General features: G+C 35.6%; 12 protein-coding genes and 1 long non-coding RNA gene across 40 annotated transcripts; 7 read left to right on the forward strand and 6 right to left on the reverse strand.

Annotated features, from left to right (window-relative positions):
- Positions 1–204: 204 nt before the first annotated feature.
- LOC106155173 (SPARC-related modular calcium-binding protein 1) lies at positions 205–20,761 on the forward strand. Of its 12 annotated transcripts, XM_013529862.2 has the most exons (14): positions 206–719; positions 7,173–7,332; positions 9,361–9,582; positions 9,811–9,846; positions 10,639–10,758; positions 11,093–11,353; positions 14,039–14,122; positions 14,854–14,973; positions 15,155–15,379; positions 16,010–16,103; positions 16,491–16,578; positions 16,870–17,023; positions 17,395–17,451; positions 19,524–20,761. In XM_013529862.2, exons 1-14 carry the CDS (start codon positions 627–629, stop codon positions 19,538–19,540), a joined length of 1,731 nt encoding a protein of 576 aa, XP_013385316.1. In that variant the 5' UTR covers positions 206–626; the 3' UTR covers positions 19,541–20,761. The 12 variants fall into 12 exon arrangements, with proteins under 12 accessions (XP_013385320.1, XP_013385316.1, XP_013385317.1 ...); XM_013529866.2 differs by lacking the exon at positions 17,395–17,451 and having other exon boundaries at positions 205–719; XM_013529863.2 differs by lacking the exon at positions 19,524–20,761 and having other exon boundaries at positions 14,872–14,973; positions 17,395–18,938.
- On the reverse strand, positions 20,644–28,096 carry LOC106155175 (uncharacterized). 2 transcript variants are annotated; one of them, XM_013529872.2, is made up of 8 exons: positions 27,936–28,096; positions 27,691–27,784; positions 27,307–27,442; positions 26,431–26,678; positions 24,924–25,031; positions 22,141–22,224; positions 21,722–21,775; positions 20,644–21,513 (listed from the first exon to the last, which is right to left on the reverse strand). In XM_013529872.2, the coding sequence occupies exons 2-8, from the start codon at positions 27,780–27,782 to the stop codon at positions 21,426–21,428; spliced, it is 810 nt and encodes a 269-aa protein (XP_013385326.1). In that variant the 5' UTR covers positions 27,783–27,784; positions 27,936–28,096; the 3' UTR covers positions 20,644–21,425. The 2 variants fall into 2 exon arrangements, with proteins under 2 accessions (XP_013385326.1, XP_013385327.1); XM_013529873.2 differs by lacking the exon at positions 21,722–21,775.
- Positions 28,097–28,417: 321 nt separating this feature from the next.
- LOC106155162 (structure-specific endonuclease subunit MUS81) lies at positions 28,418–43,661 on the reverse strand. Of its 2 annotated transcripts, XM_013529847.2 has the most exons (20): positions 43,465–43,661; positions 42,987–43,059; positions 42,594–42,650; positions 41,821–41,981; positions 41,168–41,269; positions 40,233–40,313; positions 39,700–39,788; positions 39,086–39,231; positions 38,450–38,528; positions 37,833–37,915; positions 37,559–37,643; positions 36,690–37,178; positions 36,342–36,463; positions 36,072–36,184; positions 35,773–35,889; positions 34,776–34,871; positions 34,420–34,545; positions 29,965–30,068; positions 29,675–29,758; positions 28,418–29,510 (listed from the first exon to the last, which is right to left on the reverse strand). In XM_013529847.2, the coding sequence occupies exons 1-20, from the start codon at positions 43,597–43,599 to the stop codon at positions 29,444–29,446; spliced, it is 2,409 nt and encodes an 802-aa protein (XP_013385301.2). In that variant the 5' UTR covers positions 43,600–43,661; the 3' UTR covers positions 28,418–29,443. The 2 variants fall into 2 exon arrangements, with proteins under 2 accessions (XP_013385301.2, XP_086859305.1); XM_087003179.1 differs by lacking the exon at positions 42,987–43,059 and having other exon boundaries at positions 43,465–43,653.
- Positions 43,662–43,799: 138 nt separating this feature from the next.
- Positions 43,800–53,501, forward strand: LOC106165474 (dipeptidyl peptidase 3). Its single transcript, XM_013543678.3, has 19 exons — positions 43,800–43,975; positions 44,270–44,447; positions 44,707–44,823; positions 45,101–45,190; positions 45,671–45,808; positions 46,129–46,203; positions 46,519–46,600; positions 46,785–46,939; positions 47,173–47,303; positions 47,628–47,686; positions 47,980–48,174; positions 48,599–48,705; positions 49,061–49,153; positions 49,537–49,599; positions 49,804–49,928; positions 50,061–50,181; positions 50,385–50,564; positions 51,050–51,212; positions 52,777–53,501. The coding sequence occupies exons 2-19, from the start codon at positions 44,280–44,282 to the stop codon at positions 52,917–52,919; spliced, it is 2,205 nt and encodes a 734-aa protein (XP_013399132.3). The 5' UTR covers positions 43,800–43,975; positions 44,270–44,279; the 3' UTR covers positions 52,920–53,501.
- Positions 53,502–56,045: 2,544 nt separating this feature from the next.
- On the forward strand, positions 56,046–63,519 carry LOC106155164 (uncharacterized). The gene is made up of 5 exons (XM_024074302.2): positions 56,046–56,228; positions 57,165–57,329; positions 58,192–58,282; positions 60,346–60,651; positions 62,471–63,519. The coding sequence occupies exons 1-5, from the start codon at positions 56,193–56,195 to the stop codon at positions 62,689–62,691; spliced, it is 819 nt and encodes a 272-aa protein (XP_023930070.2). The 5' UTR covers positions 56,046–56,192; the 3' UTR covers positions 62,692–63,519.
- LOC106155170 (dehydrogenase/reductase SDR family member 7) lies at positions 63,320–69,627 on the reverse strand. The gene is made up of 9 exons (XM_013529859.2): positions 69,494–69,627; positions 68,570–68,704; positions 68,102–68,251; positions 67,482–67,588; positions 66,944–67,136; positions 66,583–66,629; positions 66,166–66,285; positions 65,449–65,621; positions 63,320–64,940 (listed from the first exon to the last, which is right to left on the reverse strand). Exons 2-9 carry the CDS (start codon positions 68,682–68,684, stop codon positions 64,874–64,876), a joined length of 972 nt encoding a protein of 323 aa, XP_013385313.2. The 5' UTR covers positions 68,685–68,704; positions 69,494–69,627; the 3' UTR covers positions 63,320–64,873.
- Positions 69,628–69,649: 22 nt separating this feature from the next.
- On the forward strand, positions 69,650–84,345 carry LOC106155167 (tectonin beta-propeller repeat-containing protein 2-like). Of its 2 annotated transcripts, none has more exons than XM_087007138.1 (18): positions 69,650–69,812; positions 71,308–71,612; positions 71,958–72,086; positions 72,310–72,441; positions 72,639–72,799; positions 73,535–73,983; positions 74,281–74,316; positions 74,733–75,620; positions 76,212–77,250; positions 77,613–77,828; positions 78,115–78,250; positions 78,509–78,716; positions 79,002–79,091; positions 79,363–79,590; positions 80,015–80,211; positions 80,572–80,662; positions 80,958–81,107; positions 81,315–84,345. In XM_087007138.1, the coding sequence occupies exons 1-18, from the start codon at positions 69,788–69,790 to the stop codon at positions 81,470–81,472; spliced, it is 4,638 nt and encodes a 1,545-aa protein (XP_086863264.1). In that variant the 5' UTR covers positions 69,650–69,787; the 3' UTR covers positions 81,473–84,345. The 2 variants fall into 2 exon arrangements, with proteins under 2 accessions (XP_086863264.1, XP_086863265.1); XM_087007139.1 differs by having other exon boundaries at positions 74,733–75,617.
- Positions 84,346–84,491: 146 nt separating this feature from the next.
- On the reverse strand, positions 84,492–87,172 carry LOC106155169 (putative methyltransferase-like protein 15 homolog). Its single transcript, XM_013529858.2, has 2 exons — positions 87,024–87,172; positions 84,492–85,788 (listed from the first exon to the last, which is right to left on the reverse strand). The coding sequence occupies exon 2, from the start codon at positions 85,719–85,721 to the stop codon at positions 84,576–84,578; it is 1,146 nt and encodes a 381-aa protein (XP_013385312.2). The 5' UTR covers positions 85,722–85,788; positions 87,024–87,172; the 3' UTR covers positions 84,492–84,575.
- Positions 87,074–96,704, forward strand: LOC106155168 (BTB/POZ domain-containing protein 9). Of its 4 annotated transcripts, none has more exons than XM_087007141.1 (12): positions 87,074–87,094; positions 87,931–88,180; positions 88,867–88,996; positions 89,369–89,599; positions 89,885–90,149; positions 92,440–92,656; positions 92,965–93,084; positions 93,878–93,987; positions 94,251–94,440; positions 94,743–94,850; positions 94,979–95,057; positions 95,372–96,704. In XM_087007141.1, the coding sequence occupies exons 2-12, from the start codon at positions 87,999–88,001 to the stop codon at positions 95,567–95,569; spliced, it is 1,830 nt and encodes a 609-aa protein (XP_086863267.1). In that variant the 5' UTR covers positions 87,074–87,094; positions 87,931–87,998; the 3' UTR covers positions 95,570–96,704. The 4 variants fall into 4 exon arrangements, with proteins under 4 accessions (XP_086863267.1, XP_013385310.1, XP_013385308.1 ...); XM_013529856.3 differs by lacking the exon at positions 87,074–87,094 and adding an exon at positions 87,135–87,300; XM_013529854.3 differs by lacking the exon at positions 87,074–87,094 and adding an exon at positions 87,274–87,295.
- Positions 95,546–110,988, reverse strand: LOC106156310 (uncharacterized). The gene is made up of 6 exons (XM_013531505.2): positions 110,367–110,988; positions 106,615–107,722; positions 102,992–103,233; positions 102,567–102,759; positions 97,296–100,040; positions 95,546–97,065 (listed from the first exon to the last, which is right to left on the reverse strand). Exons 2-6 carry the CDS (start codon positions 107,545–107,547, stop codon positions 96,976–96,978), a joined length of 4,203 nt encoding a protein of 1,400 aa, XP_013386959.2. The 5' UTR covers positions 107,548–107,722; positions 110,367–110,988; the 3' UTR covers positions 95,546–96,975.
- Positions 110,989–112,357: 1,369 nt separating this feature from the next.
- Positions 112,358–116,893, reverse strand: LOC106156316 (proton channel OtopLc-like). The gene is made up of 6 exons (XM_087007140.1): positions 116,397–116,893; positions 115,767–115,890; positions 115,281–115,425; positions 114,710–114,885; positions 114,300–114,504; positions 112,358–113,609 (listed from the first exon to the last, which is right to left on the reverse strand). The coding sequence occupies exons 1-6, from the start codon at positions 116,615–116,617 to the stop codon at positions 112,516–112,518; spliced, it is 1,965 nt and encodes a 654-aa protein (XP_086863266.1). The 5' UTR covers positions 116,618–116,893; the 3' UTR covers positions 112,358–112,515.
- An 8,188-nt stretch (positions 116,894–125,081) lies between these two features.
- On the forward strand, positions 125,082–129,939 carry LOC147763539 (RNA helicase MOV-10-like). The gene is made up of 5 exons (XM_087005702.1): positions 125,082–125,388; positions 126,188–126,364; positions 127,115–127,203; positions 127,706–127,822; positions 128,142–129,939. Exons 1-4 carry the CDS (start codon positions 125,206–125,208, stop codon positions 127,749–127,751), a joined length of 495 nt encoding a protein of 164 aa, XP_086861828.1. The 5' UTR covers positions 125,082–125,205; the 3' UTR covers positions 127,752–127,822; positions 128,142–129,939.
- Positions 129,940–131,653: 1,714 nt separating this feature from the next.
- LOC147763540 (uncharacterized) lies at positions 131,654–139,351 on the forward strand. Of its 11 annotated transcripts, none has more exons than XR_015333001.1 (9): positions 132,671–132,685; positions 132,766–132,817; positions 132,898–132,949; positions 133,029–134,361; positions 134,772–134,947; positions 135,176–135,321; positions 135,623–136,350; positions 136,963–137,062; positions 137,533–139,351. It is a non-coding gene; the product is annotated as an uncharacterized LOC147763540 (long non-coding RNA). The 11 variants fall into 11 exon arrangements; XR_015333000.1 differs by lacking the exons at positions 132,671–132,685; positions 132,766–132,817 and having other exon boundaries at positions 132,935–132,949; positions 133,029–133,080; positions 133,161–133,212; positions 133,292–134,361; XR_015333005.1 differs by adding an exon at positions 131,654–131,877 and having other exon boundaries at positions 132,492–132,949.
- Positions 139,352–142,455: the final 3,104 nt, after the last annotated feature.

Genomic DNA, 142,455 nt, shown 5'->3' on the forward strand with positions numbered 1-142,455 from the left:
ATTTTGTTGTTACCCTGCATGTCAAGCGTAAAACATGTCAAGGTCCACTAATTGGGTACTATCTCGCTTGCCAATCTTAATCTCTGCGAAATTCCCGGTAATGCGTTCAAATGCGCAAGTAAGCCTTGGGTGCCTGATTGGTTGATTTCGCGATACGAGTGAATGACTGGATTCAAAGGCTTCCCTTGACCACGTGACTAGTCTTATTTTAGTCTCTACATTTGGGGTGGCTTACACTGCAGTCAATGGAATAGTTCTTTCTATGTTTGTCTCGACGTCGGTTGGTTTTCAGAGCGGATAATCTTACACGCATCTGCAGCACGCGATAGTGATGCGGTAGTGCTGTCCAGACAAGTCCGTATCTAGGTTGTGTAGAGACATTACAACGCAGTGCTTACCGTTCACTGGAGGATATACAGTGGAGGTTTATTGCGGAGTGTTCGTTGCGGACCATTTGAATTTAAGATACAGCTGACACCATTAAAAAAACTAACGCGATTAAGAGAGCAACTTGGTTGAAACTTGAGCCAAGGTGGAAAATCCTAAACGAAGAACACAACTACAACTGAAGTGGGCTTACTTAAGGATATAGTATTCATCGGAGTATTAACCGACTAGACTCAAATATGTCGAGCACAAGACTTCACCACTGGAAGCACAGTCTGATGATGTTAGTGTTAGTGTGCGGGTGGATACAAGGGGGATTTGCCACAATACAGGTGGGTATATATATATATATATATATATATATATATATATATATATATATATATATATATATATACTGGTAGACCAGTACCATGGCAGCTTTTAAAAGGCCAGTCACGGTCACAGTAGTTATGCGATATGCTTTTATGTAAAAATTTACGTGCAGTATCTGTCCCGTGATAGCCGTATCTGTGCTGCTCTAATACAGTGGAAAGCTGCACACAGCTCTTTAGTCATTTCCTGTGGAATTATTAATGCAACAGGTAAGGTGCAATTTTCTGTTATCATACGTATGTAAAATATTAGAAATGCTGTCACTCACAGGAGATGATAAAACTAATTTGAGCGTGATATCTTATCTTTTCACTTTACCTATTTTTCCACGTGTGCATGAAGCACTGAATTACTGCAGTCATGTTCGATCGGGATTATTTAATTAAGTAAACTTTATGTTGAGCACGTTCTTTTAATATGACACTCGCAGCTCTTTGAGAGAGGGAGAGGGCAATTTGAAGCGGACTAGCTTTTCTTAACATTGGTACGCCCTGGTCTACTCGGGCTTAATCTTTGTCACAGTCACAATGATTAACGTTTTCTTTTACGTTAATAATATAAGTTGATATAAAGCGCTCATTCTAAGTCCAATACAATCTACGTCACTATATTAGTCAGTAATAACACTCTAACCCATTGATATGCTGCGGGGCATTTTCAACTTGAAAAAAGTCAAGCACAATTCAGAGTTTTTGTTTACTTGGTTTAAATGCAGTCTAATACCCTGTACATAGGCCCCTTTTCTTTGAAGCAAAGTTTAAGGGGTAAGAAAAATGACAGATAAAAATACTGAATCGCTAGTCGAGAACAAAACGTGCCATTTCTCGAGCTTCATTAATTGTTGAACAAACAACCTGGAAGTGCGAAAGATCAGATGCTTCCTGGCGATATTTGTTGATAGTAATAATCACGTTTCAGATATTTGTTTCATAATTTGAAAACGCAAGCCGCTCCTCCTGTACCTAAACAAGAGTAGAAAAACCGAGTGGCAGACTCTGTCCTCCAGCTATTATTCTTTCTATTATATCGAGTCACCAATCTATTTTTATTTCTTAAATTCCCGTCACAATATTTACTATTGTTGACAGGTATAGCCTTCAATAGACGTGATTTACACACTTGTAGTGAGTGGGATTTATAATCGACTAGGTCCTCTCTTTAGGGATATAATATGACTTAATGCGGCCCTATTCACGCAAGTTTACTTTAAGATGAGTGAGTTTTGAGAAAAAGCGTGAAGCCAAAGCTGGTATTCTGTCGGTCTCGCTGCGCTAAAAGCACTCGGGCACGAGGTTAAGTGCGAACCGCTTCAACGTCGAGGTAAAGGAAAGGGCAAACCGTGTCGGTTATTTGGGGGAGGTTTCAGTCTCAATCATCTCTCTCTCTCTCTCTCTCTCTCTCTGTGTGTGTGTGTGTGTGTGTGTGTGTGTGTGTGTGTGGTTGTTAACTATCCAGTCAATGTTCTACAACATTTGAGGAAATGAAAGTCTTGTTCTCAACGAAACCAAATACCCCAGGAATATCAGTCAATACTGACCACGAACTCTCACGTCCATCGCCAATATCAACCCTGCTGTCTCAGTCCGACCAGTTCTAATAACAGATTAAACAGATTTAACGGTGTTTGCTTTTTTCCCCATAAAATTAGCGCTTGTTAATTTTAACTATAATGTATGAAAAACAGGCGTTACAACGGCACAGGTACCCCAGGTTTTACGTGCATCTCAGCTTGTTTACCGTTGAAGTTATTGGCAAGTTAGAGGAAGGCATCAGTTTTGAGTCTTGAAATCATTTTTTCATTAGGCACCGCAGCCTTTTATGTGCCGATGGCAATGAGATTACGTTTTTGACTTCACTGTTGGAAAAATGGAATAGGCAGATTGCGGGTAGTAAAGCCCGTAAACCCCGAACACGCTGACTGGGTAATAAAACAACGGTGATAATTCTACTCACACCCTGGACTTCAGTCTTAACTTCACGATTATTGAAATCCTTCTCCGTCCTAAGTTCTCGACAGTTTACATTTCTGTACTTAATTACTGGACCCCATAAAGCGGCACTTATTTTCGTTCCATATTTCAGTAAAAGAGAGGATGTGGTTTGAGCGAAAACGGTATGCACTAACCGCTCGTTTATTTTCTTGCTTGGGATGTACATTTTCTCCTGTCCTCCCATGCAGCGATGTTAAGAGCTTCCAGAATGGTGCTATGTAGCTTTTACAAAATAGCGTTTTTAATGGAAAATGACGTTGTTAAGTGGAGATGTTGGTTAAAAAAGCCACACCTCCCTTGTACTATTTATGTACGCCGCATGGTCGTTACTGCTTTGCGGGAAAAGAGAATAAACATTCACGCCCCCATAGATAGCGACGTACAGAAGCGGTCTACATAGCCACAAAACTTCTTGTGATGGATTCATAGAAGCAAGAACTACGTATTTTGTTCAATATCGCAGTCACACTTGAGAACAACCCAAAGCTTGAAAATACTTATTTCCGTTGTTATCAGCAAAGGACAAAACGATTCAGAAAGATGAAAAATGATGAGACGGAGGTAAGATAATGCAGCGTGCCGGGGTGATAGGACATATCTATATTTGGTTTTTGTGCAATTTCCTGGCAATGATGAATAATGCCAAGCTTACACTTGTTGGCCTTTGTCCAATAGATGAGTTGCCCAAAAAATTGAAAGTAGAAAAAAATATTCCATATTTCATAGAAGAGTTCTGAATTTTTCCCGTTTCCCACGTTCCCTTGATAGGACGATAAAGCTAAATTCAAACCGATTGTGGAACTGCTTCAAGTAGAACAAGGTGACAAAGAACGTGCTTTCCCGCTGTCTTAGGAACTTACCCAGGCACGTGGCTTGCTATGCACCAACTCCCTCGCAGGTGTACAGCTGGAGAGGTGCGAATAGTCCGCATTCAAACAATAGTGATCGAATAACAATCTTAATTAAACTGAGTTCATTTGCTGCTCAGGTGTGTGGACCAGATTTGCGCACCTGAGCCAACAATGAGACACGCCACTTTTGAACTCGTGTGACAAAATGCTGTGGTGCACTGGTGACTTGAATTAAAAGATTTATGCACAGTTACCTAAGTATACCGGTACATGTACCAACTTCCTCGTATTTTATTTTTAAATAAATCAGTCGATTACTTATTTTATGCCCGTGCACCCGCACATGATACCGTAGCTGTCTTGTGAAGCGGGCAAACACCTCACAGCCCATTTAGATTAACACGGGATTTAACCTTGGCGTAAAAAAAAACTTATTAACAAGTTCATTTTAATTCTTTGGATACAAACAGCCAAATGAAAGACCGTCTGTGGTATTTCGAATCCACTGCCTTCTTTCAGCCACATTATACAGTGTTCACTTGATATGCGTTTTATTTCCCTACCTAATTATTACCAGTCATGAAAAAGTACTAAAGAAGTAGTGCACTCCACTCCCCCATTCAAACACCGACCAGTGCAAGCACAGAATAAAAGTTCGTTGGTGTCATCTTTGGAATCTCAAAGACATGGTTCACACGGGTTTTCTCAGGTTTTATAGTATATTGAAGGACATGGTCCCGTAATTTTAACTATAAGGTATATGCTGTTGTCATGTCATTGTCGGGACTGCTAGCCTCATTTGCAGGTCTGGTGCTGGTGACTTTGATTTTAGCGTCTCTTGGGCAAGTCACCTTCCGGTGTTGGGCGTAGATTACACCCTGGGTTTCACGTGACGGTAAGGGCAAACTGTGAATAGGAGAGTCATCCTTTAGACCACGAAACACAGGGTTGCAGTTTAAGCCGTATTAAACAAAAAGAATCTGGGTGCATTGGAAGCGCTTGATAACTTGTGATACCAGGGTTTCCAAACCAAAATGACATATTATTGAGAGCACATCAACTCCTTTCGTCGCCGTACCCATTAAGCATTTCGTGCAGTTTTGGGGAGTACCAGTATGAGTAACCGCTGCCCTTTTATTCATTGCAAACCCGTCCTCGTTCCCTTTGTGCAAGGGAACACAAATTCTCTGTCTATCACACACAAGGCAAATTATTAAGTTCTAAATTTCCCATATTAGCTTTTAAGCGTTTTATATCTGTGATTTCATTCGAAAAATTGAATTCTTCGTCAACACAAAACCTTGCTTATTTGAATGCCTTTTTCAGGTGGTGCGACGCGACCGCTCTATTAACAAATTGTTCGTGGTGGTACATAGTGGTTGGAAATGATCCGGTGTTTAGGGCAAAATTGTATTCAACTTATAATGCACAGGTGAACGGGGTCTGAAACGAGATGGCTGTAGAATTTAAAGCAGTTTCCGACATCCCACCACCATGCAACTGTTCGCCTTTTACAGATTTTCAAAACTGCTTCTTCAAAAGTGATACAAAAACATAATATTGTTCTATGAAAAGATATTAAAACCTGCTGCAGCAGTAAGGGAGACTCCAAAAAGTTTTTTTTATGCGGTGCTACAGATCTGTTCAGACAAGGGCTACTTTCGACCGGAACTCGGTCTGGTTTACGTCGTTGGATGACTAGATTTATTTTGCATAGTTTTCATATCTGTGGTTCACTTGGTTATTTTTATGATGAGGGTAGGGTCACAAAGATACTTGGATTTGAAAAGTCAGATTTTCGATGTAAAGAGCCCAAATTAGAAAGCGTTCAATTCTAAATGTTATTGGACTTTGACATATATCCACCTATACACTGCTAACTATGCAATTCTTTCAATAATGTCACAGTAAATTTTATATGCACTTGATATGCCCCCATCTTATGTTTCCCCAAAATGTTATCTTTCTTATTTGCCCTCTAATTCTTTCCAGAGCTTAAATGCCCTTCCATATTAAATATCTTTGTAGTGTAAGAGCAACAAAACAAAACTGAGGCATAGCCTAAGGCAAATTATTAGAAGTCAGATTGAAAAAAAAAAACGATAAATACCATAAATAAGCAAAGGTGACATATAATATTCTTTTAAACCATCCCTGTTAGGGAAACTCCTTCGGACATGTATGACTTCTGTGACATAAAACTTAGAAAATTAAAAATAAAAAACTTAAGAATCATTTGTAAAAGAGGTTAGAATAAAGGAAGTAATCATGTTTTAATTTGTTGAACTAAAACTGCACACCAAACGTAAAATCTTGCGTCTCTTCTTAAAGAAAATCCACTTAGTAGCTGATGAATATTATAGAGATATAACTAACAGTTTAAAATGTTATTTACATGCATGTCCTCAGACAGAGAAGAAACCCGTGTTGCAGGAGTATGGCATATGTCAGCATGCATTTCTGTGGGATCCGTTTTTAGTGGCCTTCAAACGTATAAAATATAAATAAAACTTGGGCATTTTGCACAGAACAATTGGATACTTCACATCGCTGACATACAGCTGGTTGGATGCCATTAAGCGTACAAATCGTTCACTGCTGTTTCTTGTTTCTTGGTGTGAAAAGCGTTTGTTCCTGAATGTACCAGAATGTTTTAAATTTGTGCAGCCACGGGTGCTCAATATCCCCAGGTTACATAAATTGGTCTTGATTTGTGTTTGTTTATATAATTAGAGAGAGATAAATAAATACTTACACGTGCAGGTTAGGTTATCTGCCATAACGCAGTAGTCGCTTGCTTTGTCTGTTATCAGAAAAACCTGGGGTAGACAATCAGTGGATGTAAGATACGCCACGAAAAAACTAAAAAGATTAGCTAACCTTCAATTCTTTATGAGCAGAGGTGGACCAAAAGATAGGGCCTATTTCTCTATGCTACAACACAAAGCAAATCACTTGCGGCATCAAAGCAATCTATACACATTTAGCGGGATGTACGAAGTTAAAAAATAGACAAAACCGCTTCTATCATAATAATATGCGTAATTTTATCCTGTGTTTTATGTTCAATGAATTCCATTATTGTGATCCATGGTTTCTTTTTAATGGACACTTTCGGTAAAGCAGACCTGAGTGCGTTCATTGCAATACTGAAATGCTATAGCAGTCGTCTACACAAGGAAGCCAAATTTAACTTTTTAACACATGGTCAGCTGCAAAGGATGAGGGGGGGACGACCCCTTTTGGCCGATCAGATGAAGTCGTGTTCTCATTATTTCCTTTTTGATATACTCTGCACTGATTTAAGATATGTGCTCTAGCAGGGCGATAACCCTGAGCCTGCTAAATCTCCATTCTGATGTTATTTGTAGTATTATTAAATTTGTTTGTTTTTCTCTCAGCTTTGTTTTTGTCTATTTAGCACTGTATACATATACATATATAAATGTGTATCTTTATATATTGTGTAAATACTGTAGTCTAGTGAGCCTGCAAATGTATCCTCATACCATTTAGTGCTCAATAAATTAGTATTATTATTATTATTATTATTATTATTATTATTTAGAAACGGTCCTCATGCCGGGCTGACAGCTGCACAGATGTCCGACCTCGCCCTGTGTGTGGCAATGATGGGCGTACTTACGAGTCCAGGTGCGAGCTGAAGAGGGTGAAGGCGTGCGAGGGAAGAAGCGATCTGGAAGTCCGCAGCAAAGGCGAATGCCCAGGTACTGGTGAAGTCGTATCAGATTATTTTTTTCATCAATTAACAAATGTTTTTATGTTACACAAGCGACACTCCGATTACACACTTTTTTATACCTTAGTCTCCTTTCCAAATCCCTTTATTTTGTTCATAATGAGTTTCTGTGAGATATGACGATCTAACTTGGTTAATGGTTAGTACATACAATCCAATTCTTTTTAACAAACGACCATTTGAATCACTTCAATACACAATCAATGAAACAAACCATTTGCTACAACCAGTTTGATGCCAAGCAATACCGGAATACATTTCACTTGCTCATATTATAAAATGCAATCTACTTGTGAAGGCCTATCAATCTTTACGTGAATAGTCATATGCCCATTGATACGCCGAAATGTGACCGAGCCGTGATCACTGTCCCTGACTGTTTCGGAAATGGCGGACAGCAAGATTGATAAAAAGCTTCTTCCACTATTAGGCCCCCTACCTTTATAATCTAAAACATTATTCGTGGCTAATCAGGATTAAGTTGTATAAGGATTTGACTTCTATCTCTAATGGTCAAGAAGTCCTCTTTTTATATCATAATGATAGGAGATTTATAGCAATTATTTTAGTTTTCAGTAAGCGAATCTCACTACATATTTTGTAAATTCTCTTCAATGTAAATATACGTAATAGGGTTTAGCTGCTATGACGTTTGTCATGTTTTTATGAAATATGAAATTGAAAAGGGACATTAACTCGGATTGTTCTCTCTGCGACACATGGTAGATATTTTGTTGGTATAAGTGGGCGTTCAGCGTCACACCTCAATAAAACATTCATTAATTCTAGCTTGCTGCCAATTGAATAAAAAAGTGGTGACAGGCTGAACTCATTGTTTGAACAATCCATCATCCATTTTATAAATTTATTAAATCGAGTTTTTCTACATGTTCTTGTGCCTGATATGTGACCCAAAAAGTGGAGCTCCATCTGCCTCCAGAGTATTTACTCTACGTGAGAAAAAGTTCCCTACACTATCAGCAACGGGCGAATTGAACACTTAGATGGGATTTTGTATGCGCGCACTTTAATTCGATTAAGATACAATAATTTCGCCGATTAAACAGAACCAGATTAGATTATTTACCTATCCGTTGACGCAGAATCATTTTGTGATAAAATATGTTCTTACCATTTGGTGAACACCTGTGTCAAATTTGCTGTAGTCAAAATAGTAATGTGAAAATAGGAATTAGGTTTCCAATGGCGGTTAACACAGTGTTTCTTTAAAAGGTTAAAGGGATAGGTTGAAGATGTTTCATTTTTATTGAGTCATTCGGCAAAAAGCATGGTTTAAAGAATAGTGCGGAATAACACTTTTTTTTACAATTTGGGGTTTAATAAAGAATATAAGTCAATTATTTAAAGTTTTCATTTAAGCTGGTGACTTCGTCCAACTTTTCCTGAAGCTTTTGAACACTTCTATCTAATACTATCGTCATTAATAGTATAATAATAATCTAATTTTATTACCATTTTGGCTTTTGGAGGGAGGAGGCATTTGGTATGTTGGGCTTCTACTTTATGAAATTGAAAATAACAGTTTTTAAAATAATGCTCCAGGTTTATTTAAATGTAGAACTTTGCGTTTACTCATATTAAACTTTACAGTTCTCACCACGTTCAAAGATGTTACGTATATTTGCATGTGGATATTTGCATATACGTACTTCTTGTTTGTAAGGAAAAATCCAGTGATTTCTACTTGTACTGATAAGTAGTGAAATGTCATCACAACAGACAGGGTGATATTACATTCATTTTTTCCCCTTTATAGACACCCAAAACATGTCACAAAAGATACAGAAACAGTAGACTAAGTATTTTATTAAAAAATAAAATGAAGAGAAATCACAAAATTTATATATAACTCATTTTTAAAAATATTTTTCTAAAAAATGTATTGATATATCAATCTGGTTGTTCTGACATAACGCAGGAAAGAAATTCTGAATTGCTTCTAAACTGACGAGCCATTTATTTTCCACACGTTTAGACCCAAATGCATCAAAATGCATGCAGGAGCGTCGCACGGCGCTGAAGACGGTCTCGGAGGGTACGAGTCGGTCTGGGGTGTACGTTCCTCAGTGTGAGTCTGACGGCAGTTACGCCAAGGTGCAGTGTCATGAAGCGGCGCGCTACTGCTGGTGCGTCAACACCCTGGGCAAACCAATTCCTAACACCTCCACCGCAATGGGAGAGAAGGTGGTGTGTAGGGGTAGGAGACAAAGGAGGACAATTTATTACATGATCTTGCTGTAAAATCATTTAAAAAAACAAATGAACGGATATCTATTTTAATAATCGAAGCGAACATTTTTTTGGTTTTGGTTATGCAGCTCAGTCTGTTGAATTTATAATGTTACACTAAGTAAAGGAAAGACGATAACACTGATTTCATCTTTGTCTTGTTCAAGATTCATGGCCATGTTTTACTGTCTTTTAGCCATGCCCAATCCCACCCCAAGCGGTGGACAGAAGGGTAAGCGGACGACAGACTGTGTGCGTTTGCTTTTTGCTTTTCGCTTTTTAGCTTGCTTCTAACAAATTCTACTAAGATGTTTTCCAATATATTATATAAAAGTATATGACTCATCGGGTTCAGACGCCGTTTTCAAGAAAGATACTTAAATGGCCCTGTAAAAAGGAATGGTATATCGATCACTTAGCTTCTGTTGAGAAAATGAAAAGTATGATTTTTTTTGCCATTGATTTTAGCATTTTCACAGGGGACCCGGTGTTGTCAAGATGCCACGACAAATCGGATTATTGTGGCGTTTATCTAGCTTCCTACTTCATCTGTACTTATACAATTCTTTTAAACGCATTAGCGTTCAAAATATTAGGTCTGTCCTATTATTTCATGATAGTCAAGACTTATACCTTTGCTATTAAGATTATACAAAGGGACGTCATGCCTTTTTTTGTCTCTCTGTCTTTAGATAATTAATTTTTCAGATTTAGTTATCTAATTATATCGATATGTTTATGTTTTGGAATGACGATTAACACGTTTAAAGCTAATGTTCTTGGTTGGTTTAGCAACTGCACAGCCAGCGCTTCTGCTACACGACCTGCCATGGTCGAAACTGCCGCCTCAGCACTCACAGCTTTGCTTTCTACGTTGTTTTACGTCAAATAATTTTAATAACACCTGTCCATTAAAATATACAAAAACTTGGCATGTACATTCAAATGTCAAGTTTTTTTTTCATGTTTGACACTTGCAGGCTTAATTGAAGTATTGTTCTCTGTGGAATGCATAATATTTTAGGGTGTAAAGCAGAGGAAAGAGAAGAATTTAATGCCAATTTGATCAAACAATTTGCCGAGGAATATGAGAGAATACCACGCCCGCAGAAATCCTCCTCTCCTCTCTCCGGCCTAGCAACGGGTGAGTTGTCTTGTGTATTTCTGATATAGTTGATTGAATCAAAATTTAACAGAACGTCGATAATTTTTGTAGTTTTTGTAAGACAAATTTGACGATTATCAGTGTTCAGTTTTCTAATCATTGGATAGATATTCAGATTGCACAAAAGAACCGACAAGGCCAAACAGATGGATATAGACATTAAAATACTGAAGCATTTTCTCTACAGTCGTCCAGTTCTCAGGAAGCTAATGCTCTTCTTTCACCTTGATGGTTTTGTTAATTTCAATAAATGTGTCTAAATGAGTGTTTGCAGCAATCAGCTTCTATTGACCAATCTTTTATTTCATTAAAGGCGGCTTACCAATCAAATCTGACTCAGATTCTATATTGGATACGCATGAAAAACGGGTAACAGAGTGGAAATTTTCCGAATTGGATCGCGACAAAGACAATCAACTGAAGTCCCGAGAAACCAGAAATTTACGTAAGATGGTGAAGAAGCTTGTGAAACCAAGATCCTGTGCCAAGAAGTTCCTGAAGTTCTGTGATACAGACAATAATAAGAAGATCAGCAATCAGGAGTGGTCGATCTGCCTAGGGGTTGATGTCAATAGTAAGTATTGGTTGGAAAATTAGACTATTGATCAAAATTTAAAATAGGACAATTAGACTGTAGAATACAGACAGGTCAGTAAAACAAAATATATTGGGAGAGAGACTTTAATTCTCTAATTTTCTTCGTCCTATACCATATGATCTGAAAAAGTAGCAAATGAAAAGGGAATTTTTATTTATTTATTTATTTATTTATTTATTTATTTATTTATTTATTTTGCAACAGTGACAGTATAATGAACCGAAAGTGCAGGAACCACTTTGTTAAGTGTTAAGGTGATCGCACTCAGAAAAACATTTTCATTTTGAAAAATACCTGTCTGGGTGCCCAGCACAATCAAAATACAACAACAAAATGAAAAGTAACCCGACTTCAACATTCACAGAGGGAATCTTTGCGTTGGTAGGACAGAGAATGAGATTGCAAATTAATTGGTAATAAGAATAAGTTTTGTCGTTGGGAACCATTTATAGACACCAAAATTGAAAACGATTAAAAACATTGGCAGTGTATATGGTATTTAAGACAATGACCATTCATAACAGCCGGAATCAATCACTGTTGATCAGGATATTTGAAACGACTATACCAATATTTCTAAAATAATCTAGAAACGTCAGATATTCAAACATTGGTCAAGTTCTTGGGGTCAACGGGCAAAAACTGTTTGGAAAATGGATGAATCTATGACCCCTGAGGCAAGGTGCCAAAATCGCTGTGGGCACCGTAAAAAAACTGTTACTCTTTTGGCATTTTACCCTTGAAGTTGCCTACAAACCTTGAAGATATGAGGTTTTGCAGGCAGATAAAAAAAGTTGGTTGCGAGAACTGTGTTCTTTCAACCCACGTTCATGGCTACCATCAAGGTTAATCTGGCACAATGCAGTCTGTACATACGTCTCCAAAGCACACAGACCAATAACAGACATTTGCTACAGTTTATTAATATTTGGCAATACGAACTAAAAGAATTATATCACCCCATTCTACCCATTCTACTTACATATAAAAAATTGGTCAAAACAGAAAAACAACCAGTGTGTACGTTTTTAAAATTTGGTATCATTTACGCAAAGTAAAAGGAATTCGGAAGCAGTGTACATAATGCTTAACACGCGCAGCAGTCACACATTGAAATACTTCTTGGGACATGACACGTGTAATTTCAGTAATTAGTTTAAACTCTGTGTTTAGTGAATTATACGTTTGTACCAGTTAACCGAAAACACCATCAAACGAGCAAATGAAGTTTTTCCCGGTAACCCAAAATGTTTACACTCACGTTTTAGACACATGGCCTTTAAATATAGATACAGTCAAAATCGTCAGGAAGGCCGTAACGTTTTTACAGGTGATTTTGTGCCAGAATAGCCCTTAAAAATCTTGTGCCCTTTCCGTTTCATCTTTGCTTTTGGCTTTTTCAAGCTCCGCTTTACAACGCGTTATCAACCTGTTTCTACTGAATGAATTTCAGATATTGCCACGTTATCAATGGACAGAAAACACACGGTTTTCCCAGTATCTATGAATTTTTTCGATTATAATATTTTTCTCAGCAAGTCCGGCACAGGGAAACCTTGATTTAAACACTATTCATCTGTACAAGCTCCAAAAATTAGAAACAATCGGCCTAGCCTTGCAATATCCTAGAGGGAGGGGGAGGGGGTAATACTACCAGGCCTTGTTATATAGTATGACAGACACAAACCCCTGATCACAAAAAGGTCCAGACCCGGTTTCACGTAACAAATTCGTAGACTACGTGCCATGTAAAGATGTTTTGCTTTTTCAATTTGCTGTGTATTTGTCGTCGGGTGGAGGGCATCTGTCTTTTTCTGAATTTCTGTAGCTTTTGCGATATAAATGTTGATCGAAAGGAAAGTTGGATATCAAGGTGGAAGATTCTGATGAAAGCTATATGTGGCAGAGTATACACTATGAGAAGATGGGAAATGTTTGAAGAAAATGATGTATAAAGTGAAGAGGTAGAACTTTGCACATGAGCGTGGGAGACAGGTTGCGTGGAAGGCTTGAGTAAACGATGCGACTCACACCCTAACACCTGATACTTTTGTGACTTTCAATTATTGGTAAATTCATCGTACTATCCACAACGTAATTTGATCTTGATAACGACCCATTCCTTATGTTTTGTGTCACTTTTGGTATAGTAGTCTTCTTTTCACGTTGTGGACAGTAGGGAATGTGATTTCATTGATTTGTGTTGCTTCACTGTTGCTTTCATTTCAGTTCTCGTCACGTGTTTTGTACGTTTCAAGGCCTATTTGCTTCCTGCGTCAAGCGTTGTCGCTGCAAATACTTTTTAATGTGTGGTTGATCTACTGATAAATTTTGCCTCGAAACATTATCTTTGATGACAAAAATGTTGATTCCGTAAATGAGATATACCTTAACTGAACACGTGTCATCAGTATAAAGTATATACGTACATGTCTGAATGTAGATGGTGTTGTTTGTTGAGATCTGCTAATTTATAACATTTGAAAACGCCTCTATACCGAAATGAAATGCTGTGAAATCTATGTCAGTAGACCAACCATAAGCTTATCGTTTTCTATTCTTTCTTCAGCCTTTTACGACTAACTTTAACCCAGGCCGGGCCAGTGCAACAATGCAATATTGCAATATGTCTACAGTGTGTGTTTCACTTGTGAAATGTAGTTTCTTTTCAATTATTCTTATCCCTGGACTCAGTGGGGACCCGTTCCAAGCACCAGATGACGGCAGATGGGGCAGCCAAAGAAGGTAACGTAAATAACGAGAAAGCGCCAAGCGAGAAGCATGGAAGGACATGAGCGTAACGTTATTTTTAAAGAAATTCGTTTCATAATCTGTATTTACCGTTCGTATTCTGCGTGTACATTTGTAATATTTAGTTAAAAGATAACTATTGGTAGTTGGTGTAGTACAGTAGTAGTAGCTGATAAAAATTTGTGTAATTAGTCAAATCGAGGAAGTTGAATTCTGTCTTTGTGCATGCAAGATTACCATTGATCATTTACAACAAAACGTGCATGCATTGGCTGAAATAGCTTCCAACTATCAGATGTACTGGCATGGAATGCAGAATTCCGATTTTTTTCCAACTGTAACTGTGCGTTAAATATGACCCGAAGAATTCCAGGCGGACGTTTTCGAGTAGGGTTTTTCCGGTTTTTATCGGGAGTGGCTTCAGCAGTGCCAAGTTTTAAACCAGTAATAGAATGAACGAAATGCAGTATTCAGAAATATTAACATTTGCTTCATTCAGTCTTTTGTATGAAGGCAGGTTTAATATTCTCTAATGCAAAAGCAACATGTCCTTTTTTGTCATTTATTAACGAAATAAAGCTCGCAGTTAATAACCGCAAGCACGTTGCCTAACTTGTTGGTCATAGTTGTTCGTAACATATGCCTCTGGGTGCCGGTGTAAGCCTTGGTTTGTTTGTCAAATTTGCGCTCTTTTTGCTATTGACGACTATCTTCACTTTATCAAGGTTTCCTTTTCCCGTCAGCACCCCGCAGTGAGCCAACCCTTGGGAAGATGCAAATGCATATCCCCATACGAGACAGGCCTGGTCTCAGCGAGAGAAAAACAGACAAAGAAAAAGAGGACCGTAAGTGTTTAGGGCTTTTTTGAATCTATTAACTTGTGTGTTTTCCATGTATTTTTCAGAGTAAAACCTCAGTAAATACCGAAAGAGCGTGTGTTTTCCATGTATTTTTCAGAGTAAAACCTCAATTTTGTTAGGTTAAATTATATGCTAATCTCACTTTTTTTATCTCTTTACACTTTAGGAGTTAAAAGTTGTCGGGAAGAGAGGGAATCAGCCATTCAGATGGATCAGAATAGTCCTCAAGACAGCATCTTTATCCCAAGTTGCACTTCAGAGGGCAAATACGACAAGGCGCAATGCCATACCTCGGTAGGGTACTGCTGGTGTGTTGACCAGGATACGGGCAGACCCATACCAGGGACATCTACGCACAAAGTGAAGCCAAACTGTGACAACCCGTGGAAAGGTAAGCATTAAAAAGGAGACCAATTTTTCGGCGTTAATTTAAGCAAATTCTGAAGGGCCCCGAAATATTTTGGGTTTTTTTTTTTTGAGGGCGAACGGTGCAATTGGTACGATTTAGAACTATGATTCAGCTGGTCAAAATTTTAATTTCAAGAGGGGACCATTGGTGTGATTTTTTCAGAAAAAGAAGGGTCCTGACCCCCCGCCACCCCGCCACTCAAAAGCGCTGTATGAAAACTCGTACATTTTATCTGAATGATTTAAATGCGCTAAGATGTAAGAAAGAACACCAAGAATGTATTTGTTTGCTTTTTTATGTACTATTGTCAGACATCAGTTAAGCTGAACTCTTCAGTTCAAGTCTATGTGTATTGCAACTAGAAAGATCCACGGTGCACAATCATCATTAATCAGCCTAACATGAACAATTATGCTGTCCTGATTCGTAAAACCTAAACTTGCAGGTTCATGAGAGCAACACGCACAGTTCTTGGCGTGCACCGTGTATATTTTTACTGCAGTTTGGCTCAGCATGTGATTTTTCTTGGTAAGACGAATTTATAAGTAATTACATGTAAAACTTAAATAAAATAAAAATATGATGCATTTTTAATTATTTTCCACACACCAGGCTGTGACAAAAAACGAGAATTTTTGGTTGAACTTCTTGATGACATGACCACGGAAATGGTGGAATACGCATCAGGCAATAAAACAGACAAAAGGTAAGCGATAGTTACTGATTGTCAATTTTCTTGTGGTTACAATCACTTTCAATAGAAAAAAAGTAAATTATCGATAGAAAAAAGTAAATAGTCGTTAACAAGAATGCATCAAAAGAACAAAAGCAAGTCTTAATCTCTTCATGTATTGCTCACCCCGAGTTTCTCCTCTGCACAGGACACACTTGTGCTCACTTAAAATGCCAAGAGGCCTTCTGCGATTCAGGGTGGCTCAATTACAAAAATAATGTGCACTGCATCTCTCAACTCTTTGTACTCAACCATTTGCATTGGTCCTAAAGCAAACTATGTAGAAAAGATATGATTGCGAATTTTTTAAGCAATATTCCAGCATGATTCCCTTTGATATTTCTCATATTTTCACTACAGCAAACTGGTGTCTGGAAACCCTAACATATCTCTGGAAGAACGGGTTGCACGATGGAAACTGCGAGTCTTAGACAGAAACAATAACATGGTAAACTTCATTTACGTCATATTAACGATGGAAAAATGTCAAACTGCATTCCTTTTTTTAGTATTTGACCAATGTTCGGTAATTAAATCAAGTAGAACTCTATATGTTATGTACTACAATCTTAACCTTAATTTCCTGCTCAAAAGTTTCCGTTGACGCAAAACACGTGATTGAAAGTGGAAATATAACCTGTGAGAATAAATTACAGCTAAATATTGTGACGTTCTTATTTATTCCTGAAGAACAAATTCAAACTGTATCCATAAGAAAATGTTCCTTGTATTTTGTCAGATGTTGGACAGACGGGAGTTACGAAAATTAAAGAAGGAAGTCAGAAAAAAGAAATCTTTCAAAAAGTGCGGACGTCATTTTGTTGAATATTGTGATGCTGATAATAACAAAAAAATAACAGTGGAAGAATTTCTAGGCTGCTTAGGAGTGAACGGTTGGTATTCGTAAATTGTGTCACTTAATCAAGTAAACTTTATTTTGTAGATTAGATAATGAAACGTTTACAAATTTCATTTTCTCCTTCATTGCTTTCTAATTTTCTCTGGATTGTAGAACAACTTAGAAGATTTGCAATTTTATCTTGTTTGTGAACTTTCAGTCGGGAACGGAATTTCTGCATGTCTCAATCATTTTCTTATTACTAATGAGAGAATACAGATTCGGTGAAACGACACTAGTCAATAACATTCATATCTTCAGAAATAATAACTTTGAAAACGATGTTACCATATCTCTGTTGTTTTCATAACTTCATGCTCTTTCAAACAAAAACCTTGACACTTCGTCTGCTTCTGCTTTGATTAGACCAACCTAAGAATAATATGCCGGCAAGTGCTAAGCGTCGAGGCCCCAACCCATTCAGTAAGTACTTGATAGGCTCATGAATGTAGATCCTGCGTAGACTTTATGCACTGCAAGGCTTCCTTTGCTGCCACTGTCATCACCAAGCACAAACTTTAATTCAAGAGTGTGAATTTGTCTAGCTACTGGCCCCATCTAGCGGATTGCCGGTTCAAGTGAAAGTGAAAGTGAAACAGTTCAGAAGCCAATGTTGCACAGATGGCACAGTGTGCCTTTGCAGTCAAATGCCGGATTTATTCACAGGATTTTCAGCGTGGAACGGGATTCACCATTTCTCAGGATTAAGGAAGGTCAAGAGGGAGACAACACCGTAAATGAGTCCTTACTCCTCTGCGTCTGCAGTGCGATTCACTGTCAGAACAGCGGAGAGATGCATTTGTTCATTCTTTGCTATTCTACAAAGATCATCAGCACGTCCGGACTGACCTGAAGTTAAAATTATCTCCAGTTTAAATTGCGTCATTAATTGAATATACAGCTATTTCCTTATCTGTGGCGCAGTGGAAACTCTTTTAAATCACCAATATAGAGATGGTATGACTTTTCTTTAGTTTTAAACTACTATAAATTATCAATAGTTGTTGAGAAATATTGATTGTATTATTATTGGATTATTGTGAATCAATTTTGGTCTAAGTTATGTTCTGCTCTGTCGAGAAGATTTATGCACGTGGCTCAAGTGTTTGCGTAAGGGATATCAATATTACAATTTTTGGGAAATAAAAGGCATTATGCCAAAAACGTGTAAAGAAAATGATTGAAACCAAGGGAACTCAGCAGCGGAGTTGACTGGGTAAAAAGGAGTTTTAATTTAGTTTATATCTTGGAGTGTTGACAGATAAAAAGATGTCGTGACGTGATGAGTGGATAAAAACGCTCTGACAATCTAACTTGTAATGACAATACAAGTTCAGCTTCGTCTTTCTTGTTGCCTTCAGTTAGATCGTGTTCTGTTAACTAATTTATTTTACCTCTGTTATTATACAGTGTACAAAGTCAATTATCAATAAAAAGGAACCTGTCGGCAGAAAATGCTCCTGGAATCAAGCCATGTGCTAGCCGGTTGACTGCTTTTATATTGATACCTAAAAATTGCATATTGCCTTTGGTTTCTATGTACATGTAGGCCTACATCGGCTTACGCGGTAGCATCTGATCACTGAAATTTTGCCTCAGTCAATTAAGACTTAAAAGTAATGGATGCACCTATAAATGTATAATTAACCCATGATACGTTTTAGTGTCTTGCCTATTATTTTTGATGAACAAACAGAATGTGAAAAATCAGTTTCTTCATTAGACTCAGAGAATAGTAAAAGAAATCCGACATCAAAGTGTTGTAAAGCTAAAGCAGGACCAAGTTATCAAATATATTATTTCATGAATGTCTATGAAATACTGCAACGATGTATAGGAATTGTAATTCGTGGTAAAATATGGTCACTTCAACCCTGTGTTTTTGTGGTAAATAAAGAAATAACATCAGACTTGTCTTCTGCATGCTTGTGTTTCAATGTGTTATGTATTTAGACAATTTCCAGCGAAAACAAGTGGGTTAAATCAAAAGAAAAGACCAGTGATCATCGCTTATTCAAGCCAACACAAGGATGTTCTCCAAGGATCTGGAAGTGACTTCACAGAGGGCTTTGCTTTCACCTGCCACCAACCCTTAGTTCTGCTTTGTGTGCTCGTGTCTTCCTGCACTAATAACATCCTACCAAGTCTTGCAAGTAACAAACACAGGCCCGTAGCCAGGGGGGGTTCGGGGGGTTCGAAAGAACCCCCCTTCTTGCTGGAAAAAGGTCCACTCTGGGTAAAATTTGAGCTAGGTACAAGGGGATTATATGGTAAAAGGTCCACTTTTTCAGAAAAAGAACCCCCCCCCCCCTTTGAAATTGCTGACTACGGGCCTGAAACAACACAATATTTTTAATATCATTTATGTTTTTAATTCCCAGTTATATTTCAAAAGAATCAATAATGACATAAGCTAATTTGAAGATGTGTTAAATTAAAATTTCATAAAGTTCTATATAAGCTTACGAACTTAAAATGGTTGGTGCTATTTTCAGTTGGAGCTTTGCAGTAATCAAGCCAGTCAAGATGTCATTACCCAAGAGGATCACATAAAGCGATCACGGTTTCAGATGGGCTTTTTTCAGTTCAAATACTGTGTATTCTGGGTGAAAGTGTAACTTCAGCAATATAACTAAGAGTTATAAAACTTTTCAAAGGCTGATCAAGAGAGTAAAATGTAAATTAGAAAAAAAAAAGATAGTGAGGACTCTCAAGCATCTGAGTTGTTATTTTTGTTTTACTTATGTCTAATTTATGAAAGACCAATGTAATGAGGTTAAACATCTTTTGATGAATCAATGTATTATTTAATAATGTTCAACCTATTAGTGACTTAAATATCACTGCCCTCTCATTAACTATGATAAATTATGACAATAGCATAGACCAACATAAATATTCATCAAAAAACTTTTTTTCATAACAAAAAATTCATACCTCTCTTTTTTATCATATTTAAAATATTTAGTGAATTAACAAACAGTTCCCCATTTCTTTTATTATTGGAATATTTCCCATGTTTTCCTATTGAGTTCATTAGAAAAAATTTAAATGACTATAAAATGAATTTCATGAACGTGCAAAATTAAGAGACATTGGTTACCAACATGGATAGTTACTCTTGTTGAAATTTCCAGACAGAGAAACATTAAATTTGTATATACATTTCATTTTCAGTAGGTTTTACATATCCAAACTTACTCTACCAAATAAATTTCCAAAAAGTGTAGTACTTTATCCCAATGGTTTTAACAGAATCTTTGCCTTTTTTTATACTGTCTGAATGCTGGGTGCAATATGTACAATGTGTGTAAAAAGCAATATGGTTTGCTTTGAAAACTATATGACAGCAAAACATTGAAAATGTTGAGAAACTGTGTGTACCTGTATATTCTTAAAAACTTCATACATTTGTAATAAACTGAAACTATTTAATATGAAAAAAATGAGTGACTGAAAAAGAAATCTGCAAATGCAGCTTGTAAAAATGTCATTTTTTTATATTTAAGAGTTATTATCCCAATTCTCTAAAGTTTAGCATAAATTACCATTTCCATCTTGCCACATTTTACCATAATGAAAACCATAATTCTAAAAATAAAAAGCAACTCCAAGTAGTATTCATTTTAACTTTATTAGGTCCTTTAAATATATGATCATAAGTTTGTTGGAAGACATCATGTACACCATTATTTTTAGGTAGACGTTACCAAATAAAAAAAATTAAAATATACCATTTACTTAATTATTGATCAAAACCTTTCAACTTATTTGGGTATTGTCATTTACTATTTTGCTACGTAGTTTTATTTCTCACATCCTTCATTTTTCTGACTCACGCTTTTTCACTTGTGGAAGTTTCCATAAACTTCACAAATCCAAGAGTTTTGATAACCATGGTTCCTGACAAGTTCCTTCATAAGTAACCTGGTTTGTCAGATAGACTTCATGAAGTAAACATGTAGTATATTCTTATTTTTTGGTACACTCTTCATCAAATGTATTATAAATAAAACCTCCACTTGATACGAACTGGGCTGAATTACCATGATGTCTTGGTTTTACACAAAATAAATAAATATATAAACTAGACAGTAAATCTGACATCTATACAGACACCAAACAGCAAAAAATAACATTGCAACAGCATCTACAAAAAAAAAAAAAAAAAAAAAAAAAAAAAATCTCTCAATATAATCAAATTTTAGAAAAAAAAAACAAAAAAGGGACTTTTCTCAACAAAAGTACTCGACTAATTTGGTTTGGGGCAAGTACAGCAGTAATGATGAAACATATATACAAACACTTACAGTGTCTGTATATAATTAAAATGATAACAAGCATTATCTTCAAACACAATGATATAATATCCATTCCTAATTTATAAAACACCTACATCAAAATTTCTTCGCTTTCCTTTTTTTAACATTTAAATAAAGCAGTTCAAATTCTCCAGGCTTGTGGACAACAGCTGGTGTCTTTTTCCTAGAAGTTTAAAAAAGGGAATTCCACAGATGATCACATTATCAAATATGAGTAGGACTTCTTAAGTTTATTTCATGCAGTGAAATAAATTATGCAGGTTATGTTATTTTATAAAGTGAACAAGGACAGGTTACATGTGTGCAGTGTAACAAAAAACAACTTAGCATATTCATTTCAAGGCAACATTACACCTACATGTAAAACTTACAATTTTGCAAGTTCTAGTGCAATTTTCTGATCTTCATTACTTTTGAATTCTGTCCTAAATTTAAAGTTATAATTCATGTATTGTCAGTATCTAGATTTTGCAACACAACTTCTGCATAGTTATTCGTTAAAATGACACAAAAAATGGTTACACATCTGATGAAAAAAATAAGGTATTTTCCCCTTTCTACAGTGCCCATGTCAAATTGCATGCCACGTATAGACCAGACAGAAATTCAATTCTATATTCATATTTTTAAACCAATGTTATAACATATGTATCTTCTAATAAAAAACAAAACGTAACTTTCATTAAGATAAAGTATATTAATCTATATCTCATGAAGCCTTTGAGATAAGCAGCAAAACACAAGCTTATATTCCAGTTTTTCTCTCTGTAATGCATATCTTTTTACTTACTGTAAGTGATGCCTTCCGTTATTAAAATTAGCAGGTCTGGCATAAATCTTTGCTCTCTTCTCATCTAGCTGACGTTGATCATATCTACAAAGAAAAAACTTGTCTTACCAGTTGGTTCAAAAAGCAAGAATAAAGTAGTTATGCTCAACAAAATATCTATTGTGACAATTAATACCATATATCAAAGTATAATGATGTAGTTTATAAGGCACCAAGCACAAAATTTTCAGATGAAAAATTCACCTCTAAAAAATTCCCCTGCAGTAAACAGTAATTTTCTGCAACTAATCAACCTTTGATTCTTTCTTTCCTTTCTTGCCCCAAACCTGTAACAATCTGGGAAAACTAGAAGGTCTGAGAGGCAATACTGCCTCCTGGTATTGAACCACCAGCAGGAGTAGTGCATTTAAGTTGAATGGAAGGTGCGGATGCATGTCTGTTAGCTGTGGAGAAGATAGGGTTGGGTGAATGTGGTGGTAGCATTTTATGGGGAGAAGTAGGTTCAAGGGTTGATTCAAGTGTAGACTGAAATGTTAAATGTGTTTTTGGAATAAATGGTTTTCTCTGCAAGAGTTGTAATTGTATGTAAGCTGGAAATAAGTCCTCAAAGTTTTAAGTTTTAAGTAGTTAGTTTTTAGTTATATATATATATATATATCTAAACAGCGCCAAGTAGTAGTGGTGCAGTTTAAAGAAATGAATTAATGTTTTTATTATATAAGAGATTTTTGAATTTAAACACCTAATGGCTGCTTCTCCTGTGAATATGCACCAACTGACCCCACACTCACAAAGATGAAAGAAAACCCTAAGAGTAACTCTTCATTATAATATGAAAGCTTAGGTCCATGTAGTTTGTGAAAATGGGTACAAATATTTTTTCATAGAAAATACCCATTTTTACAATATTTTGGTCCATCTGTTCTTGAAATGTAGGTCAAAGGTCAATCCAAGGGCATGTTTAAAATCTCCACATCACTTTTGGCCAGACTTCTATGGTAACTTTTCCCATAATTCTTTCAGTTTGGGAGATATTTAGCATTTAAGTTTCCAAAATTTGGACAAGGATGCATTGCAACAAATGCCACTCCTTGGCCAATGCACACAAAGACCCCAAAATCTAGGCGGATCAAGTTGAGATTATATGTGACCTAAATCTAAAAGATGGTGACACGGGCCCTTGTAGTTTAGGAAGAGAAGCAATAACAGCAACCTGGTGGCGAGACAGGTCATAACTAAAACCATGTGTACCACCAGTGCTACAGCTGGTTGTTGTAAAGTAAATGACTTACACTTGTACTAATTGCAGATAATAATTAAAATGAGTAAAAGGATGGGGAGTTATTGAGTGCTAGGCTGTATTCCCAGAGCTTTTGGATCGATCTATCCCAGCGGGGAGTCTCACTAGATTACTGTCAGATAATCCGGCTTAAATGTCCGTCCCGCCTACTACAAGCTGTAAGGGGGTAATTAACTTTCGTGTCCGCCCGGCTGACAGCTATTTAGCGTGAACCCCCAGGGAGTTAGGTCGATCTAAAGTAGATCGATCTAATCTCTGGAAATGGGATCTTAGTTAAATCTCTTTAAGAGTCATCAAGTGTAAAAATTGTTCTGGTAGTAAGAAAAGATGGATCATGTCAAAGTCACATATAGTTCAATTTGATTGCAATAGATTTGCAAGTTTCTGACAAGTGTAACACCCCATTCTCATAGATTAGATCGACCTACATTGGATCGACCTAACTCCCTGGGGGTTCACGCTAAATAGCTGTCAGCCGGGCGGACACGAAAGTTAATTACCCCTTAAAGCTTGTAGTAGGCGGGGACGGACACTTAAGGGGGATTATCTGACAGTAATCTAGTGAGACTCCCCGCGGTGATAGATCGATCTAAAAGTTGTGAGAACAGAGCCTAAAACACATGGAAACTTACGATGAATAAGGTTCAAGATTGAAAAGTTGAAATGTTATTTTTAATATTTTAAATTGAAAACAAGTCCCTTAGAAATGACCAATAAGGAAATGTTGAATGGTGGTTTGCAACATGAAAATGGAAAATTCTTTGCAATCACGCAAAGACAATAAAAAGAATGAAAGTAAATGCATGATCAGTACGGAGAAATAGAGTATATATACTTGTGAAATTGTATTAAAAAGGCAGTCAGTGAATAAATGTTTGAAAGCTCCAGATCATCGCCATTATTTTCACTATAATATGGTGGTACAATTAAACCACCCTTCAGCCATACTTTGAGCGCTAATTCCCAGGTTGTATGCAATTCGTAAATGTGTCAAGAATAGATGGTTGATAGATGGTAAAGTTAGTCAGTAGGTGACAAATTAGTTTTTTTAACAAAATTTATGCAAGGTATTTATCTGTTCAAAATGACCAGAAAGTATTACTTGATATTAGTTAAGTTCAAAAAGAAGTGATTAATTTACTTTTAAGAAAAATGTTTTTTTATTTAATGTAACGGGCCATTCAGAAAGAGTTACTACATAGGGACTCTCGCTGAATGCAGTCAGATTTACACATTAACATGCTTCCTCCTGGGGTTGAGTAGAATAACAGATAAGCTGGAGAGTGCATTAGAAAAAAGAGGAGGTGTGTTTCTATGTTGATCTAAATGCATTTAGCAAGCGTCCCAATAGAGTAAATGTGGATTTACACTTTGTCCTTTTCAAGAAAGTCGAAAATCCTACACTTTGTCACTTTAACATTCACAGACTAGATTTTAGTTCATTAAGGGGATTTGCAGCCTACCCTTCAAAGCTCATACTTACCTGCGAACTTCTTTGGTGATAAATAGAGTCAGCAAAACGATTAGTACAACCTTAGCAACTGGCCCATATGCCTCATAGGCGGTAAGGGGGGGAAAATCATCGGCATCACTATAAAAACAGAAGAAAAAAAACAGATGAAAAGTAAGATGATGCTTTATCAGATCTTGGACATAATAAAGAAGGGACTGGTGTCGCAGAGCCAGATCAAAGGATAATCGGCTTAGTGTGAGCTCTTTGTGAGACCATCTGCGGTCAGATCATGTGACCTCCCAAACAGGTAAAGTGCATATCGTGGGGCAATCCTTCAGGTAGATGAGACAATAAACTTATAGAGATTAAGTATAAGTGCAGTTTGTTGTTTCAATTTGAAAGCTAGGTGAGAATTTGATATGTTTGTTCACGGAGGAATTCAAAATGCCCAATATTTTGAAGGCAATCTTGTTTGTTGCCGAAAAAGTAGCATTCAAATTGTACAACTGTAGTGTAGAATACTTGTTCTTAGCTAGGATTCGATAGAAAAATATTCCTAGTGTCAAAATTTTCCCTGTATGTAAGAAATTAGTCTGAGATGTGGCAATAATGAAACTTTCAATCGTGTCTTGAATTAAAATGATGCAATTCCTCTCCAATTTTTGAGGCTCGCTGACATTTCTTTAGGGCGTGGATTTTTTACCTGTTACATAAAGATGACACTAACACTGCTGTATACTATATGTATACAATGGGTGAATGTTTACCAGAATGCAGATGACTTCAAAGGAAGATATCGCATTTCAGTCCCTTCGTAATTTTGTCTATGATCAGATGAAAGCCATGCTCACAAATTGTGATTTAAGTTTTTAACCGACATACTTGACACTTATTGTAACCCTTTATTATCACCCAGAGAGATTTGCTCGCACAGCCAGCCTGCCCGTTCCGATTTTCCACTATTACTATGGTGCTTTTTGTAAGCGGAGTGACACACAGGATCTCGGGGCGAGTCTAAATTTTTAAAATATTAAAATATTTCCTGCATCTTATTTTTCAATAATGTACTAAGACTTTAAAGAAAAATCGATGGCAGGGTTTTGAAGTACTAAATTGGCATTGAACTGGTGATCAAGTGTGCTCAGTTAAGGAAAAACTGATTTTTTAGTTTTTACCCCAAAATTACAATTATGACATCACCCGTAAGATGACATAATTATGTGGAAATGTTAAATAATTTAGTTACTGAACACTGAAGACTTATCTATTACCCAAAAGAATGCATGTTAGGCAGTAAATGAGGAGTTTTGGGCGAAGGGTGACAATATTTTTAAAACAGAAGGCTGTGCTGATCTGACTTTATTCTTTCCTGTATGCACCAGTGATGATTGCGCCTGCACACACAAAGCCACACAAAGCCATGTGGATGCAAACAGAAAATTACTAGTTCCAATTCTTTCTGCCATATCAATACATAGATACCCTCCCTAAGTTAAAACAATACCAGAAGAGATTAAATAACACAATATACACTTACCCACCAACCTTATCCTTCGTCCAATTAGGCCAATTGTGATACATACTACTTCTATCAGATGCTGTGGTAGGTGGAGTTCTAGCATATTTCATCCTTGGCCCCCTGACTTTAATGTTTTCAGAGTGAGGTATAGCTGTTCCCAAAGATACATCATATTTGTGACGTGTACTTGGATCCTTCAGTGTTTCATATGCCTCATTAATGTCCAAAAACTTCCCGCTGGTAAATTTATTCTTGTCTGGATGATACTAAAAAATAAACATGAAATAATAAGAAATTTGGGTAACAAATCTGGTGATTTTAACTTGCTTGTAAACTTTATATCAGTTTGGCTCATTCTGACAGCCTTTGGCTTTGCTCACATGAAAAATCTATTTTCTAAAAATCTATTTTCTATTCGCTGTATCTTGTGATCAAGGTCAGTGCCCTGAATACCCCGCGGCGTAATTACTGGCAGCGCGAGCCAGTTACTTCCAAAGCTGTAATTAATTCTTGGCTGCACTCGGAGTGATCACAAGATACTGCGAATAGAAAATAGATCTTTAGAAAATAGATTTTTCATGTGAACGGAGTCTTTCACCAATACCTAATTAATCACTAATTTCAACTGATCATAGAAAAAATTATAATCAATTTGAAATAAAGTTTAATCACTTTAAAGTTGGTCTACATAATGTCTAAAAGAATTTTGCTGTTTGTCCTTGCAAAATACTATGAAAGTATGCACCTCAATTGAATTGTAAAAAATATTGCATTTACATTAATATAATTTGTTTTATAATCCTAAAAACATCAGTTTAGCAACTTGCCTACAAACAAAAAAACTTTTCATTTTAAGTGAGGAATTCTAATATAATAATCATTTGGATACATTACTATTTTGCAAAGTTTTATATATGCTGCTTTTATTTCCTTGAGTGGGGCAGTTTTCCTAACACCTAAAGTCTGGTAGTGATTTAATGCTCTTTGGCTGCTGTGGAAATATTTAACAGCATGGTAAGTATATGAGGACCTGGAAAAATATTAAAAATATTCAGAATAAAGAGTTGCATAATAACAAGTTCAGTTAAAATTGGATGGGATAATCCACGTTTTCACTTGCTTCAGTGCCTATTTTCAAGACAAATGTGCTATCTCAACACACATTCAGCATATGGCACTCAACAAATCGAGTTCAAAGCATCTAACTTTTCTCTATATATCTGCATGTTTACACTTTTTTCATGGCATAGGACTGCTTCAATCCCGTTAAATACTTACCATTTTAATGGGATGCCTCTTACACTAAGTCTACGTTGCAACTTGCATCCATGACAAGGAAGAAATTTCAGGACCAATGAATCGTGGACCATTGCTGAAACAAATACATGTAGACGTTTCACTTGGGTTCTTTACAATGAATAGGAAGAAGGGAGAAATGGGTAACCAACAATATTTTAAAAATCCCGCTGTCACAATCCTTACAAATGATGGTTAAATCGTGTCACTATAGGAACTCAACTCACCTATTTGTTCAGTTGTGGAGCCGTAGCGTTAAAGAACAGCGTATACATAACAAACCCACTTTGGTTTTATGTAACAAGTAATAGCATTCAAGACGCGCTTAAATATAAACACATTTACTCTTTGATCATAGCGGATTTATATGTCTAGTAATTGAAAAAAATAAAATAAGAGTATGCAAAGGCATACGGTGCACTGCAGGCACTCTTCAATAAAGTTTAAATAATTAAGATTGAGCCTATCTTGCTATACATTAAAAAAACTGGTCTCCGATGTTAATAGGGTAATAGATACAAGAGAAGACGAGTCCACGTCGATGCATGAAAAGAGCGCTCTTTGACATAAAATGTTGAAATTGACATGAAGGCCTGTCTGTGGTTACCGTCTGGTTGATTTGATTGAATTTGCTTTCTGGTGTCGTTCTGAGAAAGAATATTGGAACCGTTTTGTGGATTTTATGTAATAAAAAGTAAACCAGTTGGACTTTGCTAAAAATAACATTTATTTTGCCTTTATTGCAAGGTGATTCCCTTTGTATTTATAGTGTTATACATGTATGTGGCCCCAAGTGTTTCGACTGGAATCTTCAATTGTAATAAATGAAAAAACATACAATATAATGAGTTATTGTCATGCCTTTTTGATTGTGCTTGTTGATAGCATCAAGTTGCACTATCTAGTTTGGTAAAGTGCAGAGTGATTATTACTCCTGCAGTAAACTAAAGAACATTTAATACAATGAGAGCAAATACAAACTTTTGCTTGTACTGGGTAGTGTTGATTTGCTTACAGTAAAGAACTCACCTAGCATTGATCTCGTTCATCTAGACCATTTGAGAATCTGAACATGGCTTTAAAACCAGTTTATGTGCCCTACATGTATCAACGTAACTCGGGAGTCCTGGCAACATTTGCACTCTCCATCCTTCCTGTTCATTTACTCAGTACAATATGCTAGTATCTTAGTCACATGATACTCCACTTCCACCATTTGAAAGGTAAATTGTATATTCTAATTGCAAGATGTAAATACTTTTTTCCCTTCTATGGATCGATAGTAAGATTGGTGTTGAATATGAAACAGATCTCGTTCATGTGGAATGTGTTACACTGTGAAAGAGCTATTTTTTTATACAATTTCCTGATAGACCTGCTTTAAAACCAATTCATGTGCCTGTTTACATTTCCATAAAATATATGGAGTACAGAAGTGTTGAAACATAAACTGAAATGAATAACATCATCTCATAATTTAAATTAAAACTGAGCAGAGTATGTGAATGAAAACAAAATATATGAGAAGGTATGCAGTTGTTGCATGTTTTTAGTTCCCATGCAGATACTAGGGAAAAAAATTAATCCTATGTGGTGTTTGTTTATCTCTAGTGTTTAGATAATTGTTCTTCTTTGTCCTCTGATATACAGTTCATGTAAATTCAGTTTCATTTTTTATTGACTGTCATTCCCCTACAGAACTTTTTGTTTCGGAAACTACTTGAAAAAATTCCATTTATTGTAATGGCGCAGACGTGTTATATAGTTGATACACTGTCTTGCTGAGGGCTGCACCAAGATTCCTATTTGAAAAGAAAAAAATTACCATTAGTATACATCAATATCATTAATAAAATCTGTATTACTGATCTAGCAAGTTCCAATCTTACATGCATAGCTTAACTGAAAAATGTGTTAAAATTTCAATTATAATTTCAACAAGCTTTCATATGCCTTGAAACCTAACCTGTTCATACTACCAAATTTCAGTTTTGCAAGGAGTGTTTCCTTCTCTTTTTCTGAAGCACAGGACTCATATTTTTGTACCAGACTGAAAAAAAAAAAAAGAAACAGAAACATTCCTTATTTATTAATGACATATCGTAAATCATCAAACTGCATTTCACGAAATACAGAATGTCACATGTCCCTACATCTTAGAGAGAGAAAAAGAGCTAGAAAGGGGAGGAGGGGGGGGGGTAGAGACAGGGAGAGAGAGGATAAAAGCAAAATGGGCCCGTTTACATAACAACTTACTGTGACAATGTTGGAAAATGATCTGTAATGGAAAGTGCTTTCTCTCCAGACATACCATGGAGCTGCATTAGCATCTTGCCAAACACCTCTTTCACTGTCAAAGCCTTCAGCATTGAAAAATATATATATATACCTATTAAGTCAAACATTTGTATGTTGATAATCATGCATTGACAGGATCTCATTAAATACCAACTGAAAAATTCAAAGAGTCACCTCCTCAACTAAACACATGCAACAAAATCAGCCATTCTACGATATTTACAAGAAAACTTTAAGCGAGTCTTACCAAAATGTGCAGAAATGAAGCCTTCCAAAAATGTGTTGATATATACAGAGGACATGATCTAAAGTGAAATTGGCCTGTGATGAGAGTGGTAAATAAAAAAGAAAAATGCTACAAAGACGAGCCCTCCTTACAAACCTCTTCCACTCAAATTAAAGAAGGGGACTGCAAGACGTCGTGAGCAGCAGTTGTCCCTCTGATTCTAGCCAACCAGAGTTCTTTGGATTAATACCACTTGTAACACAGAAATGGTGAGAAATCAAGATGAAAAAAAAAAGACACTGCACATTTTTAAAACAAGGCAGCAAAGCTGTCAAATGTACAGACAAAAACCAGAAAATAAAAACGCAGGAAATAGGATACTGTCAATTCTGATGAACTAATGTATTATGCTTACTGTAACTGCATAGCCAACATCAAATTTTTATTCTGCATAACATTGGATTAGGATGAAAGTAAAATGTGTATCAAGCATTAGACTAAGTTCCCATACCTAGATCAATCTAACAGGATCAATGCAACTCCAAGGGGTTTCTCACTAAATTGCTTTCAGTTTGAGAGTCTTAGGATTCTGGCATGCCAGTTTCAGTAGGCGTGACAGACAACTAAGCCACTAACATTGATTGCAATTTAGCGAGAATTCCCATGGAGATAGATCGATCCACAGTTAGCGTGATAGGGTCTGGAAATAGTCCCTAAGGTGTCAGGCTGATAAGAGTTAAACTTTGGAAATGCCAGAATGAGGTACAGTGAAAATTACACACACAAAAAAAAAATGCTTAAACTCATTAATATATATATATATATATATATATATATATATATATATATATATATATATATATATATATATATATATATATATATATATATATATATATATATATATATATATATATATATATATATAAAATCACTATATATTATTAATTTTTTTTGGGGGGGGGCTGTATGTCAATCCTAAGAATCATTCTTGTAACTTAACAAAATACAGAAAATGTTACAAAGTAAGAGTACAGGGCTCCTGGCAGATGGGAGTGATAAGTCACAACTTGAAAATGCCAGTATAGCACTCTATAAACCTGCATTGCCTCCAAAACAGAAAACAATCACACTGGTTTTCAAACACAAGCTGCGCACTTCTGTCTTATGAAACTTTTCACTAAGTTTCAGTATCGTAAGTAACATGGTTTTCCCTTAATTGCTATCCTGGCAGCAGTGTCCAAAATAGGGTTTTCTTCAACTTTCATGCAATAAAACATAATACTTAACAGCATAATGACCATCAAATTTTTTATAAAAAAATAAAAGTATCATGAATATTCAGAAAATGTGATTTGGGAAGGTCTTCAAGGCCATGGAAGTTCAGAGTCACACTTTCAAAATGCCAAAATGTAAACAAGAGATAACTGTACTGAAATGATTTTCTTTCCATTTTCAACACCTTTTTTAAAACAAAATGATCAATAAACTGTCATTTTTAAATGTTGAACTAGGAAAATTGCTGACATAGGAAAAATAGCAATAGAACAATTTTCAATGTCCAATTTGCTCCATTTGCAGATGCTGAACATAGTGAATGATTAAATCTGACAAACTGCAATGATGAGTTCCTTTCCATTTATGATACTTTATTACACAATGCACAATATTATAACAGGTTTACCGTCATTTTTATATAATCAACAAACAATATTGTTAAGAAGCAGAAAATGTCAAAACAACACTTTTACATATCTTATTAGTTCCATAATGAGACTGTTAACATGCCTAAGAATTAAATCTGAAGAAATAACAATTATATACAAAAATACAGAAAATGCACAGCACTTCTGGTGGATGGGAGTATAAAATCACATCTTGAAGATGCTTGTGTTTGAAAAATAATTAAAAAAAATTTTTTAAATAAAACGTAAAAAATTCCAATAAAGCTGCTATTCAAACTTTTAATCTAGCTGTATTAACTTGATATTAATAACCCCACCAAGTTTGAGAAAAATAAAGCACTGTTATTCATCTATAGCATGTTGGCATAACACATTCTTTTTGTTGTAAATTTATTTGCAATGTTAAACACCATTTATCTGCACAATTATCACCAAATCCTAATTTTGTGACACAGTTAATAAGAGAGCTAAACCTATGGGACTTTACAGGGAAATCTCAAGGAGTGTTTTATGTAATCTCATTTAATAGCTAATTGAAAATTAATGAGTAGGCAAGTGACTTTATAGACCTTAATTTAATTAGTGATCACCCAAGGGACAATTTTATAGACTGTCATCCATACAGTACCATCATATAGCACAAAGGTGTTGCGTACATGCTGAAAAAAGTGAAAAAACAGCATTACTTCCCTAAAAATGACCCGATGATGCTGATTTTCAAACTTGACCTGCGTATTATGAATATTCATTAGTTCTGCAAGTTTCAAACCAAAAGGTAAAATGGTTTTCCACTTATCATGTTATCAGTGTTGCATATATGCTGAAAAAAGTGAAAAACAGCATAACTTCCCTAAAAATGACCCAATCATACTGATTTTCAAACTTGACCTGCGTATTATGAATATTCATCAGTTCTGTAAGTTTGAAACCAAAAGGTAAAATGATTTTCCACTTATCGTGTTATCGGTGCTGCATATATGCTGAAAAAAGTGAAAAAACAGCATTACTACCCTAAAAATGACCCGATAATGCTGATTTTCAAACTTGACCTGCGTAATATGAATATTCATTACTTCTGCAAGTTTCAAGCCAAAAGGTAAAATGATTTTTCACTTATCATGTTATCAGTGTTGCATATATGGTGAAAAAAGTGAAAAACAGCATAACTTCCCTAAAAATGACCCGATCATGCTGATTTTCGAACTTGACCTGCATATTATGAATATTCATCAGTTTTGTAAGTTTCAAGGGAAAAGGTAAAATGGTTTTCCACTTATCGTGTTATCGGTGCTGCATATATGCTGAAACAAGACAGCACTGTTCTGCAATGGGTTTACTTCCATTTTTAGAACACTTTTTTAACATAAAACAAAATAAACAGTTTTCTACCATTTGTATATGATCAACTAAGAAAATTGATGAGATGGGAAAAATATCAATAGAACAGTGTTAAATGTCCAATTTCCTCCATTCTGAGATAATGAATATAGTAAATGATTGAATCTGACAAACTGCAATGATATTTGTTTATTTCCATTTTTGACGCTTTATAACATAATACACAATAACAAGTTTACCATCATTTTTACATAATCAACTAACAATGTTATTGAGATGCAGGAAATGTCAAACAAACACTTTTACGTATCTTATTAGTTCAATAATGAGACTGTTAATATGCCTAACAATTGAATCTGAGGAAATGTGAAAAAACAGCATAACTTCTAAAAGAATGGCACGATTATGCTGATTTTGGAACTCAACCTGCGTTTTTAGTTAGTTTGACTACTCCTGTGAGTATAATGACAATTGGCCTATTTGTTTTTCTTATATTGTGTTATTAGCGTTACATATATGTTGAAAGAAGTGAAAAAACAGCATAACATCCCTAAAAATGGCCCGATCATGCTGATTTTCAAACTTGACCTGCGTATTTCGAATATTCATCAGTTTTGTAAGTTTCAAGCCAAAAGGTAAAATGGTTTTCCATTTATGGTGTTATCGGTGCTGCATATATGCTGAAAAAAGAGAAAAAATAGCCTAAATTCACTAATAATGACCCAATCACGCTGATTTTCGAACTTGACCTGCGTATTATGAATATTCATCAGTTCTATAAGTCTCAAGCCAAAGGGTAAAATGGTTTTCCACTTATTGTGTTATCGGTGCTGCATATATGCTGAAAAAAGTGAAAAAACAGCATAAATTCCCTATAAGTGACCCGATCATGCTGATTTTCGAACTTGACCTGCGTATTACGAATATTCATCAGTTCTGTAAGTTTCAAGCCAAAAGAAAAAACAGTTTTCCACTTATCGTGTTATCGGTAAAAGTGCACGGCGACGGCGACGATGGCGACGGCGACGGCGCCGACAGACGCAGATGATGGCTATATGTACTGACACATCTGTGTCTGTACATAAAAAGCTGATCCCCAAAACTACGTATAATTTGATATGTATTGAACTGATTTGTATAAAGTTGTTTGAAGATATACAACACCTTTGATTTAATAGAATACTGGCTGAACTCCTCATATGTCATGAGCATCTGTACAGAACTGTCTATTACACTTTCACCACCATTCTCATCCAGCTCATTCTTACTGCAGGCATGTAGACATTTATTCTGGAAATGTGAAAGACAAGGATTAATTTTTCATAACCACTGCAGCATATTTATGCAAAGATCTCTAAATATAGTACTTTTACATGGACAGGAGGTAAAATTTTTTAAAAAATCAAGAAACTTTAACTTAAGTCTTACTCATGTTCTTAGACGAAATTCTGAATGTTAGAGTATTCACCATAAGCCCTAAAATTAAAAATACTGACCAGCATTTGACATATACTCCATACCTTGTAAATGCTCTGTAAATATCTTGTCATGATAGTTAGGTACGCTACTGATTCCTTCAAGTCCTTAGTCCTCTTCACATAGAAACCATCTATAACCTGTTAATGAAATTGAAGGTAAAGAACCAAATAGCTGGCAAGATTAAAATACTCCTTAAAGACAATTTTTTGGTCATAGTCATTTTTCATTTTTTCAATAGCCTTTAAATATGAGTTAAAAATAAGTCAATATTTTGATGGCTGACATACCATCTTGATCGCAGTACTTGTATGTCAAGTGGTAGTACTCTGGATGTGTTCCCTTGGTTAGTGGGTTATCTCAGCTCCCTCCCACTGCCTTAAAATAACTGTGAAAATGTCCATCTTATGTTTCTCTTCATTTTGTTCACAATCTAAAATCTTGAAGTTTTCCAGTGTTTTTTTAACTGTGTATCGGCCATCAAATTATTGATTTGTGAGTTTTTTTGCTTATAATTAAGAGCCATTGAAAAAATGAACTGTGACTTAGATATAACTACAAAGCTAATAAAGGTATTTACTGAATTTTCTGGATATTTTCAATTCTTCTCCCATAAACCAATAGGAGTTTTGCAATTCTCATCCATACTGCAGAATGTACATCATTCCCTTCATAAGCTATTTTTTTTTATTCTAGGTTAATAAGCCAACATAAAATCTTCACCATTTCTCATCAATGTAACCCTGAGTGGTTAATTCTTTAAACGAAAAAAAAAATCCATCTTTGAAGCTTCAACATGCCTGTGTTGACATCAAAATCTGATTCAGAAACAATTCAGTGACACAAACAATAAAGTTAGACATATAAATGTGATGTCAAGAAAAACTTTAAGAAGGAACTTTTTAAAGCACAAAAGTTTCACTGAATTTCATCAATGGATAAAAAGGAATAATGTTTGTCTTGCTATTCAGAGTATCCATTCCACAATAAAAGGTGTGAAGTGATGTTAAATAATTATAACCAACTGATAATGATTTCTACCTGTGTATTGACTATTGCTTGGTTTAACGTATCTTCCTTCACACTGAAATGCTGAGTAGATCCATAATCCTCCACCAAGTAAATGGGTTTCCTAAGGCCACAATTTTTGAGGCGGAACTGAAAAAAAAAACAACAATCTTTACAAATTCAACACTATTTCTTAATGCAAACAGTTCATTCCTACATCCAACATAAAGTCAAACCAGATACAAATTGACAACTTAAAGAGACTATCATGCTGTTATCTTCTCTGATTTGTGATCAGTATATGATATATAAATATGGATAAACACAAATACCTTTTGTTCTTTAAACCTGCCATCAATAATACTGCCAGCCAGGTCATCCATCCTTTTTCTCTCTATAATGTAGTCGAGAACTAATTCTCTGGTTTTGGGCATCTGGAGCAGTCCTGAAATAGGAAGAGTATTATAAAAGGAATTTACATTTCAAAACTGACTGTCCATCCCTAGACTTCTACTATAAAGCCAAGGACAAAATTATATAAAAAAAAAAAGATTGACATACTGCCATAGCATCAAAACAGAAATATCTTTTTTTTTTCTCACCAGGGGTATGTTTCACTTTTTCCTTTGCAATCCACAGGAAGTCTCCCACTTGTAACTTGCGTACATTGCAATCCACCCCATTCTTCAGCAGTTCAGGCAACAGATCACCTTTTTTGCCACTCCTAAAAGTGAAAAATTTATCTAAAAGCAGTATTTTTCTAAGTTCTAACAAAATTTATGTCAACACATGAGTACTTCGATCTGAAATGAACCTTAATGGAATCATCAGATAAAATGTGGTAATCCCTCTCTCTCTGACAGCAAATGTTATTTTTTTTTTGTAAAATAGATAAAATTATCAGAGCTGTACATTATATCTGATGTATGAGAAACTTGAATCATCTTTACCCGTAATGTTCTTGATTGTCGACACAAAGCACAATGTCAAATGTTCCAGCATCCATGGTAAATTGTGCTACTGGGAGGCTTTTCATGGACTCCCCTGATGTAGTAGAATCCTGAGACAGTGAACTGGTAGTTTCTCTTAAAGTCGGAAGAACATACTTTTCAATTTTAGCACCATTGATTTGAGATTCAAAATTATTTGTACTCCTGCTGGAAGTCACTGTTGTCCTTTCAATATCTTTTGTAGATCTTGACGCAGTTGCTGGGAAACTGGCACCAAACACCTGTGACACAACTGGAATATCTTCCGTGTTTTTTATTTTGACTTCTGGTCCTTGAACTGTTTTTGATAATTGTTTACTTTGAGATTTCTCATAAAACCCTTTCTGCTGGGTGAGTGATTTCAAGTTAATAGTACTGGGAGGTGGAGAGCACATGTCAGAAGCATCATCATTGTGGATATAGGCATATCTCTCCCCAAACTCGGATGACCTGGAACACAAAAAAACCAATCTTTTCCTCAAAATATTTATTCAGCTACTATATAAATATGTACAAAATATATATGAGAAATTTAAATAATGATAGAGCTGTTAAAAGTGATAAAAAAGCAATGAAAATTATAAAACCCTTAAGTTTAAGATGTGAAAACACAACAGTTAATAAGATGGTGTATAAAGAGCCAGAGGGAAAAATTTTTTTAAAATCCTCTTACTTCCTTTACAAGTTAAAACAAAGGCAACAAACTTGTATACAGATCAATAACTTTTCAATAATAAATTATATGTTTTTATAAAGGCCGGATTTGAAAATGAAGAATTAACAGTTATGGCATAGTTTTTGGTTAAAAAGGGATACATTAGTAAGTATACCTGGAGTCATCCAGTTGATGCCTTAACCCTGAGGCAAGAAGTGAAGAATACTTGGCTTTTACCAGGAACCCTATACCGATGGAATCTGTAAATAAAGAAATCCCATGAAAGTTTTACAAGCCGTATTTTATGTTATGTCCCATGATCTATCACTAAAATGACTTATTAACAAAATTGTAAATATTTAAATATACAGAGCTGTTTAAAGTAACTGATAAAGAAAACCATTAATCTTCAATGAAACTTCAAGCTACAGGAAGAATCATCAAATTACCATCTATCAAAACAGCTGCTTGATCTTTGTACTTCACTAGTTCATTTTCCTGGGTCACATACCAAAACTGGAATTGTGGGGCTCTAAAAAAAAGAAAAAAAAACCCTTTTGAAATATTTGAAACAGCAAGCACAATAAACAGCGCATATTAATCATTATTTGTGCATTACTTAAATGAAATAGCCAAAAATATACAGCTATAAATATATTTCATTACACAATGTTACATGATAAGAAATTTTGATGCTTACTGATTGGTCAAGGGGCAGTCATGTGAAGTCATTTCTTTTATTGAGTTGACCTCCTACTCAACTCGCTCCACCATCTAGGATTTACATGTACACTACAATATACTACACCGAAAAGTTTCTCAGTGCCCCTGAATTATTTTCAATAATTTAAAAATTCATATACATGTAACAAAGCAGACTTTGTATTTAGGTCACCCCATAGTGTCTGTCCATAAAAAATGTTGAGAGAAATAAATATCTGATTTCATACCAAAGTAAGAAAAATCTCAAGCCTCTTTGTACACACTAACAGAGTGAAGACATGACCTCAGTGATCAGTCCACAGAAATGGGGATAAAAAGTATCTTAATATTCTGTGAAAAATACCTAATATTGGAGTCTCCTTCATAAGAGTCCTCTGTTACTGGCAAGATCTTATTTGATGCAGGATTCTGAAGAGGGGAGCCTTGAAAATATGTGGTATAAAGTTTAATATTGTGAAAAAAGAATTCCTTGCATTTTGATGCAACAGAAAAAAAAAGAGAAAATCTCTCTGAAAATAATATTTTTAAGACAGCTTCAAAAGGAAAAATTAGGCAAAGAAGAAACATTAAATCAGTCTGTGCCAGAAACTTTTCATCTTGCTGGCCATTCCAACCACCAGTTTTCTAATATCAGGATTTAATGGTCTAAATAACAATTTCAAGTAGACTGGACATATCCCCCTACTGCATTTACATCAGCAATATCAAGACCTTCATTTTGTCAATTTTTTTCTAAACCATCAGGTAACAGTTCCATTTCAGTAAAAAACATGAAATCAAAGCAAAAGTTCTTTTGAAAAATCAAACAGCAATGTCAGATCACCTAATTCACACATTATGAAAAATCTACTGGTTTCACAGGCATAGCAGCTTAAGATATATTTTCTAAAAATAAATGATACTCACAACCCTGTGATACATCACCCAATTAATCAACTTCATATGACATTGTTTCCCTCTGACAGTGACACATACTTACCCGTAGTATTTCCTGCACTCTGACCTGTCTCACTGTGGATCTTGTCAGATGATGCTGAGGTGTTGTCCTGTGTCCCAGAATCTAATGTGGGCTCCACATGTAATAATCTATGTGCAAGTTCACACCCAGCTTCTGTCAGTCTGTACCTGCATGAAAGAAAGAAAGGCTAGAGAAGTTAGGCATTTTAAGTCAAAACTATTTGTTTTGAACATTCCACTCACACAGTTATATGTACAGAGTGATTCTTCCACATGAAACAACCAGTAAAAAATATCTCTTACATGTAATTGATTTATTAATTCATTTATACAAACATCTGTGTTCTTGAACCTTTCTAAAAAAATTGAATCCTCCATAATCAAGTCTAATATCAAAATGCAGAAAACGATACTAAGGGCACTTTCAGAACCAGTTGATCTGTGGACGAACTAGTGCGCCGTCTCAGCAGAGGTACAGCAATAAAATCTCATCAAGCTTTAAAGTGAGTGGCTCCATATTTGATATGCAGATTAGTTAGATCAATTGGTTCTGAATATGCCTGAAGTGTGCAAGATCTTAAATATATTTTCACCAAAGAGAAGACATGGTAGCTAGATACTGTGCATGTGGCTTACTTGGCAGGACTGCTCTCTTTCACGACTAAAAGCTTGTTGATTAGGGTTCCCATACTTGACCATGAAGTATACCTACCACCAGGATCTGGCTGCAAAAATATTCATTCACTGTACACATCTATAACCTAAATTATATTACTCTTTACTGAAAAAAATTATCATAATAGAAAATTAAAAACAACTGTCATATATGTGTTAATAGTTTCAGTTATTACAAATACTGGATAAAGATGTGAAGATATAAAAACAACCAGACCACAACCTTGGATTACAGAACGATGGTATGCAGAGGGTAAATATTTAATAAAATTCTGCCGTATCTGCATATACAAAGTGTCAGAGGTTACTTTTATGCTGATTTAATTTATAGGCTGTGCAAGGTTGAAGTAATGTCCAATAACATTACACAACCTAGGAACATTACATAATCAGAGTTCATATGAAAATGACATGGAGCAAGTCTAATTGAAAAATTAACTTATTTATCTATCTATTTATATATTTTATTGATAAAATAGTAATTATAATCTTACAATTGTGAAGGATTTGTCTGCTAAAGGCTGTGCTTCTCTGATTAGTTCCAACTTAGTCATGTAGCCTCTACTGTTAACTTGCTACAAAATAAACAAAAATATATTACCCTAGAAACAACACTTTTATCAGTTTTAAAATATATCTAGCAATCTTCTCAAACAAAATGACACAGTTGGGATTAAAAGTGAAGGAGATGCTAAAAAAATGTTGAACTGCCTCAATACTGCACTTATAAAAAAACAACTGACATTCACACATAACAACCCAGCTGAAGCTGACATATGAACAGACAGCCTACATCAGTTTAAACATGAAGACTAAGAAAATAATGCAGCAATTTACAAATATGGGCCTTACATAGTCCATCCCCAGCCCTTTACAAGGGTAAAAATTAATAAAATAGCCCAAAATTAAAGGGATAATAACTCTTCGTTTTGGCCAAAAAATGAATTTTCCTGGAGTAAACAACAATTTTCCCACACTTACCAATGGTTAATGAATCCATTTTTACATTCAAATTTAGTCCCTGGTTTTTTTCTAAAAAGTTTGGTTTTTTGTTAAAATCTCTTAAGAGATAATAACAGAGTATAGCCATCAATGGAGGTCACGTGATCTTAAGACAAGCTCAGATATCAGAATAATAGCTATAACTGCTGTTTTCGTCGTAAAACAGAATATATTATATTTCTATGAGTTATTTACAATGTTTTTATTGTGAAATATAGATTTCATACGAAGAGTTATTATCCCTTTAACTTCTATTTAAATAATTTGATTGATCTGATTTAATTAGAAAAGAACCTTCCTCTTTTAAATCAACATAGACTATTACCACATTTGAAGTAAAACAAAATTCCCTTTCCATAAAGTTTTTTACTAAATAATTCAAGCATCTCCATGTAGATTATAATAACCTATTTTCAATCATCAATACCTGCATATTCTTGTATAACGTTACAAGAAGGGCATAGGCACCAGATCTGAATTGTGGTATGTACTCCCTCTGTCCTCTTACTTCTGATAGCTGCCTTCTCTTCTGTAAAAAAACATATATAAAGGGTAATTGTGTCATACTCAGGGCAACTAATTTTTATTCATACATTTTTTTTTCAGACAATAAAGTAATTTCCAAAAATGTCCCATGAACACCTAGAAACTTAAAGGGATAATAACTCTTCATATGTGATTTATATTTCACAATAAAAGCATTGTGAAGAACTCATAGAAATATAATATATTCTGTTTTGCCACAAAAATGGCAGTTATAGCTATTATTCTGATATCTGAGCTGGTCTTCAGACCACGTGACCTCCATTGACGGCTATACTCTGTTATAATCTCTTAAGAGATTTTAACAAAAAAGCAAACTTTTTAGAAAAAAACCAGGGACTAACTTTGAACCTAAAAATGGATTCATTAACCATTGGTTAGTATGGGAAAATTGTTGTTTACTCCAGGAAAATTCATTTTTTGGCCAAAACAAAGAGTTATTATCCCTTTAATTTTCTAAACTAAAAAATGTGATGACAGGTGTCTTTGCTGATATTACAAGAAAAAAAAAGCAAATGTTTTTTCCCTTTTTTTTACCTTTAGACCTTCATGTGCAGGTATGTCTGCTGGTTGTTCATATGAAAAGCCTTCATTCCCTTCCACTTCAGGTGACCTTGACCTGGCTTTCTTATCGGCACATGGACCTGTTGGCAAAGGCTGTGAGGAGCTCTCTCCTGTTGTCACTGCAGCTGTAGTACCTGTGAAAATATGTTCTTAACTGCACCAAGTTCATGCTCTTGAAATTAAATGTAATACATTTAAAGTTACATGTAATGCCTAATCTTTGCCACTAAACCTGACCAAATGCTATCATATATTTTCAAATAGCATAACTTAATTATAAGGAATTATCAGAGTATCGTCTTATAATTCCTTAAATGCGACATATAAAAAGAAATTTCCTGCTTTTTTTCTGTCCTATATGTAACTCTCGGTCAATTCAGCCAGCTCTCATTTAAACATTTATGCTATGGAGAGTGCAGCGGGAATGTGCCATACATCAATACGAGATGAGTTTAAAGCTTTTTTTTTTTTTTTTTGCTGACTGAGCTATTAATTCGGTTTATCTACTGGCATGCCAACTATGAGTCATAAAAGAAACTAGTAGAAGTGGTTTATAGGCATTTAAATGGGAATCTACGCCCCCTTAATATTTAACTTCATTGAACTTACTGGTTCCTTTAATCCAAGAAAATGCTGTGCAGCAAAATGAATTTTATGCAGACATTCTGTCTCAAACAGTGTATGAGCCAATGCATAATAAGTATTGAATATATTAAATATATAATAAGGAATGTTTTTATACATACCATACAGAGCAATGTGCTTTGACAATTTGTCATCTAACATCTTGCATATTTTGTCACCTAAAAAACAAAAATTCAATTTTGAAGATAAATAATATACCAAATACAGCCAGGGGGCAGATCAAGAGATATTTTCTGACAGTCTTCCAAATCTTCTTTATTGATCCATCTTCCATTTTTGACCGTCTCCCAACAGAAAAGAATAAATACTGGTCAATATAAACTTGATAAATTCTGAAAATTTAATCTTCCGGAAGACCCAGAAGATGGCTTCCATCTGCCCCTGTACAAGTGTATAAACATTAAAATCACTGACAGTCTAATTGTAAATTCTTTATAAAGAGGTTTGTTCTTGTTTTGAATAAAATGGAAAAAAATGGCCAAGTAGCCATTTACCAAAGTTTTCCAAAAACTTGCAGTCTTTTCCTGAAGAGACCCCAAGGGGGTATTTCTTAAGCGTCTTCAGAGCCTGAAAAATAAATCAGTTCATTATTCATATCAAGGCATATAACAGTGTTCCCTGAATCAGTGAATAGGATCAGGAGCATAGGTGATAATATTTGTTTGTTTAAACAAGCTGCCATAAAAAGTGTCCCAAGTGTATCAGATTTCTACCCATTATTGTATTCAGGTTACTAATATCACAACAGTGAACTACTGCTTTGGGAACTTAATCTGTGTTGAAGCATGACTCACTAAGAACAGCTGGTGCTACGGCATGTACACTGTTTTTACAATCTAGGAAAGGTTGGAAGTATTTTTTTAAAGGGAAAGCTTTAATTTCATCTTAAAAGTTAGCAAATGTTGGCAATAATAATATGCCATGTATTAGAACAAGAACTTGAGTTTTTCACAAACATATTTGACTGTCTACCTTTCCATATGTATACTGGCTTTTCCATCCTTTTTCAGCCGCTTCGTCTCGCCACTCAGTTAACCACTGGACAAATAATGGATTGGGACATGGGTTAGTTTGCTTCTTACGTTTTCCGAGAAGCCCCGAGCTCATTTTCCAATGCCTTTCCGCTTCTGAGACCGGAAGTTCATTTGATTCTCGCGCGGTTGGTGCGGGCACCTTACACGAACATAGGTTTCTTGTGTCCGAATATCGAAATATCCTGTACTAAAATTTAATTCTTTAAAACCAAATGATAAAAATTCTCTAAAATTATGAGGACACAGATTTGTTTTTAACAATATCGTATCAATTAAAAATAGTAGCTGCGTTATAGTCGTGTACCGTTACTTCCGCTGATGTGAATGTGATACTGAATGCTGCAATCGTTTCCCTGGAGATATTGATAATCTAGCGGCGTTTTACAGAAAAGTGCACGGTGTTATCGACTTGTAAATAACAGGAAATATACTAGGAATTTAGTTGTCGAGTGAGTGTAAAGATAATTAGCGCATTTTTTCTACCACGTTGGAAACCAAAGCAAACTGGATTTAAGTTTTTTAGGCACTTTTTCAAGCATTACTTGTGTTAACTGCACTTGGAAAGCAGTCCATCTATCACAATCGAAAAACATACAACTCAAACTGTGTGTGTGTGTGTGTGTGTGTGTGTGTGTGTGTGTGTGTGTGTGTGCGTGTGTAGGTTATGGACAGCACTTGCAACATCCACGCTTAAATTGCACACAACATTTGCTTCTTTAAAAATTACATCACTTTATTTTCAGCACACCAACAATGGCAGCTCCGAAAACCAACCTGTCCGAGTACATTTTACCTAATGATACGGGTGTCTGCTTGCTTGAGTGTAAGACTGCATTTGAAGGTCTCACGCCCAAGGAGCGAATGTATGCCCACTACATTGCACAGGCAGCATTTAATGGAGGGCTGATAGTGCTGCTGCAGGTATTTATTAAAACCACAACATTTTAGAAAACTGAATTTAAGTTACAATTATGATTATTTTGAATTCATGTAGGAGTATAAAATTATACAGTTTTACAATTTGTTTAACATCTGAGTTTTTTCTTTTTACATGAATATTTACTTATCAGTGAAACAAAATCAAGTTAGATGTTTAATCTGAAAAAACGTTGTATAAAACGTTTTTTTCTTTTTTTTTTTTTTTTTTTTTGCTAAAATCATGTTCTCTGTGCTCTTTCAGACATCTCCTGAAAGCCCGGGAATATATTTACTTTTCCAAAAACTTTTCCGTGCTCAGTCTCTTTCTGACTTGAAAGAACTGGCCTTAAAGACTGGCCTAACTGAGGCTGAATATGAGGTATATCTCATCAGAACACTTACTACAAGTATCAACAAGTAATGTCTTTTCATCTTGTATTTTGAATTTGCATCAAAGTTCCCACAGTAAAATTCATTAATGCTGTTTTTGTTTTCTCTTTTGTGTTTTGAATAGATTTTAAATTTTTGAATAGATGTTCAGATTTATCAATTGCATATCAGCATCTCCGTGTTTTTAGGGGTTTGTTTTAGAACTGTTGGACAAGATGGTTATATATGTTTAGGATTTTTGTACTTATCAAGTTAAAAAATTTCAGGGTCTTCTCATTTATGCTGCTGGCGTCTATTCCAATATGGGAAACTATAAATCTTTTGGTGACTCTAAATTTATTCCCACCGTACCTAAAGTAAGTAAAAGTAAGCTAGATATTATTAGGCAGCTTTCATTTGCTATTCAGTGATACATATACCTTCAAGTTGGTAAAGCTAATATTATACATATGGAGTCATTGCCTCCTGTGAACCAGAATATTTCAAAGTTAAGCAAGAAACCTTTTCTTTGATCTTATATCTGCTGTGAACACCCAATCTTGTAACAGATATTCTAAGTTATGTGAAGAAATAATAAATAATGTGAGGGGAAATTTTCTGCAGCAGTGTATAAACTTTTCTGGGCCGGGGTGGCCTTAAGGGTATTTGGGAGACCTATTTTACAATAATATATTTATTTGTAATAAAATCCCCATTTTCTCTTATTTTTAAAGCTTTTATTTCTTGTTTTCAGAAAGCCTGTTTTATCTTAATGCCCTGGATGAGCCTGTGATATATGTATATATTTTTTTTCATTATTGAAATAATACATCGGGATTGTTCTCTCAATTTTTAAGGAAAAGTTCAAATCTCTGGTGTTTGCCAGTGCAGCCTATGAGCAAGATGCCAAGGCTATTGAACAGTTGTGGAACCGTGTAGGTGATGCCATGTATTCACTCACAGAAAGGAACAAGCAACTGGGACTAGGACAACAGGTAGCACATACTCATTTTTGGGGTTTTTATTTTAGTTACAGAGGTATTTCTGTGTGTCAGTTTGCTCTGTATCTCATTAAATAAATACGGTATTGTTTTGGAGTGTTTTGGATTTCATATCACACAAAATATTGGAAATATATTGGAAACATTGTATTTGGTTGCGACTGTCCTTAAAATGGCTACACATGTAAAACTATATAATAAAACCAGTGTGTAGAAGATTGCTGAACCATGAACCTTAAAATGCTTTGTAGTTTTGATAGTGTCTCAATTAATTAATTGTAGCATAAACATAATATAACAAGAATATTTTTTAGGGCATAAGCACCTACTTCTCTGGAAACTGTGATTTGAAGGATGCTGAAGTAGCACAGAAGTTTTTAGACAGCAAGGTAAGATCTTTGTCTGTTTTTAAATGTTTTTAGGTAGTATTTTAATATCTCACATTATTATTATTATTATTATTATTATTATTATTATTATTATTATTATTATTAGATATGTTAATTTAGAAATAAGATATGTTTCTTCTCAGTTGCAATACAGTTGACGATGAGGCAAGATATAGACATGCATTTAATAAATTGATTGGTGGCTGAGCATTTGAGTATATTTACAGAATTGTTATGGGAAACAATAAACAATGCAGTGTTGGAATGTTTTTAAATAAAAGAATACTGGTTCACTGTATGTTATTTTTGTTATAGGAACTTAGTGCATACAATACCCGCCTGTTCAAAACCTCTGACAAAGAGTACGAGATCAGACTGGCTTCTTCACTGAAAGATGGTTTGTATAGGAAATTATCCACATTAGAAAGTGATATTTCAACATTTTCACAGTCTATTTATTGACACATTCTCTAAAACTTGCCTTCTGGTGGTCTTAGGTTAAGTCAGATTAATCACATTGAATCTTATAGATAGCAAATGTTGTCATTTTTATTATGGAATATTTCTATTTATATCTTTAGGGGAAAAAACTCCAGCTTGTGAAGACGTTGAAAAAGTATTAGGTAAACATGAATTTACACCAGAAGGCAGCAGTACCCCTATTACTTTCACTGTCACAAGGGGAGACTATGCCGAGCTGATGAAATTGGTGGTACAGAACGTAGAAAAAGCAGCGGTATGGTATTTGTATTTATTAGCGCCTGTTACAATATTCATCTGGTCTAAATACACTATATGGGCTGAGATCATTTTTCACAGTAAACACATTCAATCATTTCTAACGCATAGTAGTAGAGAAGTAGAATGTTTACAAACAAATTAAGATGCATTTAAGATGCATTAAAGATTATATCCTATGATGTGAAACTCATTAGTTTTGACAGTTGAATGTTTGCCCCTATCCTTCAGGAGTATGCAGCCAACTCGGAGGAGAGAAACATGATGAAGTGTTATGCACACAGTTTTACCTGTGGCTCCATCTGTTCTCACAAAGATGGCTCCAGACACTGGATTAAGGACAAAGGACCAATTGTGGAAACGTCAGTGAATTATTATCTAGTTTCTTATTGAACTATTATCTTATCTTTGCATCTTTGCTCATACATTAGGGGTCTGTGGGCCAATAACTTATAAGATTTGATGCAATCTATTGTAGAATACAGTAAAAACAAAGTTTAAAGCATGCTGCCAAACAGCTGTGAGTAGTTTTCAATATCACAACTTTATCTGTTATTCTTAAGTCTTGGATGAAAAGTTCATTTTGAGCCCAATTTGAAGTCATTACGGTTTATGTGAAGTTGTCAAAAGTGTTTTCCTGTATGGAACATGAATGTTGTCACAGTTATCACTAATTTACCTTGCAGTTACATTGGTTTTATTGAGTCATACCGAGATCCCTTTGGTGTAAGAGGGGAGTTTGAAGGTAGGATTTCATTCATTGCCGGTTGTCTCAAAACCATATTTTAAAGAGTAAAGAAGGAAAAGTTTATTGTTATTTTGAGATCATGTCAGCACGGAGTGTCTTCACCAAATGCAAAACATATTTTACTGTGTTCAAGGAAAGTAACATATTTATTTATTTATTTATTTATTTGTTTTATTTATTAATTTATTTATTTATTTTGTGTGTATATGTGTGTGTGTTCAAGAAGTAATTATTTGGCTGAAAATTATCCAGAGTGACCCAACAAATATATCAAAGCCACATTGTTGCAGGCTTTGCTGCTATGGTGAACAAGGAGATGAGTGCCAAGTTTGCCAGGTTGGTTGACAAGGCAGAAGATATTTTACCACTGATGCCTTGGCCAGCTGAGTTTGAGAAGGATACCTTTCTACGTCCTGATTTCACTTCCTTGGATGTGTTGGCATTCGGAGGTAGTGGAATACCGGCTGGGATCAACATTCCAAACTGTAAGCACCTTTTAGAATAGAATAGAGCAAATTGGTGGTTTTCATTGTTGTTTATAGGTCCTAACAAGTGTGAGAATAACTTTGAATGAATATGACAGAGAGATATATGTATGTCTGGCACAATCTTTTTATTCAGAAACATGGTGTTAGAATGTTTTTTTTCCCATCAAGTGACTTGGAATACTTTGCTCAAGTTACTTTAAAGAAGAAAGAAAATTCCAAGTTTGCTTTTTTTGCTTTTCATTGTTTGTTAATTGGTAACTGAAAAAGTAATTACAAATAATTGATTAACAGTGAGAATTAATCTGTCTTGATCTGTGCTCTCCGAGTGATTTTCTTGTTACCATTATCTCACTTTTAGCTGCATTTGTTGTTATTTTGTTTGAAAAAGAAAACTTAAAAGCTTTTTTTCTTTTGTTTATAGACGATGACATAAGACAGTCTGAAGGATTCAAAAATGTTTCCCTAGGCAATGTGATAGTGTCAGGATACAAGGATCAAAAAGTCACATTCCTTGAAGAGCAGGATGTGGTATGTTTGGCACATCTGGAACCTAGACTCATTATCTAGTCAATTATAGAATTCTGCCTTCTCTTTTTTTAAAAAATGAAAAAAAAAATGATTACCCTTTGCCTGTTTATTTTATATATGGGATAAAACAGCTGTTGTTTTTTTTTTTTTTTTTTTTTTTTGTATTTAACATGATGGTATAACTCAGATGTATTGACAGGATAAAAATGTTATTTTAACTAAATTTTTTGGACAGTGAGTCTGACTTTTTTTTTCTTTTTTTAATGGAAAAAATGTCACTTCCTTTCCCAAAAAAACTGTTCTCTGTTTAGTTCTTTTTTGATGTATATTTTAAATTGATATGTTGATTATTTAGGAATTGTATGTCAAGTACAAGGTTCCATCATTTGAGGTTCAAGTTGGTCTCCATGAGTTGTTGGGACATGGCAGTGGGAAGTTGTTCATCAAGGTATTTCTTATGTTTTTTCTTTTCCATTCATATATTATTGCTGGGATGGAACCATGAACATGATTATGGTTTTCAAACATGATAAGCATGCTTGTGTGAAGTGAAAAAGGGATTTGAGCAAAATTATATGTTAATTTAAGAATTTTTTTGTATTAGACCTAGTAAGTTGTAAGCACTGTGTTCAGGAATCACTTGTGCCACTTTGAAATACTTGAGCTGTAATGTCATCAGACAGCATTTGCAAAAAGTAACTGGACATTTTGGAATGCTGTAAATATTTAAAATATCGCTTTGGCTTTCTTAGGCACCCTTTCATGCAGTGTTATTAAGGTAAATCTACATTGCCTGTGATATAATTTAAAGAGTTTATGATTTAATTTCAGGAAGCTGATGGAAAATTTAATTTTGATGTACATAAAGTAATTAACCCACTTACTGGATCAAAGGTCAGTAACTGCATGAAATGTTTTATTTGCTTATTGCATTATTCTCCTGCAGCATTAAATATTAGAAGGCTGAACAAAATTGAATTTATGAGAAATACAAAAAATTATTAAATGGTTAATGTTGTGGAAAAGTTTTGATGGGAAAAATGAAAAATCTAATGCTGTTTTGCGGTAACATTTCTATAATTTACTGTTATGCTCAAGATTGAGAAGTGGTATGAAGGCAAGGAAACCTGGGACTCTAAATTTCCTGTGATCAGTTCATCATATGAAGAATGCCGTGCTGAGTGTGTGGGTCTTTATCTCTGTTTGTCAGAGACAGTCTTAAGGTAGGCAGAAAAATTGTCTGAATTTCCTTGATATTTACAAAAAAAATATCTTTTATTATCAAACCTCGTGGCTGCATTTTATGTTTTGTTAAATTTTGGTCATTTAAGTCACAGTCTGTCCTCTTATTCCAGTATTTTTGGTCATTCTGGTCAAGAAGCTGATGACCTGGTCTATATTAACTGGCTGAACATGGTGAGGGCAGGCTTTCTGGGACTGGAATTCTACAGTCCACAGACTCAGGCATGGAAACAGGTAAAACTGTATCTTGTGAAAATTAACATGCACTTTATGATAACAGATGGAGTCACTTGTTGACAAAATATAGGGTAACAATGGAGGAAGTAAAACGGTATTTTTAACACAATAGTTCTTCAAATGGGCAGATCTGTTGTTTGCCATGTTATTTGCAGCTGAACTGTTATGAAATACTAATGGCACTTTTTATGTTCTCCAAGGCGCACATGAATGCTCGTTTTGTGATCCTGCGTGTGCTGCTGGAGGCTGGAAACAACCTGGTGACCGTACAACAAACCACAGGAGCAGATGGGGAGCCAGATGTTGTAATACATTTAGACAGAACTAAAATACACACAGTGGGGAAAAAAGCTATTGGGGACTTCTTGCAGAAACTTCAGGTAAAAAAGTGCCAAAGTTAGTGATTTAACTCTATAACTCTAGGACTTCTTGCTATTGATATGGTCTTGTAGATTTAGAATGAATTAGAAGAGTACAATTCAACTTGATTCCACTCTGTACAGTGTGTAAGGAGGTAGCAGATATCAGTATGTTTCCACCTGAAAACTTTTCGACTCCCTCATCCATGAGAGTTGAATTTGGTTGATATTGTTACCTTTTTATACACATCCAAGTTGCCTGTGGATCCATTGAGTTATTCCATTCCACAGCTTATTTAATGAATAATTAAAATGTGGCCCAGACCAGTTATTTTTATGTATATATGAGCATATTCTTTAGTAAGAGAAGAAATACAATTGTTCCCACATGTAAATACTATTTTTGAAGTAAAAACATTACTTTTTGATAAATAGGTCTGATAGTGTTTACAACTGCCAGTAAACACGTATGATCTTTGTTGAGCATGAGTCATATTGTTTTCCAGATTTACAAATCTACTGCAGACTATGAGAGTGCAAAAGCAATGTATGACTACTACTCCAAGGTCAGCGATGACCAAGAACCCAAGTTTCAATCTCTGCGAGATATTGTGATAGCCAGGAAGCAATCAAGGAAGATGTTCGTGCAGTGCAATACAAAGATAAAGGGTGAGATCATAGGCAAACAGCTCTTTAAAATTACATGAAAAATGCAAGGTAAAATATCACTTGTAAGCCTAACCAGAAGTTTATTAGATTTGGACCTGCAGGCTGAGGCAGTTCTGATGATGGGTGTAACATACTGGTAGATAACGGTGTATTATTTTCCATTATTCATCCAGTTAGGCCATTTGCATGTAAACAGTCTGCTGTGCAGATGTAAATTAAAATCTAAAATGACCCACACTGAATTCCAGCCAGCCCTGTGATTCAGAACATATTGAAGACCACAAGTGTATGATAGTATACGAAGTCTCTGTTAGCAGAGTGGGATGTCTGCCTCCTTTTGAAGGATTTTCTCCTTTTTGTGGATGTTTAATAGGGAGTTAACTGAAGACAATTGCAATTACTGATTGAAGTTGTAAAAAAGAGTAAAAATTCAGGAGAGGTACAAGATTTTACTCCCTTTCCAATCTCTTTTCTTATTCCAGTGTTTATATATAGCTCTTAAACTTTGGGTATCCAGTATTAAAAGCATAAGTTCTAAACCTTATTATCCTCCCCAGTCATAAACACCATTCTCTTTTCACTTCATTCTGATCCTCAGAAATGGTTATCAAGTGAGGTCAAGTCTGTTCTTTGATTTAGATTCATTATGTGTATAACTTAAGAAGGAGGCCTAGAAGTTGGTTAGGTCAGTGTGTTTTGTTTTTAAAATGTTTTGTATAATGTAAAATTATGTTTTGGTAACAAATACCTAATAATTAGTCTTTGGTTATGTTGAGTTAAGATAGTGCCTCTTTTTAATTCCAAATTATGGGGAACAGGGGATTCCTACCAAAGTAGACTGACCAACAGTTTTCTTTGCTCCCTATTTTTGGATGACTCATCAGTTAAGGGATTGGGGTGGGGAATAAAGGCCAGTTTTGAGTGAGAGCCAAATGTTTGATTTTAAAAGTTTGAGAGAGTGCCTGGATGAAATTACATTTTTTTATGGAGCGTTTAACTGCAGGGTATGGCTAGGATTAGCTGTACCAGGAAATGCTCAGAGCTAGTATGGATTTCATTTTAGAATAAAACAAGCTGTTTTTATTGAACTAAAAATACTGGTGTAAGGTCAGATATCTGCTATGAATTGAGAAATAAATTAAGGGCATTCTGTGCGCTTATGATTGAATGTATGTAATACTTTTTTATGCATTTTAAAAGCATTACTGACCCTGGAACTTTTCCTTTCCCAGAGAAAGAAAAAACAAAAGAGAGATACTGAATTTATGTGTATACTTTGCATAAATTTGTCAAGGCTTAGAAATGCATTTATGTGAATGGCAATAACTGTATAGCTGAGTGTCTGTACTGATATATATGTGAACAAGTGTAGTATTTAACCCACTGTTCAAGATGTGGTGATTGTTGTTTTCAGCACCACCCACAACCTTGTTTTTATTTGCTTTTGATCCGCATTTTCCATCTCTTTGATGTCTGCTCCTTTTGATCTTAAATATTGTTGTACAGGCTTCCACACAAACATGTGAAGAATCATGTGAAATAATTACACTTTTTTTGGCTCCAGGAGATACAGTGGATTTAGTGGAGTATGAGGCATCACCAACAGGAGTGATCCAGTCCTTCAAGGAGCGTTTTCCCAGCACTGATATTGATGACAAGCTTCAAACACTGTGGGACATGGACAGCAAATATTTTGAGAACATGTAGTTGGAAAGCAGTCGAAGCACTAAACTGTAACTGTAGGACTACTGTATGGCCCATTTTTACAGAAGTTTCAGGAGTATTAAACAGAATTATTGAACAAAATTAATCACATTGTCAGATTCCCATATTTTCATTGCATCATAAATTTGTTTGTTGTAATTCAAGACAGTGTATTATTATTATTATTATTATTATTATTTGATTTATTTTTTGTTGGGCAGAGTGTAAGTAAGTGTAAGTTCAGGAGTGTGTTAGCTGAATATATCTAGTTAAAAAATTTGAAAATAACCAAATGCTTTTAGTAGGTACATTTAGGAAGGACTTTGCTTTTTCATTTGCATATACTTCAACACAGCATACTGGTATGTTTTCCTTAAAAGGGAGTTGGTAGAGTAAAAATCATGAAGAAGATAATGATATGCAGTTTTTTTTCTCTTGAAAATGATTGATTGTGACTCATGTAAACAGTTTTATTAATCATCAGATTGGATGTGATCAGCAGAAGACTTTGAGAAAGAACTCTCCATACAGTTTGTGCAAAATTCCACTTTGTTGACTAAAATGCTTGATGAATATTAATGTTGAGCAATTGCATTTGTTTTGTTTACATATAATATGAAAAGCACCGGGTTCAAAAAAAAAATGAAATGTTGATGAAAAGCACAGCATACTGCTGGACAGCATAAGTCATCTCAGTATCTCAGTATCTCCTCAGGACGTTTACCCATCGGCTATCTTTAAGTACATTAATATAACCTTCTCCTTTGATGCTAAATCTTTTTTTAGCAATGAATGGAAGTCTTTGAGATTTTGTTTCAAAGGTGGTTGTAGTTTGCACATATCGGTCCCTAGTGCCTGACATGGGGGCTTGTCAGTTACTGTACTGAGATAATTAGTGCTGACAACCACTGCCTCCCTGTTGGAGTATGGACGTATAAATTCTAAGTGCAAGGAGCATAGTACGTTTTAACTCTGATGAATACGGGCATACCTAAAAAAGAAGGATTACTCCAATACAGATAGAAGATATCAGTACCCATTGACCAGTTATTGTCACCCTGAGTTCCAGAGGTCAGTGGAAACCCCTCTCTCTCTCTCCTACCCTCTACCAGGGTCACAGATTGATTTTTTTTCTAGATATTCACATACATACTGGTGATACTGGCCAACTCTTGACACGATTTTCTGCTGCTGAAGAAAAAATGCCCATATTTAATCTGCAGCAAAGGTAGAGAGGGTACCTCTTTCCTATCAGTATGCCCCTGACCAACCACTGCTTGAAACAGCAGAGGCTTGTCGAAAGCGGAGTGGTGAGTTTTCAATGGCCTCTTAAATTCAGGGTGGCTAAAGCTGAACACGCTGTCTTACTAGTTGGCACAGAATTACTGCATAATGTTTTTTGAAAATGAGTGCATGTTTAAACGCTATTTTTATCCGAAAGAAAATGTTAACGAGAAGATAAAATTTGAACTGCACCTTCAATTTTTCCGATGAAGCATAATAAATATAAAATCAAGGTTAAAAGCGCGGTGTGACCGTAACATCAAGCTAATATAAGAAACTTGGCAAGCGGTTGACCGCACGCGCTCGGGCACGCGCACGTGTTATTCAACATATTACGGCCTACCGACGCGTAACACTGCGTGCAAGGCTGCATGCCTGCACCTCAAACGGGAGTCTGGCAAGTTCAGTGATATGAAATCGAAAACAAGGGCCAAAACAAATAACCTTTGCACGAATTCCGTGCCAAAACAATTTGCGTCGTTCAACTTTCTCCTCAGTTAGTTTGTTTTTAATTGAAGAAAAAACATTCATATTCTGGGAACTATTAAATTTTGGACCAGATTTCGAACAATACAGCTTCTTTATAAATATGGTAAATATTTATTTTGGCATATTTCTGGGGTTTTCTTCTTTCTGTTTGCTCATTATAATATTACAAGGCCACACACTGCTTACTGTTTGAAGTTGTTCGTACACATTTCTCGGACGCAGCTGTTGGAAGCCAGAAATAGCTTTTTCGAACTGAGTCACATTACACTGAAATGTTCAATCAACTGGGCTTAGCCTTGAACGTCGTTAGAGAAACTACGTCCTTCTAAACCAAACAAACATCGATGGTAGATTTCCTTCATTCTGTGAAAGTATGCCGTTTTCATTGTCACAACTAACCACTCGCTATCATTTTCGCGGTGATGGTGGTTGGGGAGTGGGGATAAGGGGGTGAGGAGGGCAGCTTTGTGGTGGTGATCATAAAAATAACAGTTAATATATATCAGTATCACCCACCGTCACATCAAAACTACCTTCATTTCTGACTTATTTATTTGATTATTTTATCACATTTCATCACTTCAGCGTTATTTTCTTATATTTATTATGAATATTTAAGTATCTTTTTCTACAAATCCATTCCCGTTGTCGAGATTTGATTATTCTTATTTATGATAATTCAAATCTCATTTATTTATCTATTTTCAATGCAATTTGTTTTATCATTACGAATATATCGGAAGTCATGCTATCACATACAGTGAGTCCGGAAGCTTAAAAACTCTCTACGTGCATTTATAGAAAGTGGAAATATCTGCTTCATGATCTAACTGAAAATATCTCAATTCCACCCACACCTTTTATTGAGTTCGCATTAGTGAAGATATAATTGACAAATATGTCAGTAAACGGTAGCATTCCAGCCAGTCTGCGGTTTCACTTAAAGACTTTGGAAGTGTCAATCAACGACAGTGAGGGGAAAGCGAAACAATTACGAGGTCAAGAGTCAGTGATTTTATTGTGTATAATGATAGCTAAAGTAGACAGTAATGCGATGCTAAAGACAACATTTCTAGAATTTTCTTTCCCCACATGTTGGCAACTTCGAATGTCTTGGTGTCGAGATGGAATGCGACAGAATAGAGTCGCTCGGCCGCTTCGTGATACTGGAAATGTGACTCTGACATGTGAATGACGTTTGTACGGTAACAATATCAATAATGACGAAATCGTGTAAACGAATTCCAAACCATAGATGTCTAAGGGTATCTCCGCCCGCTCGGACATCGCTCCGAGCCATTCTTCTCTCGGGTGAAAGGTCAAATTGCTTTTCTTAACGAAAACATCCTGTTAAGAAACGATTACTTTGGTATGAAAACATAGTAAACATAATTCTCTCCTTCACGTCGCGATCGGTATGTGGGAGGAAGGAGCTATAAATATCAACACGTCCTCTCGCTCAGCTGATTCACCAAGAGTAGATGAACTTGTACACATTACACGATGAAACACGTGCTTCTGATGTTCGGCTTTTTACAGGTAAGATATCTTTTGATTCAAATTCATGAAACTTTATAAGGTGATATTTGAGGAAATTCAGTTTAATTGTGTGAAGGGCTAGGGGTTAATTGTGAAGGTTAGTTTTTAAAAATGAAAAGTGCACGTGTCCTTTCTCTTAGCTACGCAACATGTGCGGCATGTAGTTGACTATCACTGAGTAAAACGCACAACTTTCGGATTTACCGGTGCTGTTACAACCAATTATATAAAGATAAGAAATAACACGTCAAGTGTCATAGAACGTATTATCTAGACTTTTATTATCGCACCGCTTTTTGTGTAAATACATCCCATTGCAAGATATTTCGGAAAAATTACACAAGCAAACTCGTATGGAATACTATTACACTTGATTAGACTTCATTTTGACTAAACCTCCATCGTCTCTTTGAGTTGTTGCTAACCTCCTGATTATTGCATATCTGCAAATCGTGGGGAAAATAAGAAAAATTAGACGTCACCACCATTAGTATTACCAGTTAAACTATTACTACAATCAGTACTCGGTCCGAAAGTAAGTTGCAATGGTAAAAGTCGACTTTTTATGTCCCCCAGGGAGTTTGTTTGCGTTTTTTCTCTTAGCAAAACGTGGTATTCGCATAATTTCGTGTGTTTTATTGCGATTATTGAGTTCCAATAACATGTAGTTATGGCTAGTAGTAAGGAAGGGAGTAGTAAAGAAGGAAGAGTCACATTCCGAGGTGGAGGGGTACCCTCTGCCAGGGCGACATCGATTTTCCACAGATATTCACAGATATGTCTCTAGATAAATAGAGTCATTTTGGTCTGATGTGGGGGGGGGGGGGGGGAATGAAATTTGTTGGATGTGGGCCATACAAGTGGTCGTCTATTGCGGTCAGTTTTGCTGTTATTTTTCATCCCAGTACTCTAACTATGTCTTAACCCGTATTTCAGTGGACTGCTGGCAGTATCCTAGCACCGCTGCCTTCCTACCTTCTCTACCCACAGGGAGATAAACCCGACAAAACTTACTCCAGGAAATGTGACAAGAAATGCCCTTATGGGTATGAGAGCGACGTGGAGGGGGTGTCGTTGTGCCAGTGCCATAACCCGTGCTCGGTAAAGTGTAAATTACATTCATTTTATTTCTATAGTGCGAGCTGTATACAGCGTCAGTGTTCATTTATCATGTGTGATAAGTGAACAGCAACAGATATAATGAAGAGCGAAAGATGATAGCGAGGTGGAAAATAAACAAATTACAGTATTTGCATGGAGAAAAAAACAGGTGGAGATAATGACTAGATATACAATGAAGCGAAACATAAAACAAATATTTTATAAAAGATATATCAAATGGATAACTATGAACTTTGCAGTCACAGTTTCATGAGCCCACCGAGTAACGGTATGAGGCTTTAAAAGAAGTGGGAAGGGTTCGACACAGCTGTTTTTGGCTACGGGTCCAAAATCAAATATTTCTACGAATGTCCTTCACCACTCCATTCCTCCTATTCACTCTTTACTTGAAGCTTATTTTGCTAGGGCGTGAATACAGCGCTGAATACAGAATAGGATAGGAGGCGACAGTAGTAAAGTATTGAAAGTTTTAATAAAAGTATGGAACAATAGCAGAATGTCATAAACTCTGAATGGGCGTTGTGGATTTTTATCCTGCCAGTTGCATTCTGTATGATTTAATGCTTTCTTTTGTGCACGCATGCTCTTAAACATAACTCTTAGTTATAGCTCTCATTTTCTTTCTTCTCTTCTCCCACCCCCTCCCTCCTCATGCATCGTTCTTTTCTTTCTCGTGTGCGCTTTCACGTCTCCGTGCTCTTAATCCCGTCCTCTTCTCAGTCCTCTTCATCTCCTCTTCCCCAACTATCTTCCCCTTTTTATCACAGTAGAGAGTATAGTATTATAGTGTTAGCGGGAGCAGCACAATTGTTTACAGTCTCTTTTTCTGCTGTAATTTCAGAGCGTCATGTGTCTTGATGGGTTCCAGTGCGTCGTTCAAAAGCCCAAGCTTTGTAACCAGGAGTTTTGCAGATATTTCGCATCGTGTAAAGGTATAAATTCATCAAAGCATTCGAGACTTGAGCTTCACTTTGTAGTCACTTGCCTTTTAAGCTGTGCGTATCATTTGTGGGGCGGGGGAATCTCCAGAATCCGCCATTGATTTTACGAAGGCGAAGAAATATCTATATACTTCCTACTGGGGTATATGCTGTGACAACTACAAAAATGCGTTTGATTTTTGAAAAAGAGCCTTGAACATTATAGTAACACGTGCACGTTTCATTTGAACCCGGTGTTTTGTATCTTCAAACAAACAAAAAATATTAGTGAAATCCGAGATAGGCGTAACCACTATCGAGAGGGTCTAAACGGGTTAGCCTCGCATTATTAGCTGAGATTACATTTGACAAATATCACAATATAACGTGATGTATGGGGTTCGTGAAACGATTTGATGAATCCATGCCCATTTCATTTAGAGCCCTATTTTGTAGAAAGATTGTTGACATCCAACCACCGCTCAAGGTCACAAACGGCCTAACAACTAACAAGGCTTTCAGTCTTACATATCCAACTTTTCAACAAGGTGCCCTGTTGTTAAAGATCTCGTTATGTTAAAGATTTGCCAAAGAAAGTAGTTCTCGAAAGCATTAATTAATTTGAACGACTACTCTAGTTTTTATTTTTCGAAAACAGATGGGGTCAGTGACAGGTTCTTAACCGTTTTGAAAATTGTACCAAAAGCACAACAGGGCTGACAATACAGTGATCTCCCCTTGTTCACTGCACCGCGTGTTGGGTAAACATTCTCTTTTAACGTAACATACTCGTGCCCTGGGATGGCAATCAACTGGAGGTCATCGCAGGGTCAAAATAACTTTCTCCACCCAGGGCAATCACTAGATCTTAATGCACCCATTTAACGAGTTGACAGAACTGACATTTCATAAGATTAAATAAAGAAAAATACGCAAGGTATGCAGAAACCTAATGTTTTGCAGAAAAGGCTTGTTATTTTAAGTTGTAAGACAAGAAAATGCCATACATGTCATGTCAAAACATAATCTTACATAAATAGAAGAGTTCAACCCACAATATTCTCTGGTGTCGGGTAAAGTCGTGTGCGTGTTTGTCAACAAATCTACAAGGCCATTAACTGTGTTCAAAGTATCAATTTAGGGCAGATAACAGGTTGACGTACTCCCCACAAGGAGCACGTATTTGAATCCTTCATCGGAAGCCGAGATGTCAAAATATCGAATTCTCTCTGTTATTTAATGGACGTGCTTATAATTCGCATTGCTCAATGCCAGCAGCACTTACTGTGAGATATAAAATTGGGTTAAATACAAAAACTCAATCTAGTTGGTGAAATTCATGAGGGCAAAGGAAATATTTATGGGGATGTTGTCCCACGGCTTCGGTTTCAGGCCTGTAGCTAAATACCCAGGTACGCCTGGCAGGCCAGTTAATGCTTTTTGACAAAAATGGAGGCATATTAGCAGTCAAAGTAGTTGTACATAACTTTACCGCTATTTATGAACCTATCCAAATAACATTATGTGAACGGAAGTCAAATGCACGCTTTTGTGGGAGCAGTTAAGTTCCATTAAAATACGATTTCCACTGATAACGTACCCCCCCCCCCCCCCCCCCCCCCAACACACACACAATACGGCCTGGGAGGTTGTAGTGGCAAGCTATTCACAAGTATATAATGATAATCCCATTCTTCTATCGCGGTTATTTCAAATGATATTTAAGGTTTGGACTCGCAGAGAACTGCAAGTAGAAAAAAAGTGAGTAGGCCTAGTTTTAAAGGCATAGGGGACGTGCTTTATTTAGTAAAAGAAAACGAGTTATGTGATTAATAACATTTGCATAACTTGAACGTGCTTTGTAAAATGATTATTTAAAATTGATAAGTTGATAAAAACATCAAAACTCGAGAATACGTAATATAATTAATATAAAATTAATGCCACTGAATATTTACTTCTTTGAACGGTAGCATATAAGCATTTTAAAAACGCTATTCTAATAGTAATATTTGGCTTCGGAGGACAATGCAAGCCTACTGGATTAAAGCATTGTATGTATTTCATTTTTTCAGATGTGAACGTATGTGCACTAACCCATCTAGACAACTCACATCAGTGCACAACCGGGATGACGAGGTGGTACTATGACCAAAAGACAGGGAAGTGTCGCCGTTTCTTTGGCTGTCGCGGAAAGGGCAACAACTTTTCACGGAAGTGGGAGTGTAAGCGCAAATGCCACCCAAAGTTTGCAGGACTAGAGGTGCCGCCTAGAATTCGAAACAAGCTGAAGAGGAGGAAGCACAGCAGAAAAGTGAACCGAGAACGTATTAATAATAGGCCAAGTTTCCACTCCACACGTCAAGAGGAAGCGAAAAAAGGTGGGGTCAAGTTGCAGGATAGCCAGCTGGTTTAGCGTGGAATTTTAGTTAAACTGGGAAAGTATAGCCAGAGGTCCCTTTAAAGCAACAACAAGCCCATAGTTTTCGATTTATTCTAAGTTAAACCCTAAAACGAATAAGATTTATATACAAAACCTCAGAGTGCCTAGCTGTCTAAGGTACATTTTTTCTGCTGCGTTCAACAAACATCGGCATTCAACAACATGTGCTGCATGTGCTTTTCAATTAGTGGGCCGATTAAAAAAGCAAGTTCCAACAGAGGAGGAAAGGGATGGTTCAGTTTAGCCTCACAGTTAAGTCAGCTGTTAGAGAGTAGTTGCCAAATGGCGTATCTGCTTATCCCGCAGTTGATAATAGCTCACTAGTCTTTTAAGACTTAAATGTATTACGCCGAGGATAAACTTTTTGACAGACAATCCATTTTCAGTGCTTTACATCACGCGTTTAGTTATTTCTGTTATTTGGTAGTACTGGAATGAATATACACTCGAAGCACTCATGCCGAAGTACCCGGTTTCGTGTCGTAAACAGCAGCGTTATAAAGAGAAATTCCGATTGTGGATCACGTGCCGGATATATAAACCTAGTTAAATCACTACAAATGGAAACGCCTTAAAAACGAATGCCAATAATGGATCAAAAGCCGTCGAATTTACCCTGCCGTACACTAGCGGATTCAGTAATCAAATAAACCAGTTGAACAAAATGTGATCTAATCTGTTCAAGATTCGGTTATCACGTATGACTGAACAAAGATTTTTTTATCTGAAAGTGAACAATATCAGTATAAGACCAATGCCTTTGGAATGTGCAAATATTCGTTTCTTAAGTCTATTCTGTCAATCCTTTGACGCACAAATCGCTCATCCCTTTTTCGCGAATTACAAAAATCTGCCCCCTTTAGCCCCCAGTGGCACGCTAACCACAGGAATGCACTTAAAGTAAAGAAACATCAGTGTGACAGCTCGTTATCCCAAGTGTGGGTGGAACGTGCTATTTTAGTTTCAACGTCTCAGTCACCACGTGTTGCGTTACCCGTGTTAGGTGCCAGGATTCCCAACAGTAGAGTAGGCCTCTCTTCAAATTAGGGCACGTAAAAATTACATTCCATTGCTCGATATTGACTCAATTATTAGAATTATTGGAAACGCAACTACAAGAAACCAAACCAATGTATTGTCGTAGACAATAGTAGTTTTCACTCTATAATTTTTCGCAATAAATAAAAGAATCCAGTTATTATTCAGAATAATTTATATATAAGAATAACAGACCCAAAATTTGCTTACGTAACAAACTTATATTTCTAGATACTCGCAGATACGTTATGATTGCGATATGATATCATTTACAAAAAAAAAAAAAAAAAAAAAAATTCAACGTCATAAATAATAGCAGAATCCTCCTTAGATAACTGCTGTTGGTAAAAAGTGTTTGTATATAAAAAAGACTTCGGAATCTACAAGGAACTTATCTCTTTAACCACCATGTTTTGCTGTTCGCAGCATCATAGGTAGGTTTAAGTCCCAGTCAGTACCATATTTTCAGGGTGGGTGGAGACCATGATCATTCATGACCACAGGTATAGACTATGGCCTTTGATATGTAAACTTAATTGATTTATTCAACGCTACATTTTCATGGTCGAAAAGGTTGTCAGTTCACGGACCAATGAAATGTTCTTGTTGAAGACCGCTTGGATACTCCTTCCAATCTCATCATATCATAGACGAGTATGTTTTCACCTTACAGTATGAAAATAGTTTTTAAGATTTCTTTTGATTTCACTTTTTTCCAGATTTGTCAACGCCCGTCATGGAATATAAAGCCAAAACGTTAGAGCTCCAGTTCCCTACATGTCCGCCTGACGCCCCGTTTCAGCAGTGTCCTATCCACCCCTGCAGCCATTGCAGAAATAGGAACATTATCTGCATCCCAAATTTTTGTGGAAAATGCGGGGCTTTTTACCTGCATTTACAGACAGGAAAAATGTTAGAACGGTGCTCAGTGCCTGGCTGAGATAAGCAGAAAATGGTGAATGTTTATTTCATATCAAGAGGAATAAAACGGGGAAGTTATCTACCATGAGCGTAATCCTTTGTTCCAGACGACGTAATTCGACAACATCTTGCAAGATTTCGTCTGCTCGTTGCCGCTTCACTGGGTGAAATTTTAACAAATTTATTGAAAACAACAGTGAAAGGACGGTACGACTACGCGTGGTAATTTGTTTTTCGACATGGGGAATTATTTTCCTTGTATCTCTCAGCTTCATCTCTAACCACATTTCTCCTACAGGTATGGAGGACGGCTGTGGCTTTCAAAGAGACCTATCGAAATCTGCGTCCAAACAAAATTTTAGTCAGTGGCAATTCAATTCAACTGGCAACAAAATCAAAGACAAATGCGCAACTCCCCGCGCGGAGGACAGTACAGTATTACACCAATGGCACTATTGGTACACCATCCGCATAAAACGCTGTTTCAGCTTCAACTTACCGACTATCAGAACTCTGCTTTGGAATATATTCAACCTTTGTTTCATAAATTGAATCTAGTTAATTCACGTGTTCCAACCAATAACGTTTCCCACAACCCAAATTCTATTGTACAAAACATAGAACATGCTAAAAAAGAAAAAAAAACATTATTTATGTGTACATAGTATGTATTTATTGTCAAGGTTTGTACATGAAGTGGCTGTATATCAAAAGATACTAAATATGTACAATAATATGAAGCGCACTGGAGAGCATGCACTAAATCATTATTTATGTTAACTTATAAAAAGATATATTTTGTTTCTGTATGATAAGACTTTCAAATAAAAAGACTTATTTTTTAAAACATCTGTACAGTACTGTTTGATTGAAACTGAAACGCCAAGGAAATTTGTGCAAGTGTGACTGGTCCAAATTTATCATGGTTTCTTCAGGCAAACATTGTGTTAATTGTACTATGCACAACAATGATTGTGACAGCAAGGCTGGTTCATGTCTGCAGGGCATATAATAAAACAAACAAACAAACAAACAAACAAAAAAAAACTATTTGTTCAAGAACTGAATGAGCTGTGGCACATAATACTAAATGCTATCTAGATACCTTTTTCTCTGACTTTTTTTTCATTTTTTCTTGTGTAATAGTGGTAAAAAAGGAAATCGTCTCTAAATAGACTTTATCTGGCTACAAGTCACATGGTCAATACCCTATGATGTAGGGTTGAAACATGCCTCATAATTTAAAAAAGTTTACCTCTTTAGTAATTATTTTTCTTGTCATGATTTTAATGGATTTACAGACTAAAGACCATTGCTGTCAACTGCTAAAATGTCTTCAGTTTTTTTGTCGCATGAATTCAAGTGTAACAGAATCCAGTGTAACAATGCATCCCAACAGACTCAAGTATGATCTTAATGTTTACAACATTTTTATCAAGGAATGTATAGTTTATATTACATAACTGAATATAATGCTAAATATATTACAATCCCTAAATCTTATTCTGAATTCAAATCTGCATAACATCAATGTAAAAAGAATGAACATTAAAATAAATACAGCACTCACATAAACTTCAACACTCAACTCTGTTGACTTGATTGTTTTGTTAATTTTTGACGCACAGTAATATGTATCTTCTTGGTCCTTTGACAGACAGGTCTTCATAGTTTAACAGCAGTTTCAATTTGCACATCATAAACTACCACCCACAACCACATTTAAATGAAAAGGATCACACTGTAAAAACCACATGTAGGTTTTGTATGATGACAGAAGGAAACATCTATACCAGGCTGCTTCTAGCATTGTTTTAACTACAACTGTTTACAGGACAGTCTCCGAAAACTCAATGTTCAGGTCATGCTGTATAGCCTGTATCAACCTTATGTTATCTGGCTCATCCACTCATTGTTCTGACTGCTTAACAATGGTGTACTTCCAGTAGTCAGTCTGGTTCAAATGGTAATGGTCTTAGCCAGAGTCTCATGATACACATCAGTGTTACATGCATCTCAAAAACACATATCATTAACCTCAAAGGCTTGGGTATTAAGAGTTAGACAAACACATATTAACACTTAAATAAAATTACAATTTTGACACTTGAGCAGAAAAATGAGAAAATCACATTTAAGTTCAGTAACTTGAACACATATGCAACATGCAGTATTAGTTTCATATTGGAATGAGGCTAAAATCACTCTCTTTTTGCTTTCCAATCCTTGAATCCTTGTATCCTCTTCTTTGATCCCATAATAAGCAATCTGAAAAGATCTGATATTGTTTAGAGAAAGATTTGCCCCAAAATCAAAACCTATTGTCATGGAGCATAAAATACTTTTATATACAATCAAAAGTAAGATGTTGAGTACATCTCCAAGGATGTGAGATTGTTTCAGGATAGAAATGGTCCAGAGAGACCAGACATAAACTGTAAAATCAGCCAATCTGTCAAAACTATTAGCTAATGAATGCAAACTTAACCTTTTCTTTATATTTAGTTTGTAGATTTTGACATTCGAGATACAGCAAACTTAAATATGCCAAACTGATTTTTAGGTAGACAAATTGTTAATGTACCACAATTTGAATCTTTATTTTACCAAACATACATACATACATACATACATACATACATACATACACTGTACTTGTGCACACACACACACACACACAAACACACACACACACACAGAATAAATGATCAAATGTATGTGCATAATATATGCAATTATGTGGTGTCAATACCAACTTTGTAACAACAATACTTACGAGTCAAATAACCATGGACAATATTGTGCAAGATATGCATAAAACAATACAGGGTGTGTTGAAATCCAGACTTCTGATGACTGGTTAGCAATGGCCACAGCCATAAGGTGGGCACATCTCTCTGTTGGCATCCGTACCATATCCAATGAGGCACATGCATCAGGACCCAGCACCTTTGAGTAAAAAAAATTCACTTACAATATGGCCTAAAGCAATATGGGCATTATCCAAATAGCTTATAAAGAGACTAGCAGCAGTGTGTGATGACATATTAGGCTGGCATAAGCGGGAGAATCCTCGAGTGGTTGGGTGGTGAGGCCGTACGAGCTGGGAATTTTGTCCTAGACAACAATACAAAATTGAGATGCAAAAGATGTTCTGCTGTGCAGTCTGCAAGTTTTCCATTGTTTTTGAGTCCACTGTCCTCTAAATACTGTATATCTTGCTTGATTTTACATTCAATCACAAGACTTCAGGTTATCTTGGATTATGCTCATCACTGCTCTTTCTAAGTCACTGTGGCAAAACTACCATTGACTACACAAAAGTTCTCAAATACTAGTATCAAATATAAACAATAATGTAAAAATGGATAATAAAACAAGAATGACTAGTTTAAACTATGAGGAATGTGAATGTGTAACCTTGAACATAATAAGATATTATGTAATAATAGACCATAAAAATGGAAATAACTGCATAATTATCTGTTCATACTTCTCCAACATTAGCCGTGGCAGCAGCTCTCAAAATATTGGACTTGACAGGACCTGGGTTCACTACAGTCACCTTGATGTTGTCAGCATGTACTTCAGCACGAAGGGAATTACAATAACCCTAGTGGAGATTTAGAAACAAAAAAGATACAGCAAAAACAGTTATTCCAATTGCTCTTCTCTAACTTTTTTTGTCCTATTTTAATAATCAAATTTAAATGGGATAAAACTTGGGCAAGAAGAAATCTTCAAAATATTCTCCATTAGTGTTTTTTTTTTTTAATTTATAAAAAAATTTTCCATCATGAAAACATTGAATTATTACTGGCAGACCCAGAACATCAGTAAGAGGCAGCCACGGCCAGACCTGCCTGGTACTTGCAAATTTGCAAGAGGCAGATCTACTACTTTTACTTACTTGCATGGCGTGTTTAGTTGCACTGTAAGAACTGCTTATTGGGGTTCCTGCACAAAAAACAGACACTTCCCATAAGAATTTATTTATTCCACAAATATGGTTCTCATACATACTCATAACCTTACAAACATATCATCCAATATTTTCCTCATTGTCAAGTTCAAAAAGATTAATGAAAACGTGAAATATTCTCAGAGCAGGTTCAGTCTTCAATCTAGAAAACATTTTCAGGTTTTTACACTGCAGTATCCATCTGTGTACCTTCATACTTGCATGCATGGAAATAACCACCAAGTACCTACTATGCACATCTATTAATCATGATATCAGATAATACGTATAGACAAATACTCCTACATACCAAATTTTCCTGTGACACTGCTTGTGACCACAATGTGTCCAGACTTGTTGGCTATCATGTGCGGCAGGACCTCTCTGGTCAGGGCTATTGGGCCAAACACGTTGACTTCAAACAATGCCTTATCCACTTCTAAATCCACATCAGCAAACAATGCTCTCTGACTTCTACCTGCATTATTCACCAGGACATCTATCTGAATACGAGATACATGGAAAATTAAGCAGAATGACAGGCATGTATACAATCATTAAACAAACAAACAAACAAACAGAAAAAGCTACATTTTCAAAAGAGTTTAGGCATAGATATAAAAAAAGTATCTTGAAAATTTGCATATGTTATAACTTCTCCTAAAAAAACAGGGCAGAACATCTTCGAAGAACCAAAATTAAAATGTTCATTTTGTTTTGAAATTGGAATTCTTCAGTGCAAAATTTCTCATTAGACTCTTATAATTACACAATGCATTACAATTACATGTGAAATGGGCATGAAAAGAACATCTGCAATAATAAAAAAAAAGAAAAATCAGACATACCCTTTCAAAGACCTGAAGCACCTTGCCAACAGCGCCAGCATGCATACTATAGTCTGTGACATCCAATGGAAGAACCATTACACTAGATTCTGTCACTTTGCCATTAGCTAAAATATGTTGAAATTGTTGTTACTCAAACCAACCTAAAACCACATTATATTGCAATCAAAATGGGCATAAGAAGAACTTTTGCAATAATCAAAAAGAAAACAAAAATCGGACATACATTTTCAAAGACACGAGATTGTTGTTACTCAAAACCAAAATAAAATCATGAAATATTGCAATCAATGTAATATACTACTGTAAGATGTGTACAATATAATCAGAATGAGAGGAGAAACAAAAAAAAATTGCAGAGAGAATAGAAACAGAAAGAGGAGTTATGACTGAAATCTATGCATTTTCATATATATGCTCCATATTTAATCTATTGTGCAAAGCAGCATTTTTTAAATTAAGCCCCCCCCCCTTTATAATCAAGTACTATTTTTATTTTAGAAACAGATAGATCTACACAATTATAAAAACATGTAATATCACTCAAATCAAGAAAGTATTAACACAATACACTCTGGCTCAAATGTGGCTCAAATGTATAGAGATGTACATATGCTTACCAATGCATGCTTTCTTCACTCTCTCCAGTTCATTCTCATTCCTGGCAGAGAGCACAAGCTTGCAACCCACTGCTGCTAACTCATAAGCCAAGTATTCTCCAAGTCCACTAGAAGCGCCTGTTATCCAAACAACTTTATCTTGTAAAACATCTGAAATATTTGCATGTGGAAGAAATTTTAACTTTTTATAGGGGTACATGTACAGGTATATTATATAAAAGCAAGCACACACAAACATGTTACGCCCACATACTCATGTTTTCAAAGCTAAAAACATGTACTTGTGATATAAAACAGCTCATTAAAATGGATGAATAAGAATTCATACAGTGATACAAGTGTGCAGGTAGGTACACAATAAAATTGTGCAGCGAAACAACTTCTGATTAATGAAATGTGTAATTCTCTACTGCTATAGTCAATAGCAATACAAGAGTCAATATGGTCACAGTCACTATCATTCCTTACCAGGTTTTAATCCATATCTTTCTGCATACATCAAGAGAATATCTCCATCCAGAATTGCAAACACAATAACCAGGGCTATTGCTATTAATATTATCATCCATGTCAACCACTCCATAATATTTGAGTCCTCTCTGCCTGAGAAACAAACACAACTTGGTCAGAATATTTTCCTTTAATTGATAAGAGCTAAAAGATGCTTTATAAATGATAATTGATCCAAATTTTCTTGTCTATACCATGTAGTCCCTCAGAGTTAAAACTGCAAGAAAGAATTCACTGATTTAATCCAATCACTAATTTAAACTTGAACTTTTTCATCAACAACCAGTCACTTTAATACTGGTCCCATACCAAATATCAGTAAGGCCTGATAAAATTGATTTATGTAAGTTGTTAAACAACAACTTAGTATGACAATCCTTATTTTGAGGAAATTAAAGTTTATTTTTGCACCTATTTTTCTGCATGTATTGGGTATTGGTTTGATAAAGTGGGCGAAATTAACAACTGCGACCCGGTTAACAAATCTGCAACTGACCCTGTTAAACATAATTAAAATTAAAAATAATACTGTATCTTACGTCAGTGATCTAATCAAAATTTGTACGCGTGTTATATTTTATTATTTTAAATTTAAATTTTTATTACATGCTTTGTTTTAATATAATTACCTATGATTTAATTTGGTTTGATATAATTCAATTCATTTAAATTATTTATTTTCTGTACGGGATGTTAGCTTGTTATGACAATGTTGTATTTGTTTGAAAACTAACATGAAATGAATTGTTTTGTTATAGATCAATGCAGATAAATCAAAATCCGAGGAATCCGAAGAGTGACCCAATGAGGACTTCAAATAATTTATCATTCAAGAGGTATTTTTATAAAACATGACATTTGTAGCAGAAAAATTATACTTACAGCTATAAACAGCCCGATACCCTGGTTATTATGGTACCTATGAAGTACGGCTTGACTTTCAAGGATACCCCAATTATGATACAAGTTTAGAAAAAGTCGAGACAGTCTATGTCTACGCCAAAGTGTAGCATGGATACAACTGTTTTCCCTTTTCAAGTCAAGGTCATATGCTTATCAATCCCACAATGCAAACATTGCAACTGGAAGTCAACTAACGTCAAAATTTATGCTTGTTTATTCGATTCAAGTTTATGAAGATTAATGGAGGAAGTGGTTGCTTAATACACCAATAACATGTCAGAATCGTCGGCTGTAGAAGGTAAGTATTAATTGCATGGAATTCAAGTTAATTTACCAAATAACACCACCAAACCATAACGTTACCACTAATCAGGAAGTGAAACTGTGAATCAATCCCAATTTCCAAAGCTCGAGTCTTTTTTATATGAATGCATGTATTATGCAATGCAATGTTATTATGCTATTCTGTAGAATATTTAGTTAGTAGTTAATTTTTTCAGCACGATTGTGAAAATGGCAAGAAAAATGTTTGAGGGCTCCCTACACGCAGCTGCATAGCTCACTATCTTTTTCCATAGGTCATACTAAAATGCCCAATATATATCCTTATATACAGTACAATAAATTAAAAGTGCATAATGCTTAAAGTGCATTATCACGAGAAATTGTCATTCGCAAGAAAGTAGGGTAATATAAAAGCAAATGATGTTACCAGTTCATTATTATAATTGTTGATGTCCAACTTTACAAATTGGCAAATATGTCAGGACGTCTGCCCTAGGGTATACTGGCCAACATGACAACCCAACATTAAACAAATAAATTACCTAGCGATCACTTTTTTTATCACCTGTTAATATCAACGGCTTTTATATTTTTCCTTTTTTCTTGTGTCAGGATTTCTATTTCATGTGCTATATTGCGCATTTTTAATATATGATCTATTTTACAGTTATGTGCACTCGATAATATTAAAATGTGCAATATTGTGCGACACAGCGCAAAACACAAAAGAAAACAACTCTGAACATAAGTAAACACAGGAATCGGTCACTTGCAAGAAAATAGGTTGATATAAAATATATTGCTAGGTTATTTATATAAACAATAAAAAACCATGAAGATGTAAAATATCAGCATTTATTTTTCTCATTGCAATGTATAAACATAGGCAACTCAAAGTTTTAATTGTCAGTTTAAGACCTTTGTGTTTTGAGGTGAGATAACAATCAGTATGGGGCAAAACTTTATCCCTGAATAAGATTTTATCACGAAAATTGGCAAAGTTGACCATGAGTGTATAGGCTACTATCCTTAGCCGTCATTTTTGTTTAAATGACTGTGTTATGGAGTTACGAGTCCCTAATTACCGTTTTAGGGACTCGTTTAGGGGGGGGCAGGGAGGAATTTTCATGGGACAGGGGGTTGCCTGGGGTAATTGTCCTGATGCCATCAGACGGCTTATCATAAGATAAAGAGTTACAAATACACAGCACAAGTTAACAGTGACATGACATCAATCATAATTATCATCATGATAAATGAAGCTGCAATGAATTACCTAGACTAGGGTCTGTGTATATCATAATTTCACACTGCAGCACTGACTGACTGCCCTCTGACTCTAGCATCTCAGTTAATTAATAAAAAAAAAGCAGATATGTTCCTGTCTTTCTTATAGCACAAACAAATTAGAAAGATTGCAATGAGGCAAATGATTGGTTAATATCCAACATTGACAGTATCATCATGATTCATATCAAATCAATGTGCATGTTTGTTATATTCCACAGAAACAGATGAGATGGATGAAGTGGTGCCTCAGAGTTCAGGGAACATGGGGGCATCATCAGCTGACCCTGAATTGGGGGACTCTCAAGAAACAACCACCAGCTCAGTCCCAGTCTTGAAAGAGTTTGAACCTCTCAATCACATGTTGAATATGATTCCCAGCAAAGCACAACGGGGTCTAAAGGTGTATCCTATTGATTTAACATGCCTAGATGCTTCAAAGAGTTTCATTGCCTTGGGATCAAATCTGGGAATTCTGTTTCTTTATAACAGAGAGAAACAGTCATTACAAAGGCTAACATGTGATGTAAGCATTTTACTGATGAACCTTTTTTCTTAAGTACTGCATTTATTCTTAAGTGACTGTCTACTTTGCATAAGCAGATGTCTTTCATTTTTGTATCACAATCACTAGATAATCTTAAGCAGTATGGCTATGTCCCATTGGTCTCACTGGATATATCATAATAAATGTAGAAAGCTTCATTCAAAATATACAGCTTTATATTCAGGCATAACTGAAATGCTTGGTTTTCAATTTCTTCATAATGTAACGTGTGTATTTTGTAATTATTTCTTTGCTATTCAGGTTTTAGCTGTATATCAACCACTTTATACTTCTTTAATAAGTGTTGTTTCTTTTTTATATAAGTCAAAAAGTGAAGTAATGAGCTGTGTGAAGATGCAGGAGGGCCTGGAGTTCCAGATTGCACTGGGAACCCACTCTGGATTACTGTGTGTCTTCATCTTGCCTTCCATTCTACCTGGCAGAAACAAACAGGTATGACATACTGAGGTCAGCCAAGTATATTTTCTGCTTTAAACCAAATAGCTTTTTTTTCATCAATCAATGATGGATTGCCAAAAATGTCAAGGGCATTTCATTTCCTTTAAGCATTGTAAATTGAAAATATGTCCGAGTTATACTTGATGGTGTAATATCTCAATAGCTTGTTTGAAAAAAAGACAATAATTGATGACTTGCTTGCAATTTCATTTTATAGCTATTGAAATTCACAATACCTGGTTTGCACAAGAGTCGCGTGACTTGCCTTGAATGGAGTACAAATGGAATGAAACTTTACAGTGGAGATGAACAAGGAAACATTGTTTGCACAAAAGTTGATATTGAAAAGGTAAAGTGAGAGGTGTATGTTTGTGTTTAGTGTGTATTAGCTTTAAATTTAAAGAGGGTATAGAACCAAAAATTTTTTTCATCATTGACAATATGTTACATTCGTGGAAAGTCAATTTTAAACTCATTTGATGAAGCATGTGGTAAAGCCTTTTTTTAATGACAATTAACAATAGTATAGTCTTATTGCATTTTTAGGGACAGTGTGCATCAGATATTATTTTAAAAGAGAGCCACAAAATTGTTCAGCTGGACTATGCTCACAAAACCCTGTTGGTATCAAGTAGAATGAGAACAATTTTATGTCACACGGAAAACAACAATTCTGTGTCTCAAGTTGGACAAAAGGACAGGAAATGGTAGGAACTTACAGGCATAAAAAAATCAACCAATTAGTGTTGTAATGATTAAAGGGATAATAACTCTTTGTTTCGGCCAAAAAATGAATTTGCCTGGAGTAAACAACAATTTTCCCATACTTACCAATGGTTAATGAATCCATTTTTACATTAAAAATTAGTCCCTGGTTTTTTTCTAAAAAGTTTGGTTTTTTGTTAAAATCTCTTAAGAGATTTTAACAGAGTATAGCCATCAATGGAGGTTACGTGGTCTAAAGACAAGCTCAGATATCATAATAATAGCTATAACTGCCGTTTTTGTGGTAAAACAGAATATATTATTTTTCTATAAGTTATTCACAATGTTTTTATTGTGAAATATAGATCTCATACGAGGAGTTATTATCCCTTTAAAATAATTCTGCAGTGATTTTGAAGTATCTCAATCCAATTTTGTCATATACGTATAAAAAAATCTTTGTAGCATGGATAAATACATTTTGATATTCATGCATAAAATTTAAAATGTTACAAAGTTTTATGTCTTAAAGCATTCATTCAGGTCAAAAATAATGCGTATGGTTCAAGCCAGTTCATTTCATATTAACATTTTTCCTCAGTGGAAAGAAATACAATCTGAAATAGAAATCCAGCTTTATTTTCTTAAAACTGACTGGAGAACGCCAAGCAAAATTTGCCAATCTGTTGTATAAGTATAGGAATATATGATTTATGCATATGATCATAATATTTCAGCCTTGGTAACTTTGGAGCCTGTTTTGTTGCTGGTCTTGGACAGAAGGACTCTTATCTCTATGCTGCTAGACCTGGACTGAGGCTGTGGAAAGCAGGTCTTGATGGGGAGGTCAAAGCCACATTTATTCTGAAAGATATACTCAATAATTCTAGCTGTCCTTCCATAGAATTGTTAGACACCCTGTCTCCAATCAAGACTGTTGTCAGTCCCTCAGACAGACAGTTTGGGCCTGTGGTTGTGTATGACAAGAAGCACATAATGACTTGGAATGAGAGCTCAATGTATGTCTTGGACCCTGAGGTGAACGCAGTGGTTGCTGTCAGCAATAGAGTGGGAGTCCTGAAAAGCATTGTGACTTGTGATGATGAGATTTTTGTGTTGCGTATGGGCTCAGACAGAAATGTGATTAGAATTGCTCAAAAACCTGAGGAACTGAATATTCCCAAAGGTGTGTATTTGTTAAATGGAATTTGTTTACCACTTATTTAATTTGCTCATTATTTTCTTTTCTGTAAAATGCATTGCAATTTGCAATTGCAAAGAAGTGTGTCACATGTTTTATTTGTATATGATGATGAGTGAATCTTATTAGTCATCCAGTAAAATAAGAATGTGAATAACTCTGATTAGCAACTGTTGTGGTCTCAACCTGAAATCTTCTACTAGGAAAATGACCTGGATGGGCTGGTCACCTGATCTATTGTCACACTGCTAGGAATATAATCTTTCTTTTCTTGTTTTTCAGAGCACACAAGATTATCAGTCTTGGATTTTTACAAAGGTGAGGCCTTTGAAATATCATTTGTTTCATTTCTTTGAATTAGATCCCATTCAGATAGAGTCAGACACTTCATATTAGTCCTGTCAGTCAAATTCTGCTGGGGATTCTTGCTAAGTGCAGTCAGTGACGAGCCTTCTCGAGCAGCTAGGGGGTAAGTAATTATAACTAGCTGTTGAATCGACTGCACTTAGAACAAGCTCCTGCAGAGTTGGACTGACCCAGCTATTATGATATGTCTATCTGAATGCACACTTAGTTTATATATTTAAGATTTATTTTCATTTGCTGTGCATTCAAGCTGAATAGTGCATGTTGTATCTGTACTTATATTGTAAGATAATAATTGCTACGATTAAATTACTTATTACTTAAAAGTATTTTCAATTTGTTTTGTAAATTGAGTCTTTGATTTTCAGAGGACACAATGTTATCACAATTGGAATTTACACCCCCACCATCTCCAGTCTATGGTGCTTCTCTAGCAGCAAATGCTACAGAACGGAAGAAAAGTTCACCATCTCCACTACATATGTTATTTGGAAAGATAAAACACAAGGAAGAAAAACCCACAACAGTGGAAGATGTACGATCTAAGAGAAAGTCCCCATTTGGGTTCAATAAAAGTGGAGCTGGCACTATTCAGGTTACAGACAATGCTGATGTTAAATTTAAACCTCTGACTCTGTCTGATAATTTGGGTGCTTCAGACTCTCTGAAAACTAACTTGATGGCCCCCCAGGCTGTGAAACGCCCCATTCCAGAATTAGGTGTGGATGTGAGGGAGATTGTATCCTCTACTTCAGAACTGCCACCTGTTGTCAAGCTGGACTCCTCTGAGGTACTGAAGATTGATTTGACTGCTGAGATGGGCTCAGATTTCAGTACCACGAAAAGTGAAAGTCTTGGATCTAAAATGGGCACAGGGAACAGTGTGTTTAAAGCAACTAAGGATAAAGCTCCAACACAACAGACACCATTGGACAGGTACTCTAAAATTGGAGGAGAGAAGTTTGATGACATAGTATTCCAACCAAAGATGAAAAAGAAACCAAAAAAGAAAACGCAGAAGGCCAGTAAAGATAACCAGGATTTGAACAGTTTAAGTGCTGATTCTAGCAGTTCAGCTTCAGTTAGTAAGGACAAGGGAAGTCAACAAGCGCCACAAGTAGTGCAGGATCATCAACCACCTCCAGACCCAAATTTGTTACAAGATATAAAGAACATAGTCAGACCAGAGATGATGGCAAAGGCAGTGAAACCGGACATTACTTCTGACTTGCATGGCTCTAGAAGTGAAGCAGGTGGTATGCACATTTTTGTTGTCAGATATGTGATTGGTCTCAGGCTAGCTTTCTTTGTCTTAGATAGTTTTTTATTTCTTTTAATGTACAGACACAGTGTGCAAAACTCTGCATTTTTTTTTTTTTTTTGTAAACTTTTCATTTTTTAAATATTGGCATTTTCAATATGTGACTGAAATCCCATGGAACTGAAACCCTGTGCTTTTTATATAATATAAATGTTTTCTGAGTGTTACCTGTAGCATGTGATTAAAAATTGGTGGTGATTAAGCTGTTAAACACTATTTAATATTGTATCAAAATTGACAAAAACTGTATAGTGCACTAGCATAAATATATCTGCTTTGTGTCTGTACATTTAACAGCTTTGCTGCCTTGTTTTGGTTTAGAAAATGTTAAAGAGCTTTTTCCAGTTTATCACTGTTTTTAAAATTAAGATAATACCTGACTGGAAAAAACAGCTGCAGCAATTGAACTATGTTAAGCGCTTATCATCAGTGCCGGAACATTTCACCTACCTGGTAATTAATAAGTCTAATTTTGAATTTTAATGAAACTAATTTTGACACATTTAAATTCCATGTGTTATGGCAGGTATTACATCAAACACAGACAAATTGTCTCCTGAATTCAAACCAACCCTGAAGGGTGAGAAACAACCAGAGAATCCAACAACAAAGCTCAAGGATAAAGGGGAGGCATCAGACAATCAAGATCACACAAACAAGGCTACATTTACTTCATCACTCATTCCTGATGTAGCTGTCATGTCAGGTGGGGAGTTAGCCTGTCACAAGTTGAATGATTTAGTATTGGAGAAACAAAATTTACAAAGATCAGACCAAAGTGCACCGAAAGATGAGAAAAGAGAAACAAAACTGGAAGGTTCCAGTGCATATTCCAGTAAGACAACAGAAACTCTTGAATTCAATAGGGAGATAAAGACTGAATTTCATATCACACAGCCAAGCCAAAACAAAAGTGAAACCAGCACCAAAGGCAGCCTTGAGGATACAAATACACCATTTAAACCCAAAGCTGCTCAAGTTACATCTCCAGAGACGCCTTCTGAAGACATATACAGTAGTTTCCTTATGGAAACTGAGGGGGGCAGAGGACCACCAATATATAAAACTTCAGATGCCTCCATGGATGACTTATACAAGGGGTATGCAGAAGATTCCCCTGAAAAAGAAGCAAGTTGCCAAGCTAGTGGTCTTCAGGTTGGGGCCTCTGCAGCTGCAAAACCTCCAGAATCAAGCCTGTCCAGCCAGGAATCATTTGAGGGACAGATATTAGACATGGTCTGGTCAAATGTCTCTGAGAGCTGGACAGAATGCACGCTTCAGGGAAACCTCCAGGATTTGACCGTTTCCTCCAAGCATGTCTGGTATGTGGACAGAAGTGATCGCATCTTTTGGGCTCCTATCAATGAGCATGGCCTGCCATGGAAGCAGCTGGATGTGAAGGCAAATCAGCTGGCTGTGTCTCCCAATGGTCTTATAGTGTGGAGGCTGTTCAATGGTGTTGTCTTTGCTGGGACTAAAATATCAACTAAAAACCCAGGTGGGCAGAAGTGGGTGGAGGCCCTCAGAGATGTAACTCGCATATCAGTGGATGATACTTCAGCTTGGTAATTTGGCTCTTTATTTAGTATATTCATTCACAAAACATGCAAGTAGTAGTGTTCTACAGACCATGGTACTGATGGTACTTATTAATAGTAAATAAGAGGTAAAATGAACAGACAGCAAGGGTACTGATGTGTGGCCCTCTGGATTGTGATACAGGAAACTAGTTTGATGATCAGCTGTTTGTTCTGTACTATATTTTCAGTGCAGTGGCTACTTTTTAAAAGTGATTTCCATTTATCTTGAAGTATTTACTTTGAAGTAATTAAAAAGAATTGATATGCACAAAGATACTTGTATCATATTATGTATTTATTTTAGACATCTGTGAGTGACAGCAATGGCTTTTTGTTTTGGTTTGCAGGTATATAAAGAACAGTGGAGATGTCATGATGCAGAAAAGTCTCACAAAAGACCGACCTTGTTTCAAGTCCTTTTCTGTAACACCAAATATGAAACTTATTGATATTCAATGCTACAAGGGAGTTGTCTGGGCTATTGATGAGAATCACCATCTGGTGGTCCGAACTGGTATTAAACCTAATGCCCCCACAGGGAGTGGATGGAAGCTGGTAGAAAGGTGAAATTTTGTATAACGAAATATTTTTAGCCAGTGATGTCTACATTCTGTGCTGTCCAAGTCTGCAAAGAAAGTGTTCTTTGAAGTTGATTTTATAAGGCCGAAAGAAAAATTACTATATATATATATATATATACTCCACACATATAGAACATATAACTCAAGAATAAATTCAAAAATATGATGTGTAGTACAGTCTGATGCAGATGACTATAAATATCATATGCAGCACAGAAAATACGTGTGCTGAGAATGTTATGTGTTGTACATTTCTGTCTTTTGACAGTGCCTTGAGCTTAAGTGTGACCAGCATTTCTCTGGGGGACCAGGATAGAGGGTGGCTGATGGATACAAGTGGAAAAATATGGTTTTGTTCTGGAGTGTCTCCACAGAAGCCAGAAGGAGAAGGAACATGGTGGCAGGTGGGCATTGAATCTTAAACAACATAGATGGAAAATGTCAGGTGGTCTGGGATTTAAAAATATGAAGTTCATCCCAACTAATCTGGTGTATCGTGTGGAAGAAAACACCAAAGGAATTATTGTGTTCCAGATATGAAAAAATGAGGTAATAATTAAATTATTAATTTAAAACTGAAATTGTAAATTTATTTCAATAGAGACTTATGATACAATTATCTTGTTTTTTTATTTTTTCATTTTGTTACGTTCATATTGAAGGTCATGTTTAGTGAATACCTAGTCCAGGATCCAACAGCCATGGATACATTTAAAAACATTGCGGAAGTTTTGGACCCCCAGAACCTGAGCAAGGTGACAAGTGCAATCCTGGGCCACCAGGGAGGCTGTGTTGCAGCTGGAGAGATGGGATTGTTTGTTGGTCCGGAGAACAAGGCTGCGCTACAAGTGTGTCGAGGAAATATTATAGGTCATTGCAAGTTTTTAAATAATTTATCATTCAGAATCAAAAATGGCAAGACAGATAAAGCGTGTGAAGCTGAATAGGTTGTAGTTTCATATCATCTCTTTTAGTTTTAAATCCTAAGTTTTGATTTTATTTACTTATTTATTTATTTATTTATTTATTTATTTATTTATTTATTTATTTTTTTTTTTTTTTTTTTGTAATTGCTATATGTACAATTTTATTTCAAATTGGGTTCGTCATAGAAATAAACTCACTTTTATAACTTCTTTCATTAATTTTTTTTAGGACATGACTGGTTTCAAGCAAATCCCATTGGCATGGCATCTTCCACCAGATGGAGTTTAGTGTCTGCCACAGTGGCCAATGGTCCAGCAGGTTTGTATAGTTTGTAAATAATGCTGCAAATGGGGAGGATGTCTTATATTATGTTGTAAGATTTTTTGTTATAAGCTGACTGTGAAGTTGATCAGATTAAAATCAAACGAGTTATGAGTTGAAAATATTAATTGCTGAATTGATGCAACATGAAGGCTGTCATGTTTGCTTTTCTGCTGTTACACATTTTATACATTTTACATTTCTCATTTCATATATTTCACATATTTCATGTTCCTGTTTCAATGTTAAAAATTGCCTATCTTTAAAGGTCTGGTATGGGCCAGTCAACCAAATGGAGAACTGTTTTGTTTCACCCTGGATTCCCGTCAGTTTAGCTGTGTGAGTGTTCCTATGGGTTGTTTGTTCACATGCCTGAGTACCACCACCGATGCAGTGTGGGGTTTGACTGCAGGGGGAACAGTGTACATACGGTCTGGAATAGGACCACACTGTCCACAGGGGGCTAGTTGGGTCCAGCTAGACCTTGACCAGCTAGGTAAGTTATTCAAGGCCAGACAAAAAAAAAGGATGAACAAGTAGGAAATTTTATCATCTGTTTGATATGACATTTTTTATATGATGAACAGGATGTAGAATTCCTGTTGGCCGTCAAATTCCATTGTTTGCTTAGTTTTCAAAGCTGCTGAAATCAGTGTTTTTAAGTTGCTGTTCATGTTGGGGATGCATGATATTCTTTTTACTTGTTCCAACTCTATTTGTCAGTTTAAGATGGCAGAGATACTGCTTTTTGCTTTGTTGGTGCGGAATCAACTATACTCTACTCCTTGGTAATTTATTACATACTTTATATACATATGTCTACATTTGAAAAATTTTATGATAATGTATTATACACATATATACTTAATTTATATCTACACTAATGTTATTGATGAGGTATCACATAATATCCTTCAAAGGTGATTCCAAACTAGTTAGTGTGTCGTGTGGCACAGAAAATGTGTGGGCAGTGGACGATAAGGGCGCTGTATTCTTAAGGATCGGGACAAAAGCACCATCGTCTCATTATCTCAACCCAGCTTGGGTCCAAGTTGATGGGCTAGCAACTGCTGGTGCCATATTTACCCAAGTGGCAACAGGACCAGAAGACTGGATGGTAAGTAGAGTTTTTTTCCATACTTTAGCTATCATTTAGATATTCTTATTTTAAAGTCTTAGAGAATTGTGCAAATCTTGATAAAATTTATGAGAATTCAGCTGGTAAAGGTTTTGGTTAATGTGCTTTGTTGTCCTTTGCCCAGATTTTGACGGAGCTCAAAACATAGTAGCTTTCAAAATGTGTTGCTCCTTTGTTTATCAAGCCGTTAACATCTGAAAGCAAGGGGGGTTTTAAGAAGATACCTAGAATTGGTCTTTACAATAAACAGTCATATTCATATTTTAATACTATGTGGAATTATATTACATAAGCTGTATAATTGGTAAATTTTCAATTTTGTGAATTTTTATTGATTAGGTATGGGCCATTGATAATAAGAAGTGTGTATATGTAAGGGCTGCTGTAACATATGAAATGCCCATTGGTACTCACTGGATCCCAGTGGCAGGTAAGCTGTGTAAAATATCTTGACTGTGACATGAAAGGGGGTAACACTGAAAAGGCAAGTTATGGCAAATCATTTTGGACAGCTTGGTTTTAAATGTTTTTTTTTTTATTTGTTAAAAGATAAGTATATTCTGGCCTGTTATTTAGTCTAAAGATAAGTGTATTCCAGCCTGTAATTAAGTCTAATGGTAAGATGGTAAATGATGGACAAGAGGGGAGTAATGACAAAGTATAATTGTTTCGTAGTACAACCTTCGTTTTTTCACTTGAATTATCAAATGTTCTGTAATGTCCAGGTACCCAGGCTCAGCAGTTGAGTGTGAGCAGCACCACTGTCTGGGCACTGAACCCACAGAGAGAGATTCTCTGTAGATATGGCATCAGCCAGCAAAACCCAGTGGGTGATTACTGGAAAAAAATACCCGGAAATTACCAGAATATTTCAGGTAACCAATTTGGATTTGTTTAATTGCTGGTCTAGTAAATTACATTTTGTTGATTTTCATTTTTTTATTTTGACTACAAGAAAGTATGTAACATATTTCAGTACTTGTACACAATTGTTTTGTAGTTGGTACTTAAAAGTCAATATGAAATGTCAAACTAGAGAAGGAAAAGATATGCAGCAATATGTTCATTTTTTTCCCCAACAGCTTCTGCCAATAACCAGTTGTGGGGTATAACAAAAGATGGTGGACTCTTTGAACATAAAAGCAAGTATCTGAAAAGGAGGGAATTTGTTGAGGAAAGCCTTTCAAAAATTGGTAGAAGCACGAGTGCTAACAGTGATGGTGATTGGGAACTATTGTAAAACAAGGCATTTTTCATACCATGCATTTATTTGTAATACCCAGTAGATGTAGATTAAATACCGGGGCATGTTGATAATGTTTGATATTGTTGCATTGCAACTTTGGCATTGATTTATGGAAATACACAAATTTTAAGGAAAATTCGGAAAATTCTAAGTTGGAAGATTAATCAAAAAGAAAATTATGCAAAGGTATTCTTTAGAACTTGGTGTACTCTTAGCTCTTTACAGTTAAAACATTACTAAGTATATATGCTGACATTTTTTTTTCCATTGACAATTAAAACATTACTTAGTATATATGCTGACATTCTTTTTTTTTCCATTGACAATTGTTCAGAAAAAAATGGAAAATGCTTCATGATATTCACTTATGGGTTCAGTTCAGCAAAATGTGATAATTTGTGGACTCGCCATGATCACTCTAGTATGTACATTTTTTTGCAAAGTTATTGCTTTTTATACTTTCCTTATTTATTTATATTTATTTCTGCTGACTCAATCATTAAATGAGTAAAAAATCACTTGAAACAAATTTCATGGACTTATGTTTTTTAAATTCCTTAACTGATGAAATGCATTTGATTGCATGGTGGGTATTTTCATCAGCATTTATCTCAAGTTTTTTCTACATTATTCTTGCATGCTTTCCTTTTTGTGATTTTTTTTTAGAACTGAGTTTTACACATTGCAAATTGATGAAAATTCATTGTGTACAGCTGAACCATTCTGCTGAGAGTTCAAATATAAGATATTAGGAAAGGTGCATGCTAGTCAAATCAGGTGAAGTTGAAAGTGATTAGTTACCCATTGATAGGTACACTGGTGAATTTAAGATGGGTTTGTAAATGAAGATTACTTTGATTATGATTAATAATTTATTTAGTTTCATATACAAATGTATTTTTTTAATTAGTAAGAAGGTGCAATTTTTTTCTTTTTTAAGTGCAATGTAAGTAAAACAAGGGAATGTTTTACATTAAGAATGTTCTTCCCACTTGATTCATTTTGTCAAATTCAACAGTGATTTGAGTGCTATTTCTTGCTTGGCTTTTTTTCTAGTAGTACATTGTACACATTGCTGAGTGAACAGAATTTTGTTTAATCAAATTTGTGAATATATAAATACACATGTATATTCTTTTTTTTTTTTTTTTTTTTTTTTTTCGACACTGGTATATTAACATATTTGGGGGATGTAGAGAAATGTGTACTTGCTCAGTATCAGAAATGTGATGTCAAATTCATTTGAAAGGGAGCTGAAAAGAAAGGTGAGGGCATGCTGCCCCCCTTCTCTCACCCTTGTTTCACCTTTGTAACAATCTGTCTAATGCACAATTGTATAAGGCCAGCTTAAAGCAAAATACTGGTTAATGAAAAGAAATGCTTCGTTGAATCGAAATTCATTGTGTATTAAGTGTTGTATGTAATAGGAGGTAAAGGTTCCATTGTAGGCAATTTGTAGCTCAAAATAATGTTTTTATGCACACATAAGAAATACAATGGGTGTATTATTCATTAAAGATGCCATATTTGCTAATTCTGTCATAATTGTCTTCCATGTGCTATTGCAAAGTTGTGGTATGCTTGCTCAAATAAGCAGTCAATACTGTTACTTACATGATATGTTTAAGGGCCTTTCGGCAGAATTTGTTATTTATTTTCTCTGTTGCTGTTGCTTTTGAATTGCCAGAAGGTAAATTTCATTGCAAACTTACCAAGTTAGGCACATTTTGTTGCAAGTTCTATGTTGAAGGAGAACATGGTATTTTTATGGACAGACATTTTGTGTCTGGACATACATACATCACCTACCTGTCACCACCTTCCACATTGAATTTCCTGGAATTTTAACTTGAGAAAATTATAAAAGGCAAACCATACTTTTTATTATTCTCAAATTTATAGGAATGATTCATAGAACTTAAATTATACATGAAGCAAGATTTCCTGTAACACATCTAAATCACTAGTTTCTTATGACTCAAATAAATGCCACATGCCAAATGATAAAAAAATAAAAAATAAAAAAACTGCACATTCAAATTTCTCACCGTAAAATTTGCCTATTTATCAGTCCCCACAGTTTGTAAAAGTCCACTAAATGACATAATAATGTTTGATGCAATAGCATAATAATTTATGTGAGGGTTGGCAAAAATGACCAAGGGTTATATATAGCACAAACAGGAAGCAGAAAATGTGTTTATTATCATGGTGGGGGAGCATGAAACGATACCCATTGGTGTTTCTTTAAATATTGCTATTTGAAACGGTTACTATAAATGGTGGCATTTGGTCAGGTTTAGTGGCAATTATTTGACATGCTAACTGCCTTCAATTCTAATGAGCCTTATTGGATAATATTTGGAGTTACAAACTTCATTTATTTTGTGAGTTTGAATTCCCATGGGCATAAAGCCCTGTGCTACAGTCATTTTTTGAATATCCAGAGTAACAGATATACATTATAAAAATTGATGATCATGTTATAAAGCATTATGAAATATTGCATCAAAACTGACATGAAACACTGTCCTTATGTTCTTAAATGGTTTGTTCAATATATTTAAACTAAATGTTTTTATGGCACTGCTTTTATTACTTTTGTAAATTACAAGTCTGTCCATTTAACAGCTTTGCTGCCTTGTTTCACATTTTTATTAGTTATCATAATTCTATTTGGGTAAGATAAGAAATCGTAGTTTTTCAGTAAATATCAATAAGTACATTAAGTACAATTGTTAACATTTTTTTCTAATAGTCATTTGAGGTTTTAGATTATACATGCATGAGAGCACAACTTTCAGTATCATTTCACATTCTGGTGATAATTTAAGTTTTGCATGAAATAAATGGAGAGGTGGACTCATTGTATTATTTGTATTTATTCTGACCAGAACAGTGCATACAAATGCAACTAAGCCTTGAGATTTTAAACCGAAGGTTAGCACAGCTTTTTGGCAAAAAAGACCTTTTTTAAAAAAGAAAGAGAAAAAAATCATACTTAAGTTGAGAACTAGAGGTACAAAGGGTTATTTATTAACTAATATGTGAACATAACAGTATAGTGAAAAAAGTTTTTCCAAAGATGGATATTTCCTTATGGTTTGCTGGCTGCTCTAAGCTTTGCTGATCTTGACCGAGGATTAAAGGACACTTCCATTTCTGATGGACTGATAGGCCCATCAATATTTTTCCATCTTTTTTGAGTTAAATGCTTAATTTCTTCCGCATCAAACTCCAGAGGATTCTTCTTAGCCCAGTCTCTGGTACTTTTGTGCCTCTCTTCATCAACAGCAATTCCTTTGAAATGGAGTTTTACCAGACGATCTTCCAAAGAGTGAAAAGTAATGACTGCACAATGTCCCATTGGCTTCAAATAGTACTGTGCTACTTCTAAGCCATTGTATAGCTCATTCAGTTCATCATTCACAAATATTCGTAAAGCCTGAAAAGTCTTTGTTGCCACATGGGCATGTCTATCTAACTTGTCTAAATTGTGTTTTGGAAAGACGGTGTCTATAATGTCTGCTAACTGTTTGGTTGTTTCTATTTTACCCATAATTTGTCGAGCCTCAATTATGGATGTTGCAATCTTCTCAGCAAGTTTTTCCTCCCCATATCTGCTTATTATTTTCTTTAAGTCTTTAAACTCTAAGTAGTTAACTGCATCAGCAGCAGTGACTGGATCTTGGGCATTCATTCTCATGTCCAGAGGACCATCGTGGGACAAAGAAAACCCTCTGTTAGCTGTATCGAACTGCATAGATGATGCCCCTACATCAAATATGAACCCATCTATGCTATTTTCCTTCACACCCAAGTCTCTAAACAGTGCAGGAAGGTCAGTAAACTTGCCGTGCAGAGGTGTTATATCATATGGACCTTCTTCTGACATCTCCTTAGCCATTTCATATGCCACAAGGTCTCTGTCTAGTGCAAATATTTTGGCACGAGGAGCCTTCTTCAAAATTTCTTTTGTATGTCCACCTGCTCCAAATGTCATATCCACATAAATATTGCCATTCACAGGATTTAATCTCTCAATAACTTCCTTTGTCATAACTGGAATGTGAGTGGATTTTACAGCTCCAACAATACCTTCCTCTGTGGTATCGGTAGATGTGCAATACATTTTTTTAAGTGCAGACATCCTTACAAATGCATTACAGTATTGGTTCATGCAAGGTCTTCTCAAAGTTTGCAGAAATATCCCCCAAGCAATAGATTGCTGTGCACCAATCATTTTGATCTCTGTAGACGTTATTCAATATACTTTATGACGGAAAATTACTTCAGCTTCTGCAGAAGCCCTATAAATTTAAAAAGCAAAAGAAAATAATGAAATATGTAAATAATTTTGAAAAAGTTACCTCAAACTAATATAACCTGCCATTGTATACATTTTGTAGCACTGCCACAGTAAACAACTCCATATGTCTAAATCATTAAAGGATTTTACAGCTTGAACAATACAACAAGCAAGGAATAGAACCTAGACAAACATGTAACTACAAAAGGAAATAAAAATATCTTTTCCATGTTGCCATTTTAACACTAAAGTCCCCAGTAACAAGCAAATATATGTATATAATAATACGGTTAAAGCCTTTAAGGTGAAGGCATGTGATGTCAAAATAGGTATGTCTTGTGATTAAAACATGAATGAAAGCAGCAAAACAACTTGAGTTTGGTCAGCAAAGCTTTTTCAAAACATTTATATAAAATAAGTAAATCTGGACAAGGCAATATCCACATGTAACATATTAGTAAATTTCACTCAGATTTGTGATACAAAACTTCAAATAATTTATTGTTGTCAATTCTGAAAATAATTTGAACTAAGGTCAATTTCATTTGACATTTATGCACACCTGAGACATGCATGTTTTGGAGGGGAATGTACTGGGGGCACAGAGCCTCAGAGGGTAAAATATTTAAGTACATCCCCGCACCATTATTCCCCCACAACGTTACTCAACACTGGTAAAAATGCACTTAACATTAATCAATTATTTACAAAAATTACTGTAAATACTGTTTCTGGAAAAACTTCTATCAATCATTCAAATATCAATAAGTGGGAGTTACGATGCGGGTGGTTATTACCTCAAAAAGTTATGGACCGATTTTGATGAAATTTTCAGGAACTGTCAGAAGTGGGCTAGGGAAGAGATGATTAGTTTTTGGTGGTGATCCGGATCAATTACCAATCAATAATCAATAATAATAAAATAATGCTGCCTTGGCGGAGATCTGTGCTCTCGGAGAAGTGTAGTTATCATTATTTTGCTAGGGGGAGTAAATATGCAGGAAAATAATGATGCGGGGGTCTTAAAGTAGAGATGATCCCGCACAGATTACTATTAGATTACTATGTCTCGCTTAAATCGATGTTTGTAGTACATATAATACATTAAAAAAGTGCCCAATAGATATTTAAGATACACAAACATTGCGTTTGAAACAAAATTTAGTATATTATTTTCGATTTTAAATAGAGAAGATTTCAAAACATTGAAACAACTGGATTTGTGCTTTTACTCACCTTGGGCACTTCATGTGCGCATCCATGTTGAAAAGACCCGGATAAGACGTAAAATCCTTGCGCCATCGTTCGTAAGTGGAAAATATATAATATAACAAATATCAGTCACATATGCTTCATTGTATGTGGTCATTATATCTTGAAGTAAAATCTTTTTTAATGCAGAATTGCAAATTTAAAGCTTACTTGCATGTTAGACATGTTGTAGGGGACCTTTTTTTTTTTAGCACATTGGTCTCCAATCGTGATACAGTTGGAATGGTTGACATGGAGTAAGGTAACGTTTACTGTAATCGAAGTGCTCAGTCTCCTTGCTTTTCGTGATTCATTTTGTGGGGTTTATGTTGATATAGTACGTAATCAGTATTTTAGTATTATTTTTGAAATCACTTAGATCGTGAGGTTATACAGACTGCGTAATTTCGTCGAGGGTAGGCAGTCACGATGCAGAAGCGAGCGTTGTCAAATGTCATGCTGGCTGTTGACACATTTTTCCGGTGAATGTGTTATCAGCACTGTTCACTAAAATTTTCTCGACTGATGGTGCCAACTTTTTGAACTCTGAAAAACAATTTTCATGTTACTACTCGGATCTAATGAAAATTTATGTCACCCTAGTTCTGTAACCTGTACCCAGTGTACAGTAGGTGTACCAGTTCTGCCAAAATACAGTTAGTTGTTACCATGAAGTACCTCTTTGATAGATCTATATGTGCATGCACATTAGTTTTCAGTTTTCTTCCTGTCACAAGACAATAAATATATAATAGAGATTCATATGCGTATATTTCAAATATGACCAATGTCTACTTGTATGAGATCTGCTTGAAAAAAAAAGGTCATTCACGTCTTTGAAATGATTTCATGCTAACTTGATATTATCCATGTTCATATTTTATTCTTGCAGTAAAAAGGTGTAAATGGGGATACTTCTACTTGAAGCAGTGCTTAAAAAACACTGTGAAATCCACCAAGATGTGTGACCATCGGTTGCTTCGCTCTGGGTCAGCAGGAGAGATTGACCATGTACAGCATCTGTCTGACAACATTGGAGCACTGTTTGAGAATGCAGATTATCACGATGTTACCATCATTGTGGAACAGCAACATTTTAGTGCACATAAGGTCATCTTGGCTGCAAGATCAGAATACTTCAGGTAAGTTGTTATCTTTCTGTGTGTTGTGAATCACATAAGACAAAGTAACCTATTATAGTATTTCCTGTCATTTATCAGATTAATTAATATGTAATATTTTACTACACTAGTATGTGAACACTTGAGATTAATTTTAAAACAATCATTGATGTTTCATGTTTATTGATAATCTTTCTTAAATCTTCTATGATTTTACTAAGTTAAAGAAAATAATGGATTCTGTATGTTAAAGGGATAACGGCTGATCTTTTTGGCCAAAAAATGAATTTTCCTGGAGTAAATGACAATTTTCCCATACTTACTAATGTTTAATGAATCCATTCCAATATTCAAAGTTAGTCCATGTTTGTTTTTTTTTTGTTTTTTTTCTTAAAAAGTTTGGTTTTTTTGTAATATTCTCTTAATAGATTATTACAGAGTGTAGTAAGCTATGGAGGTCACATGATGTGATGGCAAGCACAAATTCCAGAATAATTGCCTTAACTGTCGTTTTAGTGGTAAAAAAGAATTTATATTTCTATCAGTTGTTTACAATGGTTTTATTGTGAAATATGGATATCATACGTACAGTTGTTATCCCTTTAAACTAAAGATGGTAAATTTGCAGGACTTCAGAATTTATCCTGTTAATAAAAATTAACAGTCGCTAAAACCATAAATATTAATCAAAACCTACTTTTTTCCAGGGCCCTATTGTTTGGTGGAATGAGAGAAAGTAGCTGCAAAGAAATAGAACTGAAGGACACCAGTGCCACAGCTTTTCGGCATTTACTCAAATACATATACACTGGCAGAGTTAATCTGGGTGAAATGACGGTGAGTAAAATACCAGTTCGTAAAATGGAAGGAAAATGGAAAATTACATACATATTGAAATTACAAGGAGTATTTCAATTATATGAGCCCTTTGAAAATAAAAGTAGCATATGAGATATGATTTTTTTTTTTTTTTATATAAATGAGCATGTGCGCAATAACTAGCATGGAATACACAAACATCCTAATTGATTCAAATCTAAGCCTTTTAGCTGACATAAGGTTTTCTCACATGAGTAAATGCAACACGACGAGGTTTTTTAATAACCTTCAAGGGCAATGTTTATTATCATCATAGCAAATGTTTGACATGAGTAATAATACATATTTTTCATCCAGCACTTAAATGAACAAGGCAATATTCTACTTCAGGAGGATGTGGTGTTGGATGTACTGGGACTTGCTCACCAGTATGGATTTGTGGAGATGGAAAAGGCAATATCGGAGTACTTAAAGGCTGTATTAAACACCAAGAATGTGTGCCTGATCTATGACATTGCCAGCATGTACAGCTTGCGAACTTTATCAGACACTTGCTTTCATTACATGGACAGAAATGCCCAGGACATCATCAACAGTGAAGCCTTTCTTTGTTTATCTGAGGTCAGGAAATGCAGCTTTTTTTTCACCTGTCCCGAATTTTAAAACTGATATTTACTCGTTCCATATCTATTGAAGTTTTGAACTTGGAACAATTTAAGTTGAACACCAGTTCAGTTAAAACTGTGCCATTTGGCATTTGATAGTAGTTTTAAGTGAATGCTTAAATATTAAATGTCAGTGTTATGTTGATATCATTTTAAATATAATGTGGTTATTTGATATTTATGTGTAATTTTATATATACTAAATACATGATATTTTATGGTGTTTTTTATGTTGTTTCAGAGTGCACTATGCGAGATGCTCGCCAGGGACTCATTCTGTGCCCCAGAGGTGGAGATTTTCAATGCAGTTTGTCTTTGGTATGAAAAGAACCCCAACTGTGATATAGCCAAAATAATGAAAAACATAAGATTGACCTTGATGTCACTGCAAGACCTGTTGAATAAGGTCAGGCCTAAAGAGTTAGTTTCTGCTGATGCCATTCTAGATGCCATAAAGTTTAAGACAGAAAAAAGGGACATGGAGCTTCACTATAGGGGATTTCTCAGTAAGTCCTTTTTCAACTTGCGTTGAAAATATTATTCATATTTTCAGTTGTGTGGAAACAACGTGATAAAGTGTGTGTGTGTGTGTGTGTGTGTGTGTGTGTGTGTGTGTGTGTGTGTGTGTGTGTGTGTGTGTGTGTGTGGTAAATTAAAGGGTATTATATTTTCAATGAGAAAATTTTCCAAACATGGTATATATTTTTAAAAACTTTTCTCATAGTAACCAAGTACAGTAGTCAAATGAGTTTTCTTTTCAGTTTAATGATCTATCATTTGTAATGTATTATGCTTAAGATTATGTTGATCTGTGGTGATGATAGTATGTGACTGGAAAATCTGATGCCCTTCTTATAGTTAAATGTATACATCTTAGCCAACAGAACAAGTCAACAATTTTGATTTTTTATGTACAGACACAGATGTGTCTGTACATATTGCTATCACCTGCGTCTGTCGTCGCCGTCGCCGATCATGTCGCCGTCGCCGTGCACTTTCAGCATTAACAACATAAGTGGAAGACAGTTTTACTTTTTGGCTTTATATTTACAGAGCTGACTAATATTCATAAAACGCAGGTCAAGTTCGAAAATCAGCATGATCGGGCCATTATTGTAGAATTTATGCTGTTTTTTCACTTTTTAGCATATATGCAACACTGTTAACACATTTCAAGGAAAACCGATAGGCCTGTTGTCATGAAACTCACAGGAGTAATCAGTCTTACTAAAACGCAGATCAAGTTCGAAAATCGGCATGATCGGGCCACTATTTTAGTATTTATGCTGTTTTTTACACTTTTCAGCATATATGCAACACTGTTAACACATTTCAAGGAAAACCGATAGGCCTGTTGTCATGAAACTCACAGGAGTAATCAGTCTTACTAAAACGCAGATCAAGTTCGAAAATCGGCATGATCGGGCCACTATTTTAGTATTTATGCTGTTTTTTCACATTTCCTCACATTCAGTTTTTAGGCATGTTAACAGTCTCATTATTTAACTAATAAGATACGTGAAAGTGTTTGTTTGACATTTCCTGCATCTTTACAACATTGTTAGTTGATTTTGTAAAAATGATGGTAACATGTTATTGTGTATTGTGTTATAAAGTTTAAAAAATGGAAATAAACTCATATCATTGCAGTTTGTCAGATTCAATCATTCACTATGTTCAGAATCTCAGAATGGAAGAAATTGGACATTTAACACTGCTCTATTGATATTTTTCTCATCTCATCAATTTTCTTAGTTGATCATATAAAAATGGCAGTAAACTGTTAATTTTATTTTATGTTAAAAATTGTTAAAAATGGGGAAAAAAACATTTCAGAACAGTGCTGTCTTGTTTATATTTTGGCATTTTCAAGTTGTGACTTTGAAGTTCCATGGGCCTGAAGACCTTTGCTAGTCACATTTTCTGAATATCCATGATACTAATATTTTATTATTAAAAATTGATGGTCATTATGCTGTTAAACATTATGTAATATTGCATCAAAATTTGAAAAAACCTATTTTGGGCACTGCTCCCATGATTACCTTTTAAGAAAAACCATGTCACTTACTGTTCTCAAACTTACAGGAAAGAAACATGGGACTAAAATACAGCTTCAGTAGGCAATGCAATCTGCCAGTTAAACAGTTTTTTTGTGAAAATTTAATTTTTCACATATTGGCATTTTCAAGGTGTGACTTTGAAGTTCCACAGGCTTGAAGACCCAGGCTAGTCACATTTTCTGAAAATCCATGATACATATATTTTGTTATTAAAAATTGATTGTCATTATGCTGTTAACCATTATGTTATATTGCATCAAAATAGAAGAAAACACAATTTTGGGATCTGCTGCCATGATGACCATTATGGGAAAACCATGTTACTAATGATTGCCAAACTTTCAAAAAAGAAATACAGGACTAAAATGCAGCCTGAGTTGGAAAAGCAGTCTAATTGACTTCTTTTTCTGGAAGTTTTACATTTTCAAAGTGTGAACTTGAACTCCCATGGGCCTGAAGCCTTATGCTTGTTTCACATTTTACTTAAATTGGTATTACCTGTTGAGCATAATTAAAATTTGATGTTGAATTTGCAGTTTAACATAATGTACTTTTGCATCAGAATTGACAGTAGCCTATTTTGTTATTTCCTGCTTTTTGTCTGTACATTTGACAGCTTTGCTGCCTTGTTTAAAACCAGAATTAATTATCTTTTAAAGCTGGTATTGATTATATAAGCTAGAATGAGCCTAGAAAATCCGTTGTTTTACCCATAGGTGTTTTTATCTTATAGCCCTCAATGAGAACATTGCCACAATGAGGCATGGAGCCAAGTTGGTCCGAGGTGAGATGAAAGCTGCCCTGTTGGATGGGGACACATTGAACTATGATCTGGACAGAGGGTTCTCCAGACATCCCATAGATGACACCAATGGTGAACTGGTAGTAGAGTTAGCTCAACCTTCCATCATTAACACAGCAAGACTGCTACTGTGGGACAGAGACATGAGGTGAGGTGATGAAGATAATGAGTTTATTATAGATTGTAGATCTTATAGTTGAAGTGACATCTTACATTGTTGCCTGGTTTTCAAGGTGATTTTCATTGGGATTTTTTATTTTAAAAGTTCTGATTGCATAAGAAAGGTGAAAATGTAAGGCAGTTAAAATATTGCTGGTATTATGCATATATTTAACATTGTTACAGAGATAACGAGAAATTCTGATATATTTCTGGAATACAATTTAACTGGTACTCTCCACCAACAACTTGACATTGTTTGAAACTTGAAGTGATTGTTTTGTTTTATTCTTCCAGGTCTTACTCTTACTACATAGATGTATCTATGGATGACAAGGACTGGGTGAGAGTGGTGGACCACACCAAATATTTATGCAGGTCATGGCAGAATTTGCACTTTCCGGCAAGGGTTGTAAGGTAATTGCCTTTTTAAGGGATTACGACAGTTACCTCACAGAATCATTATTTTAATGCAATTCATTTCTTTAGTGGTCAAATGGTCATAACGTAGCCACTGGTCACCCTGAGCTTCAGAGATAACTTGACACTAACCTCTTCACTATTAACCTATCTTCATCGTGTCAAGTTACCTCTGACCACATTCGATTGCCTCCGCCGCCTGCCAATCAAATTTAAAGCCCGCACTCAATGACTCATTGAACGATCTAGCCAATGAACGCGAACGAGTCAAAAGCGCGCTTTGTTCAAATCCGGACCAATCAAAGATAAGGCTGAATATCAGGGACTTGCCGTAACCTGTGGGCAGCACGCAAAATACATCATCCCTCAGTAGATAATTATGCAGGGCATCAAACTGCTCTGGTTTCAATTCCGATATACTCCATGCTTTCTTTGTGTACGGTTATGCACTCGGAACTACTCGGATGTCTCCGCACTCGACAATAACTATGTTGTTAGTATGGAGCTTGCGGAATCAGCCGAGGATTGCCGATTGACGGTCAACCAATCAGCGTTTTCACCAAACTTTGGTGAAAAATTTTGAAACATGGATTCGATTGGCTTATATAAACTAGGTCAAACTATTTTCGTCAGAGGTAACTTGACACGATGAAGATAGGCTATAGTGAAGAGGTAAGTGTCAAGTTATCTCTGAAGCTCAGGGTGCCACTGGTACACTAGTGTAATAATGTTCTGTTTATAAATATGACATGAGAAGAATGTTTTTTCAGTTTCCTGTATTCATTTGCAGGTTTCTCAAGATTGGTGGAACTCACAACACAGTAAACAGGGTTTTTCATGCAGTCGCATTTGAATGTCTGTACAGCACAAAACCATTTAGGCTGGAAAGAGGTTTGCTAGGTGAGTACAACATCAAACTATTGACATGCCTTTGACATTAATAGCAGTAACACTTGGTATTGTTTTTAAAATTCTATTGATTGAGTAATTTAGTACAAGACTGATATTTCATTTTTGAAGGTCATGATTCTTTTTCATCTTAAATATTTAGAGAAGCAAGGTTATTGCAAAAAATATGGCTTTGGTTAAAATGGTGTGTATTTACAGAGGACATTCACAAAGCCCTTTGAATATTACATAAAAACAAAAACTCTCTTTTTCAGTCCCTTCTGAAAATGTGGCTACCATTGAAGCCAGTGCCTGTGTGATTGAGGGGGTGAGCAGGAGCCGCAATGCTCTGATCAATGGCGACACCAAGAACTATGACTGGGACTCGGGGTACACCTGTCACCAGCTTGGGAGTGGTGCAATAGTGGTGCAGCTAGCACAGCCATATATCATAGGGTCTATGAGGTAACTTGGCAATACCTGTTTGGCATTCATGGCTCATTTACTTGAAGGAACTTTTTAGATTGATGAAAATTATATTGAATTATATGAAAATAATACTCATCTAGGTAAAATCTTGTTACTATCTTATAATATTCATTATCATAAAAATGTTATACATTTATAGACATTGGCCGAGGACAGTATGCTGTTATGCAGACCTCAGAAAAGTGATTATAACATCGGCAGATTATTCAAAGTTCCAGATAGGATAATACCTTAAATATCTTGAGCATACTCATGGTATTTGGATTTTTTTTTTTCAGAATGTTGCTATGGGATTGCGATGACCGTAGTTATAGTTACAAGATAGAAGTATCCACTGACCAACAGACTTGGCATACAGTGGCAGACAAAACAAGGGAAAACTGCAAGTAAGTATATGTGAATATTGGCAGTGTCTACCTTAATATGTTACTCACATACAGACCAAAATACAACTGTTGAGATAAGAAGCCATACAATACTTATAGCATATTAAGAGATATTTTATTTCTTTCAGGTCATGGCAGACCATAGTTTTTCCACCAAGGCCAGTCACATTTGTCAAGATAGTTGGAGTTCAGAATACAGCAAATGAGGTATGTAGACAAGATTTGAAAGTCTTATGCCATCATATTAAATTAAATTCAAAAGACCTGGGTTAAGATTTTATTGAATTTAAATAGAAAATTTGTGATCAATATACTTAAGTGTTATTCTGGTTTTGGTTTGGGTTTAAAAGAAATATTATAATAAATAATAGTGATGTGTATTGAGATATCTGTGCTATAATCAGGCTGTGATAAAATAATTTTGTCCAATATGAGTATTTTATGAGGTATTGGTTTTTATATGCAGACAATTCTCCTGTATTCAATATGTTACAGAGACTCATGTTGCTTTTTTCTTGTAGGTTTTTCATTGTGTTCATTTCGAGTGTCCTTGTGACTCCTTGTCTGTGGCTCGCTATGCCCGGGGTGTGGATGAACCAACCCCCCGCACCACCTCAACTCCTGAGGGAGCAGCAGCTGGTTCCTCTGCTATGCCGCAGACACCACAGATGCCCCTACCACCCATGACAGAGCAGTCCAGTAATCCTGACATGACGTAACAGCATGAAAGACTTGGATAACTACAGGCTTGTATCTAACACAACCTGTGTTCAACAAAAAACAGACATCAATGCAAGTTTAAAGGGGTGGTGCACTAAAATTAAAGCAGCAATGAGATTGCTGTGAAGACTGAACTCCATGTCAATTATGATTTTTCACGTTGGCAGTGTTACTTGACATTTATTGGAAATGTTTTGCAGAGTTGATTAGGTTACTTAATCATGGGTCCCAAGCATTAACTATTTATGTTAATTTAATGAAAAGGTTCAAACAGAATTAGAATAATACTTGTTTTTTTTTTTATGTTTACACAAAATTGATACATATATATGATTGCTTAAAGGAGTATCATTTGCTTCTGGAATCACTGTAGTATAAGTATTGGGTAACTGGTATATTCTTCCTTAACGCAATTTTATCTGTTGCCAAAAATCACAAGTGTTATCACTACATCCCTATAACAATTCGCACGTTAAGGCTTAGGGCAAATTGTAGGTTATTTGTAGGTTAAGCCTTGGATAAACTGTACAGTGGAGTGAGCAACAGTCTTTATATTTGCTGTTATTACAATATATTTGCTACTGAGTAGCTGTAAAATACATTCGACTTGTACTAAAACTCACTGCTCAATCACATAACTTCTCTCAGATAAATATTATATTCTGATGCAAGATGCTTAAAATAGAAACATTTGAGTACCTGTTAAACTATTTTAAATAGCGTTGGCAATTTTCTTGTCAAGAATCTTTAACCCACATGAAAAAAAAAAAAACAGTATTATGTAAGAACTGGGAAGATATTAACTGTAAAGATTGTTACTCAGAGCAGATTTCATAATGTTCATCTGCATGGTTGTGCTTCCACTAAACTTGCCATTCCACTGTTGCGAGGAACAATTCCTTCTTCTGAAGTAGGACTTTAGTATATGAATATTCATACAAACTTTTTTCAAAGTGATAATGCTTACTTCCTGCTGTGGAAAGTGCTAAATTTTCATGAGGTAAACATATTCAGTAAGCAGCTTGTTTGATAGAGTACTTTTTTATGTATACTGTAAGGCAAAGATATTTTTATTATTTTGTTGATATTGGTAAATTCAGAATTAACATAACTTTGCAATTTGCTCTACTTTCAGTCATTTGAATTCACAAGTGCACTCTTTATTATACCAAAGAAAATGCAATTTTTTTTTCTTTGTTTTAGATTAATTATTCTTATACATGTATGGTCATAACGATTTGAAATTAACTTTAAAACATTAAACATTGAAATTAGGGGAAATGTTTTGATTCAATAAATGTGAAATGTTATTTAAAACAGAAAAAATGTTTTGTCTTATAAAATTTGGGTCTGGCTTAAATTAAAGTTCCAATTAAATTTCTGTATACAGGCACTATTGTCAGTCTTAGTAATCCTGGGACCTTTGCTGAAGTTTTCCTGCCACAACATCAGAAGGAGGCGAACTTTCCCAACACTCTTCACACAATGCAAGAAGCTACAAGAGAGAAACCATTTTCACATCAGTTATGTATCACATTAATCTATACTTTTTCAGATCCATTGCATTAGACATGATTTTACTCTTAATCACAATTTCACATAACACAGTTTGTTGATCATTATTTAATATTGGAGTCCGTCCAACATACACGTAACCTCACCTTATACTTGACTAATTATAATGATTATTTTTTTTCTTTTACCTAGATTCAGAATTTCTTATACCTGTGTTCCATATATTCCAAGTTGCCCTGTACTTTTCATGGCATGCAGGTGTTGTGTTGGTATGGCAGGTTTGGCTGGGAAAAATTTAGCATAGTTTTTGGAAAGATTGCCACTCGCTAGTAGTTCCATGTTTTTCTTTCCCACAGGTCTTTTTAAGTTCTTCAATTTTAGTTTGCGGTTTGCAGATTTGGTTTCATCCCAGCAAAAAGTGACACTTCTGTTCAGTTTTTGTCTGTTTCCTAAGTGGGGTTTAGGGTCGTTTTTATACCCACCAGTACTTTCTTGGCCAGGTAAATATATGGTTTCCAATGTGTCACTCTCATAACCTTCTTCCAGATTGGTGAGGCCAGTTTTGACTGAAGTGTTCGAGGATTTCATTTTCTGTATAATTAAATTGGCATCAGATATTAGTGAACTAACAGATTCAGTGTCAGAGTCTCTCAGCTGGGTCACTTTGGGTGGTTTAACATTGCATTCCTGAGTGTTTATAACTCTGTCCACTGGTGACCACTGCGGTGCCTTATTATTGGACACCAGGTGGCCAGATACCTTATGCTGATGTGGTAAGGCAAAATCTTCATAGGTGTCATCCCAACAAAAATCTGTCTCATCATCTTTGATGTTATCCTGGCCTAAACTGTTCAGTTGAGGAAGACTCCTTTGCTTCCTGAGATATTCCTCTGTGAGGGGAGATTTTGGTGGAATAAGTCTCTTCTCTGACAAAGACGACTTTCCATCTGTATCTATTTTGAGTGAAAGTGCCTGATGTTTTCCTGGTCTGTTACCTGGTAATGGTTTACTGCTGGCATAGTTCGATTTGGACAAAGATGAAAGTTTACTGTACACAGGTTGCTCAGTATTAACTCCCTTGAGATGCACTGGTAAGTCGTACCTCTCGACAATGGGATCTGCTAAAGACTTGCTACCAGTCTGAGTTGTATTTTGCATTTCAGCATCTGGATTGTCGAATTTGTCATCAGAATCATTGAGGATGATATTGTGTTTCAAAGACTGGACATCAGATATCCTGACATACAGGTCTTCTCTGCTTGTGTAGAAACTGTCTGATGGACTTAAAGGCAGATAGGGACTCTCTTGATATCTGCTTGAAGTGGATTTTGAGCGAGAGTGTGGGGATTCCCTTGAACACCATGGTTGTGACTTAACATCAGAATTCTCCAAGGTATGAATGTTGTGATTTGATTTTGAACCATTGTGTTTTTTGTATTGGGAGAGCGATGCAGATTTAGATGCAGAGGGAATCTTTTTCATTTCATAGCAATTCACTGAGGAGAGGTCACTGTTGGTCAAGCCAAACTGACCAGTGTCGATGTTTCTGCCCCCATGAAGTGACTGCTGACTACCAAACACACTGTCAGAATCTGTTGCCATGCTATGCCTTTGAGAAAAAGGACTGGGTATGGTGCTGTGACCATAACTGATGCCAGAGTCAGTACTAACCACAGAATATCTGTTCTTAGGGACATTACCGTTTTCAGCACTGCTGGAGCTCAATTTTACATTTGGTCTGACAGTTTTGTGACGGGCTTTCTGTTTCTGGATGAATCCACTTAAAATTGAGTGACTTTCCCCCATACTTCTCAGCGGTTGAGTGTATATTCCTTTTCTTGTTCTAGGTTCATTTTTGAAGTACATCCCAGGACGTGTTCCCAGTGGTAGTCCCTCTGGTCTCAGCACCACACCACTGTCTTGGCTGCACGTGCTCTCTTGAGAGGTAGAGGAGTTTCTCTTTTCTGCACTGTCATCTGGAGTTGTTGCTGCATTTGTGGAGATAGATGAAATCTGACTGCTGTATAAATGTGGATTAGTACTCCTTATGCCTTTCCCATTTTGTATTTCAGCAGTATCAAACCCTGATGTAGTGAGACTGGTCTGCTTCTTTTCAAATTGAGGCTGACAATCCTTTTTTGATCTGGGCTGGTGCTGTCCAGTTGCACATGCAGTATGGACTTCTGCATTTGTGAACGAGGTAAATTTAGATTTGATGGGCAGGTTTTCATTCTGGAGATTTGTATGTAGCTGAGTTGGAATAAAGGCACTTGCAGCTTCTGGGGCTTCCTGTAGCCGTGGTAACAAGGGAAGCTTTCTTTTAGTTCTGATTCCATGTCCAGAGGTTCTTGATGATTTTGGCTCAACATAATTGGGATCTCTGGCAGTGGAGAGCTGGGTTGTCATCTGACTGTCTCTGGACTGTATGCTATCGACACTAGCAATGGACAAAGTATCATAACAAAGCTTGTAGCTACTTTGAAAATGTTCTTTGGGTAATGTCTGTTGATTGCCTTCCATGTTTTTATTGTAATTTGTTGCCAGCTGATTATATTTTGTTGCATCTTCATCGATGCTGTACAAATTTTGGACCTTTTCTTTTTTGTGTGACGGAACCTCTGGTAAAGTTCTTTTCCTTGTCCTGCCAATTCTACTTTTTGAGTGAGAACCTGGATCTAACGTGGACGTAACAATATCTGGAAGTTTCTTGGTCCTATTTTTAGAAAGTGGTTTGTTCTTTTGATTGCTTTTGGTTACTCCAGTGGCTGAGTGAGTGACTGAGGGTGTTTGATGATTTAATACACCCAGCATTTCAAATATGATCAACCCCAAAGCTTTCATGTCTGCTTTGAATGGATTAGAATCCATTTCTCTAATTGCCTTTTTGTAAAATTTTGGCGTTTTCATAACTGTTGCATTTTCAAAGTCTCCAATAATTGCCTGAAGGGACTTGGTCTGAAAAAAACAAAAAAAAATGTGTTAACCATAAATTTGGCTGCTTGAACAGTGGTCAGGACCTTCATTTGTGGACAAGAAATTCATTAATCACTGGGCCCAAAGTAAAGATTATGGTCCTTAGGTATGGACAACATATCCATTAAAATAACAGCAGTTTTACAGTGTGGCATCCCTTTGGAATTCTGCCAGACACAGTCTCCACAGTGGCAGTTCAGTTGATTTATTAACTTAAGCCATGTGATAAATGATTGCGGGAGTGGAGTTGTCTCAATTAAAGCAACCATCTTTCACACCACCCTTCAACCTTGTTTCTTTCAAGTGGCATGTTTTAAATGCAAGTCCTTTCCTCCCAGTCAAATTTATTACTGCTGGGTAGCCAATTTGACAATGGAGTGTTCCTCCTATTAAATAAGCTGCCCAGTGATACCTGTGCCTTCGGGCTGGAGGCACTAAACGTGGTCATCAACCTAGCTGGAATGCATACAATATGTCTTCCCTTACTTTAATATACATATTTGGCATAGTGACTTTGGTCACAAAGGCTATTGTGTACTCCAAATTAAAGGTACTATATAAGTCAATGTCTACAGTGGTCTCTGGACTCATTCTTACTATTATTCTTTAAAATGCTGACAAAGGTTTAAAATATTGAGATTTTTAGTAACATAAAAATGCCTAAAATGTCTAAGGTAACATTTAAATGCGTCGTTTAAACCTTTAAGTGATAATAACTCTTCGTATGAGATCTATATTTCACAATAAAAACATTGTGAATAACTCGTAGAAATATAACATATTCTGTTTTACCACAAAAACAGCAGTTATAGCTATTATTCTGATATCTGAGCTTGTCTTTAGACCACGTGACCTCCATTGATGGCTATACCAAGCTTTTTAGAAAAAAAAACAGGGACTAAATTTGAATGTAAAAATAGATTCATTAACCATTGGTAAGTATGGGAAAATTGTTGTCTACTCCAGGAAAATTCATTTTTTGGCCAAAGCGAAGAGTTATTATCCCTTTAAGCTATCACTGTAAAGATAATCAATTGTACTAATAGGAAATCTTATTTTAGTTAAGCTTTAAAATTGAGAAGCTGATGTACAAACTGTGAATCTTTTAATTTTAATTGATATTATCCTGTGGTTGGTGGATCCATTATGAGGTTATCCCACACACTGACCACACACTTAGACTAAGATATTGCAATTTTACAGCCCGCTAAGCCAAACTGATGTTATTTGAATTGTGATACACTAGCTACACATGACAAAGGTGAAGAGAGTGTTTTTATTGCACACCAGTAAAACACTTCTTTGATTTGAGTATGTCTCGGGTATGTTGGTTGAGTATCAGTATTGCATAATACTGAAAACAAAATGTTTCACCATTGTTATTGTATTGCAGAAGGAAAGTATTGATTGTTTACCCATAACAGTTTTCTTACATTTAATGCGTTATCATGTAAGTAATGAAAGGCAGTCAGATGGAGAAGCAATGTTTGGTGTTTCAAGTACTCAGTTAAGGATGTGTTATAATCTACGGAAGTATGTGCACAAAGTTCGGGCACTTAAGCCACAGAAAAGCTGGTCCTGTTCTTTTCTTAACCTAAAACCACTTGTGGCTAACTGCATGTCCTGTACCTGTAGATGTGCCAACCTCTTGGTATATTAGCTTCTGACACCAAAAAATTTCTTTTCAGACTTCAAAAATATTAATTGTAATCTAGTCGCGCTAAATATATATACTTCATTTTAAAACATTGATGAATATTTGATTGAAAATTCATAATATAATTTTCCGTCTAACACAAAGGCAGTTTCTACATATTTTAGCATGCTGACAGTATTTTAGGGGGTTGGGGTGAACATGAGATTGAATGTTTCTAGGACATGGTCAGTGTAATTACTAATCTCATTCAAATTAAGGTAAGAGGATTATTCTGCACTGTTAGGGCATTTTGCTTAGGTCAAATCACATAATTGCTGTTCATAGCTATTTAACTGGGTGTTAAGTACTGAGATAAACAGGTGGCTGGTGTCCCCATTACTGTCATTATCAGGTAATCCTTTAATTTCCCAACCAGGCATTATTGCTTAATATAAAACTAAACTTGATCTGGAGTGCAGGTAAAATTGAGAATGTCTCCCTATGAAATTGTTTTAATTGGTTCAATGGCATGTTGCACGTTGAAAGCATGGTATTAATTTTCTTAATGCATTACAAAAATAATAATAAGGTATTAAAACTTTTTTGCCAAATATTGTCAGTTGTATTAAATTAAAACATACTGTGACAAATGTTTAGCAACTCCTGCAAACGGAAAGGTTATTGTCAGGGAACAAAACACTACCCCCCACCTGCAGCCACAAATTGTATCTATTCAGTTACAGGATGACACAGACGCTATTCAAACTGAGAAATGAAAACAGCGCCCTGCGCTTAAAATGCACTCTGTTTTGCCTTAATAGCTATAGATATAAATTGAGGAAATGAAGAAGTTAAAATGAATGTGTATGCACCTGTAGTGATCCCTGGACAAATATGGTCTTGGTGGTCAAGTTATTATGGACAATGCCCAGCTCATGCAGGTGTGCTAAGCCTCTGCTTATATCTGCTGTCAAGTTATGCAGCACCACCTCTGTCACAGCATGGCCATGGTGCTGCAAAAAGTCATACAGTCTGGCAAAGCGGTAGTAAGGTTGGCAGATTATTCTGAATAAAAAAAAGGGAAAAACTGGCTACATAATTTATACAATAAACATTTAACTGCATCTGAAAGAAAACTTTTTTAAAAGTGAGTAAGAATGACAGATATGTAATGAATATTCCAAAGCTGTGATTGTTAAACTTCTTTTATAAGCTCTTATTTATTTTAAAATACCTTAATAAACCCTCCATTAATTAAATGCCTTATCATTGTATTATTATCAATTTTTATACCAACCTAGACTCCTTTTGCATCCAGTTGTAATCCACACTCTCAGTGTCACTTGGGAAGTGGAAATGATTAGCCCTCCACAGACATGGTGCAAGATTCTCATGCTCTGACAGGGCAAGTCTGTCATACACTGCCTTCTCAGTGGTCCACTTGTCTCTCAAATGTGGAGGATAGAGCTTCACTGTCCCTTGTTCTACCAGACCTTCATCTCCCTGAAGCCATTTTACTTTAAATTTCGAGGGCCCATTCTGTTATGATGAAGAAAAATGATGAAAACATCTTAAATCATTTGGCAACCATGTGGACTTTTGTTCTGTGTTCAAACTAATAAAAAATTAAGAACTTAAGGGCAGATAACATGGACACAATTGTTCATGAGAGTGGATTTTGGTTACTTTTACTTCAATGTGCAATCTTAACTTTGTATTTTTGATTCGTTCAAACCAAAACTTGTTACAGACCCTTTTTAAATACAGCTTTGGGCAAATTCATTACCATCTCTTGCCATTACATTGCATGTGCTTGCTGTCAAACTGAATAATGTTTTTTTAATGAGAAAGTTTGAATCCCTCCCTCCCCTCCCCCAAAAAAAAAAAAATTGCTCCATAATTTTTCGAAAATTTTTCCCCTATAACCCATAAAAATATTTTAAAACCAAACAGAATAGGTTGTTGAAGTACGTGTTACCTATAAAGACACTTTTACTTAACCTTTCAGAAAAGAATGTGTTTAAAAAAAGCTTATTTTTTTAAAATTCTGGTTTCTTTTAATGGTCCCTCATAAATGTCTTTGCATTTAATTGTGACTCTAGTTGTGAAGAAGCTGCTAGGAACAGATTAGTTTTCTGCTTTGAAAATCGAGATCTGAATGCTCCTTTTGACACTGGGGGCTTCAGGTTATTGGTCGTCAAAACAAACTCTTGATTTCAATTTGTCACATCACTTGACGCACCTTCAAGTCGTGCTGACACAATTTACATTTCCCAAAATTCATTCCCCAACAAACAATGAGTAACAATAATTCTTTACCTTTTTGTTATGCTTGATATCCTTGTTTATTTTGCAATTTTAAACCCGGGGATTAAATTTTGGTGGTTAAAATAGATCAGTTACGTATTTGTTACAAAAAAAGTTTCATTTACACATTTTTATTGTTGTTTTTGGTACTTCTAATATTTACATAGGAATCTGATATTAAATTAAAGGTAGTTATTTTTGCACAGCAAAATAAATCTATCCAAGAGGGTGGTCAGAAAATACTTACTGCAAGGAATTTAAACTCAGAGTTAAACATTTGTTATAATTGCTTTGATATTATTATACAGATGTTTCAGTAAACCAACTTCTTTCAAGAATTTCTAAAACGATATGATATGACTGCACCTGTTAAGAAAAATCTGTACTAATTTTATGAAGTTTATATTTCTCCTTCTTATTTTTACATGATCCAAATAAAGCAGTAAAACCTGATTTGATTTTCATTTCATTCAAGGTGCATACTTTAATTTAATGTAATTGTAGAATAAACATAAATATTTACATATTTCAAATTTATTTAGCTTACAATTGTGCCCTTTGATACTAGAATCTCGGTTGTAGGTTGCGGGCCTTTTGTAGTTTGTTACCTTTCACAGATTGCCAGGCAAGGGAGTGAGGAATCTAACCAATGCAATGAGCAACTTGTGTCATCTGTAAGGCATACTAACACCCTTCATTAGGTATAATATTTACATATAGCCAGAGGGGAGATATGCAAACCCAATCGAATGAATATTTTACACCTCACTGAATGGGCAGTTAAACTATTTTCAAATAATTTTTCCACAAAGAATTGCCCTGTCTCACATTTCATTATGACCTCTGTGTGCTTTATACATTGAGCTTTTGTGACTATGAGCTAGCTTGAAAGCAAACGTGAAAGATTTTGCGAAGCCTGGTTGGCTATCTTGCCGGTTACTGAAGGTACTAACACTTGCACCAAAAGAGTGAGTTATCTCCTGCATATGAAAATCAATCATTTGTAAGTGTCAGGGAAAATTGTTTATTTTTCCATCAGTTATACTCTTGGTAGCTTAAGCATGAACTATGGGATAATGATCTTAAGTGATCACCATGATTTCTTCAATTGGGATTGCTGACCTCAAGTAATGTCTAAGGTCAAAGTTGCAAGTTTAGCCTTGGTGCATTCAAATAATGTTCACTCAGTGCATTGTGCTACAGCTAGACAATTGAGTGCACTTTATAGTCATGTCTTTCAAAATTAATATTCAGACATCCCTTTTCATTCAAATAATCATTAAATGTGACAGAAATATCTGCGGTAACATATTTAAATTCTTAAAGTAATACTGTAAAAAATTATGCCACAATCATATTATGTGAAATGATGGCCAAATGCACATGCGTGTATTTGAGGATTTAGGATTTTGCTAAAGGAGCTGGACACACACACACACACACACACACACACATATATGGGTTTACTTTGGTTTTGCTCAACTTAATTGAAGTCTCAGGTTATACTAGTAAACCCCTTTTTGCTTTAAGGACATGAAATAAATGTCAAACACAAAGAGAAGAGTCTGTAACGATGAACAGCAAAGTTATTGTCACCCTTTTTATGGAATTAGGTATACATTTCAATGGAGAAACATTTTTCAAAACGTACAAATTGTTAGAATTTCTTAAGCATTTTTTTATGGTCATTTTATGCTCTGTTTGCACAGACTGAAAGAAGAGCATTATTATCAATCTATTTTTAAAATTTAGACATATTTTTCAGAATGAATAGGTGACAAGTTTTGAGGTGACAGTTGAATAAAAAGGTTTATGGGTGATAAATACTAGCATTATGTATCATGTTTTCATTTGGTTTGCATGTGTGACTAGAATTTAGCTGTTTGTTTTGACATACTTTTTTCTATTTTATGAAACAACTTCATAATTATTTATCTATTCATTCAGTTATTTATTGTATTTCCTAATTTATATACTCATTCATTAATTTTTTGTGCATATTCAGTTTTCCAAAATGGCATATTGGATTATTATTGTTAACATATGATCGAGATTGTTTTATCCCTATTAATCAAAAGATATTAATTATTACCACATAAAAGCACTGTTATTAACTGAGATCTTTTGATGTGACTGTATGGCAGAGGTAGTTTGCATGAGCTATATGGAGCAGAAAAATTAAATCTGTCAGACATAACAGTAACACTACTAAATTTCACAAATACTATATTACTTCAAAGGGGAGCACGCCCACAAAGCCATCAACTATGGTCTGATCAATATTTTGATATGATCTTGAAGTTGGGGTGAAGTTACAGCTGGTGCATTTTAATGTGGCCTTACCATATTCACATATAACTAGTAACTAGCATTAATCCTTTCCATGTTACAGGTGTAAAACTAAGTGTCTGATATGGACTATGGGCAACAACTATCAATAGCATTAATCAACATCCACTTAATGGAATATTTCACATCAAGGATCTAATTCTTTAAAAATGAAAAATATTTGAAGAAATGTTGTATAAATTATCGACAGTTCATCTCTGATTTTACACAAAATAACACAAATACAAAAGTATGCATTCTGTCACAAAAATCATCCAACCTCACCTTCTTGTTTATTGACAAAACTTGCATGTCTTCTAGTTCAAAGGGTGCATCCTCCTGTCTCTGTGTCACACGTCCACAGCAACACTTCATACTAGACAAACTGGCACACGGATGTAAGACTGTTGTAAGACTAACACACAATCCAAAAATGCACAGCTCTTGGGCATCATTAATGTTGTAATCCCCGATGAAGGATAAAGTAAGCACTGTTAAAATAATTGTCCAACATATCAAGTTGGCTGCAACTGGTAAGAGAACTTTGACTGCCATCTCTTTATTGGAAGGAACAGTCCTGAGCTTTGCAACATTGTATTTTTGTACCCTGTTGTTTTTAATTGTCAGTTTTGCTATTGCTGCTATAGCAAAACAGAGCCCTGTAAAGATGCTGATCCAACTTATGGACAGCACTATCACTGCATATTCCCAGCCCTTTTCATGGGGTAACTGTAGTGGACTGCATGGTATGGCAGTGGCATCATAAGAACTTTCAAAATAAGGTAAACCCATGTAAGGCAGTGCAGTCACAGTGGCAGAGAAAATGGTAATTGTTACTATAATGATGCAGTAATTATATATGTGCATTTTTTCATTCTCTGAAGATGGGGGAATGAAAAGAAGAGAGGTACTTGTTGGCACCAGCCATATGATAATTTGTGCTGAAAATGTTCCCAAGAATCCAGCAATTCTACATAGATGTTTTTCTTCATCTGACAGATATCCTCTGAGCACATGAAGAATGAAGGATGTTCCCAGCAGCACATAGCAGCTAAATGTGAGGACAAAAATGAGATGATACAGCAGAGGGTGTCTTTTGAGTTTACAGTATATTCTGCTGCAGATAAGACTGAATAAAAACACTGCATTCAAACTCAAACCAAGCACAGCAATCCCTGTAGAAATGTGGGAGAATGTATCCACAGTAACAAGGATCATTTTGATAGATGAACTGTCAGAATATAACACTTGGCAGGTTACAACTTTATCTTGTTCAGGATGTCAACCTATTCTACTTAGTACTTGTGGATCCTTTTTTTTTTCTTGACAAAACTGATATGAATACTTCATCTGTTTCATGCTCATTGGATACATACGCCTTGCTGTGTGGTGACTGGAATAAAGAAAAAAAATGAATACCAAAAACTTTTGAACATATCAAAATTTTTTATAAGTAAACTGGATTTCAACCTTTAAATCATTTAAAATGCAACTTAAAGTATCATTTTTAAATGCAACTTAAAAATGATACTTTAAAATGTACACATCATTTTCTTTAAAATCCTCCTTATATCATTCTCTAGGTCTAGCAAACACAATATGATGTTATCTTGGAGAGTCATTTACCCATGTTTTAAAAGATGACACTTCCTTGTCTTGACCCCACCTAGCTTCAGTTCAGTGACACTGATAAGGTTTGTAAGTTAGTTCATTTTTGCCTCCTTTATGTATCCTTTAAGCCCACTGAGAGGAAAGTAATCCAAACTTTGAGATCATAAAGTAATCTGGATTACTAGCTGTGCCTCCTCCCTGATCCCCATACTAAAGTAGGTATCAGGGAGAAGAAGACATTCACGATGGAGGAAAAAGGAGCTGCAACGCCATTATATTTCATTTCCAGGTGCACAGAAATAGAGAATTGCATGTCTGTTCCATTTAGGTAAGCGCAGGTCTCTTCACAATGTTAAAGGCAATGTGCATTTGATTCTTTTTTCTTTTCATTTGTGATAAAATATACAACAGACTGTATCAGGCATATCAAGTATCATTTACATTCAAAAACATTATTAATTTTTTCCCGTTTTTTCCTAATTGTAATATAATCACTTAAAAAAGTATAACCAATGTTTTATTGTTATTGTGCGTTTTCTGTCACAAAACATCACATGAAATGCTTTTGGACAAAGCCACTAGTTTAAGTGAATGGCATTTCCACTTATAACAACACGAAGATTGCTATGCAATCGCTCACAGCAGCAGCTAGACATTGTTCCACAAAATTTACTATACTGAATTATCTTGTAATTGACTACAAAAATTGCCCCTCAATTTCCTCTGGTGATGCCCAACACTTAAAATTGATGATGATTTTCATGTCAGACCACATTGAGGAAATCCATTACATTGTCTCAATACATTTGGACCAACTCTGGGTTAAATTTCAAGGTTTTGTTGAAGCCTCTATTAGATGTAATTTTGTTTGGCTTGTGCCACGCAGTACCATGCACCAATCTTAGAAATTGTGATGCAATAGCCCACTTATAGCATTTGAGTATAATTTAAGAGTAAAAGGAAAGGGATAAATGCAAGTCAAATTATTGCATACTTTAAAATAATATTTTTATATTATTAAAATAATGGAACCCAAATAACTTCAGCGTAACTTGGACACAAGTTAATTTAAAGAAGTTCTCAGAGCAAATGTATTACAATTAAAAGTACACTCCATGAGATTTACCCACCAAAAAAGATTTTCCCAAGAAAATAAGCCATTTTCTTGTACTCATGAACCATATTTAACTACCCCTTTCTGCACTGGGATTTGACCTTTGATAAAAATAATAAAGGTTGATTTTAGCTTAAAATGACTGACCAGTTATTATAACATCCACCATTTTCCTATAAGCTCCAATATGGAAATATCAACATAATTATAGTATGCTTCAGGAAAAAAACTATTTTAAGGAGTTAAATCATTTTTAAGGTGTATATAAGGTTTTATAGGAAATTGTGGATGGCAAAAAAAACTATACATTTTGGGGATTTTCAAACACGGAGTGTACCTTTAAACTAATGTGGACCACAAAATTTTGTTTCGTTTAGTGTTGAAGAAATACCTGAATCATTTTAATACAGTATATACCATTCAAAAGTATTTGTTATTTTTGTTAGATTGTAGGTCTTGTTATATTTTTCTAATATTGATAATGTAAAACCTGGGCCTGCATGTCTTTCCACTTAACAAATTTCCTAAAGATAAATTAGAATCCTAAAACTGCCTTTTTTTGCTTGTCTCACCCTATATACCCATGCATATATATAGAGAGAGAATCTCCACCATTCTCCATCCTTTATCTAAGAGAGGCTTAAGCAAAGCAAGCATCTAGAGTGCAACGTTTTAGCAATATACCAAGGGTGGCTTTTATTTGAATAGTAGGAAAAATCATGCACTTTAATGTTAAAACACTTTAATTTACGTTTTTTATCTATTAGATTTATATATGTATGCATTAACAAGTGTGCTACATATAAAAAACTAAATAGTAAGTGCTAGTGTTAGTCTTTGAGCAACGCGTGCGCCACTGCTAAGCGGGAGGGAAGGTGGTTGAACGTGCGCGAACATAACCCAGCTTACAAGATTAGCGATAAAGTTGCACAAATGATAAAGAACTTAACCCATGGTTTAGTGTGTTTCTCTTTTCGTAAGAGCAATTCATTAAAAAGTACAGGTGTGCACGACCAGCTTGTCTGTTGCGAAAGTTTTCAATGTTGCTTCATTGGAAAAAAAGGATCTACCACAGAGGCTCAGGATAGCCCAGTGTTAAATAAATACAATTTATAAGAAGAAGTTCTACTAAGAACTAATATACTTAACGCGGTGTCATTTTTCTATCTATTAAGATTGACAACCCCAACGACATGCAAACGGTACTTAACCTCCTCACGATATATAGCGTCACATTTTAAAGCAACTCATTCATGTACTAACCATATAACGTAGACTGCGACGAAAAGAACTCTCCTATTGTTTTACTCACCTTTCTTTGCCTTTGCTAGTTCTTATACATTCCTCGTCGTGAATCTATCTGACAAAATGGTAGAGCAATAGTGTCTGTTGTAACACTCTCCAGTTTGTGTTGATATATATAGTATGCTTGGCTATTTATTACGGTTCTCGCATACAATCGACACTCAGAACAATACGGCTCAGCTAGCTCAGGTGGGGAGATACCAGTAACGACACCTATTTGGAGAAGTGGAAATTTTCAGATAACAGTTCGAACAGGAACATTTTAATTGTGGTTGTCAATCTCGGAGTGTAGAAATCCAGAATGCTCCAATTACAAGTTTTAACCTAAATCTTTAAGTTAAAGACTCTCTTCTTGATTTTTCTGTTTTGGGGCATTGTACTTAGGCCCCCTTTACACTGGACGGCGTCCTTTCTGCGTCCCCTAGTACGGCCCCGTTTGAGAGTGAAAAAATTACTTTACGTGCCGACAACTGGCCGATCATTGAGCATCTATTTTGCAACGAAAGCGATGCTTGAGCTCTGCTTCTAATGCATCCAGCATAGCTTTGTATTTTGCTTTCTTGAGATCGGCATAGAGTATTTCTTACTAGCTTGCTAACTCATTTGCTTTGTGGTTCCCTACATTTATTTCTCTACTTATATATCTTCACATAAACGGTGACTAAGTAGCCTACTGCGTTTCCATCCAGGTGGGTTAATGAAATGGTCATTTTAATTTAATTACACTTCTAAACTGAGAGCTAAATGGCTTCTAGATTGTCCTGATACAGATTGATAGCTTAACCGATTAAATGAGGTGAGTCATATAGTTTATAATTTCAAGGTAGAGAACCATTTCAAAAAACATGAAGTTGAGGTACTCCATTTGACTCGACTATAATAAATAAAATAAAACAAAATGCATCTATGACACATAAAATTATATATAATCCTTATGAATTTTTTGAAATTAAATTGAATGGAATTGATAAGTTTTGTAGCTGCTAATCCAATAAAATGTTTGGAAAACTGAAAATTCATTTACGATTAAATATGATACGATAATAAACTACTCATTTCCTTTTGCATTTCGACTTTTTCTTTGAATGGTATGTACGTGTTTTCATGTGCCCATTTAATGCTTTTATATTTTTTGTTTTGGGAGTTGTCAAGAATTTCATGGTTGATTCCATGGTTGTATTTGTCCCGTATCATTGTGGTCATCGCACAAGATGTTTTGTGGTTCACAAATTTCCACCAGAATTAGTTCTAATGCGAATACCCTATGCAGAATAATGATAGTTTGTGTAGTTACATGGCACTGTTTTTGGACCTAAAATTATGGTTAACCGAAGAACAACAGAAACATCCTAGCATTCTTTTAAGCCAAATGCAGCCGACCCAATGTAAAGAAGGGGTTATATGTTTTGATTTTTTAATACGAGACAAAGATGGCACGGGATGTTATTTTAGTCTCAAAATACCTGGCATATACATATTTACGCAAACCATAGCGGCATGGTAAATACCCTTTCAAGACATCCTATCCGTGTTTTCCCCCCCAAATCGGATTTTCCTCGGAAAAAATCTCCTGCGCACGAATATTTGCTGGATCCGTGCCTGTGCTCGGGTTCGACGTTTTGTACAATTTCTAATTATATAAATTACTGGCCAGTCAAATTAAACACGATATTGAAATCGATATGAGGTACTTTTAATTAATTTGAGGGGTTTTATCGTTTTTTAGACATGGCCACGGGCATTGTGAAGTGGCGGGGGGGGGGGGGGGTCGGACATACGTGCACTTGTGCGTCAAATTTTTGAATTGAACAAACTTTTCGATCCGTCAAAAATGATGACAATGTTTTACTTTTTTGATGATGGCGCTTCCATTTTTAAGGGTTTCAACATGTATGTCATTATTTCTTTGATGTACTTAACTGTTTGAGTAACCCTTTCAACGTTATATATAAAATGGAAAAATATAATTCTGATAAAAAAGACATAAATCCATTAATTGCTCATCATTTTTTCTGATCAAACTTGTAATAGTAGACATGCCCTTGCACAATTCACTTATCGCAAGTGATTTTTCATAACATAGTGTATATTTGCAGCTGAATAAGTTTGATCAAAGCAACATAATATTAACTATGCTGAAAAGTGTACTTAATCATTCATCTTCTTTTCTTTGTAGTTTTCAATCCGACATATTTGTCGGTATAACTGTGTTTAACGACGTCAGCAAGTACCACGACAGAATGAAAACGAAACCAAATCACCAAAGGAAACGTCAAAGTAGAGAGTATCGCCCAAGCAGTGAATGAATAAAAGTTTTGCTGCAATGTGTTTGGATCAGCACTTCGTAAAGCAAAAGTGTCAAGAGCCCACAAGCAAAAATTGATAAACTGAAGAAAAATTAGCCCTTGCCTTCCTGGTTTTTCAATCGCGTGTTCCCGTGTAATGGAGCGACGCGGCAAAGCGAAAGCCACAAGGAATACAGTCTGCATGGTTGTACTAATGATATCGATACAAATCGAAACCATGACCAAGGTCCTGAGACTGTCGTTTTCTGTATCCCCAAAAATACCAGCTATAAATGTGAGAATGGTATATCCTAGTACGCCCATATATGACACACCCATTAAAGCCTTGTCGAGCATCTTGAATTGATGTCGGTTCTCCTCTGCGAACATCCTGCGCTCTCTGCGGTGTCTTGCTTCTTTAAGAAAAGTATTCTTCTTCGACAAAGGGCTCATTTTGATGTACGTAAAAATCGATGTCACAATGCTCAAAATATTGAATAAAAAATCTGCTACGAACAAAGTTACAGTGGAATGCCAACGGTGCAATTCAAACAACCCATTATTACTGTGTTTTTCCTGACCGGCATTGTGCAAGAACATCATAATGACCACCAACATAAAGCATAACAGAAGAAAGCCCAAGTATGTCCCAAAGTGATAAGTGAAATAACCGTTGTGGTGCCGGTTACCGACTTCAACTCTACCAAGAAAATCAGTTTTTGGTGTGCCAACGTGGTTTTCATCCTTTTCTTCACTGGCATCAATGTTTCCGTCCTCTATATACGTAGTCCTACGCATCTGGACTTTCTCCCCAACCTTTGTCCAAATGATATACACCATGGAGGCGGAGAGGAGGCTGTGTTCTATCACGCAAGGGAAAAGGTAAGGTGAGAAAGTATTCTGTATCCCGTCGCTACACTTGTAACTCGGAGTGAGAGTGTGACCAGTTGTTGAATAGCTACTGTCTGAAATATTGTAATAAAACATGGAAAATTCAAAATGACATAGTCTACAGCTAACTTTACTTTTTCTAACTTTACTTTACAAAATATGTGATTTAGCCCTAGACCTCTACCAAAAGGGAGAAAAACTGATCTGAGTTCTTAAAAAGTGCAATAAAAGTCCAAAACTTGGGTAGGGGTGGGAGATAAGAATAATCAAATCCCCCTCTTTAAAATAATATCAGGCTTTAATTTATAACACCAATAATAAAGGCCGAGGATCCCTATGTGTCGACATTTTGTTGGATTGATCAATATATGAAAACCATTTCAGTACCATAAACTTATATCAGTATCTGCACCAGAGCGACCCTCATGTTACTCATATTAACTTCGTCGAAAATTACCATACGTTTTGCGTGCTGCCGACTTTAAAGTCGTGACCGTGGCTAGTAAATTTTTCAGACGTACAAGACTATTTCCATCATATGGAGGTCTTACAACTTTAATTTAATATGAACGATAACTCGCAAAATATTGGAATTTTTAATTTTTCACTACTCAATCACTGATATTTTCACTATAAGATTGACGATGGATTTGGCAGAGTTTATTATTATTACTATAACTTTAAAACGCGACGAGAAACCTTTCAAAGTTAATCGTATGTATGAAAATGAATATTAACGGGTTATAATGTAGGTCTTTATGTACTTTGGACCACATCGTTTGCAGCAAAATGGTGAGATGCAGTAGTTGTGCCCTGTGGCAGCTGTGCGTCGTGCTCTTCATGGCCTGCAATCTCCTCTCTCGCCTCTTCCACTAGTGTGCTGAGCCACACAGAGAGATTGATACCAAAAAGCAACATCATGCCAAACTTCGACAAGACTTGGATCCAAAAGTACTTGTTGATGCGAATCTGAAATGGTTAAATTTTGAACCTACATTTTTATAGAATGGTGAATTTGACTGTCAAAAGCTGGTTCAAAGGAAAGGGGGCACAAATACATATACATACACTGTGGTATGTAGTGCAAACTCATAAAAAAACTATTTAGTTTCGCAAAAAAATGAATGAATTAATAAATGATTTAAATAGAAATGGAAAACGTTGTAAATGTTACCTTGGCGTATATGAAAAACAGGTAAACCTGTAAAGCTGTGAATGTTATTTGAGCGATGGAATTCATGAGAATAGTGGTTTCCAAGCAATTGGCCGCCACATCGTTTTCGTATACTTTCCAGTTTATATATTGCACTATACGGACGGCATCGTATATGATAGTTCCCGTGCCAAACACTGAAATATTATCACACGATATGTATTATCAACTGATATACTGTAGTTCGAGTAAAACTTAAATAGCGTGGTAAGCCTTATTTAAGCAAATAAATAAATAAATAAATAAATGAAAAAATAGAGTTACAAGTAACGTTGAACGAGAGACTAAAATTTTAAACTTTGAACTTTAATACGGGTTGATAGACCGTAAATTTATGAACGGTTTTAGATATACATCGTACATGTAGTGTACCTCGGTGAGGGGGAGAGAATTTCCAAGAACATTTACTTTCGATATAAAAAGTTTAATGCGTTTATTATAGTTTACGATCGAATCGAGAAAAGTCAACATAAATTGTATGTAGACGCACCAAAAAGGGTTTGCAAAGTGTCCATTGACATACTATACTAACCAGCAACTCCCAGCTTCTGAAAATTTATGCCGTTCGATTTCTCTTCCTTGTAGGTGTAATCGTTGGTCAGTTTGTCCTTGGCACCCAGTATCAATACAGTCAGTATCCACGCGATTCCCAGACAGAAGAGGACAGTCAGATAATTCTGTGGAGCAAAAGACGAAAATGCCGACGATGATACATTTTTATTTCATTGTTATAATAAATCGATCATTTAGTAATAAAGAGGTGTATAGCCTTAAAATAATGCCTACTGCACAAGACTGCCCTAAAAGGCTAAGGAGCAAAGTCAAACATTTTTTACAATAACAACGCTACGTGTACATTTTATTCTATATTAGCCTACTAGTGGAAAATTATTGATGAAAGTTTGTGTACGGTTCATAATCAAATACGTAACCCTAATAAAAAGAATATAAAACTGTACATCTATTATATAGGCCCTATATGCATGCTAGTTACACATGTAAGAATATAAAATATTACCTGAATAACAGCCTCTTCCAGATGTGACTTTTCAAGAACACTGGCAGTTGCCAACGAAAGTGTTATGATTCCAAGGAATCCAGTTATCATAAAACTTATTAGCTTTAAGTTTTTAGGATTCGCACTGGAAACATGGAAATATTTACGTTTTTAAGCCAATGGACAATCTACAGTACTGTTACTTTGCCAACCTAACAACTTAACAACTTGAAATAATTTTGTATTTTATAGCTTGAAATAATTTTGTATCTTAGACCCCATTCCCATACATAGATCGATCTAGCAGGATCGACCCATCTCCGAGGGAATTCTTGCTGAATTATTCAGATTAAGCGGCTCTGATGTCTGGCACACTTTCTGATGCTGTTAAGGTGTAATTAGCTATCGCTTAGCAGCTTCAGTAGTCTAAGCCGCTTAATCTAAATGCAATTCAGCGAGAATCCCCTCGGAGATGGGTCGATCCTGGGAGATCGATCTGGGTATGCGGATGGGGTCTTATAGCTGATTGTATGTGAAATTAACGGAATTTGCTAGTGTAATTGAGGTATTCAGCCCATACGAATAGATATGAAAGCGAAGATTTACAGAAGTAACAGTGAAAAGATTCAAAGGAAATTTCCAAACGTGTACCATTCCTTTAGATCTAAACCGATAACTCGTAATGTTCGCCACTTCATTGGTCCCCTTCTTAGTACCACTTCAGCGTCCATGGTTCCATTGTCCACGTCGCCTGGCCTGTGGTCCTCAATAATGGCAACATGGTGAACTGGCCTCTGTTCCTTAACAGCAGTATCGCCTGACTCATTCATGTGTACATCGAATTCGACCCTGTTTTCATGAGAACTGGTCATCTTAATTCAAAACGCGTTCGAGATATACGCGTATGGAGGTTTTCTGTTAGTAGCTCACAAAAAGATATGAATTTGTGGTGTTCGCATTCGATCGCATAGTAATGTGTCCCCATATCATATCTGTGTTATCGAGTTATCTGTTAAATAGGATGCACATTTATTTAATGGAATTTGGTTTCCCGTGACAATGGCCATATATCTCTGAATACGATACATCACGCTGAAACATCTAATCGAACTTGCTTGTCTCTAATATGTTGAAAACAGTACAGCCGACAGTAGCGGGTTTGGGGGGAGGGGGGGGTCAAGGGGTCCTGACCCCCCCCCCTTCGATTTCTGAAAGAAATCACACCAATGATCCCCTCTTGAGATTAGAATTTTGAATAGCTGAACCATAGCTCTAAACCGTACCAAATGGCACTGTTCGCCCTCTAAAATACTAAAACATTTGGAGCCCTACGCCAAGTTGGGGGGGGGGGGGGGTCGGCTTCGCATACGCGCCCCCTTCATATAATCCTGGATACGCCCCTGCTTATTTTAGTTGAATGGATATTCACATAGTAAGTGGGGACAGAAAAATTCTGAAAAGTAAGTTTATGTATTTCAAAGACCCCTTTCCCCCGCCTAAAGGTGAAAAATAACTTGCTTGTCTTCATTTTTGCATTTTAGCTGCAGAGTCAATCAAATCCATATAGGTCCAACGACAACAACATCAAATTCAGAAAATTTTAAACATGTTTCATTGTCTTTTCTAATATACACATCACAGAAGGGACTTTAGGCTTGTAACTGCCACATTTCACCGCATTGCAGTGCGTCAGGGGAGTGCGTTGCAGACGACATGCTGTAGGCCCCTATTTGCAAGAATTTTAAAACATTTAATTTAAATTAGGGAGGGAAATCATTTTGTGAGTTTAATGAAATTTAATACAGTAATATGATTGATTTGTCATTTTCTCGTTTAAATCAGTAAAGTAGAAAGTGTAGCAGGCAATAGACCCAACCCATCTCCCCTTAAAACCCGTTCCGTGAAAATTTAACCTATGTTCTCCGCCAGAGCGTATAATAGGCCTACTGTGTGCACTCTGAATATTGACACGGTCTATTTGAACAAAGAAATACACACTATCTCTTTGATTTGAATGACAAGACGTGACTAGAACCCCCCCCCCCCCCCACCACTTCATCCACCCCACCCTGCTCCTTGCTCCTTCAACACTATCGTTTGCTGATTCTTAGCCCGCGATTCTCGACAGCCAAACAGTTAACGCGGTCTGCAACATTTCAGGGAGAGACAGAAGAAATCTAATTTCTGCTATGATGTCTGCAAAGTTTTAATTCGCAAAACTGGATAAGTTGACAAGTTATTCGCTTTTTAAAATATTTCAATAAACTCTGCTTTTAAGTGGTTCCAAGAGTTCCAAATATTTTGATGGCATCTTGATAATTTTGTCTCGCGTGTTTCCCCAAAAAACCGTCCACACACAAAAAAATCGATAATCGTATGGGAATTTTATACAGCCAATCGGCGATATCTACTAGTAACAATTTTATGACTTGGGCGTGAAAACGTGATTCACCTTTGTGCTATTAGAGTCATTTATATTGATATGATTAATAAACAGTGCGTGTCGATTTCCAACGTTTTGTTTAGCGTAATGTGGCATTGCTTTCGAAGGATAATGGGAAATGTGTACAGAACTCAAAACAAAGTAAAAAAATGCATTTTTGACTTAGGGTGCATGCCCAGAGATTTAGATCGATCCAGAGATTTAGATTTAGATCGACCTAACTCCATGGGGGTTCACGCTAAATTGCAGTCAGCCGAGCGCGCACCATAGTTAATTGCCCCCTTACAGCTTTTAGTAGGCGGGACAGACGCTTAAGCCGGTTAAGCTGACCGTAATCTAGTGAGACTCCCCACAGGGATAGATCGATCTAAAATCTATGGGAATGGGGTCTTATATGCAAATTAGATTTCCTTGAATAATAAACTGGTCGCAATTGATGTTCAGATCTGTAATGACACCGCGAACGAAGTTGTCAGCGGAAGAACAAACAGACATAAGTATTTTAGGAGTTTTTAAAGGGATACAAAAAAATGGAATCAGCGTTTTTTAGAAGTGGATTCAAATGTTTTTTAATAAAGATTTTTTAATTAAGATTTAATATGTGAACGCACAAAACTGTAAATGATTTGACCTTGCACTATTAAAAGCTATTGAATAAAATGCAAAGTGAACTAAAGAAAAATGTCTGTTTTCCTTATAATTACATGTTCATTTACAAATGAATGAAATTCAGCTAAACATGTGCTTGCACTGGCCAAGACCCCAGCCAACTATATGACATAATTTTCACCCGCAACTAGGATTCAATATTTAGAGTATTGCGCCCTAGCCCGAAACAAACTCTCTCAATTCAAGACTTCAAATAAAAGAGCTTTTTGAAATCAAATACTTCATTATCTTTGAGTAACCCGCTCCTCTCCCTTTCTACTTCTACCATTCAAACAAACCGCTTTCGACACTCACACCCAAATGAAACTCAATATAGAGGTGCGTTTCAAATGCTAAGGTGCCAAAAAAATAAAATTGAATGAATTCAAAGTTGTATTCAATTTTTTAAAAACATACATGTATATGTGTATAAAAAAAAAATCCACGACAGTCTCAATTTGAATTCAAATTTTGATTTTTATCATGTTTTTTACATTACGCAAAGAGCCCTAAATAGTAACGTATGATAGTTTGACATTTCTGATATAATATTTGGAGCACGAGGGGAAAAATAATTTATTTAATGCTTATTTTACTGTCGGTAGAGTGTATTTTCCCCGTTTACATCTTCTTTTACATCCGTAAGAAACAACAGTTTACATAATTAAAGATATGTCCTGCTACTCACAGAGATGATCAGAAATAGTAGCTTTACACATTTTGTGTACAGTATTCTGTATATTAGGGCTATGTAAAAGGTGTGTTTGTAAAAAAAAAAACCTCAGATGTCCTCAAAGAAATTTATCGTTTTGGAGTTCTTGTTCTATTTCACTTTTTAAAATTAAACGCATCAGTAATAATTATACAGTCTAAACGTACCATCTCTTTTTCAAACTAAATATTAAAGCGAGGAAGGGTGTGTCTGTTATTGGATTTCTGTCATTCGATCTTCTTTTGCGGAGTATATGTATTTTTCAATATTTATGCAAACTACATGTGAATTACCACAATAGAAAAATATATAATCAGGGGCGGTTCCAGGATTATTTGAAAGGGAGGGGGGGAGTCCGGAACGACAGGCCTCGGATGCGAAGCCGACCATCGCCCCCTTGGTGTGGGGTTCGGGGCCTACTCGAGGGCCCCGAAAAATTTTTGGTGTTTTGGAGAGCAAATTGAGCGATCGAGCAAGATCAGGCCTACCCGACTACCAGACTCGGCACCAAATGATGCTGAATTCACCGGTAGATCGGACCACACTACTCGTTTTGCTTTAGTACGGTTTAGAACTATAATTTAGCTAGTCAAAATTCTAATTTCAAGAGGGGAATATTGGTGTAATAAATTTTTCAGAAACCAAAAGCGGGGTCAGGACCCCCTGACCCCCCCCCCCCCCCCCCCCTCTAAATCAGCAACTAAAACTATCACAGGATAGATGATGATTGAGTAAAATCGCGATGGCGATCGGGACCTGTCCTAGGATGCTGATCGAAGTCTGTATATGTACCTACAAGTTGGAGAGATGAAGATCAGCCTTTGTCCTAGGACAGTCGCTATCAATCAATTTGGATTCCTCAGCTGGTAAATATTAAAGAATGAATATCATATTTCACATAAAAGGAATTTTTACAGTTTTTTTTTATTAAAGAAAGCAAGGTATGTTATTCTTTCAAATTCAAAAAATGTTCAGCTAAAAAAAGGAGTAAATCAACGAAAAAACGGGAGTATCTTAAAAACTCCCTTAAGGCCACTAGTAGTAAACGGACCAAAGGCATAGAAACAATGCTCAAACCCACAAAATAAGTAAAACACCACAGGGAATAATATTTTTCTCCAACTTTATAACTAAATAAGTTTATTTCATTTCATTTTAATACAAAAAAGAAAAAAGTTTATAATTAAAACAAATGTAATTCTAAATTTCAAAGCCTTGCTGTATTTAAGAGGATGTTTTTTTTTTTCCAATTTGGTCATTTTAGAGACAAAGAGAGAAACAACGAAGGGACGTAAAGGGATAACCTCTACCTTGGGAGAACCCCCCTTCCCCCCCAAAATGGCTTTTTATGTACAGACACAGATGTGTCTGTACATATAGCCATCACCTGCGTCTGTCGTCGTCGCCGTGCACTTTGACCACCGATAACATGATAAGTGAAAAACCGTTTTACCTTTTGGCTTGAAACTTACAGAACTGATGAGCTTTCATAATATGCAGGTCAAGTTCGAAAATCAGCATGATATGGCCATCTATATGGAAGTTATGCTGTTTTTTCACTTTTTTCAGCATATATGCAACACCGATAACACGATAAGTGAAAAAACGTTTTACCTTTGGGCTTGAAACTTATGGAACTAATGAATATACATAATACGCAGGTCAAGTTCGAAAATCAGCATGATCGGGCCATTTTTATGGAAGTTATGCTCTTTTTTCATTTTTTTAAGCATATATGCAACACTGATAACACGATAAGTGAAAAACCGTTTTACCTTTTGGCTTGAAACTTACAGAACTGATGACTATTCATAATACACAGGTCAAGTTGAAAATCAGCGTGATTGGACCAATTTTATGGAAGTTATGCTGTTTTTTTTTCACTTTTTTTAGCATGTATGCAATACCGATAACGCATTTCAAGGAAAATCAATTGGCCAATTGTCTTGAAATTTACAGGGGTGATCAGTCTTACTGAAATACAGATGGAGTTCGAAAATAAGCTCCATTGGTTCAGTTCTGGTGAAGTTATGCCTTTTTTGTATATAAGTGTTTTTTCCTTTGATTTAATTCTTAGGCATGTTAACAATCTCATCTGTGAACTAATTAGATATGTAAAGGTGTTCTTTTGACATTTTCTGCATCTTAACAATATTGTTAGTTAATTATATAAAAAAGATGGTAAACCTGTTATTGTGTAATAAAGTGTCAAAAAATGGAAATAATAATAAACTCATATCTTTACAGTTTGTCAGATTCAATCATTCACCATGTTCAGAATCTCAGAATGGAGAAAACTGGACATTTAAAATTGTTCTATTGATATTTTTCCTATGTCAACAATTTTCTCAGTTGTTCATTTAAAAATGACAGTAAATTGATTACTTTGTTATATGAAAAAAAGGTGTTGAAAATGGAAGAAAATCAATTCAATACAGTTATCTCTTGTATACAGGTACATTTTGGCATTTTGAAAGTGTGACTCTGAACTTCCATGGCCTTGAAGACCTTTCCATGTCACATTTTCTGTATATCCATGATACTTTTATTTTATTATTAAAAATTGATGGTCATTATGTTATATTGCATAAAAGTTGAAGAAAACCCTATTTTGGAAATGGCTGCCGGAATGACCATTAAGGAAAAACCATGTTACTTATGATACTCAAACTTACTGAAAAGTTTTGTAAGACTGACGTGCAGTTTGTGTTGGAAAATCAGAGTGATTGTTTTCTGTTCTGGAAGCAATGCAGCTCTATAGAGTGCTATATTGGGCTACTGTTTATGGATGGTGGTAATTGTCCCTTGGGGTAGTCACAAGCTAAATTCAGAGCTATAAAATCATTTGCCTAATTAATTTCCAAGTGCCCATTAAATAAGATTACATAAAACACACGTTGAGATTTCCCAGTAAAGTCCCATAGGTAAAGCTCTCTTAACTGTGTCACAAAATTAGGAATCTGTGATAATTATGCAGGTAAATGTTGTTTAATATTGCAAATAAGTTAACAAAAGAAAAAAAAATTGAATAACAGTGCCTTATTATCCTCAAACACATTGGGGTTATTCATATCATGTTATTACAGCAAGATTAAAAGTTTGAATAGCAGCTTTAATGGGATATTTTTGTTGTGTTTTCTTTTTAATTTATTTTTCAAACACTGGCATTTTCAGCTCCCATCCACCTGAAGCTCTTCACATTCTCTGTATTTCCACATAAACAGTTGCATTGGTTTTTATGTCTTTAAACATTATGTAATAATATTTTATGCATTGTCATCATTATTCAAATATTGGGATTTTCATTATGTGAATTTGGTCCTGAAACTGTAATCTTATTGCAGGGGTGGATTGAGGCCGTCTTCTGGGTCTTTCAGATTTTAAAGTTCATATTGATGGGTATCTGTTTTTTTTCTGTTGGAAGACCATCAAAAATGTAGGATGGATCAACAAAGATAATTTGGAATACTGTCAGAAAATATCTCTGGATCCGCTCCTGTTATTGACGCTGTCACCTGTTGTGCATGATTAAAATTCAGTGTTGATTGACAGTGCTATTGTAGGCATGATTTATTATTGCATCAAAATTAACAAAATGAACCATTTTCTGCATTTTCTCAGCATATATGCAGCACTGATAACACGATAAGTGGAAAACCATTTTACCTTTTGGCTTGAAACTTACAGAACTGATGAACATTCATAATACACAGGTCAAGTTCGAAAATTGGCTTGATTGGACTATTTTTACAAATTTAAAGTTATGCTGTTTTTTTCCATTATTCAGCATATATGCAACACTGATAACACATTTTAAGGAAAACCAATCAGCCTTTTGTCTTGAAACTTACAGGAGAGATCAGTCTGACTAATATACAGATCAAGTTTGAAAATAAGCTTGATCAGTTAAGTTTTGATGAAGTTATTAGCCTTTTTGCATATAGGTGGCTTTTCTTCAGATTTAATTCTTAGGCATGTTAACAGTCTCAATATGGAACAAATTATATATGTAAAAGTGTTGTTTTGACATTTTCTGCTTCTTAAAAATATTGTTAGTTGATTATATAAAAATGACAGTACACCTTTTATTGTGCATTGTGTAATAAAGTATCAAAAATGGAAGGGAACTCATATCATTGAAGTTCGTCAGATTCAATCATTCACTAAGTTAAGAATCTCAGAATGGAGCAAGTTGGACATTTAAATTTGTTCTATTGATATTTTTCCTTTGACAACATATTTTAATTGATCATATAAAAATGACAGTAAATCGATTATTTTTTTTCATGTAAAAAAGGTATTGAAAATGGAAATAAACTATTTTTAATACAGTTTCTCTTGTTTAGATTTTGGGATTTTCAAAGTGTTTCTGAACTCTATGGGCTAGACACATTTTGTGAATATCCATGATAGTTTTATTTTATCATTAAAAAACTGATGGTTATTATGCTGTTAAGCATTATGTAATATTGCATCAAAATTGAACAAAACCCTATTTTAGGCACTGCCTCCTTAGTGACCGTGAAAGGAAAACCATGTCACTTGCTCTTTTTACACTTAAAGGAAAGAAACATAGGACTGAAATACAGCTCCAGTTGGAAAATCTGTCTCATTAGTTAATTTTCTGGAAGTTATAGAGGTTTTTTGTGAAAATTTTTATCTTTCACATACTGGAATTTTCAATGTGGGACTTAGAGCTCCCTTGGGCATGAAGCCCAGTGGTAATCACCTTTTTTTAATGTCCATGTTTTTAATAGTAGATATTTAAAAATTGGTGGTACTTAAACAGTTAATCATTATGTAATGTTGCATCAAAATTGACAAAAAACCTCTTTTGTACACTGCCACCATTAACGTTATAGAAAGAAAACTGTTACTTTCTAATTTTTCAACTAGTCTTACAAGAATGATTCTTAGGATTGACATACAGCTCATATTAGAAAACCAGCTCTATTAGATTATCACTTTTATTAAATTTATGCATTTTTTGTGAAATTTTCATTTTTCTCATTTTGGCACTTTCTAAGTATAAACTTGAACTCTGATGGGCCTGAAGCCTTATGCTTTTACTTTCGTCGGTGTTACCTGTTGTGCATAATTTTAAAACATTTGATGTTGACTGTGCAGTTAAACATAATGTATTATTGTATCAGAATTGATAGTCTCCTATTTTGTGCATTATTGTTTTGTGCATTTCTTAAGGGTGTGACTTATGGGCCTGAAGACCTTTGAGAGGGTCAGTCTGTAAATTTCCCTTGGGTCTCACTAGGCTAAGTTATAAAGTTATAAAGTCATTTGCCTAATTAATAGGCCATTAAATGAGATTACATAAAGCACACTTGTTGATATTTCCCTGTAAACTCCCAAAGGTTAAGCTCTCTGCTGGATTAATAATAAGGAAGCAGTGATAATTATGCAGGTAAATTTTGTTTTATATTGCAAATAAGTTTTTAATATATATAATTATAATTATAATAGTTTTTAATATATTTAATTATAATAATATGCCCCCAACAGCCATTATAATAAAAATGATAATATGATCACATCCTGCTATCCTCAAGCTTCCAAACGAACAGTTCTACGACAACGAGCTAGAAGCCTGTGCTGACCGACTTGCCAGGGAGTCCCTCTGCAACTGGGAAGGTTTACCAAAAATGGGGTGTCCCTTTGTATTCCATGGAGTGGTTGGGGAGGACATGAGGGAGGAAAGGAGTCCATCATTCTTCAATCCAGAAGAAGCAACTATTGTGTTGGGATATGTGGAGAAGCTACTGGAGGCCAGAGGCATCCGAGTCTTGCAGAATGAAATTGGAATTATTTCCCCCTACAGAAAACAAGTGAGGGAAATATGACAGAGCTTATTCCATGATGAATACAGGCAACCCCTCCCCAGTCCCTCTCCCTTTTCAAGTTACTAACAACAGTTTGCAATATCAAATCGGGCTTCACGCCAAATGCCAATTAATTGAAGCTGCCTAGTAAAACTTTGCAAATTTGTTTACAATTATTAACTGGGCCTTTTTGCTGAGTTAGGGCAATAGATTCTAAGAATGTGGCGTACATGTAGCTCTAAAGAGCCAGTAGTCAACATTCTTTAAAGGTCCAACATTCCATTTACTTTAAAGTACAGCCACAATACATCGAGTTAATAGTATGTTATAGATATGGTACTGTTAGGCTTATGAAAAGTCCTACTTTAACTACAGAAGTGTACATGTGATAAAGTATAAAGAAAAATTTAAAAAATTAAAATTAAAATTGTGGTGAATTTGCTCACTCCCATCTCACATGGCAAATTCAATTACTAATCCACCTGAGCTTGGTTATAATGTAATGTACTAACAATATGCAGCCTGTTCAGAGTTATGGCTAACTACTAGTAAAATAAGATAAAGATAAAGTAAATGCTGAATGTAACGGATGAGTATTAAATCAGGCGCGTAGCCAGGGGGGGGTTCGGGGGTTTTAAAGAACTGCCACTTTTGCTGGGAAAAGGTCCACTGTGGGTAAAATTTGATCTAGGTACATGAAGTTTTATGGAAAAAGGTCCACTTTTTCAGAAAAAGAACCCCCCTTTTGAAATTGCTGGTTACGGGCCTGTAAATGCACAGACATCCCTTTTTATTCTCTCCACAGGTTCAAAAACTGAGGCAACTGCTGTTCAAGAAAAACTTTCGGGACATAAAGGTGGGCAGTGTGGAGGAATTTCAGGGTCAGGAGAGACGGGTCATCATGGTGTCCACCGTGAGGAGTAACCCCGATTACCTGGCTCTGGACGCAGAGTTCAAGCTGGGCTTTTTAAAGAACCCAAAGGTCAGTCATTTGTACACTTATGCATGTGGACACACAAACTGGGGTAGAGTTAACACTGCCCAATTAAGCCAAATGCTAAAACTGACTTCAATTGGCTAAACAAAATAGGGTTGATTTGACTTATTTTAGTCAAATTTAAACCATTTTGGAGAAAAAAGTGATGAAAAAGTAGTAATTTGGCTTTAGAAAAAATTGCTAGTGCCACCTCAGCATATGGTAATAACTTGATTTTTTTCAGTGGGGGGAAAATCGTGAATTTTACAGATGCGGTATTTTTTAGCCCATTAATTTTTTAAATTTTGATACTCCTACCCAATTCCTATTGGATGGTCACAGCAGAATAAAAAAGTAAGCTACTCTATAGTTCTAATCTGTGCAGTAAGAGTACCACTAATACTATATACTTTATGTGTTTATAAAGGTATACATTTGAAAGTTTGATAATTTTTGCCCATTGAAAAGATAGTGTCATTACCATGATTGTGCCGTGGCATGTGTACATGCGTGAACACATAATTCATAAGACTTTGTACATGTGGATGTGCACACACATATTTTGAAATGTAAGGTTATTTAAACAGCTATAGTCCATACTATTTTCATCACCATTTCTTTCCACTATGGCACTGCAGAGACTATGCCATGTGATGCGGAATTCACAGAAGAGATATGAACAGTTAGTCTCAGACTATACTGTCTTCAGTGTTCACCCGCACATACAGTTACATGTGGGATTAATTTTTTTTTCAGAGGTTTAATGTGTCGATCACAAGAGCAAAGGCCCTATTGATTGTTGTAGGGAATCCGTTTCTTCTTTCGCAAGATGAACATTGGAACAGGTGAAGTGAATTATTTTAATTTATTTGATCAGTAAGCAAAAAAAGTTCAATCAAATTATAAGACTTTTTCAAACCAAACACAAATCAGCCATGTTAGGTTCAAATTTTTTTTCCTTTATTTAATCTTTATTTAATTTCATTGTTTCTAAGAACTCTTGTTCAGACAGACAGACAAACCAACAAAAAAAGAAATGTTAAGGATTTAATAAAGTTCATAAATTAAATTTTTAATGTTTGTTCAGACAGACTGACAAAAAAAAAACAGAGGATAGAAAGATTAAAAAGAGAAAGCTATCATGTTTTAGTTCAGACAGACTGTTAAATGAAAAAAAAAAAATAGAAAAAAAAGGAAAGTTAAAAAACATGTAAATTAAACTCCAAACTGACAGACAAAATAGTGTCTACTAGGCAATTCTTTTTTTTATTGTGAATGAAAGTCCATACAGAAGGACAAAAGAAAGTAGGCAATTCTTTCTTTATTTTCAACTTCTCTTTGGTGTAGTTTCCTTAAGTACTGCCTCGAGAAAAAAAGCGTACACAGGATGTGATTACGATGACCCTACTGATCAGCTCGACGATGTCGTAGAGAGGTTTGCTGCAGTGAATATTAAGCAGTCAGGTACGAGCAGGATTTATTGCAATCAATTTCTCTGTTGAATATTTTATTTTCTCAGATTATTGGCTATAAATAATCTAAATCATTAGGACTGAAAAGTCAGAATTTCAAATAAATTGCATGCACATGTACTATCTACTAGCTGTCATCTTGCATTTTCATTACTTAAAGTCCATTTTCAAGAGCAACTATTTTCTTCTTGTCTGTCATGTTATTCAGACGTACGACAAGTAATGTGTCCAAGATTTATTGATTATTATTATTATTATTATTATTATTATTGCACCATTTAAACTTTTTTGGGAATATATTATTTTTCAAGATGTAACCATGGATGTCAGCCAGGTTCAGTTGCAAGAGGACCCCGAGTGGAGAGGAGAGGCCTAATTTTAACTCTGTATTCTCAACTGTATTCTCAACTCAGATTCTTCTGTGATCAAGAGGAAATGCAAGATCTTTTACTAGGGGACCCTGAATTTGAAAATCAAAATATTATGATGAATAAGACATGGAGGCTAGAGAAACTGATATAATATAATATTGTTGACCACGATATAAAGCTGCCTCATGTATATTAAACTATGACATCTACCTGTAAACGCAGACTTATCAAACCTTGCAAGTTCATCTTTTTTTCTGGAGAATGGTACACTCAAGTGACATGACGTTTATTATGAAACAATTGAGGATATTACTTACCTAAGCCATATTTTAAGGTGCTTGAAACTGTGGACATTTTTTGTCACTTGATTTTAGAGAGATTTTGATAGATATCATGTAGTCAGATTAGGTACAACTCTGTTAAAGAACTTGTGAATCACTAATTGTATGAAAATAATCAAAATTGGGGTTTGAATAATGCTTCAATAATTGTCTTAATCATTTTGACTTGAGCCTATTTTATCTGTGAATATCAAATTTTAATATTTTTAATAACATTTTATCAGTGTATTTCAGATATGCTTTATGAAAAAGTTTTAAATTGACAGGAGTATTTTTATAATAAGTCAGTTTTAGAAATCAAATTGATTCTATTCTAGTGAAAATGTAAAATTCCAGAGTATATTTTTAACCAATATTTTCTGTAATGTATCATACAGTGTGACTGTGTTTGTTCTCACCCTATGGGGAGGCAGAGCCTTCAAACTAACTATTCCTTGCACTTGCTTTACTAAATGTTTGAAGCTGGTTTGTAGTCTAAAATCTGAGCCTATAAAGACTTAGCTGGCTAAGTTGCACTTCACAGTTGTAAGAATCTTACAGATAGCCTAGGCCAGAAATAACTGATAAGTTGCAATGACTCACTGTAAAAAAGGTTGGTAGATTGCATGAATCTATATTTGTGGTCTAAATTTTGTCTTTTATGCATATGTTTAATGAGAATAGCATCCAAAGGTTAAGGTTGGGCTTTCACTACACCAATCCCCTATTCCCCAAGAAAAGGTGCAAGAAAAGTTCTGATTTAATCAAAACTAGAGTATTGTTCGCTCATTAACCAAGTTATCAATTTTGCCTCATTTTTTCCAGTCTTTTTACTTTCTTTTCACTTTCCTTTGATTTACATTTTGATTGTCTTGGCAAGTCTTTTACTTGCAGTGGTGTCAGTAGCCCATTTATGTATATTCTACTCATCAACTGTGGACCAATCATTCTTAAAAAATTGTAGTTGTAAGACAATATTGCAAAGTTGACTTTGTATAGTTGGCTATCCAGATTTAGCAGTCTAAGCTTAATTTTTTTGTGAAACGGTTCCCTTTTTTCAATGAGCCAGTATACAGTACCTAATCAGTATTGAATTTACATATTTTATCTTTATCAGCACAATAAGAATCTTACCATCTACTTTGAATTTTCATTGTTATTAACATTTTAGAATTGTTATGGAATTAAGCTAATTATGTTATCAGTAAGAACAAGATGTTATTATAATGATACATTTATGTACTCTGTAGATGCCAGTGCACTACTAAATTATGAGGAGAAATTTTTAATATTTTTTGGGATGGAGGAAACACAATTAATGAGGTTTTGGGGATTATCTTAATTTTGTGCAAAATTGGGCAACAGACAATGGTTATTTATGTACTGAAAATATATCAATAAAGCAAAAAAGAATGATAGTGCTAAGCTTTGTGGTGGAACCAAAATTTTAAGAAACAGATTTTGTGGGATTGCAAAATATCGTGTGTATCACGTCTATAGACCTAGCAGTATAAAAAGCCTTATAATTATTGCAAGTAGTTTCTTCTTAGTAATTTGGACATTTAAGGTAAATTGAGGACAACACCGCTTCACTAAGAAATGACGTAAAGTCACAAACTACAACGAAGATGGACTGTGAATTATACAAAAGTAATGTCTGATCGGAGAGTGGGGGTGCATTCGAAACACATGACCTATTGTCACTCTTACGTAGTTTTTTTTTAATTACACATACACCATAATAATAACTTTAGCTAGAAGACACATTTTGTACGCCTAGTTCTAAGGACATAAGCCTACGGATGTATCCAATATATATTAGATGGGGTTGGGGTTTTTTACCCCTCCTAAAATAAATTTTAAAACTCGGTCAGAACTTATAATTTGATATTAAATAACTTAATTATAAATTTATAATTGTATATATATGCATTTAAAAAAGTCATCAAATCACGTTCCAAGACCTAAATATTTTCGTAATGTACGCCTTATGACACTTGATAACGTTCACGTGATTCAGATGAAGACAAAATGTGTCAAAAATATCTGAAATCGATATTGGGAAAGGGTTTAAGGGAATGATGTAAGGCACATGAGTAAACTGTGGTCACGTTTTTTATGTAATTATGCAAACATTTTCCGACTCATGCATGCCTCGATGTATGGGAAGTTTAAATATTTTAAATATCGAAGGCTTTAAAAATATCCTATGTGGATAATATTTACACGTTTTTAATACTAACAAAAATTAGACTGCTTTAAATAGGTATTACGACATGCACGTTTATTTTTGACTCATTTTGTCTTCAACTTCGGTTGAATTTTTCACAGTAATGAATGTTTGCTAATTGCTTTCTAAGAGAATGCAGTTTTTGCCGTTTAAAAAATTTGACTTTTCCCTGTCACCATTTCGTCTAGCTAATCGTGGATGTAACTGAATTATAGATTCTATCAATGGCTAAAATATTACAAAAAACATCAAACAACTGAAAATAATGACCCGCGACAAAAGACGCCCCGAAAAGTTTCTTTTTTCAATTTTTAAAAACCGGGCGACACCTCGAAGGTGGCCGCATTATTGCGTTATTAAAAAAATTCTAGTTATTTTCGGAGACGTTTAAACGTCAGATTTAGTTGCTAGGCTGATGTAAGTAAAGTTTCACTTGGACAAACAATTCTTACGTTTAGTAATATAAAAAAAGATAAATGGTCCTACACATATACTTGCATTATCTTTATAAAAAATCTTTTTCTGTTTCTGCTCAACTCATAACTCATGTTACTGGTGTGGGAGTACTGATAACCCGACGCCATGAAGGGAGACGTCAGTTGTTAATTATTACCTAAATCAGTAGACGTTTTGAATATAGACATATACATTCACTCGTTTCTTCTGCCTTGCATTAGTAATATGATCCACTGCTGCTATCTTCCAGGCTATTAATTATTACCTAAATCAGTAGACGTTTTGAATATAGACATATACATTCACTCGTTTCTTCTGCCTGGCATAAGTAATATGATCCACTGCTTCTATCTTCCAGTTTTGTAAATCAATATAATTTGTTTTTTCATTTTTCAGAATAACAAGTCAGCTGATTACAAAATGTGTTTCAGAGTACTTGGGTGACTGAACACGCTAAGTCCAGTGTACTTCCAATTGTCTCTCTACAATTCACTACAATCAGAACAACCATACTCCCTCAGGCTGCCTCAAAAATGCAGTCACCCTACGCCAAATTACATTATCCACATTTTGGATCAGTGTTCAAATACACGCACACTAAAGTAGCCTGCGAGAAGTTCACAGCTACCAGCTTAACGGACATCGTACCTATAAAAATTTTAGGGAGAAGGTATGTTGCTCAGAAATTTTCATCAAATTTGCCTGCACATTTCACAGACATTGCTTAGAACTTATTACTCTTATTATAAACAAACTGACAGGCAGAATAATCAAAATATAAAATATAAAAGAAAATGTATATGTTGATAAGATATTATTACCAACTTTGCGCATCACTATCAAAGGCCATCCCCTTTGAACAAGTTGACCATTGGTGACAACAAGAACGCCATCATGTGACTATACGTCAACAAAGGTATAAAAGCGCAAAATTTTAAAAGTGCGTTCACTCAACAGCGGACAGATCTAGAGCAACAGGACGGATGCCATGTGCTGCGCCCTGTATCAAGCACAAAGGACACGGGAGTCGACTCCCATTTCTCCGAATCTTCTACTCATCCTACGTCAACGCATCGCTCTTCGACATATTGTTCCCTGCACACGCAGACGTCTAGACGGTGGATTCGGCGTTTCTCTTAGCTGGCCAGCTAAAATCTTCGCTTCTCCCCACGAGGAATCGTCGCTCGGTCATCTTCGCAGGATACTTCACCTTTTTGCTGTCGTGGGCTGGAGTCGTAGTGTCATTGCATATTCCCATGCTTTCCAGGTTTGTTTTTATTACAGGTCCAGGAAGCAGACTGCAAACTGGTGGGCGCCACCTGTGGGACTTCGGCTACACTCCTTAAGGTATGTAATCTTTTTTCTTTTTGGAAGGGGAGTTTGAGAAATGAAAGAAATCTAATCTCGTTTTTATTTCTGTTTACAGGACATAGAAGATGATGGGTGCCACCTGTGGGACTTTGACTACACTCCTTAAGGTATGTAATCTTTTTTTCTTTTTGGAAGGGAAGTTTGAGAAATGAAAGAAATCTAATCTCGTTTTTATTTCTGTTTACAGGGCATAGAAGATGATGGGCGCCACCTGTGGGACTTCGACTACACTCCTTAAGGTATGTAATCTTTTTTTCTTTTTGGAAGGGAAGTTTGAGAAATGAAAGAAATCTAATCTCGTTTTTATTTCTGTTTACAGGGCATAGAAGATGATGGGCGCCACCTGTGGGACTTCGACTACACTCCTTAAGGTATGTAATCTTTTTTCTTTTTGGAAGGGGGGTTTGAGAAATGAAAGAAATCTAATCTCGTATTTATTTCTGTTTACAGGACATAGAAGATGATGGGCGCCACCTGTGGGACTTCGACTACACTCCTTAAGGTATGTAATCTTTTTTTCTTTTTGGAAGGGGAGTTTGAGAAATGAAAGAAATCTAATCTCGTTTTTATTTTTGTTTACAGGACATAGAAGATGATGGGCGCCACCTGTGGGACTTCAACTACACTCCTTAAGGTATGTAATCTTTTTTCTTTTTGGAAGGGGAGTTTGAGAAATGAAAGAAATCTAATCTCGTTTTTAATTCTGTTTACAGGACATAGAAGATGATGGGCGCCACCTGTGGGACTTCGACTACACTCCTTAAGGTATGTAATATTTTTTCTTTTTGGAAGGGAAGTTTGAGAAATGAAATAAATCTAATCTCGTTTTTATTTCTGTTTACAGGACACAACTGCAAGGAGACACCCCACATCTACACTTAAGCTACTTCGACCATCCCTTGGAGCCAGCGAGTCCTGCCATGGTCTCTCTACGAGGTGGCTTCATTGGGGAAGCGTCCAGCGAGTCCTGCCATGGTCTGTCTACGAGGTGGCAGCACAGGGGAAGCGTCCAGCGAGTCCTGCCATGGTCTGTCTACGAGGTGGCGGCACAGGGGAAGCGTCCAGCGAGTCCTGCCATGGTCTGTCTACGAGGTGGCTGCACTGGGGAAGCGTCCAGCGAGTCTTGTCATATGGTGTTTCAATGAAATGGAAACCACTTAAAGGTAAGCCTGACTGCAGAGTGCTGACATAGTATGAAAAGTCATTCATTCATTTTTCTTTCTGTTGACAGAACACAACTGCAAGGAGACGTCCCACATCTACACTTAAGCTACTTTGACCATTCCTTGGTGCCAGCGAGTCCTGCCATGGTCTGTCTCTTTGATGTGGCTGCACTGGGGAAGCGTCCAGCGAGTCCTGTCATGGCCTGTCTACGAGGTGGCTGCATTAAGGAAGCGTCCGGCGAGTCGTGCCAAGGTCTATCTGCGAGGTGGCTGCACTGGGGAAGCGTCCAGCGAGTCCTGCCATGGTCTATCTGCGAGGTGGCTGCACTGGGGAAGCGTCCAGCGAGTCCTGCCATGGTCCGTCTACGAGGTGGCTGCACTGGGGAAGCGTCCAGCGAGTCCTGCCATGGTCTATCTACGAGGTGGCTGCACTAGGAAGCGTCCAGCGAGTCCTGTCCAACGTTTCATGGCAACTGCAAGGAGAAGAGGGCCACGTGCACACTTCCGATACATCCCTCAGTCCTTGGTGCCAGTGAGTCCTGCCACGGTCTGTTGAAGAGGCTGCATTGGAGAAGCGTCTGAAGCATATGGTGTTTCACTGAGGCGGAAAAACCTGCAAGGTAACCCATGTTACTGGCGAGAACAATACACTAAAATTAATTTTTCAGCAGCAGTCTGTGCCATAAACTTTTCACCCTACTGGCCATTCAGTCCACCTTCTTTCCTAAAAACTAGATATAGATGTCTGAATCTTGATTCACTGGTTCGAATACAAAGTTCAATAGGACTAGACTGGATTGCATTAATATTTGTATTAACAAGACCTTGACATTTTTCTCGAATCATGATGTAACAGTTACATTTAAGATAAATCAAAAGCTCTTCTTCATACTTATAGAAAAAATCCAACAGCCATGTCACCAAATTGACACATTCTGGAAATCTACCGATTCTAACAATTTTTATGGCTTCAGACTGCTTTTGATATACAATTTTTGAAAACTAATCAAATTTTCCTTTCTATTTACAGAACTCAATTAGGGCAATTCCTGATAAAGTCCCGCTTTTTTGAAAGAGGTGCAAGAAGAGGGTCACATTCAATCCTTGGTGCATGGTTGTGTCCTGCCATGGTCTGTATGTTAGGGGGCTGCATGGGGGAGCATCAGAGGCGTTTCACAGAGATGGAAACCTATCAAGCCTTAAAAGGTACATATCACTCATGTTTTTGGGGGAAAACAAAACACTTAAGTGATTTTTCATACCTTGAAAAAACTAAAAACCGTTAGCCACATTAATTTGACAGCTCACATTCAGAAGGCAATGTCTTTTACCCATGACCCACTCCTAGGATTAAGATATTTATGGTTAGTAGATTGGATTTGGGTGGGAGAAGTAAAGAGGGAAACTTTTGACTTATAATTTTTTATTTTGTAGTTGAGGCAGATAGCATTGGCGAGCGCCTGTCCTGATGACGGTCCATTTTAACAAGGTTAACAAGGCTAAAATGGAGAAAGCCATGTCAGCTATATCATATAGTGTTTCAAGAGCCCTTCAGTAGTTGTGATTAGAGAGCATTCAAGGTAAGTTATGGGACAGGATAAGGGTAAATGAACTAGATTGTCATTCATTGTATAGATAATACAAATCTCTTATCAGTGCAACTCCAACAAACTGAGCATTTTGTGCAAGGTCTTAGACAATTGTTTTAAGAATGTTTGGGACCTGTCACTCGGTGCAGGCATTTGTTTTCTATTTACAATTTACTCTAGCAAATTCAGTGCTCATTTTTCACAGGTAAAAAGCTCTTTTAATTTGTCACAGATGTGGAAAAACCTTATCATTCATACAAAATATTTTGACATGCCATTCGTCAACTTTCAGATCCTCAACAGTCTCAATATTCTGCAGGACGTTGTCAATGGTCCAGATCACTTGGAGCTACCGCCCCCACCACCCACCACCACCAATGTGACTCCGAGGTGTGGTCACTGGTCCAGATTACTTGGAGCTACCGCCCCCACCACCCACCACCACCAATGTGACTCCGAGGTGTGGTCACTGGTCCAGATTACTTGGAGCTACCGCCCCCACCACTCACCACCACCAATGTGACTCCGGGGCGTGATCACTGGTCCAGATTACTTGGAGCTACCGCCCCCACCACCCACCGCCACCAATGTGACTCCGGGGCGTGATCACTGGTCCAGATTACTTGGAGCTACCGCCCCCAATGTGACTCTGGGGCGTGGTCACTGGTCCAGATTACTTGGAGCTACCGCCCCCACCACCCACCACCAACAATGTGACTCCGAGGCGTGGTCAGTGGTCCAGATTACTCGGAGCTACCGCCCCCACCACCCACCACCAACAATGTGACTCCGAGGCGTGGTCAGTGGTCCAGATTACTTGGAGCTACCGCCCCCACCACCCACCACCACCAATGTGACTCCAGGGCGTGGTTACTGGTCCAGATTACTTGGAGCTACCGCCCCCAACACCCACCACCAATGTGACTCCGGGACGTTGTCACTGGTCCAGAAATTGTATACTAGCAGCTACCACCCCCACCTCCAGTGCTGTGGTTGTGGTAATAAAAGGCCACCGTAGAAGTGAGTATTTATTTCCATCTCTCTATATTGTTCAGATTGTTAGGCATTTTCCTGGTTTATCTGCCTCCCTTTACGCCTCTTGTTCTCCAGTCACTTTCTTTTTGTAGAATCTTGGCACTCTCCCAATCAATGTTTTTTTGTGATGGTTCGTTGTAGCAGAAGGCTACCTTGGGCTGTAGTGTATTTTTCCCTCTTCGGGTACCCTTTCTTATTCCTTCCCGTGTTCTTTAACTCTAACGTTCAACTTTCTCTTTGTCTCTCCCATATAAATCCTTCACAAATTAAACACTTGATGGAATACTAGTACACTCCTCCCGCTGGATCTAGATTGTTCAGGCTTTACTTAAACTTGTCTTTGAGTAGAGTCGTTTAAATGCTGTTAGTGTTCCTTTTCCTTCGTTAAAACTAATTTGTGCAATACCCCATTGTGACATTAAGTCTGAAGGTCGCCAGTGGCATGTCAAAATATTTCGCTTGAATGTCTTTTCCAAGTTTGTGACAAAAGTGCTTTTTATATTTATTTCCCATCAAACTGCTGAAACTTTAAAAACACATTTCATATACAAATGGTTGACTTTTATTACATTTTGAAGTAATAATTTAAATTTGCAGGCTACCAAAAGTGGTGGATTCTAAAAATGAAGATTGCAACTACCAAACCTCCAGATGAAACACTTCTTCAGGATTGAGGGATCTTTATACAGATAACTTTGTAAGTTATTGGGGATCAACAACTTAAGAAAAGTGGTTCTGAATTTTTTAAGTATTATTATTGGTGTATTATGGCATTTCTTATTATTGACAGTGATCAAAAACTATATCCTATGTAAACAAACAGTAGAATTAGAAGTAGCACAGACAGTCAACAATTTAACATGTAGGCTAACATTACAATACTCAATATAGCAACATCTTTTCTTACTTTTTTGTCAAATGTTTGAAATAATTTATTTTTTGAAGACTGCTGTCTACTTACTCTAAAAAGTTGATATATATATTTTAATAAAGGAAGCATATTTCACTGTACATTTGGAAATAACGCTCTGATCATTTTAAGAACCAAGCTTTTCATTAATGTTAACGGTGTGTAAATACCAGTGATATACTTTCTTTGTTGCAGTTACTGCAAGCTTTCGATATAGCTTTTCATACTTTTGAGTAAAAGTTGGATTTCATTTGTAGGCTACGAATTGGGAGTTTTCCAATAATTACGCCTGCATGATGTCAGATAACGTCGACCCAAGACCAAATGTCCAAGATGTTGAACACTGTACAGCATTAGCAAGGAGCCCTGTGGACACTTTCATGGATGCTCAGACATCCCACGAGTTTTGGTGTTGAAGGACACGGCTTGTTCTGCAAACAAATATAAAGAATGTGGATTGGTAATGAAGGCAATATACAGTACTGAATGTAGTGGGAATACAGTCTAATAATGTATCAGTCTATTGGATGCTGAGAATATTTGGGGTTCATGGGTCACAAACATGTCAAGGTGAATTTGCATCAAATTTCATTTGTATTTTATGCCTTATGCAGTGAACCATTTTATTTCAATAACAGATGAGAAAACTGAGGTTCAAGATAATTCTTCATTCCATACAAGATCAATTGAATAAGATGTGTGCTTCTGTAGGCAAAGTCTACCTCTACAGTTGCTAAAATTATTATATTAATAAATTTGAATATAGAGTTGCTTTATCCACATTCTGAATGCAGATAGTTTTTTTGCTCACAAAAACATTCCCACCACTTGTGGTCGTCTGTGTTTTGTTTCAATCTGAGATGGTCATTTTTCAAATTTGTGCTTTTGATGATGTGGAGTTGTTTGTCAGTATGGCATTTGAAAAGGTCTTAACCTGCACACTAACCTTACTAACAAACCCTCACATCTTTGTAAAATCTGACTTCATGTAAACGCTTTTACATGAAGAGATTTTACATTGATAGATTGTGCAAAATCTGTAATGAAATATTTTACGTGTGAGAAAATATTTCATTATATTTTTTGTACAGTCTGCTCTTCTTGAGAGATGCTGTCATCTCTCAAGATAGAGATCACATTACTAATATTCAGATTTTCTCAAGTGTTATACTTGACAAATACATCCACTTCATCACATATGCACCTTTTCTCCGGATCAAAAAAATTCAGATTGAAATTTACATGGGCGGTCATACAGTGTAATGTGAGATCCGAAATATTTTGAAGCAAGCTTGCTTTATTCTGTACTTGTATCATTCAGGTAGTTGCGATTTCAGTGCAAAGTTACATTTTAGAAACCTGGTATTTTAAGTCGAATTATATATCAAAGTTTAGTTGAAATCATTGACCTTCCCGAGTTATAATGATATTACTTGAATCTGTTTGCATTTTATCATAAAGAGAACTATAATCAAGTTTTGAAAGATGCTTGCAGTTGTAAAATGATTAACTTTATTTATGGTTTTAATTCTCCAAGATAAAGTCAAAATGATTCTGTTTAATTGTTATGTCTCTGGTTAGTTTTTTATTGGCTTCAGTGCCTTTTTCTGTAAGAATTACTTTAATAGGTTTTTATGCTTCACCTCGTGTATAGTATACATAGAGAATAGTTAGTCAACACAAAGGTTATTCCGTCACACAATGCTGTCTAAAACGGGACGATTCTTGAACTGTACGCAGCGCCGTGCCAATAGAAACCGATTTCGTCATGTTATAAGGATCGAATTATCCGGGCGTGGGCACTTTCCCGGCATTCCCCACGAAGGGTTTAGACGGGTTTTTCCCCACGGCCCGAGAGCATCTGGTACCAGTTTCCGACCAACAGACCTGCATTATCGGACTGTGTGCGTTCCGACGCTAGATGAAGACGATGGAAAATCTTACAACTTTTGATAATACTGCTATGTATTAATTCATTGCGTTTACGTAGTTCATTACTGATATTATTAGTCCTTTTTAAATCAACTGTAAATATTCAAAATTGTACATAATAGTTGAATAAAAAATATTCTATAATTTTCTTTCTTTCTTTTTTTTTTTTTTTTTGTAAAAAAAAGTGGTCGTGTACAGATCGCTAAAAAAAAAAAAGCGAGACTTGCAAATAAATTTAAATGGACTCGCATGTATGCTCGTTTAATCATTAGTAGAAATTGTCCTCTTTCGCCTCTCACTTAAACTTTTACAATCTCGTCACTATTTCTGTCACTCCAATTTCTTCCATAAAACTAGCCGATGTCCAGGTAATGAGTTGAATTTTGGTTTTTGGATACAAAGCTGTGGTGCTGCGTTACTTTGCTCTCCCGGGCCCCGTAACTCGAAAGCAGCGCGCATTGCGACCGAGCGCAAGCGTCTCGATTCCATTACTTGCCCATGCTCGCCCCATGTAATACACTGTAGCCTCTATGTGATATCGCCGTTCGCAATAAGCGATGCTTTTAAGTTATGGAGCCCCAGGAATAACTCGAGCCGTTACCTAGACTTTCCTGAGTCAAATTAGAGAAGTAACTATCTTATTTAAATAAATCCCACTGTAGATTTAAGAACCCAACACCTCTTAATGTTAACGAAGGGGTACATTGTGTATAAATGTATATGTTCTTGACTATAACACAAGTAAAACGAGAAAAAAAACTAGTTTTTTCCCATTCCTGTGCCATTGTAATCCTTATCTACTGGCACTATTTTTTTTTTTTTTTTTTTTTTTTTTTTTTTTTTTTTTGCTGTGGGAATTGAGGCCCAATTTTTTATATAAATGCATATAGCAAGCAAAACTAGACAAAACCAAGATTTTTCCATCCTTGTGCCATTAATGTCCTTATCTACTGGCACTATTTTATATTTGCTGAGGGAATTAAGGCCCAATTTTTTTATTCTTAAGAACACCTCACTCCCATCCCTGTAGCATAATACTTGCCGATTGCATTTATTTTGAGAATCAGATTTTATATAAATGTATAATGCAAGCAAAACTAGACAAAACCAAGAATTTTCCCATTTCTGTGCCATCACCGGTGACATGTACCAGAAAGTCCCCCATGACAGAGAGTCCGCTTCTCATTCATTTGTACAAGTGAGCCTCGCCCTAGATTTTGACCTACTTAGGTCAAACTAACCCTAACTATATGGAGGACGGACTTTCTGTCACACGGACCCTCAGTTTCATGGCACCGGCCTTATCTACTGGTACTCCTTCATATTTGCTGTGGGAATTGCGGCCCAAAATTTTTATTTTTAAGACCCCCCCCCCCCCCATTCCCGTAGCAAATGACAAAATTTAGTTATTACAAATATGCATACATTTATCATAAATATGTGTGGTAATATTTTAATAATGTTAAGCGAAGATTAGAGGCAAATGACGAATATTAAATATGTTACAAATATACTAACAATTATTACTGATTTGTGCTAGTGAAATTGTGATGCTGCAAAATAAAATTTGCAGCTTTGCTGAGCAGGTGCAACACTTGATAAAACTTCCTTTCCGTTTAAGATTTAAGCAAGCCTGTATTTAATATGTATCGTGGTTTTGGAACACTGCCATTATATTATAACTGAAGATGTTCTCAGGAGTTGCCATACCATTAACACAATTCAATTCTCTTATAGATTGTTTCATGGTTGACTTAAATGTTTTAAGGTTGAAAGTAATAATTAATACAGATTCGGTAAATGGTGATTGTAATATTGTTTGTGAGTTCCTGTTTTCATAGTTACTAGTAATTCACACTTAAATTGTAGAAGGAAGATTGTCACGGGACCCATATCTTAGTCTGGTGTTTTTTTATCATTTTCTTTTAACTTTTGTTAAAATAATAACAACTTGTATAACATCACAATAACACACTGGCATCTTTGAAAATATGCTAAGGATTATTCATGTCTTAAACTATTTATATTTTACGAGAATTAATTGATGATTTAAACACTTATCATAAGCAGCTGAGATAAAATAGATGGAAAATGCAAAAGCTGATGAATGATAAGTATTAAAATGAAAAAATATTTTTGGATCCCTTTTCACTGATTTAAACCAGCCATTCCACGAAAAAGGGTACAATTCTGAATAATACCTGTCGCAGCTTATTTTCGGTAGTAAAAGCATCTGCAATTTTGCTTTTTTTAGTCTTTTTTAGCAGGACCCGATGTGTTCTACTTAAAAAACAACAATTAATATAGTACCACTTGCTTTGACGGGAACCCGGGGGTCTATATGCCGCAAAAAGCACGATTTCGACGTGTCGCTTCGGTATTATAGCTGATTTGCCACAAGAAAAAGTTTATATTTTCCCGTGTTTTAGTGTTTTTAGTCCTCAACTAATTTGAATTCATGTTTCTTTTTATCATACATGGTGATCTCTGTCGAATTTGTTGGTTAGTTACGTCACTGTCATAGTTTAATCAATGTCGCTCAGTAACCCCTAACCTCCGTAACGGTTTTTTTAAATCAATGTAAGAATAAAAGAAAATGCTCTTAAATGGCCTTCCTGTGCATTTTTCAAACTCATAATACATGAAGTTTAATAAAACAGTGCTATTTGTTAATTTTGAATGATGCGTTCCATCACAGAGAATGTTAACTCACAAAAGTCGGGGTGTCGCATTTAAGAGCCTAACCTCAGTAACGGACCAAATTTGAAGAAAATGTTGCTTTAGAAAGCTAAAAACATCATTTTTGTTAAGCAAGGACCAACTTCTTCCTAAAAAATTCATTCAATAGTTATGCAAAGTTATCCCGAGGATAAAAACTGAAAAAGAATGCGGGTCACCTTACGTCCGTTATGCTAACCTCCGTTACGAAATAAGTTAATTGTTATAAAAATGACTGTTAATACTTTAAAACGTTATTTCTGTGGTTTTGTGAGTTAATTCTGATCATATAAGTAGTTCTACTTCTATGTTCTGATGTAGTATGCATTCATACTGCTTGCTGTTAAATACATTACCCCGCATTAATATAGATATAAAATATACATTTACAGCTGATAATTCTATCAAGAAAGGCTAATGATTTAAGTTTTTACTCCAGTTTGCTATGAAATCGAGGGTAAATCGCGATTTGTTTTATCGAATTGATTTCCGTTTGTCACTTGACGATGCCTTTTTGAACTTATCATTCT

Source organism: Lingula anatina, chromosome 2, assembly GCF_051362555.1.
Source record: "Lingula anatina isolate TDL-2025a chromosome 2, LinAna3.0, whole genome shotgun sequence".
Taxonomy (NCBI): Eukaryota; Metazoa; Brachiopoda; class Lingulata; order Lingulida; family Lingulidae; genus Lingula; species Lingula anatina.

Coding starts and splice junctions, on each gene's coding strand:
- LOC106155173 (XM_013529861.2), top strand. CDS start 627: ATGTCGAGCACAAGACTTCACCACTGGAAGCACAGTCTGATGATGTTA. Junction 14,123..14,853: donor AGATGGGGCAGCCAAAGAAG/GTAACGTAAATA, acceptor CACTTTATCAAG/GTTTCCTTTTCCCGTCAGCA. Junction 17,024..17,394: donor AGGCTGCTTAGGAGTGAACG/GTTGGTATTCGT, acceptor TGCTTTGATTAG/ACCAACCTAAGAATAATATG.
- LOC106155175 (XM_013529872.2), bottom strand. CDS start 27,782: ATGGTCCACGATTCATTGGTCCTGAAATTTCTTCCTTGTCATGGATGC. Junction 27,443..27,690: donor AGAGGCATCCCATTAAAATG/GTAAGTATTTAA, acceptor ATATTTTTCCAG/GTCCTCATATACTTACCATG. Junction 26,679..27,306: donor ATATAAAACTTTGCAAAATA/GTAATGTATCCA, acceptor TTTATTTTTTAG/TATCATCCAGACAAGAATAA.
- LOC106155162 (XM_013529847.2), bottom strand. CDS start 43,599: ATGAGCTCGGGGCTTCTCGGAAAACGTAAGAAGCAAACTAACCCATGT. Junction 35,890..36,071: donor GCAGGTTTAAAGAACAAAAG/GTATTTGTGTTT, acceptor TTTTTTTTTCAG/TTCCGCCTCAAAAATTGTGG. Junction 34,872..35,772: donor AAGCAATAGTCAATACACAG/GTAGAAATCATT, acceptor TTTCATTAACAG/GTTATAGATGGTTTCTATGT.
- LOC106165474 (XM_013543678.3), top strand. CDS start 44,280: ATGGCAGCTCCGAAAACCAACCTGTCCGAGTACATTTTACCTAATGAT. Junction 44,824..45,100: donor TAACTGAGGCTGAATATGAG/GTATATCTCATC, acceptor AAAAAATTTCAG/GGTCTTCTCATTTATGCTGC. Junction 48,706..49,060: donor TCCTTGAAGAGCAGGATGTG/GTATGTTTGGCA, acceptor TTGATTATTTAG/GAATTGTATGTCAAGTACAA.
- LOC106155164 (XM_024074302.2), top strand. CDS start 56,193: ATGAAACACGTGCTTCTGATGTTCGGCTTTTTACAG. Junction 56,229..57,164: donor TGATGTTCGGCTTTTTACAG/GTAAGATATCTT, acceptor CCCGTATTTCAG/TGGACTGCTGGCAGTATCCT. Junction 57,330..58,191: donor AGTGCCATAACCCGTGCTCG/GTAAAGTGTAAA, acceptor CTGTAATTTCAG/AGCGTCATGTGTCTTGATGG.
- LOC106155170 (XM_013529859.2), bottom strand. CDS start 68,684: ATGGAGTGGTTGACATGGATGATAATATTAATAGCAATAGCCCTGGTT. Junction 66,630..66,943: donor CAGTGTCACAGGAAAATTTG/GTATGTAGGAGT, acceptor TTTTTTGTGCAG/GAACCCCAATAAGCAGTTCT. Junction 65,622..66,165: donor CCACGGCTAATGTTGGAGAA/GTATGAACAGAT, acceptor TTTTACTCAAAG/GTGCTGGGTCCTGATGCATG.
- LOC106155167 (XM_087007138.1), top strand. CDS start 69,788: ATGTCAGAATCGTCGGCTGTAGAAG. Junction 75,621..76,211: donor CTCTAGAAGTGAAGCAGGTG/GTATGCACATTT, acceptor GTGTTATGGCAG/GTATTACATCAAACACAGAC. Junction 78,717..79,001: donor GTGTCGAGGAAATATTATAG/GTCATTGCAAGT, acceptor AATTTTTTTTAG/GACATGACTGGTTTCAAGCA.
- LOC106155169 (XM_013529858.2), bottom strand. CDS start 85,721: ATGATTGGTGCACAGCAATCTATTGCTTGGGGGATATTTCTGCAAACT.
- LOC106155168 (XM_087007141.1), top strand. CDS start 87,999: ATGTGTGACCATCGGTTGCTTCGCTCTGGGTCAGCAGGAGAGATTGAC. Junction 88,997..89,368: donor TTAATCTGGGTGAAATGACG/GTGAGTAAAATA, acceptor ATTCTACTTCAG/GAGGATGTGGTGTTGGATGT. Junction 92,657..92,964: donor CTGTGGGACAGAGACATGAG/GTGAGGTGATGA, acceptor TTATTCTTCCAG/GTCTTACTCTTACTACATAG.
- LOC106156310 (XM_013531505.2), bottom strand. CDS start 107,547: ATGATCCTTGTTACTGTGGATACATTCTCCCACATTTCTACAGGGATT. Junction 103,234..106,614: donor TTTTGTCAATAAACAAGAAG/GTGAGGTTGGAT, acceptor TCATCATAACAG/AATGGGCCCTCGAAATTTAA. Junction 102,760..102,991: donor TGGATGCAAAAGGAGTCTAG/GTTGGTATAAAA, acceptor TTTTTTATTCAG/AATAATCTGCCAACCTTACT.
- LOC106156316 (XM_087007140.1), bottom strand. CDS start 116,617: ATGACCAGTTCTCATGAAAACAGGGTCGAATTCGATGTACACATGAAT. Junction 115,426..115,766: donor TGGAAGAGGCTGTTATTCAG/GTAATATTTTAT, acceptor TTTGCTCCACAG/AATTATCTGACTGTCCTCTT. Junction 114,505..114,709: donor TGTTTTTCATATACGCCAAG/GTAACATTTACA, acceptor TAACCATTTCAG/ATTCGCATCAACAAGTACTT.
- LOC147763539 (XM_087005702.1), top strand. CDS start 125,206: ATGGGGTGTCCCTTTGTATTCCATGGAGTGGTTGGGGAGGACATGAGG. Junction 125,389..126,187: donor TTTCCCCCTACAGAAAACAA/GTGAGGGAAATA, acceptor TTCTCTCCACAG/GTTCAAAAACTGAGGCAACT. Junction 126,365..127,114: donor GCTTTTTAAAGAACCCAAAG/GTCAGTCATTTG, acceptor TTTTTTTTTCAG/AGGTTTAATGTGTCGATCAC.